This window comes from Tursiops truncatus, chromosome 11 (assembly GCF_011762595.2).
Source record: "Tursiops truncatus isolate mTurTru1 chromosome 11, mTurTru1.mat.Y, whole genome shotgun sequence".
Classification (NCBI taxonomy): domain Eukaryota; kingdom Metazoa; phylum Chordata; class Mammalia; order Artiodactyla; family Delphinidae; genus Tursiops; species Tursiops truncatus.
Window position 1 is genome coordinate 4,450,691 of NC_047044.1, and position 141,883 is coordinate 4,592,573.

At 49.5% G+C, this 141,883-nt stretch overlaps 2 protein-coding genes across 5 annotated transcripts; one reads left to right on the forward strand and one right to left on the reverse strand.

Moving 5' to 3' along the window:
* Positions 1-11,020: 11,020 nt before the first annotated feature.
* On the forward strand, positions 11,021-55,607 carry KIAA0930 (KIAA0930 ortholog). 2 transcript variants are annotated; one of them, XM_073788079.1, is made up of 10 exons: positions 11,021-11,269; positions 38,483-38,634; positions 42,317-42,442; positions 42,543-42,620; positions 42,928-43,029; positions 44,284-44,424; positions 45,004-45,198; positions 47,965-48,127; positions 49,264-49,422; positions 49,612-49,748. In XM_073788079.1, the coding sequence occupies exons 1-10, from the start codon at positions 11,047-11,049 to the stop codon at positions 49,731-49,733; spliced, it is 1,461 nt and encodes a 486-aa protein (XP_073644180.1). In that variant the 5' UTR covers positions 11,021-11,046; the 3' UTR covers positions 49,734-49,748. The 2 variants fall into 2 exon arrangements, with proteins under 2 accessions (XP_073644180.1, XP_033721753.2); XM_033865862.2 differs by lacking the exon at positions 49,612-49,748 and adding an exon at positions 49,781-55,607 and having other exon boundaries at positions 11,028-11,269.
* A 1,443-nt stretch (positions 55,608-57,050) lies between these two features.
* NUP50 (nucleoporin 50) lies at positions 57,051-78,634 on the reverse strand. Of its 3 annotated transcripts, none has more exons than XM_019944543.3 (8): positions 78,264-78,634; positions 73,242-73,320; positions 70,976-71,059; positions 67,073-67,259; positions 65,380-66,045; positions 63,310-63,391; positions 61,543-61,661; positions 57,051-57,425 (listed from the first exon to the last, which is right to left on the reverse strand). In XM_019944543.3, the coding sequence occupies exons 2-8, from the start codon at positions 73,308-73,310 to the stop codon at positions 57,388-57,390; spliced, it is 1,245 nt and encodes a 414-aa protein (XP_019800102.2). In that variant the 5' UTR covers positions 73,311-73,320; positions 78,264-78,634; the 3' UTR covers positions 57,051-57,387. The 3 variants fall into 3 exon arrangements, with proteins under 3 accessions (XP_019800102.2, XP_019800092.1, XP_019800110.1); XM_019944533.3 differs by having other exon boundaries at positions 57,051-60,539; positions 78,264-78,630; XM_019944551.3 differs by lacking the exon at positions 57,051-57,425 and adding an exon at positions 60,546-61,280 and having other exon boundaries at positions 78,264-78,633.
* Between the last annotated feature and the right edge of the window lie 63,249 nt (positions 78,635-141,883).

Genomic DNA, 141,883 nt, shown 5'->3' on the forward strand with positions numbered 1-141,883 from the left:
CCTTCTGTCATCAATGCCCCTCTGGCCAGCGGGGACGTGCAAACTCCTCTGACGATGGCACAGTCCTCATCCACACCCTGGTCCACTCATGCATTCACAGACTCAGTGCGTGTGTGTGTATGTTCTTTTGTTTTTGTTTCTTGTTTTTCTGCCACAGCGCACGGCTTGTGGGATCTTGGTTCCCCGAGCAGGGATCGAATCCATGTCCCCTGCAGTGGAAGCACAGATTCTTAACCCCTGGACCACCAGAGAATTCCCTCAGAATGTGTTTATTGAGCACCTACTATATGCTGGCTCTGGGCCAGGTGGTGGAGCTATACCACCACCTGACAGTAAGCAGACGTGTCCCTGCTCTCAGGGCCCCAGGCTGGTGGGGGAGTGAGAGGGTAATCAAGAAATCACACCCTGAGTGGGTCGTTGTGAATTGAGGTGGGTGCTCCGAAGCACAGGAATGGGTCAGGGCAGAAACAGGGTTCCAAGAGATCAGATGAGACAGGAGTTGGACCTAGTTCAGGGATTCCTGGGGGCTTCCCTGGAGAAATGATGGCTGAACTGGATGGGAAGGGTGGGAAGGTGCAAAGAAGTTCCAGGTGGAGGAAAAGGCAGATGTGTAGCTCTCGCAGCTGGAAGGACAATGGCTCACTGAGAAATAGAAAGAAAGCCAGTGAGCAGGAGGGCGGGGTGAGGAGAGGGACCCAGGGGCCTGATGGGTCCTGCCGCCTTCAGGCCAGGACCTGGGCCCGTATCCCAGGGCCAGGGGGAGCACACAGTGCTAAGCAGGGAAGTGACATATTCACGTTTGGATGTTGGAAAGATCACCCTGATCCTGATTCTCAACACCCAGCTGGTAAAGAACATTCTTCTAAGAGAAGTATAAATGTGACTGAGGTTTAGAAAGGATTAGAGGATTCCTATTCATTTCATTAGGGGTGATGATGATGATATTGCGGTTATGGAAAAAAATATCCATTTTTAAAAATCAAGGCACATATTGAAGCATTTAGGATTGAACAATCACCATGTCTGAAATTGACTGTAAAATATTAAGGAAAAAGACAAATGAAGAAAAATGGCAAGATAATTAACAATGGTTTAAATTAGGTGATAGGTACAAGGAGCGTCCATTATACTAGTCACTCTACTTTGGGGTTTATTTGAAATATTTCATATTAAACAGAAATTAAAAAAGAAAAGCAAAGAAAGAAGAAGGAAAGACAAATAGGTAGATCAATGATACATAGATAGATGGGCAGACAGACAGACAGATAGAAAAGATAACCCTGGCTGGGTTGGAAGGGCCAGGCCTCCCAGGCTGGGCAAGCCCATGAGGATGCTGGGCATTGCAGGTAAATTCTAAAATGACCACCAAGTAGCCTTGTATAATCTTCTCCCTGTGAGTGTGAGTGAGACTTATAGATATGATGGGAGATCGCTCCCATAATTATGTTATGTTAGATGGCAAAAAGGAACTTTGCAGGTGTAATTAAGGTCCCTAATCAGTTGAGTTAATCAAAAGGGAGATTTTCCGAGGTGGGCCAGACCTAATCAGGTGGCTCTTCTGAGCAGGAGCCCTAAAGACAAGGAAGTCAGGAGGATGAGCTCCTGTAGCCTGAAAGGCACAGCTTCCATGAGTTCTACAGCTGCAAGGAAATGCATTCTGCTGACAGCAGCATGAACTTGGGGAAGGACCTGGAGCCTCAGATGAGACGACAGCCCCAGCTGATACCAGGATTTCAGCCTGTGGGACTCAGCAGAGAGCCCAGTTGCGCTGGGCCTGAACTTCCGACACACAGCAATTGTGAGACAACAAGCCACTCAATTAGTGATGGTTTGTGACGCGGCAACAGGCAACAAATACACTGTTAAAGAGTTTAGGTGAAAGAATCAGAGGCTTGGATTAGGGTAGTGACAGTGGGGATGGTGTGAAGGGGGTGGGCTTGAGAGTGTTTAGAGGTTCAAATCGCCGGATGGATTAGATATGAGAGTGAGGCAGTGGGACGTCTGGAAAGACTCCTAGATTTCTGGCTTGAGCAATTGAGAGGCGGGCCTGCAGGAGGACGAGACTGGAGGGACAGCCTAGGTGTCCCTTCAGGCATCTAAGAGAGCTTGCCAAGCAGGCTGCTGGGCCCGGGGAAGGCGAGGGCTGGAGATGAAGCAACATGGGCAGTCGCTGGTGTGCAACAGAGGCTAGCGCCAAGGGGCATGAGGAGATGGGCCCAGGACGGAGCCTTGGGGATTTGACTCTGAAAGTGCCTGGAAGGGCTGATGGTGGAGGCATGGGTGGTGTCCCGAAAGCTGGGGAGGGGAAGCATCTCAGGGTGAGGGGCAGGGGCTTAGGCTGCACGTGACATGGGCCACCAAGGCCTGCCATCGTGACCTCTTCATGACCTTTGCACTCTGTCTTCTCCCCTTCCTCCTTACCACTGGACAACTCCAGCCCAGGACTCCTGGCCCTCCCTCGGCCTCCTTCAGCAGCCTCACCCCCCTCACTGGCCTCCCTGACTCCAGTCCCTACCAATTCTCCAGGGTCCTTCTTATACACTCACGTCTGAGATCACGTCCCTGCTTGGGACTCCCTGAGCTCCCAGGGCAGCTCCGGGAGGGCAGGAACCAAGTCTGACTCACCTGCTACTGGGTCCTATGTGGGTTCTGGTGACAAAGTTGCAGATACTACTGCGGTTTGTGATATTTCTGTGGTCTGCAGCCTGCAACCATACTAAAAGGAAAGATAATTTAAGATAGGAGTTTGTGAGAATAAAGATGTGATTTTTTTCCCCCACTCAAGTCCACAGACCTCCTGAATCCTAACTACCAACCCCAAGATGAAGGGTTGGAGCTCCATCCGTAATGACGCATGAATTGGTGCATGGCCAAGAAGGAAGACACTGTCAGCAAGCAGTGGCAGCAGTTCGGCAGGGCCGCTTTGAGTGCAGGAGGACAGATTGTCTTCCTTAAGCAGGAAGACAAGTTCATTGACAGCCAGCCTGTCTGCAAGGAAGAGCCAGCGTGGGAGGGCCTGGGCTGAGTTTGAGGGTCAGAGGGCATTCTAGGCAGAGGGCACCCTATGAGTGATCCCAGGCAGATCCCACCTCTCTGGGCCTCCGTCCCCCATCTGTGTGATGAGCAGGTTGGTTCCCAGGCCTCTCAGGGCCTACAGTTCATCTCTGGTAAGGAGGACCCTGACAACCAACATGCCATCCAAATGTTCCCCTTGGTTAAGCGAGGGCTCATCGTGAACCTGCCCTCAGACCCACGGGTAAGCAAGAACAGAAATGCCTCTCAACTGGCTCTGGTGGGAAGGGGAGGGTATTGGCTCCGCTACCTGAAAGGCTGGGCTTCCCTTCCCCTCCCTCAGCCCTGCTCTCCTCTGTATGGACTCCGTTCTCCGCCCCTTCTGCTACCCGGGTGGCTGTCAGAAGCTCTCTTCAGGCAGCCCCACTGCAAAGACAACCCAAGTCCTGGGATTGGCTCCGACTGGACCAGCCCTGGACCAATCACTGTAGCCGGGGAGATGCTGTTTTCTGACAGGTGGGCCAGGTCAAGTGCTCACCCCACATGGACTGAAACAGGGGCTGAGTGGGCCCCAGAGGAAATCCTGGTAAGAAGAGGATGGAACGGATGTATGCTTCACCTGCAAGAGTAGCAAAAGCCACTGCAAGGGGTTGAACAGTGGCCCCTCAATGCCCCCACCCCAAGTTATGTCCACCCAGAACCTGTGAATGTGAGTGATTTTGTGGGGAAAAGTCTTTGCAGATGTAGTGAAGTTAAGGCTCTTGAGATGAGAGCGTCCTGGGTTTAGGGTGGGCCCTGAATCCAATGTCAAGTGCCCTTATAATAGGGAGGTAGAGAGAGATTTGAGCCACAGAGACGCAGAGGCGTGGAAGCCATGTGACAACGGAGGCAGAGACTAGAGTGACACAGCCCCAAGCCAGGGACTCCCTGGAGCCACCAGGGGCTGGAAGAGGCAGGAGGGATCCTCCCTTCAGAGGGAGCGCAGCCCTGACGACACCGTGGTTTCTGATTTCTGGCCTCTAGAACCATGAGGGAATACACTTCTGTTGTAAACCACCCAGTTTGTGGTCATTTGTGACGGCAGGCACAGGAAGCTAACACACCCACCCCAGTCTCATCGTGAAGCACCTTGTAACCCCAAGGGTTGAGAGTCTACACAGGGGCCGGGCCTCAAACATGCCCAAACTTTCTCTCTGATGCAGCCCCTTACCTGTCGCTCTCAGGATGTACCACTGTCCCCAACACTGCCATCAGAAAAGGACAGCAGTGGATGTGAACAGCTGTTGGGCTCTAAACATTCTGCAATGAGCCTTCGCAAAGTAGGTGTTAGATAAATATATCAATATGACGAAGTGAGGAATTCCCTGGCAGTCCAGTGGTTAGGACTCGGCGCTTTCACTGCAAAGGGCTGGGGTTTGATCCCTGGTTGGGGAACTAAGACCCCCACAAGCCACCCAGAGCGGCCAAAAACAAAAAATTCCCACTGAAGTGAGATCTAAGTATACGAATACAATCACTGCCTCCTTCTCAAGGCTCAGGGGCACAAATCCCAGCTGTGCTGCACCCTGGCCTTGTGAATAAGCCACTTGGCCTCTCTGAGCCTCAGTTTTCTCACCTGCAAAATGGGGATGATGAAATTGCAGTCCTGGGACTTCACTGGTGGTCCAGTGGTAAATAATCTGCCTTCCAACGCAGGGGACGCGTGTTCGATCCCTAGTCGGGGAACTAAGATCCCCCAGTGTTGCGGGGCAACTAAGCCCCCACGGGGCAACTAAGCCCCTCGCCACAACTACAGAGCCCACGCACCCTGAAGCCTGCTCGCCACAACTAGAGAGAGAAAACCTGCATGCCACAACTAGAGAGAAGCCCACGCACTGCAACAAAGAGCCCACACGCTGCAACAAAAAGATCCCGCATGCCACAGAGAAGCCCCAACGCAGCAAAAAATAACAATAAATTAATTAATTAAATAAATTTTTTTAAAAAAGAAAGAAATTGCAATCCTGCAGTTAGAGTGGGGGTTAAATGAGCTGGACGCTATGAACTTGGCCCATTGCTGGGTGTTTAAGAAGAGCTGTCTCCCTTCTCCTTCCCCCACCCCATCCCTGCCCCCCCAGTGGACCACAACCCACGCTGGGGTCTGGGAGGACAGCACCATTTTCAGGCATTTGCTGGCCTCAGTCACTCTTGCTTCTGGAGGCTCTGCTCACATCATCCCAAACGTGAATGTACCCTTATAAAATGTAATTTGTTTTGTAAAATAGATTTTGAAACGGTTTTTGTAATTTTGCTCTTGAATTGGTTCCTTGACTCTGCCTTTGATGACCTTAGAGCAGATACCTAACCTTTCTGGGCCTTAGCTGGCTCATCTGTGAAAGCGATAATGATGTTCCTTTATAAGTCACGGGGTCCAATGTCAACATTTGTAAAGTCATAAGACAGAGCCCGACACATAGCAAGTCCTGCAGACACGTCTGCTAAATAAGATAAAATGCCAGTAACTCTTCACTTCTGATTTCTTATCAATGACCCCGAATTCTCACTACTTGAGAGTTCTCCACTGTGGTGAACCTTTCATAATTACCACATTGACAATAATGATGACGTAATATCACATCCTGTAGCTGTTTAGCGAAGCATCTTTTTAATTTTGTCACTTTATTTTTGCATTTTGCAGTAGTACACCATGTTGGTTGCTAATACAATTTCTACCGCCCCAAGGGGACAAAGGCTGTGTGTTCATGGGCAAGGAAAGCAACTTTCAGCAGGAACTCTGAGAGCAGGGGCCTGGAAGAGCTGGGAAAAGGAGGGCAGGCTCTCCAGCTCTCTGCCTGGCTCACCCGACCTGTCCTCACATCATGTCTGGGCTGGACAGGCCCGAGGGGACCTACAGTTCAGCCTCCTCATTGACAGATGGGAGGCCCGGGGCTCTGGAGCAGAAGGGACTTGCCCAGTTTCAAACTGTGTGGTCCCAGGTCTCCCTCCGATGATCAAATTTCTTTCCCTATTTCAACCCCTCTCACATTAGCACAGCACCCCCTCCTCCTTATCCCGGGGTCCAGTTGTCTGTCCTCCAATGGGCCTTCCCTCCTGAAACCAGAAAAAGGACGAGCTGATGCCAGATGGTGTGTGGGTGGCTGTCTTCCAGGGTTCAAATCTGGCCTCCAGGTTTAACTTGCTGTGTGATTTTTGAGTGTGACTCAACCTCTCTGGTTTCTGCTTGTCTCACCTAACACAGAAGACAACACCAGTTGCCTTCTGGGGCTCAGGATTATTCTTGTCCATGTTCGTGTATCTTGTGGCATAAAGCAGTCCCTCAAGAAACGTTAGTTATGTATCTCCCCAGCCCCCAACCCCAGCAGGCACTCCCTCTTTCAAAACCTCTGAATCCTTTCTTCTCCCCGTGTGTCGGTGTCTAATAATAATTTTAAGGTTATCCCCTCTGGGGAAATTTTAGCAAAGATCTATTAAAAAAAAAAAGTGGAGTGCTAAAGGTAGAGTTTCTGCCAACAGCTGAGGATGAGAAGATATTTCGCGTGTCAGGCGGACGGTGGAAGGGGTCAGAGGAGGGGAGAATGAAGGCTGTTGAACCTTCACAGGTGGCTCCTCGGCATCGGTAGCACGTAAGAAGCACCCAGTGTTGGAGAAGTTGTTGCAGTCTTGAGCTGGGGGCGGTTGGATTTAATTTTCCAGATGAAAACGAAGCCTGAGGAACAGGAATTCCAAGAACCTGAGTCACAAGAAGGGGGGAAGTCAGGCTGGGAAGCTGCTGACAACACATTCATGTGACCGCAAAAAAGTTTCAACAGATTATCAGGGTGGATGAGGAAGCCTTTGAACCTGCCCCTTGGACCTTGTGCTCATCCACCCCAGGCGAGGCTATTTACTCCTGACCTACTTCCAGAAATTGTCTTTCCTATGGCCAGGGGGGTTCTCGGAGATCACCCAGCCCCACGTGCCATTCTATGGGCAGTAGACGATGTTCAGAGAAGAGGAGCTTGGCCGCCAGGCACTCGTGTAGGAACTGGCGGCTTCTCTGACCAGTGCCTGGGAGAAGAGCTCTCTGGCAGCATTTGTTTCTAACACTGACTGGCCCTTTGAAGGAGATCAGCCCCAAACGTTTAAAGAGAAAGACATGAACCTTCAAAGCTGTTGTCCCTCATACACCCAAGGATGGTGTCCAGGTCTACGGGGCAAGGATGTCGGGGAATGAAGCAACAGACCTAAACAGACCTATCAAAGCAGATCGGTTGTGGTTGATTTTTCTTTTCGCTAAACGTTGCCTTATTGCTGCTCTAGGGCTGTTTGCAAAATAAACCTTGGGGGAAAGAATCGTTGGAGTGGAGAGCTTACGTGATTCCCTCCACCTCAGGTTTGCCCATTGTCTTGGTTTTCTGTTGCTGCCAATAACAAACTAACGAAGTAAGCGCCTTAGAACAACACAAATTTATTATCTTATAGTTCCACGGGTTAGAAATACGTCTGGAGGAAGTGGGGGTGGGTGGCACTCACCGGGTTAAAATCAAGGCGCAGGCAGGGCTGTGTTCCTTTCTGGAGGCTCTAGGAGGGAATCCGTTTCCTAGCCTTTTCCAGCTTCTAGAAGCTGCCTGCATCCCTTGACTTGCGGCCCCTTCCTTAACCTTCAAGACCAGCAGCATTGCATTTATCTGATCATTCTTCTGTTGTCACGTCTCTTTGACTACGGCCAGGAAATCTCCAATTTAAAGAATGTATGTGATTACACTGGGCAAACATGGATAATTCAGGATACTCTCTCCATCTCAATAGCTTCAACCTAATCACATCTGCAAAGGCTCTTTTACCACGTAAGGTAATATATATTCACAGATCCCAGGGATTGGGGTTGGACATCTTTGGGGGCCATTGTTCTGCCTACGTATTCTTCTTTTCCCCTCAGCGGTCTCTCTAAAATACACATTTCTCTTCTTTGCAGAAAAGAACATTTTCACTGTCATGGGGAATATGGCTAAACCAGAATTTTTTCAAGGCTTTTAAATCTTTTTATTTTTAATTCTATTTTACATTCTGCATATATACAGAAAAGTCCATAACTCAAAAAGTTACAGTCTGATTTTTAGAAACTGACGACATCAATGTAAATCAACACTCAGATCAAGAAATAGAACGTGCCCTGGGACCCCAGAAGCCCTGCTCATGCCAACTTCAAGTCCAAAACATTATTCAACATTTGTTGACATTAAAAAATTTCCTGGGACTTCCCTGGTGGTCCAGTGCTTAAAAATCCGCCTTCCAATACAGGGGACGCGGGTTCGATCCCTGGTCGGGGAACTAAGATCCCAAGTGCCGCAGGGCAACTAAGCCTGTGTGCCGCAACTACTGAGCCCACACGCTCTGGAGCCCTCGCACAATAACTGGAGAGCCTGCATGCCACAAGGAAAGATCCGGAGTGTGCAGCTAAGACCCGACACAGCCAAATAAATAAACAAACAAATAAATAAATATTAAAAAAAATTCCTATGTGGGCAATACTTGGAGTATGATTGAATGAAAAGGAAAGAGCCCAAGCGCTGTTCATTTATTCATTCAATGAATATTTTCTGGCACCTGTCCTGGGCTGGATGCCAGGGAAAATGGGATGCGTTGATTCGATGAGGGTCCTCTGGCACAGAATCTATGGAGGTAACTCTGTGTGTGTGTGTGTGTGTGGGGGTGTGTGTGTGTGTGTGTGTGTGTGTGTGTAGGGAGTTTGTGAAAGCGATAAGAATACAAATGCATTGACCAGCCCTAACCAGAAGGCTTCCCAGGGAAAGTGGGTCCCGAAGATGAACACAGCCGAGGAGAAGAAAGGATTTCCAGCAAGGGGGAGAGCACAAGCATACGGGTGGCAGTGGGGCAGGCAGGGTCATGGTGGAGTTTGGGGAAACAAAGAGAGAGATGACCCCTGGAATTGCCAGCCTCTGGGCCCTTGCTCAGCCATTCCCATTTCCCATTTTACCAGCCTGAATCCCAGCTGTCCGGACTCAGAACCAGAGGCCATAGCCCTCAGGCCAGCGTCTTCATTTCACAGATGCAGAAGCAGGCCCAGAGGAGAACATACACACACTGCTGGTCATGGGCTTCATTACCTCTCTCACTCCACACTTCCCTACAGAGCCTCCCAACCCCTCCCCTCCCCTGTGCCCGGTGCTGGGGACACAGAGGTGTCAGGCTCCGGCCCTGGCCTGAGGCACGCAAGGCCTGGTGACACAAAACAAGCCCTGAGGCCTGAAGCACGATCCGGACCGCCCATTTCTTCTTCCAGGGCAGTTGCCATACCCCACAGTCCCTTACTGCCTATTCCACTTCCCCGCTTCCCTATCAGGCTTCTCATTCATTCTTCATTTGCACATCCCACATGTATTTATTGGGCATCTACTTCGTGCGGGGCAATGTTCCAGGCACAGGGAACACAGCTGTGCAGAAGACAGACCCCTTCCTCAGTGGGGAAGTCAGACAATGAACAGAACACATAGCTATATAATGGGATGTCAGCGGAGGTAAGTGCTGTGCTGTGAAGAAAAATAAAGCAGGGTAAAGGGCTAGAGGAGAGGGAAGCTGGTGTTTTAGGTAAGGTGGTCAGGGCAGGCTCTTAGAGGAGGTGACTCTGGGACCCAAAGGAAATGAGGAAGCGTGTGTTACAAGGATGGGGGAGAAGGGAAGGGGGGTGGGGCCTGGAGGCAGGCCCCTCCTTGATGGGTCTGTGGACGGAGGCTAGTGTGACTGTAGGGGGATGTCCTTGGCCATTTAGCTAGTTGGGAAATCTCAGCACTCTCCCTCCATTCGCATCTCCCAGGTCCTTAGAAATGGGCCACGGGGGCTGAGGTCTGGGAAGGGCCTCTAGCTGCCTCTCACCTAGATCTTCCTCTCTCAGTGGAGGCCAGCACGCGGATGGATGCCCACTGGACCTTGGCCTTCATCAGGAGCATGTGGCCAGCTGACCTCATACCTCTCCACGCCTCAACACCCTCATACCTAGTTAACACTCGGAGCGAGACCCCATCGTACAGCTGAGGAAACAGGCTCAGAGCCTTTCTCAACGCCCGGCACTGCGCCAGGCGGAGGAGTCTGGGGGCAGGAGGGGCTCTGCCACCGTCCCCCCATGAGACCTCTTTATGGCGGAGGGTGACCTCTTTCTGGGTTCTGAAGAGGAAGTTCCCAGGGGAAACCGGTCCTGACAACTTGACTGAGGAGAAACGGAGGGTGGCAATGGGGAGGGCAGGGGACAAAGTCAGTCTCTCGCGGGGCGAGGCGGGGCGGGGGCGGGGGGTACGGCCCGGAAGGGGCGATGGGAGGAGCTCAGAGACGCCAAACTGCCCGAGGGCGTGCAGGGGCTGAGGTCGGTCTTGGGGAGGGCCTTGCGGGGAGGGCCTGGAGAAAGTGGGCGCAGGGGTGGAGGGGCCGGCGAAGGCCGAGGCGGGATCCCGAGAGCCATTTGCGGAAAAGCTTGGCCGGAGTCGGAGGTCACCGGAGGCTAGACGCTTGGGGGGGCGGGGCCGGAGCGGACCGGGGGTTGGAGGATGGGGAAGGGAGCCAGCCCGGTAGGTCCACGGCGGGAGGTCAGAGGAGGGCGGCCTGAGGCGTGGCCTTGGGCGGGTCTGGGGTGGGGCCTGACGCGCAAGGGGCGGGGTCTAGCTGATCGGGGTCGTGGTCTTGAGGGCGGTGGCGGGACCTGGATGGCTGGGGTGTGGCCTGAGGGCGGGCAGGGGCGGGGCGGGAAGCTACCGGGGGCGGGGTCCGGATGGCCTGGGGGCGGGGCCGGGCGAGGCGGGGCGGGGCAGGCGGCGGCCTGGAGGCGGGCGGGCTGTGTCGGCAACGCGGAGGTGCGCTCGCCTCACTGGGCTCGGCAGGAGGCGGAGGCGGCGGAGGCGGCGGAGGCGGCGGCGGGGGCGGTGACGCGCACAAAGGCGGATTGTGGCTTCACTGGTGCTCGCGGCGGGCGGCGCCGGGGCGGGGGCGGCGGGGCGCGCCGGGGGCCCCCGCGGGCGCGGCGCAGGCGATGAGCCGGGGCCCGGCATGGCCTCCGCGCGGCCGCCGGGCCGGGCCTGCGCCTCGGCACCCGCGCCCGCGGGGCTCCGGGCCGGGCCGCCCGCCCTCCCCGCCGCCGCCGCTGCCGCCGCCGCCTCCCCGGAACCTGCGGGCGGCGCGGAGGCCGAGGAGCGCTCGCTGCAGCACATGCTGCGCGCCATAGCCGAGGAGCGCGGCCGCCTCAGCCTGCGCCGCGAGGTCTGCGGCCTCGGTGAGTGGGGTCGGCCGGGGTCGAGGCCGGGGCCGCCGCGTCGTCGGAGTGTGCGCGCCTCTGGGTGTCTGCGCGTCTCTGTCTCTGCGTGTGTCTCTGGGGCTCCCTGCGTGTCGCATCCCCCTCACGCCCCCGGCTCCCCGCGTCCGGCTGTTTCCTGTGCCTCAGCGTCTCCGTCTCTGATTTTGGTCCCGAGAGCGGTCCGGCACGCTCTCGTCCCTGTGTGTCTGTCTCCCGGGTCACTCGGCGTCTCCCTCTGTCTGTCCATCCGGGCGTCTGCCCGTCTCCCTCCTTCCCCACCGTGGCTCCGCCAGGCCTCTTCCTTCTCCAAGAAGCCCTCCCCGGGGCCTCAGTGCCGCTGCAGGGAGTGCGGGCGCTGGATCTGGGGAGACCCGGAGCCCGACATGGCAGGGCCGGGGCCCCGTGGGCTCCGGGCAGACCTCCCTGCCAGCTGCCCCGACCACCGTCCCAGCTCGCCGGGAGGGCAGGTCTCCGGCGTCCTGAAGCCTTTGTCTTCCCGCACCGCTCTCTCTGCACATTGGCTCTAACTGGGGACCTGTTGGACCGTCGCCCCATGAACCCACCCGCTTGGCAGCGGGAGCGGGGCCGGCCGCCTCTCTGGGTGTGATGCTGCTCTAAGGAGGCCCTAAGTCCTAGATGGGCCGGTGACGTGGGGTGGAGGTGCGCCGTGTGGTTTGAGAGAGCCTGGGGCTCCAGGTGTAGGTGGGGTCTTCCGTCATGGCTGGGCGTGAAGTGATGGCTACTGATCGTGTTCAGACTAAAGCCCGAGGAGGCCGTTTTCTCTCTGAAAAGACCCCTCCCTTCTTCCTGCGGGAATGACTTCATACCACGTTCTCAGCCACCCCCCAGCCCCACCCTCATCCCCAGTCTGGGCTGGGGCTGTCTGAGGGGGCGACAGCACTTTGTGGAGAAGGGAATGTAAACCTTGGAGATTCTGCCAGACCCACTCCCTTTCATTCACCATTGGGGAAACTGAGTCCCAAAGAGCCAGCGCATCCCCACCTAAGGTCACAAGGCATTCCAGGCCCCTCAGCAGGCCACACCCTGGAGGCTGGAAGACGAGAGGAAATAAATTTGCAGCCTCCTTTTTTGCAGGAGGCGGACTTGGTACAAGATACTTCCCCTCAGCAGGTCTCAGCCCAGCCTGCCCTGGAACAAAGCTTTCCTCAAGCATGGGGGTGGGGGTAGGGTGTCTACAGGCCGGGGTGGACGAGGACAGAGGTTCTTTGGTCTCTTCTGAAAAGGTGTCACTAATTAGTTTCGAGCAGAAATGGAAGGGTCCTCATTCGTTCATTCAGCACATGTTCATTGAGCACCTACTGTGTGCCCGGCTGCATGCCCGCCTGGCAGGCCGCCTGTCACCTGGCACAGAGTGTCTGAGAGGGGAGGGGTCGGAGGGACCATTGCTCAGGCCCCTCAGCCCTGTTTGCTCAGCAGCTCCGGGCACCCCTCCTCACTCCCCTGTCAACACGGTCCTACTGTCCCCTGAGCATCCCTCTGCCCTGTTAGACAGTCCCTGCCCCCAGGAGCCTGCACTGCCACCCCCTAAGAACAATAATTTGCTGTAGCACCTGGCATTTCCTGGGTACTCAGTGTGTGCCAGGTGCCTTATGCAGGCTCTGTCAATTCGATACTGACCTTGCCAGATATAGGAACATTATCTCCACTTCACCGATGTGGAGCCTGAAGTTCAGAGAGGCGAGACACTAGCCCAGGGACAGCCTGCGAGGAAGCTGTATAGCTGGGATTGACCCCGGCCAGTGGGACCCCAGTGCCTGTCCCCGCAAATGTCCCAACCAGGCCTTGCCGCACCCACTGCGCTGCATCTGGGGAGGGGACCTGCCCATAGTAGGCCAAGAGCACAGCCTGGTGCTTGCACTATTGCTGTGTCTCCCCTCCTGCCTCTAGTCCCCCCTCATGCACAAGCTCTTCCCATCTTACCACCCCCAGCCCCTCAGAACTCAGTCCCTGTAGTGCTCTGATGCGCTGCACTTTTATTTCTGCTCTTTTCTGCGCCTGGAAAGCTACCTCATACTTAACCTGCCCTGCAAGCACGTGCAGGTCTCCCTTCAGGCCTCAGAGCTAATGCTGCCACCCGGGGACCCTTCCTCCGCCCCGTCCTGCTGCCTGTGCTCTCTTTGTAGTGGGTTCGCGTCTGGTGGATGAACGGACGACCATGGGTGGCACTGTGATGGTCTGTGTGGCTGTCTCCCCAGTTAGCAGGTGACCCCCCCCACCCCACACACACACAGGGCATTGCCCAAGTCTAAGTCTCCTCAGTGCCCAGCACGGGGCCCATGCACACTCAGCAAATGAATGAGAGGATTACTCTCTGGGCTGGGGAATGAAGGGTGTGGACGGGCAAGGAAGTCTTAGGAGGGCTCACGTTGCCCGTCTCTCATTTTTCAGATGAGAAATGTGATGTTCAGAGAGGGACAAGCTAAACAGTGACCTCACGCCCAAAGTAGAGTTAGGACAGAATGATTGGCCCGAGCACCCAGGCGTGAGCCCAGAACGCCCTCCCCAAAGCACTTTCACCATGTCACCCGCTCATCTCCACTTTGCAGCTGGGACAACCTGTTACATTTATGAGTTAACTTAAACCTCCCAGATTTTTGTTGTTGTTGTTTAATTAAAGCTTAGGTTGTTCAGAACTAACCTCAGGTTGTTTTGAAGGTATAAGGGAGCCTCTGGGGGAGACGTTTGACCCTGGACAATCTGTTGTCATTTCTTTTATTTATTTATTTACTTATTTGGCTGCGCCGGGTCTCAGTTGCGGCATGTGGGATATAGTTCCCTGACCAGGGATTGAACCCGGGCCCCCTGCATTGGGAGCACAGAGTCTTAGCCACTGGACCGCCAGGGAAATCCCTCTTTTTTAAAAAAATTAATTTATTTATTTATATATTTATTTTTGGCTCCGTTGGGTCTTCGTTGCTGTGCGTGGGCTTTCTTTAGTTGCGGCGAGCAGGGGCTACTCTTGGTTGCGGTGCGCGGGCTTCTCATTGCGGTGGCTTCTCTTGTTGCGGAGCACGGGCTCTAGGCGCGCGGGCTTCAGTAGTTGTGGCGTGCGGGCTCAGTAGTTGTGGCTCACGGGCTCTAGAGCGCAGGCTCAGTAGTTGTGGCGCATGGGCTTAGTTGCTCCGCGGCATGTGGGATCTTCCCGAACCAGGGCTTGAACCCGTGTCCCCTGCACTGGCAGGCAGATTCTTAACCACTGCGCCACCAGGGAAGTCCCGCTGTTATCATTTAAGTAACAGTGTCTGTCTATGAGATGAGAGAAAGCGACTACGCCCTTCTCCCTGCCCGCATTGTCTCTTGGTTGCATGATGAAAAGTACCTTGGAGATCCCAACCTGATTTTTGAATCTGTCTGCTGTGGCCTCTGCAGTAGAGGTGTTTTTTTGAGGACTTGCTCCACGCCGGGTGGGGGGATCAGCCTTGATCCGTGCTGCGTGGGGTGTGGGTGCAGTTGAGTGGGGACAGAGAGCCAGATACACAGGTGACTTGGCTGAAGTAAAAATCCTGCTGGAAGCAGCCAGGGCTGTGCAGGATTTTGAGCAGGATTTTGGCGTTTTATCCACAGGAAACTGCCTGTGATTCCAGGTAACAGGTGAGCCAGGCTGATGGCTGAGGCGGCCTGAGCGGGGCTCCAGAGTCTCTGAGTTGGGAAGAATCGGGTGGTCCAATGCCCACATGTTGTGTGATGCAGATGTCTGTAACAAAGGTGGAGATAGCCTGCCTGACACTTCCTCCTGGGGCTTGGGCCTTCTAATGGGCTCTGGACGTCAGCGCATGCATGCTGTGTGGGCAGGCTCCCTTCAACAGGGGCAGCACACCCCTGGCGTTTGGTCAAGTCACGTGGACACGACTCGGGTCTGAGTGGCGGAGGGGTGCTGTGAGTGGAGGGGCCTTCCCCGTGCTGCTTGTCTTTGGGCCCTGCCTAGGCTGAGCGTTTTATTTTATTTTATTTTTTCAATTTATTTTACTGTATTGTTTTTTTCCCATGGCCGCAGATGGCTTGCGGAATCTTAGTTCCCCGACCAGGGATTGAACCCGTGCCCTCGGCAGTGAGAGCGCGAAGTCCTAACCACTGGACTGCCAGGGAAGTCCCCAAGGCTGAGCATTTTAGAGCTGTTTATTCTTGGGCCCTCGCCCCCTTTTAGGTGGCCTGGGGAATTTTCTCTCTCTTTGGAGTGCTGTGGGACAAAAGGAGTGTTTCACATTCACCATTTCCTTTTATCATCAAAATAATCCTTTAAGGTAGGTATCATTAAACTGCTCTCTTTGTCCTGGTGAAGAAGCACAGGGTTAGAGGTGAAGTAACATGCCCCAGTCCCATGGCCAGTAAGTGGCAGAATCTGTCTGGGCTCTTAGCAGGGGTGAAGCCCTCACACCTGTCCTCGGGTGCGTGTGGCCTGGCCACCATAGGTGTGCTCAGCTGCTTGGCACGAGGTGGGCTGAGGAAGGGCCCAAGTCGAGGTGTGAGGGGTTGTGAGGGGCACAGAGAAGGGAGCCACCTTGGCCGACCAGCGGGGTTCGTGCAGGCGTGGCCTTTGAGAGGGGGTTAGGGTGGGCAGGACTTGCCTGGAGGAGCAGGGAGGCTTGAAGCCTGGCTGTGGGAGTTGAGGCTGGAGCGATGTTTGGGGCTCTGAGCGCCCGGCTGGGACTTTGGTGTTCGCTTGGCCTGGCCTTCAGCAGCTCGGCGAGTGTTTGACTCGTGGACCGGCCAGCACTGGAGAGGCCGTTAGCACAAGGGATGCTGCTCACGTGCCGTGTGCCAGCCCCGCTGGACCTGCAGCAGCACCTCCTGTGGAGGCAGGTTCTGTTAAAAGCCCATTTTGCAGATGAGGAAACGAAGCTTCAGAGGGGAAAGTGACTCACCCAAGGTCACGTAACTGGGAGGTAGCAGAACTGGGGTTCCTGGGGTTCCAGCTGAGGCATGTCAGGTGCCAGTAGCCGTCCTGTAGAGAGTTCTGGAATGAGCCAGAGGAGTACGGGGGAGACTGCCTTCCTGTGAGCCTCGCCTCTGCGCTGAACACCTACACGTGCCAGGCACCTGACACCACCCTGTGAATCGGGAAGAGGACCTTGCACGCTCGGCCCAGCCCTCTGTCTTGCTCGGTGCAGTGTAGCTGGGCGTAGTGGTGGGCGGGGGATGTTCATGGGAGGTGTGGCTGGAAGGGAAGAACGGGGGCCTAAGCACGCCACCGTTTGGAGCTTCTGGGTCCTCATCTGTAAAGTGGAGACAACAAAGTCTGTAGGGTCATGGAAATTGTCTGAGAAGGGACACGCACAGCCTCATGCCACCCCGTGAGGACTGCAGGAGATGCGGTAGGAACAGACCCAGCACAAGCCCTGGCACGGCGTTGACCCTCTATGCTGTTGTTGTTATAAAGGACACAAACATCTGGCCCAGTGCCCGCATGTGGAATTAGGGTTGGATTCAAGCTCTGAAGTTCAGACTGCTTTGCAGTGGCTGGTGCCAGTTTTTCTGGGTTCCCCTGGGGCCCTCCGTCCCCAAGGCAGGCAGAGCCGGTTCTGGGGCAGTGCCGCGAGGAGGAAGTGTGGCCGTTTAGAGTGGCAGTGGTGTCTCTTTCGGTTCCTGCGCCTATTTTTAAGGCCTGTGGGTTCTGGCCTCTATCCGTTTCTGGGGCTGGAGCAGCCCAGGCAGCTGCCGGAGTGGTCCTCTCCCAAGGCAGGGACTCTGCATCCTTCCAGAGAACGCTGAGGACGCTGGACCTCGCACTCTAAGGAGACTGAGGGTCATGGCTGCAGGGATTCTTGGCAAAGCGAGAGGGCCATCAGCTGTGTTGGCATCCTCGCCCCCTCCCCTGGCCTGGGCGCCAGTGCCCGCTCTGCCGCTGCCCTGAGGCCTTGCACAAGCCGTGCCCCCTCCTTGCAGCGCTGGCTCCTTATTTACATCTGCCTCCTTCACTGGGCTGGGCGGGCTCAGGACTACCAGCCGAGCCATGAGGCCACTGCAGAGAAGCCCTGAGCGGGACGCTTGTTAAAAAAACAGCATCAAAATCCCCAGACAAGTTTTTTCCAATTAAAAAATGTTACATGGGCTTCCCTGGTGGCACAGTGGTTGAGAGTCCGCCTGCCGATGCGGGGGACATGGGTTCGTGCCCCGGTCCAGGAAGATCCCACATGCCGCAGAGCGGCTGGGCCCGTGAGCCATGGCCGCTGAGCCTGTGCGTCCGGAGCCTGTGCTCCGCAACGGGAGAGGCCATGACAGTGAGAGGCCTGCGTACCACAAAAAAAAATAAAATAAAATAAAAACTGTTACATGTACAATATAGAAACTGGAAAATATAAAGAATGGAAAAAAATTACTCATAGTTCCAATCACGTAGTCACACCGTTAACAACATCTTGCTTTCCAATCTTTTTAAAGTCCCTTTAAAGAATACTTGATATTCTACGCATAAAGTTTCTTAATCATGCTTTCTCACTTAAAATTCCTAAAACGTTTCCGTGTTGTTCAAACTCTAAACATTATTTAAATGATACAGGATAGTTGAGTGGATGTGCCATAATTTACTTAATCGGTTTTGTCTTGTGGGAAACGTAGCTTGGATCCAGTTTTTCACTCTTATAAATAGCTTGCAACAGGGCTCTTCATTTGTGCGAAGCTTTCTGCATTTGGATGACTTCTTTCGGCTGCCAACCTGGGAGGCCATTTCTTAGAGGCTGCTGTCTGACCCCCAAGGCAGGACTAGGACCATAGGTGGATGTGGCGGGTGGCAGACAGATGTTTACCAAACTCATGGAGAACTTTCTGTTATTTATTTATTTATTTTAATTTTTGGCTGTGTCAGGTCTTAGTTGCGACATGCGGGATCCTCTGCTGCAGCGCATGGGCTTCTCTCTAGTTGTGGCGTGTGGGCTCAGTAGTTGCGGCGCCCGGGCTCTGTAGTTGCGGCACGTGGCCTCAGTAGTTGTGGCGCATGAGCTTAGTTGCCCCACGGCCTGTGGGATCTTAGTTGCCTGACAGGGGATCGAACCTGCACCCCCTGCATTGGAAGGCGGATTCTTAACGACTGGACTATCATGGAAGTGCCATGGAAAACGTTCTGAATCATTGGCATTGGTACAAACAGGAAGAAAGGTGAGTGGCGGGTGGCGGCTTCCTGGCACCCGGGTGTGCCAGCTGCTGAGAGAGGATCCAGCCTCAGACGGGGCTTGGGGCCGGCTGCCCGCTGGTCGGTGATTCTCCAGGCCTGTCTCCTCCCTGGGATTGCAGGCTTGCCTGCTGAGTGGGGGAGGCAGGTGTCCTTTGTCCTGCAGCTGGGGACGGGGAAGCCTGGGAACTGAGTGGCCCAGGCTGCTCCTCGCCTCCAAGACCCTCTCACTTCCAGCTCTGCGCGGCCCCTGCCCGCCCAGCCTCGGGGACAACAGACGGTGGCCCCCGCATCAGCACGGGTGCCAGGCTGCCTGTGGGTGCAGTGCAGGCCTTGGTCCTGGCTCTTACCCTCTGGGGGCTGGTGTGGGCGGGGAGACAGTGCTGGGTGTGATCGGCAGCCCTCCAGTCCGTCCTCTTGCTGCTGCTGCGCGGCTTTGGGACAGGTGTTCTTCCGAGAGCGGACATGATGTCCCTCTGCCCGACGTCGCGCCCTCCTGGCGTCGGGGCTGATCTGGCAGCTTGCTCCCCACCTCCTGGTTTTGGCTTGGGCAGCAGAACATCCTCAGGGTCACAGCCATCCCGGGGGAGCCGAGATGGACAAGAAAGATCCAGAATTCAACCAGCCTGTCGCTGTTGCTGTGCCGACAGGTAGGTGAAGCTGCGAGAGGGCCCTGGCAGACTGAGCACCAGAGCCAGAATGCCCGATGGGCCCTCCCGCCTGTTGTCTCGGTTCAGGTAAAGAGATCGAGGCCCACTGGGGGCAGGGCAGGGTGTCCTTACTTTCCGTGTGCAGTGACCGGGCTGGGCTGTGGAGGGAGAGAAGCACAAGGAGGCCCCTCAGGGCCCAGCTGGCTGCAGCAGGAGCTGAGGGGTTGTTGGTGAACCTGCAGATGAGGGGTCAGGGCGTCTGGGGGCCGAGGTAAGGGCTGTCCAGCTGGGGGAGGACCCTCTGCACGGTCCAGGCCGTGCAGGATGAGCGTCAGCTCACTTGGGAGGGACCACCTTTTTAATATTCACTTACCTATTTTTATTTATTTGGCTGCGCCGGGCCTCAGTTGCGGCATGTGGGATCTTTTTTAGTTGTGGCATGCGGGCTTCTTAGTTGCGGCACGTGGGATCTAGTTCCCTGACCATGGATTGAACCCGGGTCCCCTGCATAGGGAGCGTGGAGTCTTAACCACTGGACCACCAGGGAAGTCCCTAAAAAGGGAGTCTTGTGTCTGATGGGATACAAGACAAATACCCTGTTAGCCTGAGTCTTTTAAAGCAGCGGTCCCCAACCTTCTTGGCACCAGGGACTGGTTTCGTGGAAGACAGTTTTTCCATGGACCGGAGTGTGGGGGTGGGATGGTTTGGGGATGATTCAAGCACATTACATTTATTGTGCACTTTATTTCTATTATTATTACATTGTAATATATAATGAAATCATGATACAACTCACCATAATGCAGAATCAGTGGGAGCCCTGAGCTTGTTTTCACTTGCCACTCACTGATAGGGTTTTGATATGAGTCTGCAAGCAACTGATTTATTACGGTCTCTGTGCAGTCACACCTCCCTGCTAACGATAAGCCGTATGTGCAGCCACTCCCTGGCGCTAGCATCACTGCCTCAGCTCCCCCTCAGATCACCAGGCATTGGATTCTCATAAGGAGCGCACAACCTACATCCCTCGCATGCACAGTTCACAGTAGGGCTCACGCTCCTACGAGAAGCTCATGCCGCCGCTGATCTGACAGGAGGTGGAGCTCAGGCAGTAATGCTAGCGATGGGGAGCGGCCGTAAATACAGGTGGCGCTTCGCTGGCTCCCCCGCCGCTCACCTCCTGCTGTGCGGCCCGGACCGGTAGCAGTCCGTGGGCTGGGGGTTGGGACCCCTGTTTTAAAGGATATGTTCTTTGCCTCCCTTGAATGACCAGTGGATACGTGAGAAATGTCTCTTGGCAAAGTGAAAAGGAGAGGGGCTTAATTTTTAGTCCTGTAGTTGGAGGTGCTGTCGCTGTTTATCTTTAGTGTAAAAATCCTTTGGTTTGGGACGTGCTTTGAAACTTGACTGTTTACACTTGGGACAACACTTAGGACAGAACAAGTGAGAAAAGCAGAGTACAAACTACTCTTTACGGGGAGTGTGTACTACCAAGATCGTCAGGAAAGAGCCCGACTCTTACAAAGGGCTCTGCCGCGTCCTCACTGGTGCTCACAGCTGCTGAGCGGAATCATGGGTGGGTTTTGCCCCTGTTTACAGAGGGATTGAGGCTCAGAGTGACGGGGACCTCGAGTGAGGCGGGCCTAGGCTTCTGCCTTCTCGTTCTTTCCGGAACGTTGCTCACGGGCACCATTGCAGCCGCACCGCCACCCAAGACCCTCGTGCCAGTTGATTGCTCACCTTTTCTGCGATCTCCACCCCTCTCTCAGTGTACATTTTTAGGCAACCGTAGTCACTGTTGCCTCCCTCGTGCAGGCCATAGCGACTGAGTACCCGGGGATGCAGAGCTGGACTGGGCTTGGCCCTGCTTCCCGGGGCTGAGAGCTTCCCCGGGAGATGGTAGGGGCAGGTGGGTAGAGGGTAACCGATCATGCCGCCCCCTGATCCCACCCACACCCATCACGGACCAGCCCAGACACTCCCTGGACCAGCCTCCACTGCTGACTGCCCTCGAACACCCGTCTCCCCAGAGTGTGTCGCCTCCAGCTCAGCCTGACTGAGACTGGGCAAGGGTCAGCCCTTCTTCACCTGCCCCTCCAGCTGTGGCCGAGTTCTGTCTGCCCTGAGCCATCCCTCATCCCCACCTGGGTCACCTGTGGGCTGGACTACACCAGCCCCCGCGCCTGGCCCTCCGTCCCACCACGGCTGCCGCTCCCGACTGTGTTATACTCTGCTGCTTACACCCCTAGAAACCTCTGCAGCCTACAAGTCAGAGTTCAAGATCCTTTCCGACCTGGCCCTGCTGACAGCTAAGCCCCAGCCGTGCCAGTCTTCTCGGGGGCTCCTCCACACTTTGCCACTCTGTCGCCCCATCTGTCAGGGGAGCCTCACCTCTCAGTTCTCGGCTCAAGGGCCCGTCTGGCCCTTTCCTGACCCCTTTCCTGACCCCTTGAGAGGATCAGCTGGGCCCCCCCCCCTTTGTTCTTGACGGCACCTGTACTGATTTCTGCCATCAGTCCTGTGATGCTGCATAGCCTCCTGTGTGTGACTTCCTTTCCCTCACCCCCTGGGGTCCCCTGCAGGGTCATTGGCACTGGCTCTGCATCCCTTGTGCCAGCTCAGGGTGGGACTGATGGTGGAGTGAGGCCCAGGGAAGGAGCTGTGAGGGGAGTGTGGGTGATGAATCGATGGGTTGGTATCTGTTGAGTGAAGAGGGTGGTCATTTCTTGGGGAGGTAGCCCTTGAGTGGAGCCGTCCTCACGGGGGGTCCCGCTGGGCAGAGACAGAGCAGGGAAGAAGGCAGAGGAGGCTCAGAAATTAATTTTCCCTGAATGCTGTGTCACTTTGGGGAAGTCGCTGCAGCTCTCTGGGCCTCCATTCTCCTGGCAGAGTAGGACTGATTACTGCCCTGCGTCCACCTCGGGCAGAGGTCAGCCTTCAGACCTAGAGCATCAGAGAGTGTCACGGAGGCTGCCCGTGACAGGTGACGGCCCTGGGTCAAGTCCAGGGGGCCTGTGGGAGTCTCTGTGGGCAGAGCCCTTCCCCCTTCCAGCTCTCAGTTTCCTCTTAGGTAAAATGGGGAGAGGAAGGTTGACGTGGACCACTGTTCGCAGCCCGTGGTTCTGGGATGTGTGGTCAGCAGTCCACAGGCATTACTGCCTAACCCGAGCCACTTGACAAAAGCAGGGCCAGTTACACTGCGCCTCAGGGAGGTCAGTGCTGCTCTGTGCTCAGGGACAACGGAAATGAAATAAGAAGAAGCAGAAGTAGGAAGAATTGCATACGCCACCCTGCAGCCCAGAGCTGGAAATAAGAACCTGGTCGTCCCACCACCCAGAGCTACACCGTCACGCTCGGGGCTGTAGCTGTCATGCCCGCCGAGCCCCCAGCTTTGTCTGCAGGTCCGTCCTACCGATCCACAGCGCCTGGTGGCTGGTGCTGCCTCGGGTGGTCCCCGACTGCACCTCCTGCCGGGAGGCGGGGGCCTAGCATTCCAGCTTCCTCCGGCCCAGGGAGGAGGGAGCTGCCCACCCCGTGGGGCTCATCAGCTCTTGCTCAGCTCCTGGGAGCCCTCGTCCCGCCCCCGCTCCGTGTGGCAAACCCCAAGGAGTCGACTTAGGCTGGAGCTGCTGAGCCGCGCACAGAGCGGGGATGGCGTCATCTCAGTGGGGCACGTGTCTGGGAGCTTCCCTGCGAGTCCGGCTGCCGCCCCGTTACTGCAGGCCCAGCACTGGGTCGTTCCCATAGCAGCCTGTGGTGAAGGGGGATGTCACCCCTGTCGGCAGACGAAGAAGATGAGACTGAGAGAGGGGAAGGCCCTCGTTCAGCGTCCCAGGTAGTCAGTCTGGGTTCTGGGCCCAGCTCTCCTGGACTCGAGGCTGTGGCCTGTCCCTCTCCCGCTTGGACATCCATCTCTCCAGAGAGAGGCATTTGGCGCCTTTTTTTCCGTGTGGCTTCGCCCCGGTCTAGTGTATGAAGAAGAACCCCACCCCATGGTTGTCACAGAGAAGGAAGTCTTAGAAGAAGCGAGAATAAAGGAGGGAAATGAAAGAGGAGACAGGCTCGGGAGTGGGCGTTCCTGGCGAAGAAGCTGCAGCTGGAATTGCGCAAGGGAACCAAGACCCCAGGAGCGAGGAGAGATGAGACAAGCGGCCCCTGGGGGAGGGCTGGGGGCGTGTTTGGAGGGACTAGCTAGGTGACGCTGAAGGTAGAACACCTGAGGGGCAGGTGTCCTTTGGGTCTGCCCAGGGGCCGGGGGTGGGGGGACTTGAATCCTGGCTTCACGCAGTGTGTCATCAGCTTTGCATCCTGGCACGCTGGAAGCGCTTGGTAAACGTCAGCCTGGAGCCCGAAGCCTGCAGGAGTAGGTGCTGGGGCACAGCGGTGAGCAAGACAGTCCCTTCCGCCTGGACTCACTGGGTGGGGTGGTCCAGCTGTGCCTGGTCCCCAGCTCTGAGCCTGGTCCGTGGGCCAGGATGGGTGCACCAACACGGCCTGGGGTTGCTGGGTTTCAGCATCTGCTCTGGCGCAGTGGTGGGAGCAGGTGGGCTGTGAGCCTCTTGCGGTGCTGGCCAGGCTTCTGGGCTTCTGTCACGCGCCTCGTGCTGCGTGGCGCGGTGGGGCAGGGGCAGGAGGAGGTGGAACAGAGACCAGGGCAGTGATCAGGGCGGTGACCAGGTGATCGCAGCCCAGGAAGGTGGGGAGGGTGGGCGGGAGGCGGGAGCCACGGTGGCTGGGTGGCGGCTCCTGTCGGGGCTGGGGCACCTTGTGTGGGTGTCCACCGAAGATCCCTCAGGAGAATGGCACCTCGTCTTGGAGGCCCGTTTATGTGTCAGAGCAAAGCAGTGAGTCAGGAGTTTGAATAAGGCCACGTCGGTGACGAGCTCCTAGGAGACGGGAATTTGAATGTGGAGCTCCTGTTTTGGCCTGGTGACTGCTTAGGCGAGCTCGAAGCCCCCTGGGAAGAGGTGGTGGGGAGCGAAGTGGCCGCAGGGCTGCGGGTTTGCAGGCACTGCTGTTCTGGAGAACGCAGAGGATTGCTTTGGGGAACTGTGGGCCGTGGGGACTGAAGCCCCACCCTTGAAAGTGACCTTGAGATCGGGGTCAGGGTTTGTTTCTCACTGCACCTGGGGCCTCAGGTGATGCCCGGCACGGAGCAGGCTCAGAGTGGGTGCTGAACCCGACTTGGATTCCAGTGCCAGCTCCCATCGTGATCTTGCTGGGTAAGCGGGACCGAGGGCCTCCTGGAGGTGCCCTGAGGGCCACAGGAGCACTTTAAGGGTTTCGCAACGTTGCGCATACTGTGAGAAGGGACAGTGGCTTTGGGTTTCAAAGCTGCCGTGGTGCTCGCTGAGTAAACTGGAAAACTGGAGTGCAGTCATGTGGTTGTTCAACATTCACTGAGTCCCCGCTGTGGGCCCTGCCCTATGGTGGGTACCTGGTCACCCTGCCAGTGGGGTGCCTTGTCGTGGTGGGAAGGGACACATTAGTGTGTTCGTGTGGCAGGCTTAGAAGGCAGCCCTGGGCTGTGGCCTGGCTCTGCCACGTGCCAGCAGTGCGACATCAGATGAGGGAAGCAAACCTTGAGCCTCGATTTCCTCATCAGTTAAGTGAAGGTAGCAACATTATCTCACAGGGTCTTTGTGAAGATCCAATGAGGTAAAGTGGCTCAGGTGGGTCAGAGGAGGTGCGTGGGGCGGGTGGTGGGAACAGGCCCCAGGGACGTGATGGCCAAGCTGACTTGCACAGGCTGGGTTGGGACGGGCCTAGGGCCCCGTGGTTCGGTCCAGGAAGACTCCATGGTGAGGGGTGGGGTGGCCTGAGGACGCGCAGGGTGTTTGGTCAGGGGCGGAGGGAGGGGCTGCAGCATGGGGGACCACAGCGCAGACTGGAGGGGCTGTCTGTAGGGCCTGGCTCATCTGGGGAAGGAGGCTCGACTTTTTCCTGGAGAAGAAGGGGGCCAGGCAGGTGATGGGCTCTCCTGACCCGGCCGCCTTGCCGTCCTTGAGACCCCGTGCTTCCCTTAGGCTGGAGCGGAGGACCGGCCTGGCCTGTGGGATTGCTCACGTGGGGACCCGTCTGACCAGTACTTCTCCATCCAAGTGCCTCATCAGGGCAGCCCTGGGCCTCCCTGGGCAGCTTCTTTGTCTTTTGTGCCCTGAGGGAGGGTCTCTAGCCCATGAGGGGCACTGAGAGGCACGAGTTGATGAAAGGCCTATTGAGGGGCCACAGAAGCCTATTCATGCTGCCCTGGCTGCCGGGGGGCGGAAGCGGCCAAGGGCTGCCTTGGACTCTCCCCAAAGAGGCCAGTTGACCCCCCCCTCAGCCTTTGGGAGGGGCCAGGCTGAGCCGAGGCGGCTCCCAGGAGGTCCCTCTCGGGACCCTTGGCCCAGGTGGCCCTTGGACGGGCTGGGCATCGGGCATCTACAGGCCGTGGGTCATACCTCTGCCCCTTCCTTCTCCCCACAGCAGAGAGACTCTGTCTCAAACCCTTCAGGGGTCCCCGGTTCTCTGAGGATAAACGCAAAGCCCTCAACCCAGCCAGGAGGCCCTGTGCGGTCGCGTCCTTTCCATCTCGGGCTCCCACGTGGCATCCTGGCTCTGGACCCTTTCCCATCTCGGCCTCACCAGGAGGACCTTGGATGCTCTTCCCACCCCCCCAGCAGGAAACTCCCCTCCTCAGGGCACGCTCCTGACGCCCCAGCGAGGCGCGGCGCCCGTCGTCCAGGCTCAGGGAGCACAGCCTGCCCTCCCGGCCCTCCCGAGGCAGCGTCCTGCTTGTCTGTGTGAGTTGCTGATAAAAATCTTCCTCCCGCTCAGCGCCCGGTGGGCAGGGTCCGTGCTGGATTCTGGTCCCCGTCCCACCCAGCACTGAGCACCCAGCCTTGAATGGTGGCCCTCGGTAAATGCTTGCTTCAGCATAAGCAAGGCGTGGATGGCTGGGTTCAAGTACCCGCTGCAGCCGAGGTGAGGACGGTAGGTGGTTAGCACAGTGCCTGGCACACGGTGAGTCCTTGGTGCTGTTTAGATGCACAGCGTATTATTGATACACTACAGAGTGTTTGAAAAACAGGAAAAAGTTGTAATTCCCCCACTCTCGACACTAACCATTGTGGGCGTTTGGGTTCAACTTCCTTTCAGTCTTTCTTCTTAGGCATTTTTTTAAAAAAGCAATTTCCTTCCTTCAAGTGTTCTGTACAATTTTTGTGGCCTGCTCTTTGTTTTTTGCTGTTCTTTTTTCTTTAGCTTTCTATCATAAGCATTTCCCCAAGTAACTGCATTGTGATTAAAAATGTTTGTTACTCTTGGAATAGGTAAACATGGTCAGGGCACAAAATTCAAATGTCTGAGAAGAGTCATAGAGAAAAGGCCAAGACGCCTTTCTCCTCCCTGGTCTCTCTCCAGAGGCCGTGATAATACTGGCAATGATGTAAATAACACTTGCTGACCCTGGGCCCCTGCTCGGTGGCAGCCTGGTTGGGCTTCCAGGGTATCAACTAATTAAAAACTCCTAACAGCCCCGAGGGCTGGGTTCCATTATCCCAGTGCCCCAGCCTCTCACCCCACAAGCACTTGGGTCATTATGAACGATTCACTTTTATATGAATATAAAACCTCTAATACTGTTAGCCCCTCATATTTCCCCTCGCTTCATTTGCCCTAGAGATCTTTCCTTAGCGGTGCAGATAGAGCTCTTCAGTTCGTGCTTGAAAGCTACACGGTATCCCATTCTGTGAATGATCTCTCATTTATTCAGTTAACTTTCCTGTTGATGGGACCATTCCAGTACTTTGTAAGCAGTGCTGTAGGAATTACAGAATTTTACACCGGCCGGTGGAAGACTGTAGGAAACCCCTCAGGGGAGGAGCTGCTGGGTCAAAGGGAGAAGCAGCTGTGGTTTGGTTGCCCAGCTCTCTCGTTACAGATTTCATCAGTTTATTATCCTGCTGCCTGATACGAAGTCCCCATTTCTCCACACCCTCTTCAGCGCGGAATGTTGTCAGGTGTTTTGACTTTTTTCACATCTGATAGGTGAAAAATAGAATTTTTCAGTTTTCATTTACATGTCTCTAATTGTGTGAAGCTGAGCATAGTTTCCTGTCTTAGAAGACGTTTATATCTCCCTTTGCCTTTCCGTCCTGTTTCATTTTATTATGCAGTGTATGAAACTTATTTGTTAAGAAAATTAACCCTCATTTAAGAGATCCCGTGATTTTTCCAGTGTGGTGTTGTTTTTGCCTTTGTTTCTGTTGTATGGGGGTGTTTTCCTATGGAAATTTTTTTCTGTTGTTTGATTTATCTATCATTCTTTTTGTTTTTCTTTTATTAATTTTTGTCTTTTTTTTTTAATATCATTCTTCTCTTTGACAGCCTTTGTGTCCTACTCAGAAGGGCTTTCCCCTTTCTGAGAGAATAAAGAATTCACTCAAGGTTTACTTGGTTTTCTTATGATTTTACTTTTGGCATCAGAAGTTTTTCTTTTTTGGAATCGGTTTTGACGTGACCAGGGGCCCAACCTTATTCTTTTTCCTCAGCTGGCCAGTTGTTCCAAGACCACCTGTTGAAGAACTGTCTTCATCCTACTGATTGGAAGGATGAATATTTATATAAACTAAATTACCATGTATTTTCATTCTGCTTTTGTACTTTCTATTCTGTTCTATTGATCTAATTGTGTACCAGTACCACCTTGCTCTCATTAATCGTTCGGTTCATTTCATTTATTCACTTAATTAGCCAATATTTATTGTTTCCTATAGGCTAAATACTATTCTAGGAGCTAAGTGTACAGCAGTGAACAAAACAATCAAAGAGGGAAAATGCTCTGTTAAAAGAGATATGTTCTAGTAAGGCAGGTGCTGGCGCACGATGGCCCCAGGCCACCTCCAGCCTGCTGCCTCTTTTGGTAAATAAACTTTTATTGGGACATAGCCATGCCCATTTCTTTATGTATCGCTGTGGGTGATTTTGTAGTTGAGACAGGACCGTGTGGTCTGCAGAGCCTAAACTATTTTCTATCTGGACCTTAACAGAAAAAGTTTGCTGGCTCCTGTACTCAGGAAAGACTGAGAGCAAAGAAGATAGGTAAAAAAGATATGAGCTATAGAGTGATAGGTGCTATGGAGAAAGATAAAGCAGGAAGTGGGGTAGGGACTGTTGGGTTGGATTTACAATTTTAAACAGCGTGGTTTGGGGAGGCCTCCCTGAGAAGGTAGGTGTTTGAGAAAGGAGCCAAGTGGAGGTGAGGACGTCAGCCTCATGGAGGATTGAGAGCAGGGGCGTGGCAAGAGCTGATTCAAGCATGGGGACCAGTTAGGGAGCTGGGCAGGAATAGAGGCAGGAGATGGTGGTGCTTGGCCCCGGTGCCAGAGTGGTTTGTGAGAAGTGGTTGGCTTCCAGGTACATTTAAAGGTAGAATCAGTGAAACGATGCAGAGATGAAGTCAGAGAGTTCTGCAGGAAAGCAAAAACCAAAACCGAAAATCAGTGGTAGAATTTAACAGATCTGTAAATTAACATATCTGTCCAAGTAAGAGAGGACTGAAAACTTTCCGCTGGAGACAGCTTCTGGTGAGACAGTAGCTAGAGGTGATATGGGATTAAGGGAGGGTTTTTGGTTTGTTTCCTTAAAGTTGGGTGACTCTTGAGTTCTTTCTTAGGGTTAGAAGTGAAGAAACTAATCCATGGTAGCTTAGACAATAAGAAATTTATTAAAATAACCAACAAAGGGGCTTCCCTGTCCAGTGGTTAAGAATCCGCCTTCCAGTACAGGAGACGCGGGTTCGATCCCTGGTCGGGTAACTAAGATCCCACAAGCCGCGGGGCAGCTAAGCCCGCGCGCCGCAACTACTGAGCCCACGCGCCTCAACTACTAAGCCCACGCGCCTCAACTAGAGCCCGTGTGCTGTAAACTACAGAGCCCACGCGCTCTGGAACTCGCGCGCCACACCTACAGAGCCCACGCGCCCTGGAGCCTGCATGCCACAACTAGAGAAGAGAAAACCCGCATGCCACAACTAGTGAGAAGCCCATGCACCACAATGAAGAGCCGGCGTGCCGCAACGAAAGATCCCGCGTGACTCAACGAAGATCCTGCGTGCTTCAACTAAGACCCAACGTAGCCAAAACTAAATAAGATAAATAATTTTAAAATTTTAAAAAATTTTAAAAATTTAAAAAAATAAAATAACCAACAAGGACCTACTATATAGCACAGGGAACTATACTCAGTATTTGTAATAACCTATAGGAAAAGAATCTGAAAAAGAATATATACACGTATATATGTACATGTATATATAACGGAATCACTTTGCTGTACACCGGAAACTATACTTCAATAAAAAAATTTGTAAATTTTTTACAAATTTGTAAAATCAACTATACTTCAATAAAAAAAATTAAAAAAATAAAATTTTTGGCTAACAATCTGTGGAAGAGTTGAAAACTAAAGCCTCCAGAAGACTAGCAATGCCCAATACTAAGGACTTGAGTGGCCCCACTGTCTCCATCTCCTATCTCCACTCTCTCTGGCCCTTTTCCAGCCTTCACGTCGACCTCGTCCACGTGGCAGGACAGGCAGCCAACAGTCTGTGGGTTTTTTGTTTGCAACGCGGAAGGGTTGTGTAGTTTGTGTTGATGGTGACATGAGGATTTAGCTTTCTAGTATGTTTTAATATCTGATAAGAATCAGGATCCCACATCACTCTGAATTTTCCTGGCTGTTCTTATTTTAAAACATTCTCTTGGCATTTTCTATTGGGTCATGTTAAATTAATAGATCAAATTAGTTAGAATTGCTCCCTCTATGATTTGAATATTCTATTATTATGATGCTTGCCATGGTGATCTGTGATCAGTGATCTTTGACGTCACTACTGTAAAAAGATTGACTTGCTGAAGACTCAGGTGCATATGCCTACATCTGGGACCTTGGAAAGAATATGAGTGGCAGGGTTTGAGCCCCAGATGCTGTCGAGCCACTGGATTCCCAAGCTTCAGTTGCCTTATTTATTTATTTTTTTGCGGTACGCGGGCCTGTCACTGTTGTGGCCTCTCCCGTTGCGGAGCGCAGGCTCAGCGGCCATGGCTCACGGGCCCAGCCGCTCCGCGGCATGTGGGATCTTCCCGGACCAGGGGCACGAACCCGTGTCCCCTGCATCGGCAGGCGGACTCTCAACCACTGCGCCACCAGGGAAGCCCGCCCTGCCTTATTTTTAAACCAAAGACTGAGGTTTTAAACTAAACTGAGGTTATCCCCACCTCATCAAGTTGCCATGAAGAGGTAACAGGTGAAAGGGCTTTATAAACTGTAGAGTGCAGGGCAAACGTGAGCCATCATCACTGTCAGTGCTGTTGAGCTGTTGGCACGATTACATCCCCCATTCAGTGTCATGCAGAATGAGGTAGAGAATCTGTGGCCGGGTGGTTGTAGAGCACGGAGCTGGGCGTGGGAGGCGCGGGTTCTTCTCCTCACACAGCTGCGTGCCTTCTTCCGTGCGTCCCCAGACTCACTAGTCTATAAAGGGCTCTCCCAGTTCTGAAGTTCAAAGCCGGTAGCTTGTGAAAGCAGGTCACTCACTGCAGGCAGGGGAGGTGGCTGGATCCCCGTAGTCCCATTTCGAGCTGGAAGAGACCAGTTTTTCTGATACAGCCCATCCTCATTATTCACGGATTCTGTATTACAGATTTACCTACTCAACAGAAATTTATCCATAACCCCGAAGTCGTCAGTACTTTTTTGGTGCTTTTGTGGTTAATCGCAGACGTGTGCAGAGTGGTGGGAAACTCTGAGTCACCCGAGGTAGGTGCACGGTCCCAGCTGAGGTTGAGCAAGGTGACACCACGCCTCCTTGTTTCAACTCACCATTTTTGTGGTCTATATAGTGCCATGTATTTGCATTTTTGTGCTTTTTGGTGGTGATTTTGCTGTTTAAAGTGGCCCCAAGCGTAAAGCTGGAGTGCTGTATAGCCTCAAGCGAGAGAAGGCTGTGATGGGCCTTATGGAGAATATACATGTTAGATAAGCTTCGTTCAGGCACGAGTTACAGTGCTGGTGTCCTGGAGTTCAATGTTAATAACCCAACTATATATTAAATAAGGTGTCTTTAAACAGAAACACGTAAGACAAGGTTATACATGTTGATCGGTGGACGAAATTGTAACCAGAGACTTGCAGGAACTCAACCCTGTATTTCCCTAGGAGCAGTCGTTCGGTATTTGCTACTTCAGTGTCTGTGGCTACTTTATAGAACATAACTACCATGGATTATGAGAACAGATTGTACGGCCCACAGCCCAGCAGGGAGCAGCCTGGGGGCGTGGAGCTGTCCGTGGTGCTGCCCCAGTGAGTGGCTCAGCATCTGGGGCTGCATCTCTCCCATAAGTCTGTCATCCACTGGATTCAGGGGTCCGGAAACTTGCTGCCCCTGTGGCCAGATGGCAGGGAGACAGGGCCGGAGAGAATCACGGAGATTAGGGAGCTCTCTGTTGGACTGGCGGCTCTCAGGCTTTATGACCCAGGGGATTTCTTGCTGGACAGGTCTTGGGAAAAGCTGGTACTGATTTCACAGGCCACACAAGGGTCCAGTTACCCCTCATGTGTCTGTTCACACAGTTACTGCACCGCGTAGTTTAGGGACACTGGCAGGTTTGGGATCCATGACCTCATCTGCGCGAGCCACACTGCCGACAGGGGCACATGAAGCAGCAGTGCAGAGGGTCCCCCCGAATGTACACGTGGACAGAACTTTACGGCTTACAAAGGACTTTCGTACTGGCCTCTCCCCCCGCCCCCCGTCCTCACTGTTGGTTCTGGGAGGGTGGCAGGTTAGACCCCTCTGACAGATGGAGTTCCTGGGATCCAGAGGGGTGCAGTGGCCACCTGGCTGGGGGGCAGGAGAGTCAGGGCCTGAACTCAGGTATGTCTGGCTGTAGATCCACACGCTGTACCTGCTTCCACGAGTCTGGACGCTCTCTGTGACCTTGACACTTCCTAGCTTCTGGACTTGGACTGTCTCCTATCCCACCCTCCTCTCCTCCCTCTGAAGGTGGGGAGTCCCTTCTCTGTCCCCCTCCTCTCACTTTAATGAGCCTTATGACATTCATCAAAAGTCGTACATTCATGGGAAAAAGTGGTGTCATCTTACTATTACAAATATTAAAAGTAGGGCTTCCCTGGTGGCGCAGTGGTTGAGAGTCTGCCTGCCGATGCAGGGGACACAGGTTCGTGCCCCGGTCCGGGAGGATCCCACATGCCGCGGAGCGGCTGGGCCCGTGAGCTGTGGCCACTGAGCCTGTGCGTCCGGAGCCTGTGCTCCGCAACGGTAGAGGCCACAACAGTGAGAGGCCCGCGTACCGCAAAAAAAAAAAAAAAAAAAAAACCCACAACATATTAAAAGTAAAAACAAAGAAAAAAGAAAACATATTTCCTGTGAGGTAGAGCAGCTCCTGCCTTTCGGGCGTGTGACGTATGTAGTTGTGGTCAGTGTGTGTACAGCCTGAGCTTCCGCTCTTTCACCAGACGTATTACACGCATTTCCATGTACCTACTTGTCTTCATAGGCATCCTTTTAAAAGACTGGTGGAGATTAGGTTTAGTACATACAGCATAATTTACCTAGATTAAATGTCAATAATTACAGAATATTACTTTCTTTTTCTCCTTCCTTATTATTATGATTATTGTTGTTATATTATTTGCTCTCATTGATACAGAGGGAATGTCTTTCTGCAAAAGGCATTTATTTACTTTACTCCTATTTTTTCTTTTCCGTAAGATAGATTCACAGAAGCAGGAAAATGCTCACTTGCTTTTCACACAGGATAGAGTGATTTTTGTTCTCTAGCCATATATGAGAGCTCCCAGTTCAATGTACTCTTCCCAGCTTTGGCTGTCATAACTTTTTAGCAACTTTATTGGAGTATAATTTATGTAAAATAAACTGTGTCCGTGTAAAGTAAGTAATTGGATGAGTTTTGATGGTTGTGAAAGCACCACCAGAAACAGAACGTTTTGGGGCAACTACCAGTCTGCTTTCTGTCACTGTAGTTGTACCTTTTCTGAAGCGTCATGTGAACGTGGCCTTTCAGGTGTAGCTTTTCCTATGCCTGACGTTCACTCAGCATGATGATTTTGAGATTTATCCGTAGTGCAGTGCGGATCAGTAGTTTGTTCTCATTGCCAGGAACATTGAGTGGCTACGTCATGTTTCACGTGTACCTCCTCCTGGTTTCCAGTTTGGGTTTACTAGGGACAAAGTGTCTGTGAACACTTGTATACCAGTGTCTGTGCCAGACACATGCTTCATTTCTCTTGGGCAAGTACCTGGGAATGGCTGAATCACTGGTAAATATGTGTTTAACTTTGTCGAATCTGCCAGTTTTCCTAAGTGGTATTTTTTTTTTCTTTTTGCACTCTTTTTTTTTAAAATTATTTATTCATTTATTTATTGTTTTTGGCTGCGTTGTGTCTTCGTTGCTGCGTGCAGGCTTTGTCTCGTAGCAGCGAGCGGGGGCTACTCTTCCTTGTGGTGTGTGGGCTTCTCATTGCGGTGGCTTCTCTTGTTGCAGAGCACGGGCTCTAGGCATGCGGGCTTCAATAGTTGTGGCACACGGGCTTCAGTAGTTGTGGCATGTGGACTCAGTAGTTGTGGCTCTCGGGCTCTAGAGCACAGGCTCAGTAGTTGTGGCACACGGGCTTAGTTGCTCCGCGGCATGTGGGATCTTCCCGGACCAGGGCTTGAACCCATATCCCCTGCATTGGCAGGCAGGTTCTTAACCACTGCACCACCAGAGAAGTCCTAAGTGGTATTTTTAAAATACCAAATTTGCCTTCTTAAAAATGACAACTTGGGGAATTCCCTGGTGGTCCAGTGGTTAAGACTTCATGCTTTCAGTGCCGAAGTCCCGGATTCAATCCCTGGTTGGGGAACAAAGATCCTGCAGGCTGTGGGGTGTGGCCAAAAAAAAAAAGAAAACAAAGGACAACTTGTTCTTTCAATGTGAATTTTTAAAAACTAGTGCGATTTATATTTTCCCACATTTTTGTTAAGTGGTTATGTTTCCTTTTTGGCAATTACCTGTTTTGGTGTTTTACACGTTTATCTATTGGGCTCTTAGGCATTTTCTTTCATAACTTGCTATGATGTGAATTCTTTATTTTTTTTATTTTTTTGGTTTGTTTATTTATTTAGGCTGCATTGGGTCTTCATTGCTGCGCGGGCTTTTCTCTAGCTGCAGCGAGCGGGGGCTACTCTTCGTTGCGGTGCGCGGGCTTCTCATTGCAGTGGCTTCTCTTGTTGCAGAGCACGGGCTCTAGGCACGCAGGCTTCAGTAGTTGTGGCACACGGGCTTCAGTAGTTGTGAGACGCAAGCTCAGTAGTTGTGGCTCGCAGGCTCTAGAGCGCAGGCTCAGTAGTTGTGGCGTGTGGGCTTAGCTGCTCCATGGCATGTGGGATCTTCCCGGACCAGGGCTCAAACCCGTGTCCCCTACATTGGCAGGTGGATTCTTAACCACTGTGCCACCAGAGAAGCCCCGTGAATTCTTTATTACATGGACATTAGTTATTTATTGTGAATTTCTCTCCGCTGGTTTTCATGTTCCTTTAGATTTCAGCCATGCTTCTCTTGGGCATAAGGGGAATTTTGAGTGCTCCGGGTCGGGGGCAGCTCTTGACCTTTGCGATTTCTCTTCTGGCTTTAAACTGGGTGTCCTGGGTGTGGCCGTGGTCTGCGTGTCTGTTCCGCCAGCGTCTCTGGGTGTGGTGCCCACGGCTGGTCCTGGCAATGGTTCTAGCAGACCTCTCCCCACCTCATGGGTGAGAGAGGCAGGTGCGTGGGGTTTCCCTGAGAGAGTAGAGTTTCTTCCTACTCAATGACAATGAGTTTGTCATTGGTACTGAAGTAGTTACGCTGATGATAACATCCGTGTGGTGTCCACAGCTGACAGCGAACGTCTAGCCCCCCTGTGCCTTTCCGAGCGTGTTGGTGCTGGGTCTCCCAACCTGCACCTGCCGGGCGCACAGGGGCTGCAGGTGCTCAGAAAGGCGGGGTCGGGGTGGGCCCTGTCTGGACGCCCAGGGGTCTTTTTAGCACACGCGACAGGCCCACCTGCCTGTGGAGCCTGGGCGAGCTGAGTGAGGGGGCTGCAGCCCTTGTGTCGTGTGGTGTTTGGGGCATCTTCGGAAGATCTTTCTAAGTCAGGGCCCTTGCGACTGAAATAAAGTGGCAAGTCCATGCCCTGTGTCCTGCGTGGGGCACCCAGGCCTCAGATGGACAGTGGCTGGGCCACGTCCCTGCTGTGGTCACTTGGACAAGTCACCCACCTCACTGAACCTGCTTGCTGTTAACTTGGGACAACCCATTATTCACACAGCGTTTATCGAGCGCCTGCTGTGTGCCTGGCTCTGCTCTGGGCACTGGAATCTGATGGTCATCCACACAAGTCCCTCCTCCTGAGCTGCTTTCATGCAGTGGGGGACAGACAGCAAACCGATATGAAACACCAGTGGTGATGATGGCAGTAAAACAAGGTGCTGTGACAGGGAAGCCCCTCGGGCCACGTTTAATGTGGTGTCCAGAGAGGCTCTCTAAAGAGGTGAGAGTCGTCTAAGCTGCAGCTGGAATGACAGGAAGGAGACGCCTGTGCAAAGGCACCGGGGCAGAGAATCGGAGGGGAAGGAGGCCAGCAGGGCTGGTGAGCAGCGCGAGGAGGGGCTGTCTTGGAGAGCTTTCTCAGAACTTTGGGTTTTACTCCGAATTCCCTGGGAAGGTTCTAAGGGGGGCAGGGAACGATCTTTAAATAAAGATCCTGTGGCTGTGGTGGTGGAGGGCAGACTGTCGGATGGGAGTGGAAGGGGCAACCAGTGCATTCTAGGGGTGATGGCAGCAGCCCGGGTGGGGAGCTGGCAGTGAGGGGGACTTTCTGATGGCCACGTGGGCTGGAAGCGTACGGGGGGTGGGCTGGTCCCCTCTGAGAGGTTGTTTGGGAGTGGCCCATCGGGGTGGGGGGGCCGGCAGCCGGCCCGGGGTGACCTTCGGGCTGGGTGCCAGCAGCCCCTGTGTGAGCTGAGCCTTCGTGTTAGGAGGAAGTACTGGCAGGCAGTCTGCTTCAGACTCTGGGGACCTGCAGACTCCCTCACTAACTGGGCGGGATGAGCTGTGAAGAAAGTGATTTTTCAGCATTTAAAGCAGGGACATGGGACCCCTTGTGTGGCCCCCACTGGGCCAGGCCTGGCGGCACGTGGAATCCTAGAGAATACAGTGGCATGTACTTTGTGCCACCTCCAGCACTCCACTCCCGCATGCAAACCCTGCATCCTCCCCCAACCCCAGAACCCCTCCCTCATCGCGCTCCCGGGGTTGCCAGCTGCCTGCTAAGCGCTTTGCATTCATTATCTGGGTCCAGCATTTTCCAAGAATGTCAACGCGGGGGTCTGACAGGTCTGAGGACTTGGCGGTTTCTAACTCTGTGATCTTGGCCTCCTTTTTAACCTCTTGAGAGTCAGCTGCGTCTGTGAAACGGGGCAGTAGACATAACAGAATGCAGGCAGTGTGTAGTGAGATGATCTACGCAGCTCTACCTGGTGCTCACTCAACATGGCAAATGTGTAACAAATCGTAACCATCTGGGTGCCCGAGGCACCACGAGGCTCCTTCTGCTTGCAGAATAAAAAGAGAGTGCCGCCCGAGGGGGGCAGCGCTTGACCCTGAGTGACGCTGATGGTGAACTTGTACTTCACTGTGGCAGGTGGTGGGGACTGGAGACCTGACCCACTGCTTGTCACTTCTGTACCCTCCGCGGGACCAGGAAGCAGTCGCGTGGGCAGTCTGAGCATTTCGCCTGATTGGCCTTCTGCTGGGCTTTGGGCTGAGGGAGCTGAGAGTAAACAGAGTCACGGGAGAGTTCCTGTTTTGTTTGGAATAACACGGCCCCTTTGCTTAGTTTTGTAGGGATCTGTAGGGGCGTGAACTGGGCGTCGCCTGTCGTAAAGGTGTGGCAGGAACGTCGGGGCGGTGATGCAGAACGATGCGGACGGCGGCGACATTCCACCTGCTGCCTGCCAGCTCGCGGATGCGGCCGTCAGTCCTGCGGCCTCTCCCAGCCTTGGCCGCCAAGGCTGATGGGTGGCCTTTGTCTTAATCAGGCTCGCTGACCTGGACGCCTCACTGATGAGGCCCCTTCTGTTTCCCTCACATGGGAGCCAGGCAGGGCGTGGAAGTGGGCGGGCTGCAGACTGCCCGTGGCAGCCCTGCAGAGGGCAGAGGGCAGGAGCTGGTGTGGAGCCTGGGTCTCTGGTCATGGTGATGTAAGCAAAGGCTGGGGTTTTCTGCCTGCGGCTCAGTCTTCCAGAGCCTGATGGCCGACTCCCCAGAGGAGGGGGCATGGGCTGCAAGTCAGGGGGCCTGGCCAGTCCCTGTACCGCCTGTGAGGACAAGGGAGAGCCCCGCATCAGCGGCCCCCAGGTTCCCGCCTCCAAGGTTGGGTTAGGTCAGGTCCTTCCAGGACCCAAGTGCGAGGGCTCAGTCACGGTGGTAAAGTAGTTTCTGGAGAAGAGAAAGAAACCAGGAGCAATTTAATATCTTGGGTTTCTAAGAAACAGCTCTGCAGCATATCTTGGAATTTTGTCGGATCTGTCTAGACACCCGCCTTTGTGGGTCCCACTCTGTGCCAGGCGCGGGCTCTCCATGCCCATGGTCTCAGTCTGTGTTCACCCCCAGAAACCTGGGGGTCAGAGAGGCTGTGATGCTTGCCCGCTGTCACGTGGCAAGTGCAGAGCTGGAGTGGAAACTCAGTCCTTCCTACCAGAGCCTGTGGGCTTTTTCTCCTTGTGTGGGAAAGAGTACCGTAAAGATTTATCATAAAGGAATCCTGTTTGTAATAAAAAGAAGTCAGTCAGTCTGGCATGCCGAAAGGCTCCGTGGCGCCAGGGTGAGGGTAGGGTGGACGTCCTCCCTGCTTCCTGCCTGCGGCTGAGCGTGGTTGGCAAAGGGGCAGCTGTTCCTTTAAGTCGGATTCTCCGTGGGAGCTGCGGCAGCCTGGGGTGGGGATGGGGGGAGGGAGGTGCCTGCCTGACAGATCTCCCCTCCTAAGCCCTTCCGGCTCCCAGCCAGACAGCCTGCCCATGACGTTCCCTCTGAGTCCGTCTTTCCTTCCCCACCGAAGCCGCTGATTCATCCACAGGCTGGAGTCCACTGTGCCATGGGGGGGGTCTCGTGGCCTTGAGCCTCTTTGGGTGCCCCATGGTGGGGTGTGAGGGAAAAGGGGGCTCTGAACATCACAGAGTCCTGGCTGCTTTCTGACCAGAAACACAGATCGGGGGCGGGGTGGGGGACAGGGCCCGGGCCCGGCCAAGGTCACAGGGCTGGGGCCAGGTTGACCCATCCTTCCTCACTCCTCTCTGGCCTCCCTGTGCAGGGTGCTTCAAGGATGACCGCATCGTCTTCTGGACTTGGATGTTCTCTACCTACTTCATGGAGAAGTGGGCCCCGCGGCAGGACGACATGCTCTTCTACGTGCGCCGGAAGCTGGCGTACGTGGGCAGCGAGGGTGCCGTCGACGGGCGGAAGGTGAGTGGCCCCTCGGGGCCCAGCCAAGTCTCCCTGGAGGTCTGCTCTTGGTGTGAGAGAGGGGCTTCCCTGCAGTCCTTGTGCGAATCGAGAGGGGAACATGGTGTTCATTTAGCACCTGCCAGGCTTCAGGAACTGTGCAGGGTTGGCCACACACGCGTCTGATGGCGGGATGCGCTGGGCTTGTGTAGATAGACGTCATTATTAATCTTCACCACGACCCTGGAAAGCAGCGATTATCATCACTGTAGTACCTTGGAGGAAACACGGACAGAGGCTGGGTGATTTGGCCAGCATCTCATAATTAGTAAATAAATGGGGGAGCAAAGATTTTGACCCCAGCGGGCTGGGGTCCTCCCTGGCCGCGGGCAGTTGAGCCGGCTTGGTGACGATGCTGTGCCTACCAGTCCCTGAGCGCTCACCACGCACCCGACACGGTGCTGAGCTCTCTGCCTCCCGATCTCGTTGTGTCTTCCCAGCGACCCAGCAGGGCAGGGGTTATTATCCCCGCTTTACAGAAGAGGAAGCCGAGGGCTCACAGGTGGAATGAGTCGCCTCACGTGTTTCATCCGCTAAGTTTGTGTAGAGCAGTTGATCGAACAGACTTTGCATGTTTTTCAGAAGCTTTATTTAGTATTTTGTAAAATGTTTAAGCAACCTGTATGCCAAACATGGAAACACGTTGCTTCCCTTTAAATACACGGAAACGGGAGGGCCGTGGAGGCAGGTCTTTGCAGCGTGCCCACCGCAGGGCCTGCAGCCCCGGGCCGGGGCTTGTTACCTGGGGCTGGTGCCTCCCCTGCCGTGTGCCTGCTCTTTGAGCCTGACGCCTGATGGGTTTTCTGCAGATGGACAGGCCTGGTACCCGCTGCAGAGGAGGCATGGTGGCTTGCAATGCCGGCGGCCGCATGGCTGGTCTGGCCGGGCTGCGTGTCATGCAGGAAGGCCCAGGGGTTGGCCAGGGTCCTCTGGTGTCCATCTGGTGTCTGCAGCAGCTGGCTGTGTGGCCGCGTTGTCACTGGGGCCAGTGGGCACTGGGACCCTGAAGTGCATCGCGTGGCGCCAACACAGTGTGGCAACTGCAGTGACCAGAATTTGGGTTTTATCCCCAGAGCCCTGGGAAACCACTGAGCCTGACAAACCAACGAAGGGGACGTGGTCAGAGTTCCATGTGGCAGGCTCTCGGGCATAGGTGGGGGAAGGGCTGGGGGGCGTCAGAGTAGAAGTGAGGAGCTGCCGTGCTGCGCCGAGCCGGGCGGAGGGAGGGGTGTCGGGGTGGGGTCAACTCCAAGGAAGGCCCAGGAAGTGGGCTTAACTAGCAGGGCTTCAGGTGATTGAATGTGGGGCGGAGGGAAGGCTTGGCCTGGCAGCCAGGTCTCTGGCTTGGGCCCGGGGTGAATCTGGAGGGGACACAGGAGGAAGGCAGGTGTTGGACGGGTTGAGTCGCAGGTGCCCGTGGGACATCCAGATGGCAGTGTCTTCCAGGCAGTGGGTTTCCTGTGTGAAACTGAGCAGAGAGGTCAGGGAGGAGCTGATTTGGGACCATGGGCACCAAGATGGCATGGGAAGAGGAGGGAGCCTCGGGGGAGTAACAGAGAGGCCTAGGACAGAGCCCTGAGCCAGCCTGACGTGGGAGGGACCAGCTGGAGACGTTGAGCGACTGGCTGGAGAGGTGGAGGGCTCCAGAAGTGGGCAGGCGTGGGGATGCAGGACGAGAGGGGGACGGGCCATTGGATCTGGTGACCAGAGGCTGTGGCACAGGCCTCGCCTGCACGGCCTTGGTGCTGGGTGGGACCCGAGCCACACTCAGTGTGGGCAGGGGGAGCCCTGGGAGGGATGGAGGGGTGGAATTTGGGGGCAGGTGTGGGTGGAGAGGTCCTGAGCTGAGCGCCTTCGGGAGCCTGGCCCAAGGTCCCCGGTCACCACACCCACCCTTCCGGTCCAGCATCGTCTCCCCCGACTGGCCTTGTAACCTAGTCCAGTCAGCTCCTCTCTAGGGCTCAGCCTCTCCTGGAAAAGGGGGCCGGGTTAAGGCCATCCCGTCGCACACAACTGGGGGGCCAGAGGTTTGGGCGATGTGACCACACGAGTCCCCTGGCAGAGGGCGGTGAGAGTCTTGGGTGCCTCGGAGCTGGCGACTCCCATGATGGGCGCGCTGTCCTCTGTCCTCGGCACAGCTCCCTCCACGGTTCGCCAGCGGGGAGACTGGAGCCAGGGCGCATCTGCCTGGGGGCAGACAGCCGGGAGGCAGCAGGGCTGTGGGCTCCGACTTCTGTCCGCCGCCTCTCTGGCCTGTTGGCATCTGCTGGGGTCCAGATTACAGATGACTTTTTTTTTTTTTTTGCAAAATCTTGGTGTTTTCTCAAAGGCAGGGAGACCAGAGGCTTCAGTAAGGACTGGGCACATCTGAGACTCTCAGCTGTGCCTTGGATTTCGGTGCCTGGAGAGGCCCCGGCTCTAGTCAGGGAGGGTTTTCTTAGCCTGACTTGGCCTTGAATTCTCCAGGCGGGCAGGCGGGAACAAGGAGAGATCAGGTCTGCGTGTTCCCAGAGTGGCCGGGCAGGGAGGCGAAAGGAATGGGCAGACGATGGTCTCTTTCTCGCGGGGAAAGAACCCTGGACTCAGGACTGAGGAGTTTGAAGCAGGAGGCCCGGGGCCACGTGCGAGCTCTCCTGAAGGTTGGGGGCTGTTGAGGTCGGGGGGGAGCCTGAGTCCATGGGAGTGTGTGGCAGTCTAGCTGTTCACGTGCTGGAATGTTCCATCGAACACCTGCCGTGAGCTCTGTACAGATGCCTCTCTCCCAGCACTGGGAGCACAAAATGACTCAGACTTGGCCCGGTCCTCGGGGAGCCCGCAGTCTGTTGGGATGGACAGACAGCGTGGCCAGTGGCACGTGGAGCCGTCGGTGCTGTGATGGTGGGAAGAGTGCGGGTGTCTGGGGACCCACAAAGAGGAGGAGGTGACACCTGGCCGGAATGTTGTAGGACAGAGAGAGGGGACGGCAGTGGACTGAGGACATTCGTGTGGAGGGACCGGCACACGCAGAGCGGGAGGGGCGTGGCAGGCGCACGTACGACGGCACCCTGCCGGGCTGGGCCATGTCACATCTGCCAGTAGTGTTTGGAAGGCAGCCGGCGGGCAGCGATGTGGGGAGATCCCGCAGGCCTGGGGGTGCGAGGTGGGCAGGGAGGGGGAGTGAGGAGACCACACAGCCGCTCCCAGGCAGCTTCTCTGCCCGCACTGCTCAAAAGAACGGAAAGGCAAGCCCCTGGCAGGCATGCTGCGGGCCCTACCGAAGCGCCTGCGCGCTGCGGGTTCTCTGCGGCAAGCCCGGGCTGCCTCTGGCCCCCTCCTCGCCCTGCAGCCTAGCGGTACCCGGTCACCATAGCAACCCCAGGGCTGCCTGCGCTAGGCCAGTGGTGGAGGGTGGATGGGTGGACGGGCCGCCTGTAGGCGAGGTGAGGAGAGCAGCGTGGGCGGCACAGGTTGCTGGGACCCCCCCCACCCACTGCAGGGCCTGAGGGACAACCTTGGAGGCTGAGTTCTTGGTGAGCTCTGGGTCGCATAGCTAGAGAGCCCAGGAGTAAGGAGTCCATGTCTGTGTTAGCACCTGGCGGGTGCAGTGGTGAGGGAGAAGACGCCCCCGTGGGGCTGGGACTCACTTCTGCCCTGGGCCTCGCAGCTGGCTGAGGCCGAGCCCGAGGTGGAGGTGGAGGTGTACCGGCGGGATTCCAAGAAGCTGCCGGGCCTCGGAGACCCTGACATCGACTGGGAGGAGAGCGTCTGCTTGAACCTCATCCTGCAGAAGGTACAGGGGAGCCGCGGGGCAGGGCTCCAGGAGGGGGGCTGTCAGAAGGCCCTGAGGGACAGCAGACCCCTCCACACCCCCGTCCTGCGCTCTCTTCCAGCTGGACTACATGGTGACATGTGCTGTGTGCACACGAACTGATGGCGGGGACATCCACGTCCATAAGAAGAAATCCCAGGTGAGCCCTCTGGCTGCCCCGTGTTTACTTGGGAGGCAAGTCCTCCTGCTGCCTTCCCTGCCCCGAAGTGAGCGTCCGGCTCCAGAAGTCCATTCAGCCCCCGGGGGCCTATGTCCTGCTCAGGAGCGCTAAACCAGTCATCCCAGACGGCTTCTTCCCAAGTGGCAGCCTTGAGCGTGGCCTGGCTCTGGGCAGTGTGACCGCGTTGACCTGTGCCTTGGGCAGCACACTCCACCCCACTGAGTGGCTCCTGGTCTGGGTGCAGGGCCGGGGCCACACTCAGTCCTTCGCATCTCCTTTCTTTCAGCAAGTGTTCGCATCCCCCAGTAAACATCCCATGGACAGCAAAGGGGAAGAATCCAAGATCAGCTACCCCAACATCTTCTTCATGATCGACAGCTTCGAGGAGGTGGGCTTTGTCTCCCTCTAGCTCCCCCTCATCAGGGAATACGAGGGAATACGAGACGCTTTTCCCTCAGGCCTCACACGCCTTCAGAAAGGCGGTGGGCGCTGGGCTGGGGTTGCGCTCTTCCTGCTGTTTGACTCGGGGCAAGTGAGTTCACCTGGCTCAGAGCCTCGGTTTTCTCATCTGTAAAATGGGCATCAGAGTTGAAAGGTCAAAGAGCTCATGAATAATGGGAAAATGCGCCGTAAATGCCTACAGAGAGTGCTTCCCAGGCGGGAGGAATCATTGTTATGGCCCTTAAACTCTGAATCGGGGCCTCCACACCTTGGGATCCTAGGATGTCCAAGATGGCTGGGGCTCTAGAAGTCATGTGGACCAAGCTTCTATTTTAAGGTTGGGAAAACTGGGGCCCAAGGCAGGTGACTCGACTGGGAAATGTGGGGTGCCCGGAACCCAGCTGCTTCCCACTTGCGACCCTGCCAGCTCCTGTCCAGCCACTCTCCCCTGTCGAGGCCCTGGCAGCGGTGCCGGTACCCACCGGAGTGGATCGGGGTCCTGGGAGGACTCAGGAAGAAGGGGGCCTGTGTTTCAGGGCTCTTCTCGATTGGATTGGTGTGTTGAGGCATCTCAGGCTCACACGGCTCATCCGTGGCAGAGCTGAGATTTGAACCTCAGTCTGTGTGACCTCAGAGCTCGGCCTGTACGCTGGCCCCCGGGAGCAGTGACTCGAGCAGGGGCGGGGTGCGGAGTCCCCTGCAGGCCACCCTGGCGGTCGGGCGGTCCATCCGTCGGGCGCCTGAGCTGGTGCCTGCACGTGAGCCGTGAAGCTCGGGGCGGGTGGGCCGAGTGCCCACAGCTGGGGTGGAGGAGATCCTAGAAAGCGGGCCAGACGGTTCCCGTGGACCGTTTAACTCCCTGGCATGAGGAAGAGTGATGGGGGCAGTGTCCTTCCAGTGGCCAGGGCGGGTGCGTCCTCTTCCGGTCCCAGAGTCACCGTTATCAACCCCACCCCCTTGTAGACGCTGCCCCCGCCCCGCGGTAGCCTGTCCGCCTTCCTGTGCTGGTCTTGGTGGAGCCGCGGGGGGCCTTGAGCAAATACCCTGACATCTGTGGCTCAGCGTTCCCACCTGCAAAGTGGGAGTTCCTGAGCAGTCCGCCCTGGGCCAGTGAGAGGGTGCTGGGCTGGGAGCCGGGCTGCGGCTGGGTGGTGGCAGCTGGCAGGCGATGAACCCGTCTCTGCCTCGCGCCCCACCCCAGGTGTTCAGCGACATGACCGTGGGCGAAGGAGAGATGGTCTGTGTGGAGCTGGTGGCCAGTGACAAATCCAACACGTTCCAAGGGGTCATCTTTCAGGGCTCCATCCGCTACGAGGCGCTCAAGAAGGTGTACGACAACCGCGTGAGTGCAGGGCGGTGCAGGGCCCAGGGGCGGGCGCCCCCCAGGCCCCCTTCTGCCCTCGCCCGGCTCGGAGCTGTACCTGCCCCTCCTCGGAGCGCCGCAGCCCCCCGGAGCCCCCTTAGGCGGTTGTGTTGTGCTCTCTACAGCACGTCTCGGCCCACTCCGGCCCACTCCGGCCCCCGAGGGAAGACCCTCCTGGGATTAGCCCCTGCTAGACTGAACTGAGGGGAGAGGAGTCCAGGTGGACGGGCCGCTCTCCCGCAGCTGAGCACTGTCCTGAGGACGTCCTCTCTCTGGAGCCTGGGAGGAAGGGACAGGGGAGGTGGTCTCAGGTCCCACTGGGCTGGGGCTCTCTTCCCGGCCTGTGCTGGCCCTGCGTGGGGCATGGTCATCGGGCTGAGAGGGGCATCAGCCAGGGATCCCTAGCGCCCCGGCACTGCCCTGCCTCGTGGGCGAGCCCAGGTCAGCCGGGGCTTGGTCCCCCTGGAGGTGGGCTGGCAGTCCTCAGGGGCTGCTCGTGGCCCCAGGGAGCGGGCATCCCTACCTGCCTGACTCAGGCCCTCTCCCACCCGTCCGCAGGTGAGTGTGGCTGCCCGCATGGCACAGAAGATGTCCTTTGGCTTCTACAAGTACAACAACATGGAGTTTGTGCGCATGAAGGGGCCACAGGGCAAGGGCCACGCCGAGATGGCGGTCAGCCGTGTGTCCACTGGTGACACGTCCCCCTGCGGGACCGAAGAGGACTCCAGCCCGGCTTCGCCCATGCACGAGCGGGTAAGGGCTGCGCAGCTCGGGGAGGGGCCTCCCGTCCCTCAGATCTGCTTCCCACCGTCTCCCTGATCCTTACAGCCCCCGGTGAGGTAGGTGTCATCATCCCCAGCCTTCTGGGGAGGAGGCCGAGGTTCAGAGAGGGCAAGTGACTTGCCCAGGGTCGCACAGCAGGTTAGCGCCTGGGCCCTGAGCTGCCGCTGTGGCGGGGCTCCGTCTCCAGGGTTCTGGCGCCTGCCTCATTGGACCTGCTGGGCGAGTGTGGGCACGTGACCGGCCTTCCCGGAGGGTGAGCCAGGGGTGAGGAGGAGCCAGCCTCCCCTCCTGCCCCAGCAGCATCAGCCGGAGAGCGCAGAGACCCTGGGGTCGCCTAGCTCTTCTCTCTGCCCGGGCCACTTGTTTACAAGGTGTTGTGCACCTGAACTGCTGGGAGGCCACCAGCAGCCCGTGGGTGGGCCTGAGCTTTCGGGTCTGCAGGCCTGGGGACCCAGGCTTGCCTGATGTACTTGCCCTGTGCTAGATCACATGGCTCTCGTGTGACAGCACTGAGCCTTTGAGCCCTGCTCTTTCTAGCCACTGTCCTTCCCCAGGGGTGGGAAGCTGAGGTCAGTGGCAGCTTTATTCGCAGAGCCTCCAGGGGGCCCCAGGGCTCAGGCAGGGGAAAGTCTCCAGCCCGCTGGCTGCTTTGCCCCAGTTGGGTCTTCAGAGGGGGCAGCTCAGAGCTGGGCGTCTTGGATGAAGACAGGGTACTGGGGGCACCTCCAGGAGAGGGGCTGCTGGGGGGCTGGAATCCAGGTGCTGCTGCTTGCGTGAACTGGGACAGGTCTCTTCTCCTGAGCCTCAGTTTGCTCATCCAGAAACGGGGTGAAAACACCTGCCTCCCGAGGTGCTGGGGGCTCAGAGGAGCCGCTGAACATCAGATGGGGCCCTCGGGTCACAGCCGCTGTGGGGACGGCGTCTGGTCTGCCTGGGAAAATGGCTCCTGAGCGTGTAAGTCACGCATCACTGCGGGCGCGCCTTAGGCGGGGGAGCGCATACGTGAAATACTTCTAATTCTGTAAAATTACGTTCACCTTGCACATCTCCAGGTAGTCAGATGGCGGTTTTCCTTCTTTGTACGTCTTTTTTTTGCTTTGAAGTTCCTGCAGTGAATGTGTTTTATAAGCAGAACAGAAACAATAAATGCTCTTTTTTGTGATGATGGGTGAGAATTCCAGGCAGGGGCCTCTGTTGTCTTGGGAATAGAGGGGGTTTACAGTCGAGATAAGGAGGTTTATTCTTCTCCTTGGTCCTAAATTGCCCACTGAGGCCCTAACGAATGTGTATGTGAAACCCCTTGTGAAGACGTGGCCTGGGCTTGGGCTGGACAAACCTGGGTGCCCGTTCCAGCCACTTGTTTGCCGAGTGACCACAGATCGGTTACTAGACCTGCCCGGGCCTTGATTTTCCATCTGTCAAATGGGGGTGATGATCTTTCTCGCTCAGGGTGGCTGCGGGGGTGAAGGAGACGGTGCCTGGGAAAGTCCCTGGCCCATAGTAGCAGGGAGGCCTGGGGTCAAGGGGAGGGGCTTGCCAGGGTCACGCAGCTGTCAGTGGCAGGCCCTGACCTCCCAGGACTGCACGGGCCCCCTCCACCTCTGTGCTCACTGTCGCTTGTCCCCTCCCTTTTCCAGAGGGGTCGTTTGTAACCAGCGCATGACAAATGCAGACTCTGTGTGTATTGTGGTTTCTGGTGTTTGTTTTTTATCTTTTAAAAACCTTCCCTGGCTTGTGGGAGGACCGTCTGGAGCCCAGCGGCCGCCGGGACTCTGGTGGATGTCGGAGCCGTGACGAGGAGGCTGATGGGGCTCCCGAAGTCTCAGTCCCAGCTCGTCTTGTTCCTCAGATTCTTGTTTGCATGGGGAGGAGGGAGGAGATGGGCCACGTTCCCTCTGCCTGGAACGCCCTTCCCCCCCTTCTTCACCTAGCGAACTCCTACTCGTCCTTCAAGACCCAGCTCAAGCGGCATCTCCTCCGGGAAGCCTTTCCTGATTTCCCAGGCTGTTGATTCCTTTTGCCTCTGTGCTCCCCTGTATCCTGTGCTTCCGTTTTTCTGTCTCAACAACAACATTCGGTCTGTGGTTGTCACTTTTGGGTCTCCTGCCCCCAGCAGACTGTGAGCTCCTTGAGGGCAGGGACCACTGTCACGTGCCTGTCTGTCCTTAGTGCTGCCCTGAGTGGGTGTGGAGAATGGGTGGTGACTGGCAGTGTGGCTGGAAGAGAGGAGAGGAGGAGATGGAAGCATGGACCGCTTGGCCACTGCACGTCTATGAAAGGATGCTGGGAGAGAGGGGGGATGGGACATAGTAGCCAAAAGAAGAAATCAGGGTGAAGAGCATGGCCTTAGGGGCAGAAGACCTGGGTTGCAACCCGGTGTGGCCACCATCCTGCTGGGTGACCTCGGGCACGTCCGGGTCGCTGTCCCGCCTTAGTTTCCTCTTTGTCAGATGGGCTGATGCCGGTTCCCGTTGTGGGAGGTTGGGAAGGTTCGGTGCCGTGGCGGGTGCTTGAGCCGCATCAGCGGCCAGGCTTGCTTTGGGCTCTGACGACCCTCTGACGACTGGCGTTTGAGGCCCGCAGGAGGGCAGCCCGGTCCCTCCCGGGGCAGCGCTGGAGGCCAGCACCCGCTGGGCCCCAGCAGGGCGGGTGTCCTTGTCGTCCGAGGCGGGAGGTGGGTGGGCACTGGGACCCCGGGTCGGTGGGCCGCTCTGGTGACTCGCCCCTTGTTCCCAGGTGACCTCCTTCAGCACTCCCCCAACGCCCGAGCGCAACCACCGGCCCGCCTTCTTCTCCCCGTCCCTCAGGAGGAAGGTGCCCCGCAGCCGGATGGCGGAGATGAAGAAGTCTCACTCGGCCAACGACAGCGAGGAACTCTTCCGGGAGGATGACGGGGGAGGTGACGCTGCCCCTCCCCAAGCTGCTTCCTTCCCCCATCCACAGTTAGAGGGCCGGCGGTCCCGGGCGGGGATGGAGCCATGGACAGACAGACAGAGGCCCACCGAGAGGCGCCCCCAGCCCGGCGCTCTCAGCGCTCAGCGTGTGAGGCACAGCTGGCAGTCTGCACTGATTTCAGGGGTTCAGAGCCTTCCCGACATCACTGGTCTGCCTGTTCGGCCGAGCGGGTGGGGGAAACGCCTGCCGGGTGAGGGGAGCTCCGTGGTCCGCGTGCACATGCCGTCACCTCCCTCCCTGGCTTTTCTTCTCAGGTCGCTCTGGAACCCCGGGTAGCGGGGGGCATCCCTCAGGGTCTCTCCTTGTTCCGTGCGGTCCCCTCAGGGCTCACCTGCCCTCCCCGAGCCCGCGGGCCCGTCTGTCTGGCAGCCCGCTGGGCGTCTCGGCCCGGATGTCGCAGAGGCCCTGGTTCTCAGCCACTCAGTGTGCAGTGTCTCCTGGCTGGCCTGCGCCTTCCCGCTGCTGCCTCTGTGCACGTGGGCCCCGCCGTCAGCCAGCCGTGCGGCGGGGCGGCGGGTCCGTGTTCGTCAGAAGAGCAGCGGGAAGCCATCTGGAGGAGCTGGGCTGTGGCGTTGAACGGTCCTGACTGGCAGGACCCAGAGGCAGAGGGCCTGCTGGACGAGACCCTGGCCAGGGCCAGGAGACGCCGGCACCGGCCTCAACCTGCTCTTGAGTGAGCTTGGGCGAGCGCCTTCCTCACCTCGGCTTACTTCCAGACCAGCAGGAAAGCACTCGTAGCCCCCAGCCTGCCTTCCCAGGCGACCCGTAGATAGGCTGATGGTGACAGGTCATCCCAGCCTCACCCCCATGGCCTCCCAGTGACAGACAGTACCAGAGGGGAGCAGCGAAGTGACACAGTGTGGCGATGCGCCAGACCCCACAGAGGAGACTGTCCAGGACAGAGAAGGGGGTGTCAGGGAGGGCTCAGAGGGGTGGGCCCTGAGGGGTAGGATTGGGCTGGATAGGCAGGAAGGGGCGATGGGGCGCCCAGCAGAGGGTCGAGCTGGGCCAGGGAGGCGCCACCTGGAATGGGAGGTGTTCTCCCCGCCGCCTGGGCCTGACCGGCCTTCTCCCCTCCAGCCGACCTGCACAATGCCACCAACCTGCGGTCTCGGTCCCTGTCCGGCACGGGGCGCTCCCTGGTCGGGTCCTGGCTGAAGCTGAACCGAACAGACGGGAATTTCCTTCTTTATGCACATTTAACCTACGTCACTTTGCCGCTGCACCGGATTTTAACAGGTAATTTTGACTTTGTGTGGGACCTCTGGGAAAACCATGGCCCCTGAAGGTGTCCCCTTGGGCCGTGCCCTGGCGCCCACCCCGTTATAGTCGAGGGGGAGGCAGAGCTGTCACTGACGGGCCGCAGGGCGGTGCCGGGCAGCGGCTCCAGAGTCCCCGCGTGAGCCCCGTTCCCCGTGGCCTCGCCAGGCGGTGCAGCTGCTCCAAGCCCATTCGTCCCCCGTCTGCACGGAGGGTGGTCACAGCACCGCAGTCACCCGAGGGTTGGAAGAGAAAACGCCCGTGAACGACGTGGCGTGCTTCCTTCATAAATGGAGCACTGGGGGTGTGACCGCCCGCGTCTTCCCCGCCGCCCTAGACATCCTGGAAGTACGGCAGAAGCCCATCCTGATGACCTAGCCGTGTGCGGGGCCCACGCGGAGCCTCCAGCCCTGCCCAGTCCTGGGAGTGCTGCCAAGTGCCTACCTGTCCACCGTCACTGGGGTCTTCCGGGACCACCCAGCGCCGCAGCCGGAGCCAGGCGGGACCACTCGACTCCCGGGGCCAGGGCCAGCTCCACCAACACCAGCCCAAACTGAAGTGCCTCGTTCTCCTCCCCGCTGGCTCTGCTCCTGCCCACCCACCCGGCACCCTCAGCCCGTCTCTGGAGAACCCTCTGCACCCAAAGAGGACCAGAGATGCCAAGAGGCATAAGAGAGAGCAGAGGAGCAGCCAGCATCCAGAGGGAGTCCAGCCCTGCGGACCCGATGTACGCATCCCGACAGGCGGCAGGCAGAGACCACTGGCTGGGGGCACGCAGTGTGTCAGACTGTCAGCACTTAAGGAACAGTGGTTTCAGATTTTGTGACACTGTACTGATGACCTTCAGCATCCAAGTTAGTCCCGATCGTCTGTCCTCCCTCGTTTACTCCTGGTTGTAGATGGGTTTCCACGGGGAGCGGGGAACACGGCTGTCTGATGGTTTTGCCCTGGGCTGGGAATACCTCACCCCGTGCCCGGTTCCAGACAGGCCCCCATCCTGCCAGAATGGCCTTTGCTTCCAGCCAAAGAGCATCACCAACACACACACCTCCAGCTTGGAGACAGCCACCCCATCTGCGCCTCCGCTGGCGTGGCCTGCGGAATTTGGATTCTGAGGGCAGGAGAGAGTGCTTGGTAGCCGGGCAGGAGAAGGGTGGGGTCCCTGCCAAAGGGCGAGGAGGGGTCTGCGTTCTCCCAGGAAGGTTCCAGGCAGAACCTCCGTCCTCTGGGGCCAGGGGAGGGGATAGGGTGTTTCATCTTCCCTGGTTTCTTAGAGCGTATTTCCTTTGAATGGGCGTGCTGGTCCCATTTCTCAGACCAGTCACTGAGGCAAAGGGGAACTGGCTTCCATGTGGCTTGTCAGGCCCCGTCCCAGCTTGAGGGGTTTCCACCTGTGGTGACACATTGCGCTCTTCTGAAAACCGTGAGCCCCCTGGATAAGAGAAGCGTTCCCCTGCCCACGGGAATAAGCCGTCAGCTGGGTCTCTGCTGCTCTGTTTTGCTTGCGTCCTCAGGAGTGTTTGAAGGGTTCCTGGTGTACTAGGGTTAGAGAGCCTCTGGGGCAGAAGACGGAGTGGAGGAGGGGCGCGTTTTCCCGTCCGTTTCCATTCTGCGCGTTCTAAGGGTCTGCGTTGGGCTCCGGGAACCGGGGACTACTTTGGGGCTTCTCCAGATTTTGTATGCTGTTATTAAAAGCGAGCTACTGCATTTCATTCTGCCTCAGTTTGCCCACCTGTCGATGGGGCTGATACCACCTACCTCACCGCAGTCTCCAGGGTTCCGGTGCACGACCGGGTCAGGGCGAGATGGCCAGCCCTCCTGCATAGCTCAGCTCAGGTCAGGTGGCAGACCATCGGGACGCTTACCCTACCCCACACCCTGGTCACCAGGCCGGGGAGGTGAGTGGTGGGGTCGGGGCGAACGTTCTTGCGTTCTCTGACAGCGCCCGGCTCGTGCTCGGCTGCATCTCAGCTCCCCGCACAGCTTCACGTTCCAAAACTGTCTTAGCGCAGCACAGAGTCAGGTCACGCCCCAGAGTGTTGGAGCAGAGAGCGCCTCAGGGAGCCGTGAGCCTGGCCCGGTGTTCCCAGGTGCCGGGTGAGTGTTCTCTGGGGAGCCCAACTCTGCAGCCACGTCTGTGTCCGAGGCAGCTGAATTACAGCTTTTCCTTCAGGCTCCTTTTCTTCCTGGTCTTCTGGGGTCTGAAGACTGGCTCAGTTCTTGGGAGAAATGCAGTCCTAACGTATCTGCCGCGGAGGGATGAGGTCGTTTCGCACATGCGCAGTGCAGCCGCCCTCCCCGTTCTCATAGGGGAGGAGCCCGAGAAGGGTCCGCCCACACTGGAGCCAGAAATCGGCTCCTCCTCAAACGAAAGTTCTGCCTCGAAGGGTAACTGAGGGCCAGTTGCAAGGAACGCGTGAACGTGCTTTGCAGAGCTTAGACATGCGGGCCACAGTGGTCTTAGAGATCACGCCTCACTGGTAAAGCGCGTGAACTTAGGTAGCACCTAGCGTGTGCAGGCACCGTGCTAAACGTTTAGCTGCTTGTCATCACCCCCTTCTTACAGATGAGGGAGCAGCCACACACGAGAGGTTGGGACAACAGGAGCCCAACCCAGGCGTCTGGCCCCAGTCGACACTGAGCCTCGACACCGTGCTGCCCCAGGACTGATGCACGAACGTTCCGTGGAATCGACCTTTCTCAGTCTTAAATCCTCCAGAGGCTACTTCTGACACTGAATTTAAAACATGCTTAGAGGCACTCGGTAACTAGGCAGTAAGCTGTTACTCTGAGTTTTGCTTTTCTCAAAGTCACAAATGACATCAGTAACAGAGTGACAAGTGACGGGGCCAGAACTGAGGCCCCGACATCCCAGGGCGTCCTGGTGTTGACACATCTTACTTCCTGGAGGGCCATCTTTCGTTTTCTGGGAACATGCCTGTCTCTTGTATAAGGAGGGGACAGCCAAAGCGCGTGAACATCTCTTAAACGGGAATTGGAATTAAAGTGCAGTTTTCCTTTGAAGAAACCTGTAACCTCTAAGCTTTTTAGGACATTAATAAGAAAGTTATCTTCTTTTTAGAATCAGACCCGTGTCTTCTCTGTTTCCATCTCCTTCAGCACCCGAAGGTTCAGGCAGTGTTTAGTCTCCATTCCGATGTCTGATGGAAGGAACTTTCAGTTGTCTGTGCAAACAGCTGAGGTTTGTTATTTCAAAAGAAGGATATTATTTTTAAGTAACAGAGAAGTAGTCAAAGAGAAGAAAGGGCAGAACATTCTAAAGCCAGTCAGCTTGGAGATAGCGTGGGTTTTCTGGCGAGTCAGAGCCTTGCTAACGTTTGGGCTTCTCAAGGACTGTGAACAAATCATCAGAAATCAAGTAGGTTTCTGTCAATGATAGTAACGGCAGACAGGCATGTTCCTGATGTGATTTTTTTTTCAAAGAATCTAGCTAGAATCGAACCAGGACCTATTTTTGCTGTTTTAATCACAGACAAACTAGTCAGTAGAGATTTTTGAAGAATGATGTGAAAACTATTTCTTAAAAGACATTCCAGAGGAAGTCCCTATGCAGTTGGTACATTCTAACGACTGACTTCTGAACAACATTCGACATTATTGTAATGAGGGGGTTTTAAATTGCTGGCCAAAATTCTTCAAAGAGTTACCTTGAAAATATAGATTTACCTATAAAACTGTCAACTTTTTAATGCGCCTTGGTGATAGGTTTCACTCTGATAATTCTGTTCAGTTTTCCAACGTAGCTGGAATTTAGTTACAAAACCAAGTGTCTTTTGCCAGTACATTGATTATTCCTGTGCAGGCTTTCTCTCTTCTGTGTATCAGACAGCAGAATTACTTCCCTTCAAAAAGATAACCGCCCTAATGGGACACAGACTCCGACAGGGATGTGATGCTGGCCGACATCGGGCCCTGGACCTGGAGTGGAAGTAGCCTCTGGAGGCGTTAGCAGTCCCCCGGGAGTCGGGTGATGGGTGCACCGGGGCTTCTTACCTTTGTTCCTGTTCACTGACGGACGTGATCCTCAGCGGAGAAGGAATCCTGCAGCCCTTCGTCTAAGCCCCGGGAACAGACAGCCCTGGACAACTGGCGGGACACCGCACAGAAGCCAAATCACTTGAACACCGAGTGGCCTGGGGCTGGGTTCAGAGTCCACAGCGGGTAGAGCCTCAGAAGCAGAGGCAGCCAGCCGCGTGGGGCCGTTGGTGTGTAGTTTTCTACTCTTCCCAGGGCAGGTGGGCATCTTCGTGGCTGCGGTTCCAGCCCTGAGCTCAGTATCTGAAAACCAACAGCGACGCTCCAATGCTGCTGAGCGGCTGCCAGTGTCGTCTTTAGTCCCCACTTCCTAGAAGGTTGGACGATTTAGGTGTAAATAGCAATCTTTTATGGTCTCCAAACGAGTTCTGTGTGTGAGAATATGTAAACCTACGAAGAAAACCTGTTGAGATTTTTCACTACTTTGAGGCCTAACTAAAATGATTTCTACAAAATATATTTTAGCAGAAACACCAGGACGGCATACATTGGCTATATTAGGATCTAGCTGGCAGTGCTGTTTCCGTAAGCTCTGTCAACAGCTTCTGGATTAACCATCTTCCACATACAATAGAAGTAATTTCTAAGCACTTGTTTGTGTCCGGCTGCTAGCTGGGCTTTATGATTTTGCATTTCTTTTGAAAGCTGATTTGCATGTTGGGTATTATTTATCTCTCCTCTGATGAATCTGTGCCTGTTTTCCTCCAGTGGGTGTTTCAGATTACAGATATTGCAGCAGTGCAGTGCGCTAATTTACTGATTGACCCTGAACTTCCCCCCAGAGGTGTCTTAAACTTCCTTTGGAGCTTTCACACCCTGGCTCTGGCAGGCCTGGGCGTCAGCGAGGGGCCTGGAGGCCAGCAGCTACAGTTTGGTCAGACGCTGTATTTGCAAAATGAAACCAGAGATTGTTTCAGGGTCAGCTCTCTCAGCCCCTGTGAAGTCAGTTATAAAATTCCCAAGCCTTTGCCAGAGAACCTCTGCAAAGGCCCTGGGAGAAGTGGGAAAGTGACTAGAATAAAAGGAGTCCCGAGTTCCTGTTCTGGCAGGCTTCGCATGAGCTACTGGTCTTCTGGAAGGTGGCTTTGGACCGTGGCTGGCTGTTGCCTCCCAGCCCCGGTTCTTCGGGTTGACACCGAGGATGCTCACAGCCCCTCAGGCTGACTCTGCCAGAGCCTCCTACTCCGGTTCCTGCAGGTGGAAGCACTGCTCAGGCAGTGGGCTTTTTCTTTCTGTGGTCAGGTGCACTCTTACGTCATAGGGTGATGGGCACAAGTAAGGCCTAAGACACTGTAGAAGGTTATAGAAAATGACAACAAAAAGGGGGGCAGTCTGCGAGGGACACTTCCACAAATCTAGAAATAGAGTAAAGGTCATCACAGCACATCTCTCTCAGAAACACCGGAGCCAGGATTCTCTGAACTGGCGTCACCAAGGGTGGCCTGTCCTTCGGAAGGCGTACAGACGGCACCTAGAAAGGAGGCAGTTTAGTAGGTGAAAAAGGTGACTTCCTTCTCACCCACATCAGCCCCCTTGTTGTTAATAGTGAGGAGGTCCTTTTAAGACAGTCACCTGATTAGTAGAGGTGGGGAGACAGTCTGTACCCTGGAAGCTATACCTGCAGTAACTGCATTCCTGTTCACTGCTTACTCTTGAGGGCTATGCTGCTGTTTGCGTTTTTATTCTGACCTAGATGCACTTTTAGGAACTACTGTCATGCCCTGGCTTAGGAAAAAAATGTTGACTGGAAGGGAAAACCTTTGGGAATTTTATACCGGCAGAAGGGGTAAGCGTAAAGTAACTGACTCCAGACAATAACACGGTTCACTGTATATATACGTGTTGGATGTGTAAACATGCTGTACTTCGTGCTCGATTGTTAAAATGACAGAACAGCTGGAAAATTTATATGAGGAAGGAAAAATATTTGTTCTGGGGATGATTAAACAAAAGATGTCTTTGCTTTTGCCCACAGCAACATTAAATTCCCTCCTGACTTGGCCTCCACGTAAGCCAACAGGCTTATTAACAAGATACTTCCTTCCTATTTGTGGGTTAAGGGTCTTTCATCCTGGAACCTGACTTTAATAAAACAATTAGACTGCTCAGTTTGAAATACCATGGTTTTTAGTAAACTTTAGTGATTATAATTTAAATAAACAATTTTGTTTAAAGATTTTAGCCAATTTCAGAAACCAGTGAAGCACAGTCCTTCAGTGGGCACATACATACCTTCAGGTCACACTGGAGGGAGCCCGCGTGGCTCTGTCCCCTCGACAAGCTGCACCTCCTTAGGGTTTTGTGAACTGTAGAGTAGAATCACCACCCACCTTCCCAGATGCAGTGAAGCTGGAGACACGTACAAAGGCTGGCATAGTTCCTGGCAACTGTGATAATCAGTTTCCTCCTGAAATATGTGCCCAAAGGGTGTTTCATAGATTATCTTCAGACAAGTCATAAGAGAGCACAGATGTAGCCCAGTTGTGCTCAAATTTGACTTGTGTCAGAAACACCTGTTAAAACCCAGACGGCTGGTGATGAAATATTCTGGAATTAGATGGTGGTGATGGTTGCACAACTCTGAATCTAGTAAAAACAGCTGAACTGTGCACGTTAAAAGGGTGAATTCTATAGTATGTGAATTATACCTCAATAAAAACCAGAACACATGCCTGGGCCCCTGCCCGAGGATCTGGCTGGGTGGGTGTAGGGTGGGGCCCCAGAGCTGGCATCTCTAACAGGTCCCTGGGTGTTGCCGCTGCCGCCCCCACGGACCACACTGCAGACCCACTGCTCCAGCCCGGCCATTCAGCGCAGTGGAGATGCACTCCTCTACACAGTACCTACCCGCTTAGTGTCTTCAGCAGTTTCCGTCAGATGTTGTCAGTTCAAGAAAAATATTTTGATGGGTAACTCAGTCTTTATAATATTTTCTTTACCAGGAGACACCTCTTAAAAACCAGCTGAGTGCTGAATAACTCAGAAGCGTTTTAAAGATATGAACCTTATTCTAAAACTTTCAAAGGTATATTACAATGTAATCTGTTAATGCCTTAAGAGTGATTTTCTAAATCACCAAAAACTTAAAGTAACATAAACTTAAAATACATTTCTTCCTTCATTTTGATCCTTAGTTTTTAAATGTCCTCCTGGACACAGATCCCAACTCCACTTGTGGGAGAAACCTCGCCTGCCTCAACTCCAGTTTCTTTGGAAAGCCCACCCAGGAGCCCCTGTCTGGAAGGTTTGCTGCAAGCACTGAACAAGAGAATATATACAAAGCCCCTAGTGCAATGCTTTGCACATTATCCAACGTAAGATCTGTTATTCCCATTCTAGTTTGTAAAAACGTGAATCCGACAAATTCCTGAATGGCCTGGAATTGGTCTCATCTGGCACAAGGGGGCTGATGATAAAAGGGTCCGGGTCTCTCCTCACCTCTTCTAGGCACCGCTTCTGCATGGTGCTTCCCCCGCCGGCTGGCTTGCCTCTTGCCTCGTACTAAGGCCAGGTGCAGCACAGAGGAACACAGAGAGTGTCAAACACTGTGATTCTGTTTACTTTCCATTTATTCACATTTCATGGATTGATACACTTCCTCAATGGGATCATTCAAAAACTAATACAAACTGAGATTACATTGTCCAACGATTCAAGTATTTTAGAGAACGATTTCCGATTTAAAATAGAAAGCAAACAATTTATCCATGTGATTGCTGAGAAGTTTCCTGCCTCTGCCATAGCTGTGTCCGCATCAGACAGAGAGGCCTCAGCCTGGACCGTCACTGCCACCCGCCACCGACACACAGAGGCCTTGTGCTCAGAACACCGAGTGCGAAGAAAGGTTTTGACGGGCTCCTCACCGTCACCAGCTGGACAAATCCGTTTCTACTGAAAAGCCCTCACTTCCAGAACGAGAATGGATCCTAGGGGTTTGGGAATAAAGCCCTTTAGTCTGGAAATCTGCAAAGCCTTCAAATGCACTGCGCCTACATTTGGACTGTTCTGAAGTATAACGGTATCTGACAAATGCTCAAAACAAGCAACTTGTTTACCTTTAAAACTAAACCAAAAGAGCTGTCTCAGTGAAACTGGTTCTGAACTCTTAACAGTAAGGTAGAATGTTAGTTTTTTTTGCTCTACCCCAGAACAGGTAGATATTTTTTGGCATGCAGCATATCAAAAATACAATTTAGAATTGAAACTGTAAAACAATAATCCTTTTAAGGAAAATCAGTCCATAAACAGACCTGTCCTTCCATGGAAAACACAATCTAAACTTTAAAAACTGGACACGCGTTTTAGCCTGTAATTCTAACAATGCAGACATTTACACACAACATAACATTCAATGTTTTGCTTAATGGGAATGCTCAGAAGGAGATGAACGAACAGCGGTTTAAAAACAAAAAGGCCACTGGGATACTCAGTGTTTGTCAAGAGATAACACAATCTGATTTAGAATTAAAGATATATACACCCTTTAGGCCACACTTATGACACTCTTTCTAGATTCTCAAACTAAAGACAAAAATTTTAGTCCACATTAAACATTTTAAAGCCTAATTGCTAATAATTTGCTAAAAATAAATCTAAACCCACAGGGCAGAACTGAGGTGTTACACAGGGGATGAAAAGGCGACCTCCAGGGGCCAAGGAGCCCCTCCCCCAGTAACAATACCGGGACTTAGAGTTTACAGCGAAATCCACATACGCCTATTAGGCTCTTTTACACTAATACATAATTAAAGTGGAGACTGGCAAGTTCCTAAAGAGTAAGAGTGATTTTAAGAAAATATCACATTTTGACTTACGGTGGGCACATCACATTTCCCCCTGTAATCTTCACTGTAACGGTACAGTCTTAGCAAGAACTTGCTGGGAATGTTAGGAAAAAGAAAGCCACACATATCCAGCAATTTAAAAAGACAAACTATTTTTACCCAGGGGTGGGGGGGTGGATGGGGGTGTGAAGAGTTAATCCAATCATGACTTTCATGCCATTTTTGGTGAACATTCCGCATCGCATGCAAAACCAAGCAGAAGGATGCACTGAAGGGTCCCCGACGAGGTGTGCGAGCCTTACTTTCTGGTGGGACCCAGGAGCACGCGCAGCTAAGCTGTGACCTGCTGAGGTCTGTCCCCTTTACTTCCTCAGCCCGTTAGCAGCTGGATAACCCTGAGGTCAACAGGGCAGGGCCAGGGTTACTTTAACAGCATCCACCACCAGTTGACTAAACTCCTCACGAATACTCCCAGTTGTAAAAAGAAAGAGCGAGGTGACCGCCCCTCCCCCCAACCTCACGCCACACCGGGGTGATGCCACCCCCGCCCAAGACAGCGAGCGCCTCCCTCTGTGAGTGTCCGGACGAGGTCGCACACTGGGCAGCGAGCTGCAGAGCAGGTGTCGAGGCACTGGCGCGACTACCTGACCTCAGGTGCTTAAGAGTGACACATCGCAAAATGGATTCCCCGCCTCCTGTACCTCTAAAAGTTAAAGCTTTTTTTCTTTTTAAATAAAAGCAGCTGTACTATCTACACTGATTTTGACTTTTTTTAAAGTCAGAGACATCACGTGCTGAAGATCAGAATATACGCATGTGAGCCCTCGGGCACGGACCCTGAGCCTTTCAACAGGATCATCTGGTGCCAGCATTAAGGATTCATGAGGAATGAATGAAAGCGGACATTTAGAACTTTACCTCTAGTTCATATGACCAGAGTCTTCAAAGAACCCTAGTGTTAGTTACCTGACAGCTATGGAGAAGTGGGTATTCATGTGTGTACCCATGGCTCCCTTCCAAATGGACATACTGAATATCTTACTTTTTAAAAAGTAAATGGAAATTTCAGTATCAAATGCAGAATACACTGCTGTCTAAAAGTTAAAGGCAACATTTACACACAGTTTTCTCTTCCTTTTCCTTATTGCATGTTTCCTGGTTAGTTCACACGGCTCCTGTGTAATAAAACCCCTATGATTTAATAAGTTTAGGTTTTAGATCCATAGGGTTCACCGTGGGACAAACAACCAAGAGCATATTCTCTTCCTTTTCTTGTATGCTTTAGCCCTTTCTTTTCTATAAGGGTCTACAAACTACAAATTTGTGCTTTTAAATCTCATTCCTGGCAATCCCCCCCATCCCATTTGTCTCCAGGGGGATACAGAAGTAAGAGCACCTCATGAATAAACCTACAAGACCAAAGAACAAGCTACTCATTTCCGTTTAAAATGAAACAGCAGTTCCAGAATCACAGTAAAGCAGCCGATGGGGTTAGAGGCCAGCGTCCACACGGAAAAAGCTGAAGGCAAACATTCAGTGCTCACATTTCAGCTGTAAAATAACACAATAAAGCAAAGAAACATCTCCGCCACAGCACGGCAGCACGGTTCACGTGGACACACGTCAGCCAAGCCCGCCAGAAAGAAGACCGCTACAGGCAAGCTCCCTTCTGGACACGCCGCCGTGAGAAGCCGCGCTGGTGGCGGCAGCTGACCCCAAACCCCTGGATCGGAAAAGCCTTTGGGAAATCTAATCGATACCCTGATTTCAGTCCATTAAGAAATCACCTGTGGTTAGTTTAATAAATGAACATTAAAAATCTTCCAAAAATTTCCTTTCAAATGTATTTCACACATTAGACAGTTCTTAAGAAGGGAGAATACAGTTTCTTGACACTTAACTTTAAAGGTTTTATTGGCCATATTAATCTTCCTCACAAAACTTTTAAGTTATCTATAAGCCCTAGAATGTCAAAGTAGGAAGACAAGAAAACTAAGTTTAGGGGGCGGTGGGGAAGCAGCAACTTGGCAACAACTCCTCAGCCGAAGTGTGTTCAGGCATCCTTTTTCTCCTGTAAAATTCTGTGCAGCTCATCTGCATCCTCGCTTGTTTTTACCCGAATTAACATGGTAACTGGGGTGGTGGCGTTTTTCTCATCAATGGGTGGGTTTGGAACGCAGACAATAAGCACATTGTTTTTCCCTGTGCGAGTACACGGCATATTGGGCGGAATCAGAACATTGAGCAGTATGTTGCCTGCATTTAAACACAGGGAAAAGACGCATCAAAATATATAAACTATAGTTCCGTGAAACTACAGCTTTAACAGGCTAAACATTAAACACCGGAGCAACTTATACTTAATGGAGCCACAGGAATGTCCTAAGGACGGCCACAGTTCCCTGCCAGATGCCAGCACGGTGTCCCCGAGAGAGGACCGTGGGCCTCTGGCAGGAAGTGGACTGGGCCTCCCCGAGGAAGACCCACCTTCTGCACACCTGCCCCAAGTCTCCCACAATCATGGCAGCAGCCCTAAACCAGCAGCGCTTTAGAACACACCGTGCTTTCTTGCACTGCAGAAAAAACACGCCAGCATGACGTGGAGGCTTCACTATGTCATTCGAACAGAGAACGGTCAGCAGAAAAACGGCTCTGTCGGAGGCCAGCACCGCTCACAGGGTGAGAGTGATGTTGCTATGATAGTATCACAAATTGGTCAAGTCCACAGGAAAGAAGACTCACACAAGTTTCTTTCCAGGACACAGTCTGGTGTAGTCTGCCACCACCGACCACTTCCCCTTAGACCCGCCCTGAGCCCAGCCACTACCTCTTCCTTTCAGAGGACTGTTTTAAGGGTAAAGCTGGAGGATGGGGTAAAGGGTGGACAGCAACGAATTAATGAATATTTGGTACATAAAAAGGATTCCTTTGAACAGTTAATTTCCCTTGTGTGTTTACTAAACCATCCGATTTACCTGTAGCTTCTTAGTCACATACCTAGCACAAAGGAAAATGAAAACCATTTCAGTTATTTCTTGGCAACAGCTTTCAATACATCCAGGTTTTCTTATACACTACTACCCTGGTACTCGACTAAATCTATAATCGGTAAGTACAGGACGAAGTTGGCCTGAACAAACTCTATTCCGTTCCAAAGAACACATTAATATACTTGAAAATCTCGACTAAATCAGCAAAGGGCTTTTACATACTATGTGATTATGATTATTTTGTACCACCTGAAAAGAAAGATACCCACCTAAATTGGTGTCTGCCCGCACTAAGAGCTGTGTCTTCTGATTAGCCGTAGGTTTTAAATGTAGAGTGCCTACACCCTTCTCTTTAAATTCATTGTCTTTCTTGTAAAATAGTTTACACCTACAGAGAAAAATAGGTATGATCAGACACTCAATGACAGGTCACGACAGTCACAGTTTTCTAACAGCCCCTGTTCACACTTGTGTGGAAGTCTGTTATTAAATGACAGCAGAGGAAGCTTAGGAAGAGCCTTCTACTGACCCAGATCAGGTCTGGACACAGGCAGGTAAGAGAATCTGGTGAGACAGGCTGGAGTCCCTCCATATTTTTTTCTATTATACAGTGGGTCCTATACAACTCTTTAACAACGCTTCTGAAACCATCTTTTCTCAAAAGTCAGTCAAAATCACAGCCAAGCATCCCACACCTCCCTGACGTGCTCCTTCGGCCCTGAGCTCAAAAGAACTGACCTGGTCCTTAAAGAAGAGGAACAAATAGAGAACACACACTCTGCCACACAAACACCACCCCCCTTTCCTACTTCTTATTTTTGAATTCTCTTCAGGACTCCTTCAATTTTTGATCTCCCAAGATGTTGAAATAAGTCTGGAAAACATGCCTAAGCAAGGCCTAAAATAATGCTGTCAAATGTTTCCCCAGCCTCCTGTCACACATCTCCTTAGGTTATTAATAAACAAATCAAAACTACTGCCTGTTCCTTTGATTTACTCTGATTAGAAAAAAACCCTTGGGAATCCCCTGGCGGTCCAGTGGTTAGGACACGGCGCTTTCACTGCTGGGGCCCGGGTTCAATCCCTGGTCGGGGAACTAAGATCCCACAAGCCGTGCGGTGTAGACAAAAAAAAAAAAAAAAAAGGAAAAAAATCTCAAGTCAGGGTCATTCTTTTACCTCATCTGTGTAATTAAATCTTTAAACAGGCAAAAGGAATTGCTGGTTTCTTTTAAAAGTTCTCAAAAATAAACAACATTTGGGAATCCCACAGGATTTGGTGATTCACACTATGAAAATTGCTGACTTAAGTCTGCAATGTTTGTATTAGAAAAACACATCCAGGGAAGCTTCTAAAAGGGCACAAATGTTTTTCAGTAAATATCTTTGTTAAAAAGCACGAATTTCATTGAGAGAGAATTCAAAATTTCTCTTCAGCCTTCTACTGAAATCAGCAGCTCTCATTAGACAAACAAAAAACAAAAAGCCCAAACCAGCTCTCATGACTGAGGGAAAGATAAGTATTTACACATCCTTAACGGGAAGGAGTGGCTGCTGTGGAGAACTTCTTGGCTGTGAGAAAATCCACGAAGGTTAATGTGTCTCTAGGAAGGAATCCGAGATGCCACCTAATTTAAGAGCAGAAGTAAAACCAAACCTCAAATCAGTGACCAGGTGACTGTCTTTGTAGGGGAAGGAGGAGGGGAAGAGAAGAAAGGAGAAAAAGGGAGAGAATGATGAGATGAGACTGGGGCAGGAAGATCAAAAAGAAAAGACTGTCTCTAAAGCACCTGAAAAGCAGAAGAGAGCTAAACTAACAGAAAAGAGTAGGATACGCCCAGCAGGAAATTTTTAGAGTCGGTTATTTTTAAATAAACAGGCTAAGAATTCCTCCTTGTTCCAATTCAAAGAATGGGCACAGCCTGGCCCAGGATGGGACGCCCAGTAAGTGCTGCAGGGACAATGTCACCTGCGCTCTCCAGCCAGAAGCCTCCTTCCACGTCTTTGAAAAGTGGAATTCCCGTGACCGTTACTTACTTTTTGGAGTAAAAAGCATCTTCTTCTTTTACTTCAGTAACTACTACTTTGGGGGGCTCATCACTCTCTTCTTCGTCTCCACCTTTTATAAAAACAACACTAACTCAGTAAGAGTCAAATCAAGAGCTTGAAAATGTGACAAAAGAAGTTCGTTACCTACCCCCCCAACCTACAAATTCCATGTAAGCTGATACAGAAACTGAAACACAATCTAATCGTGTGGGGGCGGGGATAAGGAGGCACTCACTGGATTTCTGCAGAAAGCCTTTGAATCCAAGTGTCTGTGCTTGTATTCAGTGAACAGGCAAACTCACACAGGAAAACAGCCAGTCAACACTCTCATATACTCAGATTACCCACTGGGAAATAAAAATCTCAGATGGGCTTCCAACACTTTCATCCCCGAATGCTCCTGTGACTGTAGCTGCATCACGCCAAGGAATAACCAATGAGAGCAATGACCAAAGACAATGGAGAAAATAACAACTTTACAGGACAAGTTGTCAGAGCAATTAGTCCAAAGCCAACTGTAAGCAACTTAAGCTCTGTCTGGGCCACCACGCCCCTGGACATGCTGGTACCACGGGCACCCTCCCGGGCTGAGTCCAACAGCACTTCCCTTCACTCCAGTGCCTCAACCTCAGGGGAGAGCTAAGTCGCTGCTGGACACAAATTACAATCCCCTTAAGGAGAAGGCAACTGCATAAAACTGACTAGCGACTAAGAAAAACAGTTCCGGTGCTCAAACAATTCAGGTCACAAGCTCATTTCGATTTTAAGAAGGCACTCCTGAGTTAGGCCCTCCAGCGTGGGGCCCGGGCATCTTTTTTTTTGGTACGTGGGCCTCTCACTGTTGTGGCCTCTCCCGTTGCGGAGCACAGGCTCCGGACGCGCAGGCTCAGCGGCCATGGCTCACGGGCCCAGCCGCTCCGCGGCATGTGGGATCTTCCCGGACCGGGGCACGAACCCGCGTCCCCTGCATCGGCAGGCGGACTCTCAACCACTGCGCCACCAGGGAAGCCCCAGGCATCTGTTATTTTAACAAGCTCTCCAAGTCTTCCTGTGCGTAAGATGTGTTAACCGCAAGATAAGGAGTAAGTGCTTTGTGGAGGGGCATCCTGCTGAGACGGAGGCTTAATTCAAACTCGACATCCCTTCCACAAGCGGCAGAGCCCCTGTGACTATGACAGACTCTCCCTCTGTCGTATTTAGGGCAGAGAAGAGGGGACTTCTTTATTCTATGCTTTGCCCTGGAGGGCCCTTACCTGAGGATACAGGTGAGGAGGGCAAGGCAACATAAGGAGAATTTCCCTCCAGGTAGGAAAACATAGTATTTAACGGCCCACTGGCAACTGCAGTTTTCCTTCTCGAGGATCAATATGCCGATGCCTGAGAGACGTACTTTTAACTGCTTATAAGTAAGAGCCTACATACACACGGTTTGTTCACAACCACCATGTGGTGAAGAGGGATTATGATACAACCCCTCTTTTCAGGGAGCTAAGAACCACATAGGGAGTGGAGGGGCTGGGATTAAGGCCTGGTTTGGGGCACTAACATGACACACCACAGAAACTTCTAGAAAGGTGGCTGCAATCCAGACACATCTTGGGAAAACACTGTCAATTTGTTCCCCCACAGCTATGAAGTCTACCTTTTTTAGAGTAGAGTATGGTTTTGCCGTGTGAATTTATTTATAAGCAAATCTCTTAAAAACAAACAATTCAGTGAACGTCCATCATGAATTTTTCAATAAAATACAATTTTTTTAATGGAAAGCCAAGTATTTGATAATTTTCAAAGTCACTGTGCCAGGTGTTTTTATATTATTTTTATTTTCATACTCTTAATCCTTAAAATAACCTACCAAATTGGTCTTACTCCATTTCACGAATAAGGAGACAGACTCAAAGGAGTTTATCAACTCTGTCCGGGGTCACACTCCCGTCGGGGAAATGATGGAGTTGTGACGCGAATCCAGATCCACCTCGTGCACAAGGCTACACTTTTCCCACCAAATACAGAACTCCCACAAACCTAGAAGACTTCCAGGGCTGACTCTGTGTTTACCTTTGCAGTCGCTGCCGCCACCTTCTGCTCGGCTCTCCAACGTTTTAGTGGAAAATGGTGAAGAAACTGGTTTACTCTGGGTAATATCTTTGCCAAATAAACTGGAGTTTCCAGAAGAAAATGAAAATCCAGTCAAGGGGCCAGAGTTTAAGGAGCCCAAAACAGAACTATCAATTTTCTTGCCGAAATTAAATGAGGCACTTGTTGCTCCTAGTGACGGGTCCTTGTTCTTTTCAGACACAGCCTCCACCTTCTTTTCAGATGTATCCTCAGTTTTGTTGCCGTGAAACAAAAATGTTGACTCTTGCTGTAATTCTGTTGAACCAAACAGGGAAGGAGGCTGTGTTTCAACTGATACTTTGTTGGTTTCACCTTCAGAATTACTGCTGCCACTGTTCCCATGTTGCTGTTCGATGCTTGCTAAATATTTCTCATAGTCTTTAAAGATAGGTGTCAGATCACAGAGCGGGTTCGTGTTCACGTGCTTCACAATCCAATCCCGAACAGAGCAGTTTAAGGCCGCCAACTGCTTATGATAGGCATTCCTGTGGCGGGCGGCACTGGAGGTAAGGCCAGAGGAGGCAGGCTGCTGACTGTCGCCATTAGTTTTGGGATTTGAAATCTTTTTATCGACCAAGGAGGTAGGGCCATTTACAGCAACAGACCCTACAGGAAATTACAGTTTTAAGAATTTATTCAGAAGCTGATTTAGTTAAGTCATCTTGATTTTCACACCACTCTGTCTTCGTATTTTGTGCTTTTACTGTATCCCATTTTTGTGACAGTTCAAGAAGTATGTGCACATATAGTATTTGGAAACTAGTTATTACAAAAATCAAGTCAAACATTATATATATGAATATATCTATTTTTTACATGCTTGCATTAAACCGCTATAATTTTAAAATAATCTCTTCCTTCAAAAGGATGGCTTTTTTTACCTAAAACTGTCAAAATACTATGTTAGTACAAAACTTAATCCCCAAGGTTGTAAGGAGGAACATATATTAATGCAGTTAAAATCTTAATAGAAAGTACTTATCTTAATCACACTAAACATTCTGCCTAATTTAAATGAAACAGTATATACTCTTAGAATAACTAGCTAAGTATGATCCAATGAGTCAGGATCATTTCTAAGAACCAAAGATTTTAACCCATGATCCCATTCTCTGTTGTTAATCCCAAGACTTCTTGACCAATCCCCTCAAAACAGGATTAGGCAATCAACATGTCCTGGGCAAAATAAATCTAGACTGGGAACAGTAAGGTATGTGGCACACAGGAAATTCTCGGTACATTTATAATGAATGAGGGGGTGGGATGGGAGGCCTTTACAGAGGGTCTGCTAAGAGCTTCTTTTTCTCCTTTGACCCTTAGGTTGATTCTGAGGTCATTCTCATTTCGCAGTTGAAGATTTGGAGGCTCAAAGGTTAAGGAACTTCACCGAGGTCACACAGAGCTGGTAACTGGCAGAACTGAGAACAGAACCCACGTCTATTTTGGCCTGTGCTCTACTCAGTTACTCTGTAAAGAGCCAAAAGCTCCCTAATTTCCATCCCTTTCACCATTACCCTGTTTTTGCTCATACAGCCTCAGGACCCAGAAAAAGTACAAGAAAAACATCTTTGAAAGTTATTTTTCATAGATCATCTTTACACAGATGTGACTCGGGGGAGAAGAACCTACTCACCAAAGGTGGCCTTGGTCTCGGTCGCTGTCCTTGCACTGGAGAAGGGAGGGGCACTAGTGATGCTGTTTCCGTTTGACAGTCCTTCCAAAGGCTTCCCTTCAGCGCCATTACCAAACCCAGAAAACCCTCCTCCTCCAGAAGGTATGACCAAACCTTTGAAGTCTTTAAAGGCCCCTCCACCATCAGACTGAAATATAAAGGAAGAGCACACGTTAGATAACTCTACTTTTTTGTCTCCAAATAAGCAAGTGAACGACAGTATTATCTTGGCTAAACAGTACCCAGAATCCTTATGCAACCAGCATTAAAGGAAACTACCAGCACAAGCAGAAACAGAACATGGATTTTACTCGTGACAGCTTTGCAGCCCGAAGCTGCCTTCCTAAAACAGGAAGAATACATGTAATTTACAGTGAAATAATTTTTTAAAATATATTTAGGATATAAAAGGTTAAAAAGACTAATTCAAATAAATTGATGGACTCACCACCGAGGCACAGAACTGTAACTAAAAACACATTCTCAACACAACTAAACCCCAAATGAAAGATTTTTCATATACTACTCAAAGACCCTTGGCCTAAGGAAGTTGTAGAAACATCAAGTGAGGTTAACTAAAAGTACTTTACCCACTACTTATAATATCCTAAGAACTTTTGTTGCTTTCAGCCTGCTTTCAGTATACAGAAACTTGCAAAGTTGACTGAGTCCCAATTCTAGATTTTCCGTTAGTTGAGAAATCCAGAGGCAACATTTTTTTTTTGCGGTAGGCGGGCCTCTCACTGTTGTGGCCTCTCCCGTTGCGGAGCACAGGCTCCGGACGCGCAGGCTCAGTGGCCATGGCTCACGGGCCCAGCCGCTCCGCGGCATGTGGGATCTTCCCGGACCGGGGCACGATCCCGCGTCCCCTGCATCGGCAGGCGGACTCTCAACCACTGCGCCACCAGGGAAGCCCCAGAGGCAACATTTTATTCCCAAGGTTTTCTCTGCTTTCTTTAGCAAGGTCTTTCTCGCAGACCTATCCTGCTGTTGGTAGCTCTCTCCCATCTCTAACCCAAGATGCTCTGGAAATGTTTGGCATGCCTTATGAAATTCTAACGCTGCTCTCTGCCCCTGGGCTGTGGTCTGCACTGTTTCTGCCTCTTCACTGTCACTTGTCCACAGCTGGCCCGTCCCTCCTTGAGCCTGTCTCCCCTAGGCATCTCGTTCTTCATCATGAGTTTGCACTCTTAGACCTCTTCTCATTTCCCCTGGCTTCAACCTCCTTGATGGGGAAATTTCTCAGAGCTGCACCCACCTCTTACGCCACTTCCTGTTCTGAGTGGCCAATCAGTACACCTAGTGGTCTCCTAGAGAACTCCACTTGGATGTACCACAGGCCCTTGAAATACATTTTTCTTTTTTTTTTAAGAGATGTGCATGGCAGCCCAGATGGCAGGAGAGTTTGGGGGAGAATGGATACATGGATATGGGGTGAGTCGCTTTGCTGTGCACCTGAAACTGTCACAATATTGTTAATTTGCTATACCCCAATATAAACTAAAAAGTTAAAAAAAAAAAGAGAGATGTGCAATTTATTTATTTTTTTGGCCACACCTGGAGGCGTGTGGGATCTTAGTTCCCCGACCAGGGCTCGAACCTGCACCCCCTGAATCGAGAGGCGGAGTCTTAACCACCAGACTGCCAGGGAAGTCCCGAAATACATTTCTAAAACAAAATCGATCACCTCCTCCCTAATGAAGCTGTCCCTCCCCCCGGTATCTTCTTCATGAAAGAGCCACCAAATGTAACTTGGCTCAACACCTACATCCAGCCAGTCACCAGTCTCAAGAATGAAATCAGGCCAGAAAAGAACTCGGAATAAAGAAAAACTGAACAGAGCCACCACAGAACATGCAGTTCCATAGGTTTATTCCGAGGATGCCACCCAAGATGTTCAAACCAGCCTCTCCTGCCTGACAACAGATGTCCAGGTCACCAAGACAGCACTCACGTGTCTGGAATTTATTTGAGGGATGAGGACTATACTGGGGAAGAGTTATTAAACAAGGAGTGATGGCTGAATACTGACCACATGATTTCAGTTCACGAGTTATGACTCATCTTTTATCCTTCGGAACACAGGAGTGAACATTTTAATATGCCATATTACACCAGAGGGAACACAAAATGGGTGACGCTTCTATTATTCTCAAAGGTATCAGCCTACCCACAGCTCGAGCCTAGGGAGCAGACAACACTTTGAGAATATCCTGCATTTTCCTTTCTTACTTCCAACACCCACTTCCCGTTTCCTACTGCTATACTCTTTTCCCTCTTCATACTGTCACTCAACTCAAATTTGTCTACATCTATATCTTATTTCTGCAACTGGATAAGTTCCCTTTAAGGTACAGATCTCTTATTTATTTACTTACTTATTTATTTATTTTTTCTTCTTTAATATAAAGTTATTTATTTTATTTTGTTTATTTTTGGCTGAGTTGGGTCTTTGTTGCTGTGCATGGGCTTCCTTTAGTTGTGGTGAGCGGGGGCTACTCTGCTGCGGTGCGCGGGCTTCTCATTGTGGTGGCTTCTCTTGTTGTGGAGCACGGGCTCTAGGCATGTGGGCTTCAGTAGTTGTGGCACATGGGCTCAGTGGTTGTGGCTCGCGTGCTCTGGAGCGCAGGCTTGGTAGTTGTGGTGCATGGGCTTAGCTGCTCTGTGGCATGTGGGATCTTCCCGGACCAGGGCTGGAACCCGTGTCTCCTGCACTGGCAGGTGGATTCTTAACCACTGTGCCACCAGGGAAGTCCCAGATCTCATATTTATTATCTTTTTCTATCTCCCATGGTCTACACCAAGGATTTTCACAAATTCTTGGTGCACTAGGCATTTAAAAAAGCATTTATTAACAACCCAATAAAAAAATGGGCATAAGATCTAAACAGACATTTCCCCAAAGAAGACATACAGATGGCCAACAGGCACATAAAAAAATGTTCAACATCGCTAATTATTAGACAAATGCAAATCAAAACTATCAATACAATGAGGTATCACCTCACGCCGGTCAGAATGGCCACCATCAAAAAGTCTACAAGTAATAAATGCTGGAGAATGTGGAGAAAAAGGAACCCTCCTACACTGCTGGCAGGAATGTAAATTTGTGCAGCCACTATGGCGAACAGCATGGAGGTTACTTAAAAAAACTAAAAACTACCATACAATCCCACTCCTCGGCACATACCTGGACAAAACTATTGATATAATTCGAAAAGATACTTGTACCCTAATGTTCACTGCAGCACTATTTACAAGAGTCAAGACAGGGAAGCAACCCTAATGTCCACTGACAGATGACTGGATAAAGATGTGGTATATGTATACACAATGGAATGTTACTCAGCCATAAAAAAGAATGAAATAATACCATTTGCAGCAACATGGATGGACCTAGAGAATATCATAGTAAGTGAAGTAAGCCAAACAGAGAAAGACAAATATGATATCGCTTATATATGGAATCTAAAACAATGATACAAATGAACTTCCCTACAAAACAGAAATATGACTCACAGACTTAGAAAACAAACTTATGGTTACCAAAGGGGAAAGGTGGGGGGAGGGATAAATTACGAGTTTGGGATTAACATATATACAACACTACTATATATTAAATAGATAACCAACCAAGGAATTGCTGTACAACACAGGGAATTATACTCAATATCTTGTAATAATGAACTTAACAATGAAAAATCATTATATGTATTAAAAAAAAGACATTCTTGATAGATTACATAAAAGACAGTAATTAAAATAAAAGCATTTATTCATCTGACTGCTCCCAGAGGTGGAAATACTCTACAGCTCAGAAATCAAGTTAGCATTTAATACCAGAAGCTGTAAGAAAACACTCACTTCAAATCCAACATTCCTCCGCTTTGCTTTCTTTATGGCTCTATTCTTCAAGACTTCCTCACTGGCCACCGAGAATGTTCCCACCTGCAGGAGTGTACAAATTAATCAGCAACAAGATAAGGCCAAAAAGGAGATAAAATGCTGAACAAAAAAGCTAGACCAGACAAACTGATCAATATCTTCTGGTTTCTTTTTATTTTGGTTTGGTTTTTTTTTCCGGTACGCAGGCCTCTCACTGCTGTGGCCTCTCCCATTGCAGAGCACAGGCTCCGGACATACAGGCTCAGCGACCATGGCTCACGGGCCCAGCCGCTCCGCGGCGTGTAGGATCTTCCCGGACCGGGGCACGAACCCGTGTCCCCTGCATCGGCAGGCGGACTCTCAACCACTGCGCCACCAGGGAAGCCCCCAGACATTATTTTAAATGATTATGACTGCTGTGGCCTCTCCCGTTGCGGAGCGCAGGCTCAGCGGCCATGGCTTACGGGCCCAGCCGCTCTGCGGCGTGTAGGATCTTCCCGGACCGGGGCACGAACTCGTGTCCCCTGCATCGGCAGGCGGACTCTCAACCACTGCGCCACCAGGGAAGCCTTCTTCTGCTTTTTAAGTAACACAAATTATGGAGAGGGCACGTTAAAGTTTACGTCTAGTATCTTGTGAATTCCAATGCTAGTCAGGTGAATCAGAAACCTTCCAGAAACTACAAATCCAGACTTTATCACAATTCAGAGACAAGAGCGCATACATCAAAGTTCTAAGAAGACCAAGATCGTCAAAACTTTGGCGCAAAGCTGTTCATGATCAATTCTTCGAATATGTCAAACATAGTCAAAGACATTACCCAGATGCCCAAATCTAATCTCTTACAACTATGGTTTTTAAACATAAATTTTATGTTCATAATACATATTATTTTAAAGAAGAGCTTCGCCCATTTGCCCATGATCCAGAACACCACTGAGACTGGGACTCTAAGTAACCTGTTGGAAACCTGCTGAAAACCTTTCGCTTTACTTCAACCCTTCTTTTTACCCTGGAGGAATGGCATAAAATATTTTCTGTAAAAAGTTCTCATCTGTACTTATTTCAGATAATGCTAAACTTAAAGAGATCTCTACACCCACAGAAGGGACCATTTGGCTACACCTGACCCAAATTAAATGTAATGTCCTTCCACACTCATTTCATTAGAATCTGTCCAAATGGAAGTTTTTTCATTCCTGAAGTATTTTAATGTCAAAACAAATCATTATATGGTAGGCCCAGAATGTAACTGTGCCTAAAACCTGGAAAGAACTAAAGTTACCAAAGACTTGCTTAAAAAGTACCAAGTCAGTCAGAATTGTTAAAAGCTCTTTTAAAAGCCCATACTTGTGATTTTGGTTTCCCCAAACATACCAGTACACATATTTGTAAGGGAAAAAATATTAATATTAGGAAACAGATTGAGAAAAAAGGAGAACAGCAGCCTAAGAATTATCTTGGAAACACTTTTGCGAACTCTTGAAAATATACGCCTATTTTGTAACCTAGCACACGTCTACTAACTGGAAAGGCTAACTTCGTGCAGATTTCCTTAGTGAACTGGCCTGGGAGTATCACACTGCTGATGAGGCACTTTAGAAATGCAGCTGTGTTCTATTCTTTGTAAGACAAAAATTAAAAGATTTCCTCAGGGAAGACCATTTTTATTTTGTTAGGAAAGAAACTAGGCCATCTAAATTCTATTCCTATTAACGCAATTGTTGGGGGGTGGGGGATGGGGACTGTCTTAAGAATATGAAATAAAATGGGCCTCCAAGAAGCATTACATTACAGTAAGGGAGGCGACCTCAATCTTCTAAAATCTAAAACTGTGAGCATGGCAGACTAAGACAGTGGTGGTGAACCACTTTTCAAGTTTGAGTGCTGGCACTAAGTTTACGTGCTTAGTGCTGGCTAAGTTTATGACTAGATCGTTCACTCACCCTTCAATCTGGGCTGAAACCATGGGTTTAGAATGCTCCAATGAAATGCTACATGAAATTCAGGAGGAAGGTGCTTCTACAAAGGAGCAGAGTATTTAGGGAACAGTTGCTAATGGAAAAGCACACCCAAATGTCATCAATTTCTAGACTAAGTACAGATCGTAAGAAACCAGACTATTTCCAGTTCTGGATGTTCTTAAAAAGGCCTTTTAATTTTACCAGAGTCTTCACGAGGAATCCCAAAATGAATTTAAATTTGGAAGTAGAAGGAAATCATTCTTAGGGAAATTATTTCTTACCTCTTCTGCTTCATCTTCTTGATCCCAATTCCTATCCGTCAGTTCCTTCTCGGCAATTCTTTTGGCCATTTTTTCGAACCTAAAAGCAAAAAGATTAGAAGTAATAAGTTTACTTTTCTAGAATATGATTTAACTCTTACAAAGAATTTTAAAAATTCACTCTAGCATGAAATGAGATAAAAACATTCCTGATACCAGTGGGCACTGCTTTAACGAGAACTCTGTAGCACTGTGGGGCTCCTAGTGTCACGAATCCAATAAAGATTACTGGAGGAGGCAGTGAGGTCCTCTAAGGCACAGTGAACAATATACTAAATCAACTGCATTTGAAAAAATTACAATGAAACACTGATTTTTAAAAATCAGAAATCTAAAGAACTGAATAATAATCAACAAATACTTAACTAACTTATTCCATGCAACTTATACTTACACAGAGTCTTGCTACAGGCAAGACATTTTTAATATTTAAAATTCTCTTAAGGATGATAAAGTACAACCTTAGTTAAGAATTTGAATAAGGTATTGGAATTACCTTCCCAACATGAGTACAGATGGTCCCTGACTTACAATGGTTCGCCTTGCAAGTTTTCAAGTTTACAATGGTGTGAAAGCAATACGCATTGAGTAGAAACCTTCTTTCAGATTTTGATCTTTTCTCAGGCTAACAATAGGCGGTATGATATTCTCTTGTGATGCTGGCCAGCGGCAGCAAGCCACAGCTTCCAGTCAGCCGGCCACGCCATCACAATCGATACACTTACAACCATTCTGTACCCATACAGCCGTTCTGTTTTTCATTTTCAGTACACTACTCAATAAATTACGAGATATTCAACACTACTATAAAACAGTCTTTATGTTAGATGATTTTGCCCAACTGTAGGCTAATGTAAGTGTTCTGAGTACATTTAAGGTAGGCTGAGCTATGATGTTCGGTAGGGTAGGTGTATTAAATGCATTTTCGACTTACAGTATTTTCATCTTACCATGGGTTTATTGTGACGAAACCCCAACATATGTTGAGGAAGATCTCTATTCATTTTTAGGCTACAAACAAGTTGACAGTAATCTATTTCCCAAGATTGAACATTTAATTACCCCAAATTGCATATTTCTAAGCTAGGACATCATTTAAAAGTTTAAAATATGATTAATATGGATGTGTTAACATTCCTAGAATTTTTAACTCTTCAAAAATAAGCCATCAGGGCTTCCCTGGTGGCGCAGTGGTTAAGAATCCACCTGCCAATGCAGGAGACAAGGGTTCGAGCCCTGGTCCGGGAAGATCCCACATGCCACGGAGCAACTAAGCCTGTGCGCCACAACTACTGAGCCTGCGCTCTACAGCCCGCAAGCCACAACTACTGAGCCTGCGCTCTACAGCCCGCAAGCCACAACTACTGAGCCCGCACGCCTAGAGCCCGTGCTCCACAAGAGAAGCCACCACAATGAGAAGCCCACGCACCGCAATGAAGAGTAGCCCCCACTCGCCGCAACCAGAGAAAGCCCGCACACAGCAACGAAGACCCAACACAGCCAAAAATAAAAATAAAATAAATTTATAAAACAAAAAAAAGCCATCAGCTCAACTCCTTAAAAACCACGGTGTTATGGGGAGGAGTAAGAGTCAGGGATTGACAGTATTATCTCTACGAGCACTTATTCAAGGTGGGTACTTGTATCCATCCCTTAAAATTTCCAATTTATTTTGTGATCCTAAGATCATAAATCCTTTGCTATTAAAAACAGAAACAATCAATGGAGAGCTCCACTGTGAGTGTTGTGCTGGATTCTTCCCTAACTTACCAGTTAAATGGACCAAAAAATTCCATTTCCTCTGCTACTTACCTTGCCCAGGAATTTATCAATTAGTTTGGAACACTAGCCAGCATTCCTGAAAACCAGCCTAGCTTCCTTCCTATAGTCCTTCCCCAGTCTCATTTGCCCTCAACACCACAACCCACCAGAGTAAGTTTCTAGAACCTCCTGGTCATTAAGATACAAACTTACACAACAGGCCTCTTGCCTTCCAAGATGGCCCACACTCTGTCTATGGAGTGTGTATCTCCCTGAATAAACCTTCTTTCACTCTACTATGTCTTGCTCTTGAATTCTTGCCTGCACAAAGCCAAGAACCCACACTTGGCGGCCATCCCAGGGACGCAGACATGACTTGGGATGTGACCATCCTCTCGCACCCCACTCTCTTTGCTGCAGCATCTTTTCTGGCACCCAGTGCGGGGCCTCCAAGGCCATCATCTCGATCCGCCTACTGGGCTATGGCTCCCCTCTGAAGGTAGGCTGGGCCTTATCCTGAGCCATGGAGATTCAAGCAGCCCGTTAAGGGGCAGCTGACGTCGCCTGCAGGATCTGCCAGAGACCAGTTCTCTGGCCGTGAAGAAGCGCACTGAGGCCAAGGCTTTTCCCCCTCAGTCTGTCTCATTCTCCTATTGCTCTATCTCTTCGGACTTGAAAAGATCCACCCAGATGACCACCAAACATCCAAATTAAGACTGCGCGGCAAGTAACTGACAACTCGGTTGGGTCTAAAGAACTCCTGCCAGGGGGCTTATCTGGTGGCGCAGTGGTTGAGAGTCTGCCTGCCAATGCAGGGGACACGGGTTCGAGCCCTGGTCTGGGAGGATCCCACATGCCACGGAGCAACTAGGCCCGTGAGCCACAACTACTGAGCCTGAGCGTCTGGAGCCTGTGCTCCGCAACAGGAGAGGCCACGATAGTGAGGCCGCGCACCGTGATGAAGAGTGGCCCCCGCTTGCCGCAACTAGAGAAAGCCGTCGCAGAGAAACGAAGACCCAGCAGCACAGCCAAAAAAAAAAAAGAACAAACTTACACATCACCCACTGCATGTTAGTATCTATAAAATAAAATTCAAATGCTGGCATTCCGAAGTCCTCCAAAATCTGACCCCCCGGTAGGGTAATCACAGAGGGCCTTTCAGCTTTTAATACTCTTCTAATAATCTCTCAATTTTTCTTGTACAAGTGCTTCTTTCTGATTACAGAATAAATGGTTTTAAAGTCCCAAATTCTAAAACATAAATGAGAATTAACATAATTTTCATTCATTACCTGCAAATCCTCTTTTTTAATGCCTCCCTCCCAAACACTTGGTCAAGTTTTGCTATTAATCTTTGTCATCCAGAAAACAAATAAGGTACCCTTACACATAAATCCTTACTAAACTTGAACTGTTCAGAGGCCAGGTCTCTGTATGGATTCTTTTGGGCCATTTTCCTACTCAGTAACTAGCACCTCCACCAGAGGGCGGAAGAGGGGAGAATCTGAAACAGGCATTTTTTTTGCTATCAACTATTAACTTAGTAACTTAATAGGTATTAAGATTAACTGGCAAAAAGGGGTGGAGGTGAAAGTGCAAAACCTGTGATAAGCGTAAAATTGTAACACCTAACTCATACCCACAATTGAAGAGACAACTGGCATACGGAAACAACCTAAATTAATGCAGCTGCTTCTTGTTCCACCATATTTATCCCATCAGTGACTAACCAGAGGGCAGGTATCTTTGTTTCACTCACTCATGTACCTCAAATCCACTCCCCCACCGGCCCCCCCAATGGCTGACGGTCCGGCTGTTGCAGAATCAGAGATCTGCGGCACGATGTATTTGAGAAAATACTATAAAATGCTAGAATACAGTTTTGCCATTTTGTTGCTGGAGACCTTGGGCAAATTTTATTTAATTTTTGTGCCTCAGTTTCTTCATTTGTAGAACAGGGAGGTGTTGTGAAATTTAAATGAGATACACAAAAAGCTTAGTTTAGAACAGTGCCTGGAACAGAGGAAGGACTCAATAAATATTATTAAAGGAACAAGTTTTGTTAGAAGCAAGGGCTACAAAATACTACTTCTCCTAACTTAAAAACCTGTAGTGTGGGAAAAGAATTAACCTGAATTATGAGTCTGGCTTTAAAAAATACGTCACCAAATCCATATTTTATTTCAAAGCATGATACTTCAGAAAATAATCTTCTTTTTATGCCAGAAGAGAAAAAGGAAAAAAAATCCCTGTAAAGTACTTAACACAAAGTCTGGCACCTAGAGTCTTATGTGCTATTACGAAGAACTTAAAAAACATGTGGGCTTGTGGTTAAAAGGCACCAAATTATGAAATGATTACTAGGTATGAAGCATACCTTGTGATAGCAAATTGAAACTTTTGGTAATTGGAGAAAACTTTATTTGTGCCCGACATAGTGAGGTATGCGATCTCTACCACCTGGTGCTGCCCCACCCTTGGGGTTTAACTTCAGTCCACATCAGTTTTAAGATGGAAACAGATTTGAACATACTCGACGGTGTGATGCCCGGAGGAAAAAGGGAACATGGGGCCGGACCCCGGAGGCTGAAACGCTAAGGAAAAACGAAATCTCTAACACTGCTTCTTTTTTTTTTTTTTTTTTGCGGTAGGCGGGCCTCTCACTGCTGTGGCCTCTCCCGTTGCGGAGCACAGGCTCCGGACGCGCAGGCTCAGCGGCCATGGCTCAGGGGCCCAGCCGCTCCGCGGCAATGTGGGATCTTCCCGGACCGGGGCACGAACCCGTGTCCCCTGCATCGGCAGGCGGACTCTCAACCGCCACCAGGGAAGCCCTCTAACACTGCTTCTTAATTGGACAGCCTAATGGGTGATCAGTGGCCTGAGACTGCAATAAGAAAGTGAAACCAGACCAAGGAGGTGGTGGAAGGAGCTAAAAGAAAGAAACGAGTACCGAGAGGAACCGCTAGGAAATAAACCGAGGGGGCCTCGCCAGTACGGTCCCTGCCCGCTCCGGCTCCTGCCTCCACCAGGGCCGCAGGGGCCCTGCGCCCGGGCGGGCCTTACCCAAGTCGGGCCCCGCACCCAGCTCCTCCCTCCCAGGGTCCCCATTCCAGGCCCGGGTCCCACACCCGGATCCCGGCTTCCTCCTCCCAGACCCGGGCCCCGCACCCCGGCTTCCGCGCTCGGCCCCCGCCCCTACCGCGCCGCCCGTCCGCCTCTTACCTCGCCGGCGGCAGCCGCGGCCCTCGCTGGGTTGTGGGTGCGGCGAAGCCCGGGTGCGTAGCGGCGAGCAGGTGCGAGGTCGCGGCCGCGGCGCTCGGGTCTGAAGCGGCGCCCGGTCGCTTCCGGTGCTCTGAGAGCCTCGAAGGATTCGGTGGTCGGCAAGCCCTGAGACTCAAACACCATGTCCCTCGGGGACCTCGTCTCTCTGCGTTGGGCAGTGAGGGGGAGAGCCGTCCGTTCAGCAGGAGACAGTTGGGAGAAAGGCGGCCCACACGCCCCACGCCGCCATTTTCTAGCTCGAATCTACCCCTCACAACCAATTCGAAAAAAAGGGAGGAAAGAAACGCCCGCGTCTGGCTACTACGCAAGTGCGCCGGAGCCTTGGTTTGCAGCTCCTCCTACGGCGGCAGCGGGGCGTCACGCAGCGCATGCGCCCAACTGCTTTAAAAAACGGTCGCCGGAGCGCTCCCCTCTCACGCATGCGCGCACGCATGCGCGCACTCCACGCGCCGGCCTCTAGGGCAACGGGTGCCGGCGGCAGGGTTTAGCGCGCGTTGATCACGTGCCGGCGGCCGTAAGCGTTTGAGACGTACGTTCGCCGGTCGCTGCTGGTGGTGGGCGCGGCTGGGAGTCGCGAGGCGCCAGGGAGAGCGGGGTCAGTCAGGCAGTGTGGCCGGGGCTCGTGGTGTCCGCGTATGGTGCTGGAGGGCTGAGGAGAGATAGGCCGTGACTCCCAGAGACGTGAGTGAATTCGGGTAGCGTCACGGCGGGACCTCGGCGCCGGGGGTCCGCGACGCGCCGGCTGCGGATGCTCGGAAGGCCTGGGATTGCGGAGCCGGGAGGGACGGCCGCGGGCGTGGATGAGAAAACCGGACCCGTCCGCCGTTCCACGGCCACCTTGTATTTGTTTTCCGTGGTGGGTTCCCTAGAGGCCAAGTAACTTGCCATTTGCACACCTAGTCGGGGTCAACGAAGATGAAGTCTGCAAACACATTTTTAAACTGTGGGACTAATACATGTGTCCAGTGTCAGTATTTGTGTTCGTGTGTTTTTATTTGAGTACTACAGTATAGCGTCTCAGATATCACGTACATTAATAGATTAAGCTGTACAAAGCGGTTCAACTTTAACTCTCCTTGCCTAACGGTTAATAGGACATTATGGGAATTATTAACGCATCAGGAAAGTTGCCTCAGAAAAAGAACATTCTGGGACTTTACTGGTGGCGCAGTGGTTAAGAAGCCGCCTGCCAGTGCAGGGGACACGGGGTCGAGCCCTGGTCGGGGAAGATCCCACGTGCCGTGGAGCAACTAAGCCTGTGCGCCACAACTACTGAGCCTGCGCTCTACAGCCCGTGAGCCGCAACTACTGAGCCCACGCGCCACACCTCCTGAAACCTGCGCGCCAAGAGCCCGTGCTCCACTCGCCGCAACTAGAGAAAGCCTGCGCGCAGCAACAAAGACCCGACACGGCCCAAAATAAAAATAAATAAATGAATAAATAAATAAAAGAAACATTCTTAGAGCAGTGGTTATTAACCTTTTTTGGGAGGAAGGGTTTATGGATTACTTGAAAATGCAAAGAAAGTTTGTGCATACATTCAGGTAGGAAACCAGTTTGCACATAATTTCAGGGTGTTTGTGAGTCCTCCCTAAAAGCCTATCCATGGACTGACTAGCGTGTTAAAGACTGCTTGTCTAGGTACTAGATTACACATCATAAGGCTTTAAAGAAGAACAAAGGTGACCCCTATTATGTTTACTTCTCCTAGGATGAGACATTCAAAACAGTTGTTGCCAGGTGTTTGTTCTTTTTCTGAGGATGTACGTGATAAATACCCAGCCAGGGAACTGTATTATTGTGTATCTTTCACACCGTCCTTGTAAATTGGATGGAATGCGAACTGTACGTATGACTAGTCAGAGAATGTTGACTGACAGTGTATTACAGAAAGAGAGATCTCCAGAGGCATGCTCTTAAGTGTTTTTTTTTTGTTTTTTTTTTCTACAAAAAGAGACATAATACCCTTCGGGATGATACATGACTTGGCAAAGCTATGCAGTTGGTTAGTGGCACAGCTAGGGCCAGAGCCCAGGTCTCACTTCCAGCCCATCGTTCATTTCAACAATCATGGAATGCCTACTGCTGGACACTCCACAGATGTTACAAGTGGCCCCTCATCTCTTCCAGCTGTCCCAGGTCAGCTTTCCCACACGTCACACTGGCTGTTCTAAGTCCTTACCACTTAAACCTCACTAGCCACATTTCTCCATATTCCACCTCCCAACCCCCAGCCTCACCTCCTGCCTAACCATCCTTAGTACATACTATGCATTCAACTAGTTACCAAATGAATGAACCCCTTTTATTTTTCTTCATTGAGAGACATTATCCCAGATATTTCTGGGTTCCCTTCTGGCTAGTAGTTTGTGAATCTTCATGTTTGGTTCTGTCTGTGTGAAGCTCATTCATTGCAAACTTACTAGTGCCTTAGAAACTGAATGGTAATTTTTGTTTTTCACAGGCAAGTGTGATTACTAGACAACTTGCTATATAATATCTGGTCCTTACTACATAAAGGACCCAGCTTAGGTAGTGCTAGGCTTTCTTGTAGTCAACATTGAAATGTGGCTAGTTAAAATCACAACTTTTATTTGCAGTAATCCATTATTTATCTTGTAAGGCTGAGCTGGTACATTTATTTCTTAATTACGTATTGTAGTATGAGGTAATTGATGCCTTTCTAATGCAAATAAAGACATGCATACAATTGCACAATAGCACTTTAGCTGACTTGCACAAAACTGGTCGATTTTAGTGCTTTACTAAAATGGCAGCTTTAAACGGGCTACAACTCAGGAGAATGAAGGCAGTCTGTATGCAACCCCTACCTCCACTGAATTCAGCTTCCATTTATCACTCATTTTATGAAATAGTCCTCCAAGAGCATTAGCGAGTTTTTTTCTGAAATCTACCTTTCAAAAATCTCTTTGAATTTGCTTAACCTCTGAGGATTTTTATGGTTGCCAGGTTAGGTCACTTTCATCTTTACGTTAAGTCAATAAGTAACCAGACGCATCAGTTTCCCTTCTTAACCTAATTCAGAATGAGTTCATGGCAATGTAATCTTGCATTCCTTTCTCCTGCTTGAGTTCCATGACGGGAACCACCATTGTGTCAGCTTTGCCACTGTGATCAAGTCATAAACGTCTCAAATAATTCAAGCCTAGTTTACCCTAATGAAGAAAATGGGAAGATAACATTTGTTGAATTCCAGCTGTGTCCTGGCCTTTGTTTCAGATGGAGAACCTTGAGATTGGAACCATTCTCTGTTTGGACTTAACAGAAAACATCCAACAACAGGAAGCCTATAGGACCACACTGTGCTCCTAATATTAAGGAATTGAAAAAGGAAGTGTTTTTCTATCGTCAGCCCAGCAGTAGGGCTGCTGTCATGGAGTGGTCCGGCTGAAGATCCCAACTAATAGAAATCGGTACCTCTTTTGTGTTTGAAGTGACCTCTTTGAATCCAGAAATGCAATTGCACTTTTCTCTTTATTTTGGGTCATTTGTTGACCAATATCTGTGCCCTGTCCTAGAGTAGGTTGTACCTAAAGAACAGGAAAAAAAGGTTAGGACAGATGGGCAGATAGCATGCACTGCCTTAAAGAATGTTGTATACTGCTTTTCTCTTCCTGTTCTTCAGTTCTTCATGAGTTTGGTGTTGAATACTGATAAAACGACCTCCACAGTCAAGAGAAGGTAAGTACTAAAGGCAGCAGAATGAAGAATTTGGGGTTAGCGTTACCAGATCACAGAGCATGGAATTCTTCAATAGTTGTGCCCCAGGAATTCACAGAGCTCTTGGAAGATTCGCATTCCCCCAGACCTGGTCTGAGAGCCAGACGTCTGGTGGGTGATGTGGGTATTAACAGGCACCAAGAGTCTTGTTTTCCTCCCAGACTCTTGCTCGAGTTTGAACCTAGTGGAAAGTCCGCCTCCTTTAGTTGTTGGGCAGGCAAAGGTTATCCAACCGAGTGAGGGCAGGAAGATGAATAAAATAGGAAATATGGTGATTAAGAACAAGCTTTGGAGTTAATTGTCCTGAGTTTGATTCTTTTTTTTTAATCAATTAATTAATTTACTTATTTATTTATTTTTGGCTGTGTTGGGTCTTCGTTGCTGTGTGCGGGTTTTCTCTAGCTGCGGAGAGCAGGGGCTACTCTTCATTGCGGTGCACGGACTTCTCATCTGTCGTGGCTTCTCGTTGTGGAGCACAGGCTCTAGGCGCGCGGGCTTCAGTAGCGTGGCACGTGGGCTTCAGTAGTTGTGGTTCGTGTGCTCTAGAGTGCAGGCTCAGTAGTCGTGGCTCATGGGCTTAGTTGCTCCGCGGCATGTGGGATCTTCCCGGACCAGGGCTCGAACCCACGTCCCCTGCATTGGCAGGCGGATTCTTACCACTGCTGCCACCATGGAAGCCCTGAGTTTGATTCTTAAACATGTCTCATACCAGTTGGGTGTCCTCAGACAAGCTATTGAACTCTGAGCTCAGTTTCCTCATCTGTAAGCTGAAGGTAATAGTGCCTTCATGGAGTTGTGAGCGTTAAAGGAGAACATTGATGTAAGGCACACAGTAAGGGCTCGGTATAAATGGATCATTATTATTAAGACAATAGCCCCTGTTTTTAAGTTCCTTGGATGTTTTCCCTCCTCAAACACTGAAAGGATTTTAATTATTTTTTTCGAATAGGATTCTTGTTCTAAAAGATTTTGTTTACTATCAGAGATTGTATTTGTGAAATGATAATTCAGTTTCCCTTTACTAATCAGAAATGTAACCGACATGCGGAGGTTTTTGCCTCCTTACCATAACTAATATAATCTCACCAGGTTCTTGTTATTCCAGCTAAAAGCAAAGATCTGTGATGTTATAGCTGGAGCAGTTTTATGATGAGTTAGACTTATGATTTCCAGTAGGCTCTTTGAAACGTTACTTATGGGTCAGAGAATCCCTGTGCCTTTTCATAGGTTCTAGACTACATTTTTCTCAATGTCAACACAGTTAGCTTCAAAATTAAAAATTAATGTTAAACTGGGATTCAGCTGGATTCTCCTGAGACTTTGTGCAATGCCTGACTTATTTTGTCCTAGAGGTTGCAGTCCATTGACTTGTATTTTCATATTTCAGGCTTCAATGCAAAAGGAAAACTAATGGCTAAATTTTCTAGAGCTGTTATCATTATTTATATATTTTTTTTTGCGGTACGCGGGCCTCTCACTGTTGTGGCCTCTCCCGTTGCGGAACACAGGCTCCGGACGCGCAGACTCAGCGGCCATGGCTCACGGAACCAGCCGCTCCGCGGCATGTGGGATCCTCCCGGACTGGGGCACGAACCCGTGTCCCCTGCATCGGCAGGCGGACTCTCAACCACTGCGCCACCAGGGAAGCCCCCATAACTATTTTCTTATATTGAAATTGAAAGTCTTTGGTTTTGGCCCTCAGGGACCTTCACATCTTGCCCCACTCTATCTTTTCAGCCTCTTCCAGCGTTCCCTGTCATGCCCTCTTTACCTCCCAGCCTCTCAGTGTTCACCAAATTCATCTGCCTTTTAAAGTCTCTTGGACCTTGCTGGGGGTTCTCTCTGCCTGGATTGCTGTTTCTTCTCCTGGTCGGGCCTCTTTGAAAACCTGGCTCAAATGTGTGCTCTGTGGAGCCTTTCAGATCTCCCAGGCCGAGGTGGAAGCACTCATCATGTATTTTCGTGCGATGTCTCTTCTTGGTAGACAGTGTGCTCCTAAATCATAGGGCTTTGTCTGATTCGTCATCATCTGTCTAGAGCCAATGTGGTGTATCTGTCTGCTCAGGCTGCCGTAGCAAAATGAGCTGGGTGGCTTAAATTACAGACATTTATTTTCTCACAATTCTGGAGGTTGGAAATCCCAGATCAAGCCCTAGTAGGGTTCCAGTTGAGAAGTCTCTTGAGGCTTGTAGATGGCCACCCTCTCACTAAGTCCTCACATGGCATTTCCTTGATGTGTGGTGTGCTGCAGAAGGAGAGAGAGCAAGAGAAAGAAGGAAAGAGATCTCTCTCTGGTGTCTGTTTTTTAAAAAATTTATTTTATTTATTTATTTTTGGCTGTGTTGGGTCTTCATTGCTGCACGTGGGCTTTCTGTAGTTGCGGCGAGCAGGGACTATGCGTTGTGGTACGCAGGCTTCTCACTGCAGTGGCTTCTCTTCTTGCAGAGCACGGGCTCTAGGCATGCAGGCTTCAGTAGTTGCAGCACACGGGCTCAGTAGTTGTGGCTCATGGGCTGTAGAGCGCAGGCTTAGTAGTGGTGGCGCGTGGGCTTAGTTGCTCAGCGGCATGTGGGATCTTCCCGGACCAGGGCTCGAACCCAGGTCCCCTGCATTGGCAGGTGAATTCTCAACCACTGCGCCACGAGGGAAGTCCAAATCCAAGACTTTTAAATGCTTTAATCCAAATACATACCCACTCCTGTCTTATATATCATTATTGTCTATCATTTTACTTACAGCTCTTTTTTATTTCTTTTTTTTTTTTTGCGGTACGCGGGCTTCTCACTGCTGTGGCCTCTCCCGTTGCGAAGCACAGGCTCCAGACGCGCAGGCTCAGCGGCCATGACTCACGGGTTCAGCCGCTCTGCGGCATGTGGGGTCCTCCCGGACCGGGGCACGAATCCGTGTCCCCTGCATCGGCAGGCGGACTCTCAACCACTGCGCCACCAGGGAAGCCCCAGCTCATTTTTATATTCTTCAAATTATTTACTATTGCTGTTGTTTTTAAACAGTCGGTGCTGATTTAGAGTCGCCACGTAGTTAGTTACGAATTACTTCGCTACCATTTTTTCTCACATCTCTTTTTCAAATCTTTTCTTTCTGAAATAAATGCCGTAGTATTTCTTTCAGTGAAAATCTTTATAGTCGTATTCTTTTAGGCTCTTCAGAAAAAAACAAACCTCTTCTCTTCCTCATTGTCGTATCGACGTTTAGCTGGGAAGGTAATTATAGGTGGACATGTATTTCTCTCAGCAGAAAAATTTACGTATATTTCTTTATAGAGTGATCATGCTGTGCCACAGCCACTTAGCGGAGGCACGGAGGCTTGAATCCATGCCCACGTGACACTAGAGCTGAAGTTATCGGCCGAATCCTTTGTATTTGGATTCATCAAATAATACAACGTGAACAGTAGCAGGTGCACAGTGTATCTACACCATGACAACACACGGGCAAAGTTTAAAATACAATATTCAGTCCAGCGCAGCAAGCATCTTTTGCACACTTCCCAAATGCTGAGCAACGCGGGGCACACAAAAGGCACTGTGCTTTGGTGGGGGCAGCACCGTCTCCCTGGGGAGGTGGGAAGCACGGCAGCATTCGTTCCAACACACTGCAGCATCCCAGCCAGGGTCCTAGGTCTTGCGATGCTGGGAAATAGCAAACACGTAAGGCTCTCTTCGAGCTATAAATGTGCTTGTATACCGATTACCCTCAGGAATACATACGCAAACATTGTATCCTGGCTGAGGAGCCCCCTGAAAGCAAGCCTGGACAGGGGCACGCACATACCTAATTGATTGGGGAAAGTGAGTGATTCCAGAGACTGGGGGAGTATAACAGGGACAAAGGAAAACCAATACAAGAGTGCATTCTCAAGCTGGTGCTGGGGCTCTGTCTTCACCAGGTTCTCCAGAGAACTAGAACCAAGAGATTTACTCTAAGGAATTGGCTCGCACGATTATGGGGGCTGGGAAATCCAAAATCTGCAGCGTTGGCCGGCGGGCTCGAGACCCCGGAGAGCTGATGGTGCAGACAAAGTCTGAGGGCGTCGTGCTGGAGAACTCCTCCTGCTTCAGGGAGTTCAGTCCCTGTTCCCTTTAAGGCTTCAACTGATTGGATGAGGCCCACCCATACTGTGGAGGGCACTCTGCTTCACCCAAAGTTCACCATTTTCATGTTGATCTCATCCAAAAAGCTCTCCAAACTGACATATAAAATTAACCATCACAGGCTTGGTCCTCCGGTACCACCTAGCAGTGTGTAGAATGTGCCTCAGACGGTGCTACCTGGGACAGAGAGGGAGCAGTTGTCTGTTGGTGCTGCGCCCCATGGCCAAGGCCTTCTTGCCTGTGGATGCATGAATTTTGGGCAGATTCCTGCAGGCGTCCTGCACTGTAGTGTCAGGGCAACCCTGGGGCAGAACGCCAGAGATGCCTGGGTCAGAAGTGTGGCCAGGAGCATCAGCATACACCTGCATCAGGGTATACCTGCATCAGGGTACACCTGCATCAGCGTACACCTGCATCAGGGTACACATGCAGGATGCACCAGCACTGGCTGGAATAAAAGGTAGGATGGGAGAATATAAGGCCAGGGCGTAAGAGAGTCATAATTCCTTCTGACTACCTTAGTTTTCCTCAGTGAACACCCTTCTCCATTTTCTACTGGAGACTTTTAGAGTTACTGTTTCTCCCACTCACGGTAGGAAAAGCATTTAGTTTTTGTTACTCTCCAGAAACCACCAATGTCTTTGCTGTACTAATGATCCCCTCTGTCCTTGGATGTCACTGTCGGTCTTTCTGTCCTGCAATCCTCATGACCACACAGTATGAGAATACTGTTTCACTCTCCCAGCTGCCATGAAGCCTTTGAGGCCACGGACCCACCCTCCCTTCCTGCTTCTCAGTTCTGTGGTTCTTATTAATTGCTGAATAAATGTGGCTAAAACAAACTGAACAGGCTTTGCTTTTCGACTCTACCATACGGGTCCATTCTCATCATGCTTTTAAAACTCCACGGTTAGGGCTTCCCTGGTGGCGCAGTGGTTGAGAGTCCGCCTGCCGATGCAGGGGACACGGGTTCGTGCCCCAGTCCGGGAAGATTCCACATGCCGTGGAGCGGCTGGGCCCGTGGGCCATGGCCGCTGAGCCTGCGCGTCCGGAGCCTGTGCTCCGCAACGGGAGAGGCCGCAAAAGTGAGAGGCCCGCGTACCGCAAAAAAACAACAAAAAAAAAACCCTCTACTTTTAGACCTTACCCCAGTCCCTTAACCCTTTGGCCCCATCTTCTCATGTATAACATGAGGTACATGTTACCTACTCAGAGGTTCATTGCTCGATTACACGAAGTGGTGGGTATGAAAGCACTAACAGCTGGGAAGCCGAGCACAGCTGCGGGCTGTGACTGTTACCACGGCAGAGTTTGCTAGCTGGCCACCACAATCTGCTCCCCCGTCTTCCGCAGGAATGGACTGCCGTGGGGCTCAGCGAGAGATGGCCCTGCCCGTCTCCTTTGTTGCTGGTGTGGCCTTGTGCCCAAATGCAGGGATGCACACGGAGACGATGGTGCAACTTCTAGGTCATCTTCCACATAGACAACGAGCCCCAGCCCGGACTGCAGCTCTTTTCCCTCCTCGCAAGCTGGAACGTGAATGTGCTCACCACCCAGCTTTGACCTCGGGAGGAAGACCGTGCCCGCAGCCAGCACGGCAACAAGCTGGAAAGGGCCTGGCTCACCATCTGGACCTTGGGCCTGTTATGTGATAAGGCAATCAGCTTTTCTTTAAGACACTGTCCTTTATGTTAGAGTCTCTTTGTTTCTGCAGCCTGGACTCTGTCCTGTTACTATGAGTACAGTGTCAGCGTGAGTCTCATATAACGAAGTCCTCTTCCTTTGACACTAAACTCATGTTGGGCTAGAATCTTTTGGCCTTAATTTTCTCTCAGTGAGGATGTTACGTTGGAGGGGGCAGGAGACACTGAGGACCATTCTCTACCAGAGACATGAAGGATGGACAGCCCTTGCCTTTCCTGCATTCCTGTAGAATAACTCTTCGCTGAAAGCGTTACGCTCATGTTAAGCCATCTTCTTTGTGAAGCCGTGGGCAGAGAAGGTGGAGCTGATATAGCGACACCCCTCTTTTCTTTTCGAGGCCTTGGCCAGGACTTTCTGTGACACACGTTTATTAACCAGAGTCTGCGTGGAAATGGGGGCTGAGGAAATTTTCCTAGAGTGGGAAAAGCCCAATGCACTTGAAAACATGAGGCAGAGCTAAGCCCACATTCCAACTTTATCACTTAACAGTGAAGTCACTTGATCTCCCCAAGTCCCTTTTTATTAGTTTATCCAGCTCTCAAATGGGGCACCACTGTCTGCTTCCAAGGGTTGCTGGGGAGATCACATATCATTGAGACAAAGGGCTCCTGCATATTTCTGGGCATTTTGTACACTGTTCACAAATACTCATTTCTTTCCTCAGAAAAATTTGGGAGAATCCGTTATTAAAAAGTTTTGCTTGAGTTACTTTATATCCCACTCTCTCAGAAGGTATCTGAGGCTCCCTCTGAAAGGAATGTGATTTATAAAGGAAGTTTAAAAAGTTCTTTCACACTCCTTTTAGGAGTGATTATTTAGGATTATTTTCTTCTTCCGATTCTGAGAGATGTGTGTGTGTGTGACGGGGTAGATTTAGTTCACTACGAAAGAGAAGGTGCGAAAAGACAGCAGTCCTTGGTTTATGACAGCATTGCTGACCTTGATGGGAGGGAGGAAAAGATGAGAGGTGCTGGGCGATTCTGACCCTCAAGGTTGAGGAAATGAAAGCTAGTCTGGGAAAGCCGTGGTCAATTTTGAGTGAGAGCCCTGAAGCTCCTGAGGCCGGGGAGGTCTGCCATGATGAGGGTGTTACGATCACAGTTTAAAGTCTTGGTGTCTAAAGCCATAAGGCAGGTGATTTCTAAGGCCTTGCAGGTTCCTGGGGATTCCAGGTGTGGTAAATACTTAGTGTTCCCTCTCTTCTCCTTCCCCCCCTTCCTGCCTCGCTTTTCTCCTCTGCCTGCTTCCCTGGAATCTCATGCATGCACGGACACTCATTTGTATTCAAAGCAAGGCTTAATCCATTCGTTAAATATATACTGAGTAATAAATGTGTCAGATTCTAACCAACTGAGAAACAGAGTCACAAGGAGCCACTGAAAACCAAGGTACGTATCAGCTTTATTAACGGGCCACGCAAGTGCCCAGTAGCCTGGGAAGAGCAGAGTTCCAGGTGCCGCTGGACTGGAGCTGGTGGACCCACCTCCCACCATAACCCTGACTCTCCCATCACAGGCAGAGGGGCAGCACCCAGCACAGCCTGGTCTGATTTGTTCGGCGCGGGGAGAGCGGCGGTCTGAGGGAGAAGGAATTAACGTCATCTGGTAGATGAGGCCCAGTGTCCTCTGTCCTCTCGTTGCTGGTCCTGCCAGTGAAAGAAGGGAGCAGTGAGTGATGGGCGGCATTCAGTACCCCCTCCTGGGGGAAGAGCAGAAGTCTACCCCTCTGGACCAGTGAGGGGAGGTCTGAGTGGGCGGGTGGGGGACATAAAGACTCCTAACAGGGAGCTTTGGATCACATCTCCTCAAAGTTCACGGTGAAGTCCTAACCCCCAGGAGCTCCGAATGTGACCTTATTTGGGAACAGGGTTGCCGCAGATGTAATTAGTTAGGATGCAGTGACACTGGAGTAGGGTGAGCCCCTAATCGAACACGACTGGCGTCCATATAGAGAGGAAATTTGGACACAGGTACACAGCGAGAAGGCAGGCCACATGAAGATGGAGCAGAGATCAGGGAGATAAGTCTTCAAGCCAGTGAACACCCCAGATGGCCAGCAGACCGCCAGAAACCAGGGGAGAGGCCTGGAACTGCCTCCCTCGGAGCCCGCAGAAGGAACCCGCCCTGTGCACACCTTGATCTCGGATTCTGGCCTCCAGACTGTGAGAGAATAAGTGTCCATTGTGCAAACCCCACAGCCTGTGGAGCTTTGTCCCTGCCCCCCGAGGACACTATACAGAGGCCTTGAAAGGAGGAGCCCTGGAGGAGGACCCAGAACAGACGAGCGAGGGGGACCCCACTGGCCGGGACCCCACTGCCCCTTCTCCTCCAAATTTTATTGGAGTATAGTTGACTTACAATGTTGTGTTAGTTTCAGGTGTGCAGCAAAGTGAATCAGTTATACATATACGTATATCCAGTCTTTTTTAGATTCCTTTCCCATATAGGCCATTACAGAGTATTGAGTAGAGTCCCCTATACAGTAGGTTCTTATTAGTTATCTATTCTATATATACTAGTGGGTATATGTTAATCCCAGTCTCCTGGGACGTAATTTATCACGTCCCCCCATGTTTCCCCTTTGGTAACCACAAGTTTGATTGCAAGATCTGTGAGTCGGTTTCTGTTTTGTAAATAAGTTCATTTGTATCATTTTTATTAGATTCCACATATAACTGATATCATATGATACTTGTCTTTGTCTGATTTACTTCACTTAGTATGATAATCTCTAGGTCCATCCATATTGCTGCAAATGGCATTATTTAGTTCTTTTTCTTTTTTTCTTTAAGATTTAATTTTATTTATTTTTGTCTGCGTTGGGTCTTTGTTGATGCGCGTGGGCGTTCTCTAGTTGGGGCGAGCAGGGGCTTCTCTTGTTGCGGAGCATGGGCTCTAGGCACACGGCCTTCAGTAGTTGTGGCTCACGGGCTCTAGAGCACAGGCTCAGCAGTTGTGGTGCATGGGCCTAGTTGCTCCGTGGCAAGTGGGCTCTTCCTGGACCAGGGCTCGAACCCGTGTCCCCTGAATTGGCAGGCAGATTCTTATCCACTGTGCCACCAGGGAAGTCCCTATTTCATTCTTTTTTATGGCTGAGTAGTATTCCATTGTATATAGGAAGGCGTGTTCTTGAGGAGTTCCATTGTATTAAAAACCGCTAGTTGGATGGTGAGCCAGCCTGGGATGCTGAGGACGGTCAACTCGAAATATAAGAAGAAAACTAGGGGAAGGTGTCTAATATTTCAAGAAAGAGGGAATGGTTAGGGGTCTTGAATGTGCTGAAAGGTTAAGTAAGATGAAGATTGTACAATATCTACTGGATCTAGCAAAATCATTGGTCATTGGTGACCCTGCAGGAAGCCATTTTGGAGAAGGGAAGTTTGAGTAGAAGCCCTTTGCAGTGTTTTGAGAAATGAGGAGCGGAGACACTGTACATTACTTTACAGAGGTTTGGCTGAGAACTGAAGCTCAGAGATCAGGAAATAGCCAGAGAGGGCAGTGGGGTGGAGGGGTGATTTTTTTAAATGTCTTTCAAAGTAGAAGAGTCCCGAGCATGTTAACATGCAGAGCGGAATGATCTAAGAAGAGGCTGAAAATAAAGAAGAGAGGCGGATAATAGAATGCAGTTCTTGAGAAGGTGAGAGGGGCTGGGACCCAGGGCACACGGGGGTGCTTAACCCAGGAGAGCAGGAGGGAAGGAGGAGAGGATGTTCGTGGGCACAGGTGAGTCTGGGTAGTGACAGTGCCATCCTTCATGCTATGGAAGGTGCCACTTTTCTGATCAATTCAACTCCACAAATACTTGTTCCCAGACACTAGGCTATGAGCTGGTGAGGTAAGTGAGAGCGAATCTAAGGCTCTCTTGGAGTCAGAGAGAAGTGGGGGAGACAGGTAACCATGATCAGAGCTAATGTTCATGGAGCATGGACTCCGGGCCACGCAGTCATAGCGCTGAGTTCTCACAACAGCCCAGGAAGTGAGCAGCCATGTGATTCTGATCTAACAGCCGAAGGAACAGAGGTGCAGAGAAGTTAAATTACTCGTTCTAGGTTAAAAGAAACTGTGGGACTGAAATGAAAACCCAGAGAAACCACTCTGGAGGGTGTGCTTTTCATGACAACATCACGTGCTGGCCCTTGTTCATAAATCACGTCTCAGGAAAGCAACTCGCCAGAATGCCAGGCGCCCAGCTATCACCAGTTTTCCAGGGCAATCCTAGTTTAATGTCATTCTCATCTTTTCAGCGAAGGCAATTCATTAACTTTCCTTCTGGCATCGCTTCAGCTGGCACGTTCCTGTCAACCTTTATAATCCAGCCTGTTAACCCTCTGCTTCTTCTGTAAAGCTGGCCTCTCTATGTTTTAATCCTTCTTGGTTTTTTAATTATAGTTCCTTTCTGCATCCCAAACTGGGGCACAAAGGACTTGTTTTAATTTAGGAATCTGTGTGGGAAATCTTACAAAAGGCTCACAGAGATGATGATATGAGACTCTAATTTCCAGCCTGAACCTCTACCCTGAACTCCAGCTCCATATATCCAGTTGCTTACACAACATCTCTATCTGGATGTCAGATTTCAAAGGCTGAACCCCCAAAGCCTGATCTCCATCTTTGACTCTACCTCCTTGTCTACTGCCCCCTGCAGTCTCCCCATCTCAGTTAATGGTATCTCCATAACCCCAGGTATTTGGGAAAAAACCTCTCCTTCTTGATTTATTTTTTATTTTTTAAAAATGTTATTGAAGTTTAGTTGATTTACAATGTTGTGTTAATTTCTGCTGTACAGTAAAGTGACTCAGTTATACATATATATATTCTTTTCCATTATGGTTTTTCAAAGGCTGTTGAATATAGTTCCCTGTACTTGTTGTTTATCCATTCAGTATATAATAGTTTGCATCTGCTAATCCCAAACTCCCAATCCTTCCCTCCCCCACCCTCTCCCCCTTGGCAACCACAAGTCTCTTCTCTATGTCTGTGAGTCTGTTTCTGTTTCTTAGACAGGTTCATTTGTGTTGTATTTTAGATTCTATATATAAATGATATCATGTGGTATTTGTCTTTCTCTTTCTGACTTACTTTGCTTGGTATGATAATCTCTAGGCCCATCCATGTTGCTGCCAATGGCATTATTTCATTCTTTTTTATGGCTAATAGTCCATTGTATATATATACTACATCATTTTTATCCATTCATCTGTCAGTGGACATTTACATTGTTTCCAAGTCTTGGCTATTGTAAATAGTGCTGCTATGAACGTTGGGGTGCATGTACCTTTTCGAATTATATTTTTGTCTGGATGTGTGCCTGGGAGTGGGACTGCTGGATCATGTGGCAACTCTATTTATAGAAAACCTGTCCTTCTCTCAGGCCCCACATATAATCAGCAGATGCATCCCATTGGCTCTCCAAATTATGCACATCCACCATCTGACCATGTGATGGTTAATGTGTCAGTTTGGCTAATGGTACCCAGGTATTTGGTCAAACACTAGTCTAGATGTTGCTGTGAAGGCATTTTTTTAGATGAGATTAACATTTAAATAAATTGATTTTGAATAAAGCAGATTACCCTTCTTAATGTGGGTGGGCCTCATCCAATCAGTTGAAGACCTTAAGGAAAAGATTGACCTCCCCCAAGGGAGAGGGAGTTCTGCCTGCAGGTGGCCTTTGGGCTTGAGTTGCAACATCAGCTCTTCCCTGGGTCTCCAGCCTGCAGGCCTACCCTGCAGATTTTGAACTTGCCAGTCTCCATAATTGTGTGAGCATTTCCTTATAGTAAATCCCTCTCTGGAGAAAGAAGAAATGCTCATGACGGCCACAGTCCTCATTTCTGTAACTCTTCACGTGGCTGTCATTGGTATTTTTAAGTACCTTCTTCTACTACCCATTCTGTATTTCCTTTGCCCTCAGCAAGCACTTAGCTTGTTGTGGTTCTCTGCCTGGTGGGGGGACCCAAACTGTCATTCCTGAAGGGTCTGGGCCATTAGTAGTCCTGCTTGAATCGGATTGTTGTAGCTTTCCATCAGCTTTTATCATAGGGCGTGATAATACTAAGAGATGCCCTAAGTGACCTCCCGTATTCCAGACACACCCAATTTCCCCTTGGTGATCAGGGTCAATCACCCCAGCCAGCACAGCAACTCCCTTATTTGCCTGTCAATTCAGAGACTGGGTGGCAGTCTTAACTTCCGTTCAGTGGAATCATTGTTGCATCTACTGGTAGAAGCATGTCCTCCCTTTGGAACTAAGACCTCAAAGCCCGTGACCTCAAAGGTCACGGGTATAGGAAGCAAAAATCTCTGCTAGTAGGACCCTAGGGGTAGTAGTAAATGATGCCATTTCCACCCCTTAACTCCTGGACTCGTGAACCCCGGCTACTAGACAACCAGAGAACTATACACATCTTCTTGGGTGTTTCTCTGGAGAGCTCGAGCACAGGCCATTCCTCACCACCTCCATGATTACCTTGGCCCAGGCCACCAACATTTCTACCCGGACTATTGCAAAAGCCTCCTAAGTCATGAATAAATCGATGAGGGAATATGTAGGCTGGACCTTGAAGGAGACACAAGGACCTGGTAGGTGGGGAAGGGGCAGCAGAATGGCATTAGACAGAGGAAATTGCAAAAACAAAGGCACGGATAGTTCTGAAAGGGCAAGCTATGTCCACTTCTAAACATCAGTGAACTGGACAGGGAGGGGGAGGGAGAGCAGATTGGGACATACAGTGAAGTCCTTACACAGAAAAATTCAGCTCGGTTACTAATTGGGAAAGCTTTACCTGGAAGATTATTCAGAATTGACTGTTGTTTTATTTAGATAAAAGTATTTTGTGAAACTCAGTGTTATCTTATTTTCACTTTCCCCACCAACTTCTTCCCTTGTGTTAATTTGCATGGAATTAGCCAAGTGGAGTTTTGGAAATTTTTCTTTTGTACAATACATGTATTTAAGATGTAAACCAGGGCTTCCCTGGTGGCACAGTGGTTGAGACTCCGCCTGCCGATGCAGGGGACACGGGTTCGTGCCCCGGTCCGGGAAGATCCCACATGCCGCGGAGCGGCTGGGGCCGTGAGCCATGGCCGCTGAGCCTGCGCGTCCGGAGCCTGTGCTCCGCAACGGGAGAGGCCACAACAGTGAGAAGCCCGCGTAGCGCAAAAAAAAAAAAAAAAAAGATGTAAACCAGTTTACTAGTTGATACTACAATATTAGATTATAAAATTTTTTAAAAATAAACTTTAAATTTTGCAATAATTTTAGATTTATAGAAAAGTTACAAAGATAATAGAGTTCACTCATCCCCTTTCCCCAGTTTCCCTAATCTTACATCTCATATAACCATGACACACTTGTTACCACTAAGAGATTAACATTGGTACGTTACTATTAACTATACTCTAGACTTTATTCCTATTTCACCATTTTCTCACTAGCATCCTTTTTCTGCTCCGGGATCCGATGAAGGATCCCATGTTGCATCGACCTGTCATGGGCTCTTGGTCTCCTCTGGTCTGTGATAGTTCTTGTTTGTCATTACTCAGTCAGTTAGGAGTACTGGTCAAGTATTTTGTAGATATCCGTCAATTCGAATCTCTCTGATGTTTTCCTCATGTTTAGACTGGTGTTTGGGATTTTGGGGGTGAATACAAAACAGAGATGAAAAGCCCTCCTTTTCCCATGATTTCAGAGGTACATGATTTCAACATGACAATACTGTGATGTTAAATTTGATGACTTGGTTGAGGTGGTGTCTGCCGGACATTTCCACTGTGAAGTTACTGTTTTCCTCTTCCAATGCTCTGTTCTTTGGGACAGAGTCATTAAGTTCATCCTCAAAGGGGTGGGGTTAGGAAGTGAAGTGCCGCCTCTTTATGGGGGGAGTATCTACATATATTATTTGGAATCCTTCTGAAAGGAAGATTTGTCTCTCCTTCCCCCTTTTTGTATTCAATCATTTATTTATATCAGTGTGCACTCATATCTATTTATTTTATACTTTTGTTGTAATCCAACACCACATTCTTTCTTTTGTTCAACGTGCCGCATTTGTTTTCGAACACTTGCTTTCTTTCTGGCACTACAAGATGCTCCAGGGTTATCTCCTATCTTCTCTGCCCAAGCCCTAGAGTCAACCATGTCTCCAAGGAGCTATTATAACATTTTATAAACACCTTAGTATAGTTTTTTTAAAAATTTAATAGTTTTGAACAAATAGAACATTAAGTTGAACTGTATTGAATGTTTAAGTATGAAGGAATGGAGAGTAATATATAGATTTTGTGGATGGGTTTTTATCCTTATGAAAAAGAGAATTATCTATTTATATTAATATATATTGTTATTGCCTTATTTTAAATATAATATTTAAACAGCGGAAGCTGTTTCCTGCCTGTGTATGTGAGAGCGTATTCCGGAGTATACTGTTCTGTATATGTCCCTTAGGTCAGGTTTGTTAATTTTGATTTTCAACTATAGAATCTCTCTACTGGATTTTTCCTTTGCTTATTCAGTCATGGAAAAAGATATGTTAGAATCTCCCAAATGTGGTGGTTGACTTGTGAATTTCTCCTTGTAATTATTTTAGTTTTTGCTTTGTATCTTTAGAAGCTATATTACTAGATGCACACAAATTTAGAATTGTTCCGTCTTTGTGTTTAACTTCCCAAATTAGCTCTCTATCTGTAGCAATTTTCTTTCTTGTTTCATAGTAGTTAAACATACATAACATAAAATTTACCATTTTTATCATTTTTGAGTATAGAAGTCAGTGACATAAGTACATTGTTCTGCAACCATCACTACCATTTATCTCCAGAACTTTTTCATCTTGCAAAACTGAAACTCTGTCACCATTAAACAATAATTCCCCTTTTCTCCCTCCCTTTAGCTCCTGGGAACCACCATTCTACTTTCTGTCTCTGTGAATTTGACTGCTCTAGGTACCTCATGTAGTGGGATCATACAGTATTTGTCCTGTTGTGTCTGGCTTATTTTGCCTAGCATAATATCTTCCAGGTTCATCCATCTTGTAGCATGTGTCAGAATTTCCTTCCTTTCTCAGGTGGAATAATATTCCATTATATGTATAGACCACATTTTGTTTGCCCATTAATTTGCTCATGGACACTTTGGTTGCTTCTACGTTTTGACTGTTGTCAGTAATGCTGCTATGAACATGGGTGTACAAATATCTGTTCAAATCCCTGCTTTCAGGTTTTTGGGGGTTTTTTTTGTATAGACCCAGAAGTGGAACTGCTGGATCATATGGTAATTCCAGTTAATTTTTTGAGTAACTGCCATACTGTTTTCCACAGTGGCAGCGCCATTTTATATTATCACAAGCAATGTACTAAGGGTTCAATTTATCCACACCCTCACCAACACTTCTATTTTCCGGATTTTTTTTTTTGATAGTAGGCATTCTCATGAGTGTAAAGTGACATCTCGTGGGTTTTATAGTAATTTTTAAAATGAAAGTTGTATTTTTCTGACTAACACATAGAGTTTTCTTTTGGTAAATATTTGTGTGGTACATATTTTTGTATTCTTGACTTTCAACCTTTCTGTGACCTAATGTTTTATGTGAGTTTCTTGGAAACAACAAATTATTAATTTTTCTTTTCATATCTAATCTGACAATCCTTGTCTTTTAATGAGAATGTTTAGTCCACTCATATTTGTTGTTGTAATTAGTATAGAGTTAATTATGGCATGTTATTTTATGTTTTCTATTTGTCCTCCTTTTTAAATTAATAAATTCTCTTTTCTTAAATCCTTGGGAATTCGTTTATTTTTTCATTCCATTATTTTCCTTCTGCTGTTGTAAAGGGGTAAACTTTGTTTTTATTCTTTTAATACTTAGCCTTGAAATACTTTAACAGGCACATTTAACTTTCTGAAGTCTAAATTTAATAACTTTAGCTTCCTTCCAAATAATATAAGGACCTTATAACATTTTAACTCCAGGCACCTCCCTTTTAGCTTATGTGTTTTTGTTGTTGTTGAGTGTTTTAGCTTTACCCCTCTCTCGCTGACATTAGTCTTTATTGTACGGTAGTATGGTTTATTCATTACTCCTTCTGTTTCCCTCTATGTGTACAGAGATTCACTAGCATGAGACTTCTAGCCTTTCTCTGCCTGACTTAAACTAATGGGTGAATTTGGAAGGGAAACTAGGCATGTGTAGCCTTGTTTTTTCTTGAGAGGGAGTTGTTTTCAGGAAGAACACATATGATTCTTTTCCTCCAAGCTGTAAGTCTTACAGAGGCAGGTTCCCATGTACTTGGCAGAAGGGAGGGTGAGGGTGCAGCTGTGGAGACCTGGAACTGCCTGTGACTGGCTGGGTAAGTTGGCCTAATTCTAGGGTTCAATATTATGAGATGTATTTGCCTGCAGATATAAGCTACATTTCCCAACATTAGTTTCGTTGGTAATAAAAGCAAAATTTTGTCCTTCTTTCTGCCTTCTTGTATGTTCTTGTTTTACAATCCATTCATTATCCATATATGGAAAAGAAATGCTTTTTATTGGGATCTTTAAAACCTTAACAAATTATTGTTATTGTTATTTTTGTTATTATTTTATACAGTAATTTGTTAAGGTTTCCTCAGTATTTGCCATACTCTTTGCTCACCTTTACTCCTTGTATCTCAGACTTTCCTTCTGGGATAACTGTCCTTCTTCTTGAAGTTATCCTTCTTTTTTAAAATTAATTAATTAATTTATTTATTTTGGCTGCACATGGGTTTTCTCTAGTTGCGGTGAGCGGGGGCTACTCTTCGTTGCAGTGTGTGGCTTCCCATTGCAGCGGCTTCTCCTGTTGCATAGCATGGGCTCTAGGTGCATGGGCTTCAGTAGTTGCAGCACGTGGGCTCAATAGTTGTGGCTCGCGGGCTCTAGAGTGCAGGCTTAGTACTTGTGGCGCGTGGGCTTAGTTGCTCCGTGGCATGTGGGATCCTCCCAGACCAGGGATCGAACCCATGTCCCCTGCATTGGCAGGCAGATTCTTAACCACTGTGCCACCAGGGAGGTCCCTTGAAATTATCTTTTATTTGTTCCTTTTGACAGGATATATTTCTGGTAAACTTTCTCAATTTTGTTTGAATTAATTTTGTCCTTGTTCTTGAGAGATGGTTTCATACTATGTACAATCCTGTTACTTATTTTTTCAGAAGATAGCATTCCACTGGCTTCTGTCTTTTATCAATATTATTGCTGTTCAGAAGTCAGCTGTCAGTCTAACCATTGTCCCTTTACAAGTGGCCTCTGTTTTCACACTTGGTGAAAAGACCTTTTTGTCTTTTGTATTCTGCAGTTTCACAGTGATATTTCAAAGTATGGATTAAAAAAAAAAAAAACAACCCAGGTTAGAATTCACTGAGAATCTCAAATCTGAGAATTCATTTCTTTAATTAAATTAGGAAAATTATCAACTACTTTCTCTTCCCTATTCTTCTGTCATCTTCTGGACCCTCTTCCTTGTTTCTCAACTTCTTATATTTTCCATCTTTATTTCTGTCTGTATTGTATTCTGTGTAATTTCTTTAGATGTATCATCCTGTTCACTAATTATTTCTCCACCCATGTCTAACCAGCTGTTTAACAGATTGATAGAGTTTTTAATTTCAAGTTTTATGCTTTTTATTTCTGTAAGTTTTAATTGATTCTTTTTCAAATCTGCATGGTCTTTTTCTGTATAGTTTCTCATTTTTATTCATATTTTCAATTTTCTCTTTAACTGTGTTGGATATACTTTTTTCTGTTTTGTATCTGATAATTTTCAAAACCTGGAGCTTTTGCTAGTCTACTTTATGTTGTATCTGCCCATTCTCTCTCATGGAGACTTATTTCTTTGTGTGTGTGTGTGTGTGTGTGTGTGTGTGTGTGTGTGTGTGTGCGTGTGTGTGTGTTTTGATCAGAAGTTCAAGATCCTTGAAGCCTTGTCACTGGGAATTCTTTGAGGACTTGCTTGAGGGTGAAGATTTTAGTTTGATTCTGTCAGGCTCCTGAGTACACCACCAACCTGGGACCACTTTGGATGAAATTCTCAGTTTGACGTTTTTCTGGCCATGCAGGTAGTAGTGTTAACTGAAGCCACCAACCTGTGTGAGGACTGGTTTGCTGCTAAGATTTTTCAGGGCAGCCGTTCCCCCTCCACCCAGAGTTGAAGCTGAGACAGACTCATTTCCTCACTGACCCCTTTTCAGGGCAGATTCTTTCTTGCTCACACTTGCAGTGGTTTCTGATGGAAATGCCCACCTTGTGTGCACCTGAGACTTCTAAAACTGAAGCTCTTCTTTCCCACAGTTGACACAGGATGCCTCAGGGCTGGCCTCAGACCTCAGGGCTGGTTCTCCTCCCAGCACCCCTGTTCCTGCTTTGTTTTTAGCATCTGAGAATTTCCTTTTCTTTTTCATAAGCCCAGTCATGCATTTAAGAAGACGCTTTTTACATTTAATCTAGAACTTTGGGATTTTTGGTGGGAGTGTGTCAGGACAACTTTTTGCTGGACTAGAAACCTCTTGCAGGGCTCCTCCATCCTCTTTGCTGCAAGAGGGCACACTACTCTTTTCTCATACTTGAGCCTTCTTTTATAACCACACCCCTCACTCCAACAAACAGCTATTCCCTTTCATACAATTTCACATCAAGGAAACAGAGGGGAAATAAAGGAAATGATGTTCTGTCCTCCCCTTTGCCAACTTAGAACATAAACCCTCCAAGAGCGGGCATTTCTTTAGGAATGATTTGTATAGTAAGTAACTGCTCTTAATCAGGGACTCTCACTTGTTTCCACAGATCTGTATGTTGAATTGGATGTTTACTACCTTTAGATGTACCTTAGATGGATTGTGGAGTTGAGCTGGCTGTTTAAAGGCATCCCTGACTGACTCTTTGTATATTAAAAGACATGCTTTGGTTGAATATCATAAGAAATTTTGCTTAAAGGGGGATACTTTTGGCATTGTGCAGCCGTATGTGGATTAAACTAGCACAAGGTAGCTTGGGGAAGCCCCTGGCGTTATTTTATTGGTCAGAACAATGCCTCTCTCATAATTTATATATTTAACAGTCACCCGACGTCCATCACCCAAACAAAGGGATAGGTAAAGCCACGTTTCTTGGCCTCTGAGAAGCTGCCTTTCAGCCAGCATGGGCTGGTAACCACGTCAGGCTCACTAGCCAGACGGGAAGATGCCTTTGCTGAAGTCCGGTCCAGCGGAAGGATGACAGAGTGGTCGATGTGCTTCATTATCCTAAGAGAACAGCTACTCATCACTCCTGTTATTTCCAGGAAGCTACCTTCCCTTGTTTCTTTCAGCAGTAAGGGAGTGCTCCCAGAGTGGAAGGCAACCCAGTAGCTTTGTCTTTTTTTTTTTTAAGATTTTTTTGATGTGGCCCATTTTTTAAAGTCTGTATTGAATTTGTTACACTATTGCTCTGATTTTATGTTCCTGGTTTTCCGGCCGTGAGGCATCCTAGCTCCCCTACCAGAGATGGAACCCACACCCCCTGCATTGGGAGGCAAAGTCTTAACCACTGGACCGCCAGGGAAGTCCCAACCCCGCCGCTTTGGACATTTATCTGCAAAATCCTGGAAAGCACAACCAGTATTGAGTTTGCTCCTCTCACCCAAAGCAGGGATGCTCATTTCAAGAGAGCAAAGGAGTGTTTCCTCCCATGCCTTCCTTCCCCGTGCTGTGCATAGTACATCCCAAAGACTATGGGGGAACCCAAGGGGTCCCGCGAGCAATAGGCCCCAGAATTATGTAGGGAATTAGGATTGGAAATGAGGTAAACGTTTCCAAAGCTTTGCAAATCGTTCTCGCAAACCTACAAAGGACAGCTGCAGAGCTTCAAAATGAGAAAGTATAAAATAGTAAAGAACGAGATCAAACCAGATGGGCATAATCACAGCAGCGAATGATCACTCTTCATTTTTGGAGTCCTTTAAAGCTGTGTATCGCCTTTGTCAGTACCAAAGATTCTAAGGAAAAGGTGCCCAGTCATCAACTGCGCTAAGATTTTAAAAAAATGGATCCTATGCTTTGAGTTTAAAAAAGAATGTTGAGCAGACGTATGATCTTTATGTTATTTCTGAAAATGTAAGACCGTTTAGACCTCCTTGCAAGCATCACCATTCTCACAATAACACATTCATCAGTGGAGCCGGTAGTCAGACGGTGGTTAGGCTGTTGGTTGCCTTCCACTAATCCACGTGATGGTCTTTCATAGAGCTGCTCCTTTGTGAGCCTCTGATTCCTAGCTGTCATTTCTTCCACTCCCCCTGAGTGTCTGCATGTTGAAAGCACCCTGGAGCTGCCTTTTCACTGTGCAAGCGTTTGCTGTCTTAATTAACGTGTCCACGTCTGTCAGGAAGCACAGTGTCCCGTGGCATGTGGCAACATTGATACGGATCGCAGTCTAATTTCGAGCAGCTAAATGTCAGGAGAGCAGAGGCCACCCCGTTTTTGGACCTTGACTTTGAAGGCAGGTCCTGTTGCTAGGTTCCTCATCCCCTCTACCTGCTCCCACGGAGTCGAAGAGAAATTCCCCACGGCTGGAAGAAGTCAGCACACCACGGCAGCTTCCCTTCCCTTCCTTGGACAATGGGAGCGAGTAGCTATTGTTGGCAGCTCCCGAGGCAGCCATTCTTCCTGGGTAGAAATAAGAGGAGGTATCCTTTCAACAGGATCTTGAAAAATGGGTAAACGTCATTAAACATGGAAAGGGGTGTTTTCAGGGGGTCCCATTTCTGGCTTCGAAGGGTACTTATAACAGACCAATCTTCCTACCATGAGCAATCATAAGAGCTGGATAAAATACCAGACACCTGTTTGAAGGCGTTGGTGAGTAACCAAAGCAACCAGGGTATGGTCTCTGCCTCTCCCTTCAGGGCACTGATGATTCGTGGCATGGAGCCCAAAGGCAGAAGTGCTGCCCAGAGCTTCCGGCAGTCTCAGGGTGCTGGGGACACACTGAAGACCACTGCCACCAAAGCAGTGAGGATGTGATAAAAGATTGTGAATGGAGACATGTTTTACAAGCCCAGTTTGTCACTTAATTAACAATAAATGAGAAATAAAACTGTTCCGTAAGGCACTTGCTCAGCAGCCCATGCCTTCCCCTCCCTGGACAGACAGATCTTCATCAGAAAGTTCTTGATGAGTGTGGAATCAGATTCTGGTGGGGGTAGAGTTGCATGTTTCCAGTCCAGTGCGGTCAGCCTGACAAGGGCTGGCTGCTCCGTGGTGGGTGGCTCAAGCCCTAGAACTGGCACCCTGTCCCTGGAGGCACCATTGATTGACTCCTTGGTCTCCCCGTTTCTCTCATGAGCACCATGCTTTTAGTTTGCACAGAATTCCTTCAGAATTTTCAGGGTAAAATGTGATTAACTTGGTTTCTGCTCAGTAACTTACACTCAACATTCGAATCCCGTCTCTCTGAGAACTCGGGCTGTGCTGAAGCCAGCTCGTACTGGCCTGCAAGAACTGACTGGGCGTGTCTCTTCCCGACTCTGCAGCCAATTATTTTGAGTTAGTAGCTTGCATTGGCCGTGGTGGAGCATTGACGCCATGGAAGCTGTAAATATTACAGATCAGGACTTCTTCCCAGAGAGCCCATTGTTAAACGTTTACCAGCACACCACTGCCCGGACTTCTCCATTGGAGTTTGGGGGGATATTCCAAAATCTTGGGTCTCACATTTCTAGAAATCCCCTGATCACTCCTGCAGATCCTTCGTGTTATCGTCGTCCAAGGGTTCAAGGGTACATCTTGGAGAGCGGCCTCATTTCTCTTATCTCTGGATTCCCGGGGGAACATTTTATTTTTGCCCCATGAACCAGCAAAGGCCAGACTGTGAACAGCCTTGAAGAGCAGTATAAGACGAGTGACAGAGGAAGCTGAGCCCGGAAGCTGCTGTACCGTCTGGGGAACGGTGACAGAGGCCTGCATGGGATGCACACGCATCTACTGCCTGGATGACCATTTCATTTGAGAGCAGCCCCATTCTACCACTTGAGGAAACATTCTCCCAGAATTACTGAGAATCTCGAGGCTTCTCAGGATGCCACTATACATCAGTCCATTGACACTTCTCTCTCCACACCTGTCTTCCAAATTGGTCAATGTTTTCAGGGCCCTTGAATCCCAGGAGATAGATATTTTTCAGAAACAGACCCTTGGGTTTGTTATGCAAAAACTAAGTCAAATCAAGCATCCAGAGGACAGAAAATCTTTGGTCGTGGAGTGACGACTGTCGATGAGAAGAATTCATGGTTTTTACTGTGTTTATTTATACATGAGCATCTCAGATGACTGTTCTTATTAATCTACATCAAAAGTCTATTTCCTGTAACCTGAGATTTTTCCCTGTTAAGCCCTGTAATGATGGTGTCCTGAGCAAGAAAGTTTTTGTTTTGTCTTGTTTTGTTTTGTTTTGCCTCCGAGCGTAGCCTAAAGTACAGTTCTGATTGCCTTGTAAGTAGGCTGTTCCTTGAATAATTATCTCAGCGACCACGGGTGGTTGTAGTTGATTCAGAAAAGTCTCCTTTTGGAGACAGAGTCTGTCCACGCTTCCCATTAAGTCGTGAAGACCAACCGCAAGAGTGAGGTTGAATACTTATTCAGTATTCACTCACGGTGACTTGATGGCAGCAAAAAGGACTGAGAAAAATAAACAGCCGTCAGCACAGAAGAACCCCATTAAATCAGCTGATGAGAGCTGGTAGCTTCTCCTATTTACAGTCACATGACAGTGTATAAATCAGCATCCTCCTCGAGGGCCAGACCCTCCAAAGAAATGGGCTTTTAAAAAAGGAAGATGCAGAGCTAACATATTCATATACTTTCTTTTCAAATAATACCTACCTGTGCAGTCCTCTAAGGTTTTCCAAAGATTCTTCACCCGCGTTGTTTGTTTTGTTTTGTTTGTTTGTTTGTTTTTGGCCGCACCACGCGGCACATGGGATCTTAGTTCCCTGACCAGGGATCAAACCCGCACCCCCTGCAGTGGAAGCCTGGAGTCATAACCACTGGACCGCCAGGGAAATGCTAGCTACGTTATTTTATTGAAGTTCTTATGACACGTGAGGGGATGAGATGGGCAAACTATGTTGTATTTCTGTCTTCTCGCACCTGCAGGAGACGCTGAGGTTCCGAGAATGATGCTGCTGGATCAAGGTGGCCCAGGATTCTCGGCTTGGCGTTTATCGTGCTGACTGCGAGGCTCATGACAATTTATTTTTGTGTGTGAAACGTACTTAGCTATAGGTGGATGTTTACTTTTGATAAAGATGGTGATAGAAGTAGCAAAAAGAGGGGCCTGGTGTGGTTGGGATTGGGGGACTGACATTGAGCCTGGTGTGGTGGCTTGTCCCAGCAATGGCTCCGACGGACCCCACGCCTGGAAGTCACCCCCTGCCTGGGCCCCTCCCACTCTGGCCCTGTGACTCACTTTAACCGATACGGCGGGATCCAAGGGATGCTGCACCAATTCTGGGTCTAAGCCTTAAAGATGTGTTTGCACTTTTGGGAGCCCTGAGCTGCCATGTAAAAAGCCCAGTTACCCAGAGAGACCATGTGAAGAAGCCACATTGAGAGGGAGAAGCGCTGAGGCTACAAGGGGAGAGAGGGAGAGACAGACAGACAGACGGACTGACAGGAGAAGGAGGGAGCCCCAGATGAGCCCACCCAGCATTCCGGTTGTCCCAGCCATGGCACTGGACACATGGGAAAAGCCACAGCAGAGGTTTCAGCCCCTGCTGCCGTCTGACAGCAGCTGCATCCATCAGAGACCCCAAGGGAGCCTGGCAGAAGAACTGTTCAGCTGAGCTCTAGTTAATCCCAGATCATGAGAAACAAAGAAATAGTTATTGTTTTAGCCAATAAGTTTTGGGGTGGTTGTTATGCAGCAAGAGCTACACGAAACAGCTAGAGAAGATTTCATGTATTCATTCGTTCACTCATTGGTCATTTACTAATCATCTACTATGCTCCCATCACTTCCCCTTCTTGTTGCTTTCATCGAGCCGCATTCCAATCATTTCCCTTCGTGCAGCTTTAGCACCCGGCTGTCTGTCTTCCTCTACACCAGCTGGACTCTTGATAGGGATTCCACTGACTCTGTGGATGGGGACTGTTGCCATTCTAATAGTAGTGAGTCTTCCAATCCATGAGTACGGCTGATTTTCCATTTATTTAGCTCTTCTCTAATTTCTTCCAACAATGTTACATAGTTTGAAGTGTTCAAGGCTTACACATCTTTTGTTAAGTTTCTTCCTAAGGATTTTATTCTTATTGATGCTGTTGTAATTGCAATTGTCTTTGTCTCATTTTCAGATTTTTCACTGGTAGTGTATAGATACACAGTAGACTTTTGTACAGTCGTCTCGTATACCGTAGCTTTGCTGATCTTGTTTATTAGTTCTAATAGTTTTTGTGGATTCCTTAGGATTTTCTACATATAAGATCGTGTTTGTGAATACAAATAGTTTTACCCTTTCATTTCATTTCTTTTTTTTAAAAAAAAAAAGATTTATTGGGCTTCCCTGGTGGTGCAGTGGTTAAGAATCCTCCTGCCAATGCAGGGGACACAGGTTCGAGCCCTGGTCTGGGAAGATCCCACATGCTGTGGAGCAACTAAGCCCGTGCACCACAACTACTGAGCGTGCACTCTAGAGCCCACAAGCCACAACTACTGAGCTCATGTGCCACAACTGCTGAAGCTCACACTCCTAGAGCCCGTGCTCTGCAATAAGAGAAGCCACCACAATGAGAAGCCCTCGCACCGCAATGAAGCGTAGCCCCCGCTTGCCACAACCAGAAAAAAGCCCACGTGCTGCAACGAAGACCCAACACAGCCAAAAATAAATCAAATAAATAATAATTTATTTAATAAATAAATAATAATTTTAAATTATTAATAATAATTATTATTTGATTTAATAAATTAAATAATTATTTAATTTATTTCTGGCTGCGTCGGGTCTTCGTTGCAGCGCGCGGGATCTTCATTGAGGCATGAGGCATCTTGAGTTGCAGCGTGTGGGCCCTTTGTTGTGGCGCGCTGGCTTCTCTCTAGTTGTGGTGCTCAGACTCCAGGATGCATGGGCTCTGTAGTTGTGGCGCGCGGGTTTCAGAGCGCTTGGGCTCTGTAGTTTGCGGCACACGGGCTCTCTAGTTGAGGCACATGAGCTCAGTAGTTGCGGTGCATGGGCTTAGTTGCCCCCTGGCATGTGGGGTCTTAGTTCCCTGACCGGGGATTGAACCCGCATCCCCTGCATTGTAAGGCGGATTCTTTACCACTGGACCACCAGGGAAGTCCCATACCCTTTCATTTCTAATCTGAATGGCTTTTATTTCTTTTTATTGCCTAATTTCCCTCCCTGGAACTTCTAGTAAAAATGTTGAAAGGAAGTAGCAAGGGAAAACATCCCAGTTTTGTTCCTGACCCTGGGGGAATTCTAGGGGGATTCAGCCTTTCATCATTAAGAGTGATGTAACTGTGGGTTTTTCACTGATACTTTTATCAAGTTGAGGAAGTTCCTTTCTGTTCTCAGTTTGCCAAACATCTTTATAAAAAAGTAAATTTTGTCAAATGCCTTTTCTGTGTTTATTGAGATGATCGTGTGTTTTTTGTCCTTTATTCTGTCGATACGATGTATTAATTGATTTTGAGATGTTAAAACAAGCTTGCATTCCTGGGATAGGAATCCCATTTGATTCTGGGATAAATCCCATTTTGGTCATGCTGCATAATCCATTTTATATGTTTCTGGATTCAATTTGCCAGTGTTTGTTGAGGACTGTTACATAATATTCAAAAGAGACATGGATCTGTAGTTTTCTATTCTCGGGATGTCTTTGACTGGTTTTAATATCGTGGTGATCCTGGCCTCATGGAATGAGGTGGGTACTTCTTTTTCATTTATTCACCACAACTCTCAAATGGGAACTCAAAACTGCCAGACAATCTTGCTACACTTCCCTAGTAAATTTACTTTCATACTATTATATAGCTTTTCACCTGTCCTTATATCTAACGCTACTTAGTTGATGACTGCCTCATATTTTATGGAGAACAGAGATGTAATTAAACGAGAACTACCCCATTTCCCACACCCAGAGTTACCAAGTCTCTCAGCATCCTTTGCCATGGTTGACTGCTCTCTCCTTGAAATACTTCCTTCTGGAGGCCACTATGATACTGCACTTGTCTGGATCCCTTCCTGCCTCAGAGACTGCCCCTTCTCCACCAGATCTCTAAATGTTGGAGTTCCCTAGGGCTCTGTCCTCTGCTCTTTCCTCTTGTTTTACCTACACTCTCCAGGTGATCTCATGTATCCCTTTAACTTTGACTCAAAAATGTATATGTCCTGCCCTGACCTTTCTCAGGAATTCTAGACTCATATCCAACTGCCTTCTCATTATTGCCATTTGGATGTCTAAAGGCTTCTCAACGTTAATGCTGCCGAAACCCAACTGTTTCTCCCCCGCGCCAGCCCCATCCTGCAGCTGCTTCTCTCCTAGCCTCCCCTGTCCCTGTGGACAGCACTGCCACTAGCTAGGGCATCTTTAATTCGTCCCTTTCTCTCAGATCCCATTTTTAAACAAAAACTCTGGTTGACTCCACACCGAAACATAACCTGCTGTATTCAACTACTTTTATCCATTTCCTCTGCTTAAAGATTCCCTGGTTTTCTTCCTCTCACACCTATTATCTCTGAATACAACCCTTGCTCTTTTTGGTACATTGATGAACTTTCCTTCCTTCCTCCCTCCCTCCCTCCCTCTCTTCCTTCCTTCCTCTCTTTCTTTCTCAAACAAAAGTCAACTTGGGGTCTTGCCTTAAAGAAAAAGATATATGAATACAAGTACTACTATCTTTTTATCAGGAAATAGAATATCTGGACAGGGATGCCATATACAGGTTGTGCACTGCACAAGTCCAAGGGTGCAAAATGGCATGGTGGTATTCAACAGCCCTGTACTTATGTCTTTTTTTATGAATATATCTTTTTTATTTATTATTTTATTATTTATTTATTTATGGCTGCATTGGGTCTTCGTTGCATGCAGGCTCTCTGTAGTTGTGGACAGCGGGGGCCACTCTTCGTTGCAGTGCACGGGCTTCACATTGCGGTGGCTTCTCTTGTTGCAGAGCACGGGCTCTAGGCGCGCAGGCTCAGTAGCTGTGGCGCGTGAGCTCAGTAGTCGTGGCTCGCGGGCTCTGGAGTGCAGGCTCAGTAGTTGTGGTGCACGGGCTTAGTTGCTCCATGGCATGTGGGATCTTCCCGGACCAGGGATCGAACCTGAGTCCCCTGCACTGACAGGCAGATTCTTAACCACTGCTCCACCAGGGAAGTCCTGTATTTTTTTAATTGATAACTTTTATTGTGGCAAAATATAACAAAAATTGACCATTTTAACCATTTTTAAGTGTATAATGCAGTGTCATTAAGTACCTTTGCAATATTGTACAACCTTACCACTATCCATTTCCAGAACTTTTAAATCTGCCCAAACAGAAACTCTCTCCCCATTAAACACTTACTCCCCATTCCCCCTCCCCCAGCCCCTGGCAACCTCTGTTAAACTTTCTGTCTCTATGAATTCGCCGATTATAGGACCTATAGAAATGGAATCATACGTTTGTCCTTTTGTGTCTGCTTTATTTTTATGCATTCTTTTGTATTTTTCCATCCTTGAAGCGTTTCGTTTGAAAGTTAAAATTTCAAAGCATTATTTAACTAGCACACAGGTTAACATTCTACCTTTGAACAAATTTAGTTCAAGATATTTTTGAAACTAGTTTATCTTATCTTTTCTTTATAGTTTATCTTTTTAATTTATCTTGTCTTTTTTTGAAGATTACTTAGCTGTAAAATGTAGTTTGTCTCATAGGGTCTCTTAATATTACGTTTTTTTTGAAAAGAAGACATTTTACCATGATAAAGATTATTTGGTCCAACTTTAGTCCAACTTTAGTCAGGCTCCTAAACCTCCTCCTAGGCCAGTCTGGGGGTCCCTGTTAGATCCAGCTTTGGCAAGCACCCTGCTAAGTCGATTTGACCAGGACCCCCATCCTTGATACTTGATCACCCTCGGTAATCTGATCTGGTTCCTCACCACCCGCCCGCCCCACGGCCCCACACCAGGTGCTGCCTTAACAGCCTGACCTGTCTTCTGCAAGAATCCTGTTAGATTGGCTTCGCCAGAATCCCCCTTACCCCTGATGTTTCCTCTTAGTCGTTTTCCATCCACTGACTCCTACCTCTCCTTGGCTCTGAATCCCCACCTGCCCACCCTGTATCCAGAGCAGAGCCCAATCTCTTTCCCCTGACTGCAGATCCCATTGCAGTGCTCCCTGTACATATCATGATGGTCCTGAATGAAGTCTGCCTTACCGTCTTTAACAAGTGTCTCTGAATAATTTTTTAACAATCATTGCAAATTAAATGCATGGCAAAGTCTTTAATATAAAAAGAAATGTATGTGGGGGACTTCCCTGGTGGCACAGTAGTTAAGAATCTGCCTGCCAATGCAGGGGACACGGGTTCGAGCCCTGGTCTGGGAAGATCCCATGTGCTGCCGAGCACCTAAGCCCATGCGCCACAACTACTGAGCCTGCGCTGTAGAGCCTGTGAGCCACAACTGCTGAGCCCATGTGCCACAACTACTGAAGCCCGCGTGCCTAGAGCCTGTGCTCTGCAACAAGACAAGAAACCACAATGAGAAGCCCGCGCACTGCAACGAAGAGTAGCCCCCGCTCGCCGCAACTAGAGAAAGCCCGCGCGCAGCAACAAAGACCCAATGCAGCCAAAAATTTTAAAAATAAATAAATTTATTAAAAAAAAAAAAAGAAATGTATGTGACTTTCATCAACCATTTTTCTTTTCTTTGTGACCATAGCAGGGGGTTAGATTTTATTTCAAAAATGTTTTTTCCCATTCACACCAAGACCAGATTTCCCCCCTCCGCCGCCCTGCCTTTTTTCTTTTTCCACTGATTTCCAATCTAAGGAAATCAGAGTTCATACTTTCTGCCAGAAAAATCCAATCAACTCTCCCTGCTTTGCAGCCAGACCCAGTCAGCTCTGCCTTGGTGCCCAGGTTATCCGCAGGCCTCAGGAGAGAGAGGGTGGGAACAGAAAGTCCCTCATCATGGGCTTCATGCATTGCTCTCGAAGAGCACTGCCAAGTCTGTCCTGAACATCCTTCCCCTACCCCACACTGCTGCCCCCCCCCTTTCTCCCAAGACTGAAGACAGCCAGTCTCCTGACATTGCCATCTTTTGGAGAAAGGAAAGAACAGTTTCACGTACCTCTTGTTCAGGATTATAGGTTTAAAATCAGCTTGGATTGGCTGCTTCTGGACTTTTCTCCTCTTTACCTGCCTGCTAATCTTTGTGCTAGGAGCTATCAGGACAGAGTCTGCCTCAGTCCTGATGATGGTGATGGTGATGATGGTGATGATCATGGTGATGGTGATGGTGGTGGTGATGATGGTGGTGATGAGACGATGGTGGTGATCATCATAGTGATGGTGATGATGATGGTGATCATGGTGATCATGGTGGTGATGATGATCATGGTGATGGTGATGATGATGGTGGTGATGGTGGTGATAATGGTGGTGATGATGATCATGGTGATGGTGATGATGGTGGTGATGATGATGATCATGGTGATGGTGATGATGGTGGCGATGAGATGATGATGGTGATGATGATGGTGATGATGATGATGATGGTGGTGATGGTGGTGATGATGATCATGGTGATGATGATGGTGATGGTGGTGATGATGATCATGGTGATGATGATGATGATGATGATGATCATGGTGATGGTGATGATGATGATGGTGGTGATGATGATCATGGTGATGGTGATGATGGTGATGATGATGGTGATGATCATGGTGATGATCATGGTGGTGATGGTGGTGGTGATGGTGGTGATTATGATCATGGTGATGGTCATGATGGTGGTGATGATGGTGATGATGGTGGTGATGGTGGTGATGATGGTGATGATGATGGTGATGGTGGTGACGATGGTGGTGATGATGGTAGTAACAAGCTAACGTATGTGCAGCCCTCTCCACCTCTACATGTTGGCTCATGTAATCCTCATAACAACCTGAAAGGGTAAAGAAACTGAGGCCTGAGAGATTGAGCTGATTGCCCTGGTCACAGTTGAGTATCTGAGGCCATGTCTGAGCTGCAGCTGGCATTCGGAGCCTGCACTCTGGGCCACAGGAAGCTCTCTGGGACCTGCTCCCAGTCTAGCACTGAATCTTTGTTTAGTGGATGCCTGAGCCAAGGTCCTTAAATATCACGCTCCCTTGTTGGAGAAGAACCACTGAGGCCATTTAAGCATTGGCACATTTGCAACCACTTCAAAGTAATTTTATTTGTCGTGGAACATCAACTTTTACATGATGTGTGCACAATATCTACTCACCGTGATCCTTAAATCAATAAATACAATGTATTTAAATTGATAACTAGAATGTATTCAAATATAATATAACTAAACACAGTGTATCCAGATACATAGTAAACAAACACAGTGTATTTAAATCAATGAATGAAATGACTAAGGGACCCTAAATGGACACTTACCTGGTTCCAGAGGGTTCTCTAGTTTCAACGCTTTCCAGCTAGAAATTCTAAGAGAGAGGTAATCTACACAATGTTGTGGTATTTCAGTTACTTTCATATTTTCTCGGTGCTTCCAAGAACTTTCTCTGAACTTCTCAGGCCCCTTATCATTCCCTATAGAATTGTAGTTATTTTATTTATTTATTTATTTATTTATTTATGGCTGTGTGTTGGGCTTTTCTCTAGTTGCGGCGAGCAGGGGCTGCTCTTTGTTGCGGTGCGCAGGCTTCTCACTGCGGTGCCTTCTCTTGCTGCAGAGCACGGGCTCTAGGCACATGGGCTTCAGTAGTTGTGGCTCACGGGCTCTAGAGCTCAGGCTCAGTAGCTGTGGCACATGGGCTTAGTTGCGTCGTGGCATGTGGGATCTTCCTGGACCAGGGCTCGAACCTGTGTCCCCTGCATAGGCAGGCAGATTCTTAACCACTGCGCCACCAGGGAAGTCTGAGAATTGTAGTTATTTATGTGCCAATTTCATCTCTAAGTGTCTCGAGGTCAGGCTTGATCTTTGAGTCATCTGTCTGTCCATCCTCCTTCCCACCCACTAGACCCAGCCTTCCCCAGATGGTGTCTAGCACCATCCCTTGCCCGTTGTTAGGACTCAGTACATATTTGATGTTTGAAAGAATGAACAGTCCTCTAAGACATTGCCTGATGGAAGAGATCCAAATACACACACCCAAGCTTGTCTCCATGGCCCAAGTCAGGATCACTCAGGATTTCTCTATTGATCTTTCACTGTATCCAAAAGGGCTAGACCATGAAGGTAAAGCAGTTACTTTCATTAGAGCCCAAATGAGACTAGTGAAGTTTTATGGATATTTGAAAAAGGACATTTAGTTCAAACAAGGAACGTCTAGCTCCCATTTCCATCACCGCAGTCACTCTCTGTGAGTCAATGTTGGGGTTCGGCCTCCATGACCCTGAGATTGTTTCAGTGGTCCCTCCATCCCTGTGCACTGGTCAGTTGCTGTTCCACGGCCTCAGTTCTGAATCACCTGAAGCTGATGATATACAAGTTCCCATTCGATGGGCTAAGTGTCTTTTCTGCAGGAAGGTAATACATCCCTCAATTACAGTTGTCATGATTTCTTAAGTAACTCTACTGATACCAGGACTCCATTCTGGATACGTAGGGAATGGCTGTGGTCTCTACCCTCGAATTTATATTTTCATAGGGAATATTTAAGTGTGACAGTAGAAGTCAAACGACAGTCTGAGTTTAGCAATGATAGAAGGCATGAGCAAAAGCTGTATCCCGGGATGGGACGAGATGAACTCATCAATGGCAGGTCTCAGAATTCAGAGAACAGGAGAGTGACTCTGGGCTGAGCTCGTGTGGGAAGGCTTCACCCAGAAGAGGTGACACTGCCCTGTCACCAGTGGTAGCAGCATGCCAGGCTCTCAGTGCAGCAACCAGGCCATCGGTCCTTAAGCTCAATAGCCAGACTGTTACAATTATGGTGGGAATCGATATATAGAATGATTTATGCTTTCCATTCCCCAAACCCATTTTTTTCCTATTTCTTATCATTACTTGCTGAATCTATGTGCTAATTAGTAGCTGTCACTTCATTTTCAGCAGCTTAACCTGCTGCTGAAAATTATGACAGAGCTAAAAATGAATGATTACCAAGATACACTAATTACATCTCAAGGGATGTGCCCAAGATATTTAGACTATCTTTTCTCCTCCTTTGTTGCCTTTCCCTAGTGAGTAAGTTTGCTCTAATCACTTTTGAAGGAAGCAAGTTACATCACAACTCTAGCACCTTGGGGTTTGTATGTGTAAGAGCTAAGAGGAGGATTAGATTCTGTTAGAGTGGCTGGCAGTCTCTGAAATGAGGTGTATCAAGGCCTGGCCCATTTTCTTCCCCACATGCTAACTGCACATTGGCACGAGGGATAAAATAGGGCAGACTATTTTAGGGTAGGCTTGGTATGCACTTTCCAGCTCCTGATTCAGGGCATGGGCTCTTTCAACCCGAAAGGAAGGGATTAAGGTGGTAGAAACAGCGCCTGTACCAGCAAAAACTTGGAGCGCCATCTTCGGTACATGGTCAGCCAGCTTCTGTACCAAGACCCCACCGCATCAGTATCTTTGGACTTCCCATCATACAAGTGGCCACATTGAACATTTGAGTTGATAGTTAAGGATTAAAGAGCCTGGGTGGAACCTAAGTAGATCGGATTTCTCATATTTTTGTTCTGCTTTTCACGAAATAGAATTAGGCTGAGTTTGTTGCTGCTGGCTTCCTGCCTTTCCCTCAGTCCTCGTCTCTACGCACTGAGCTGCTGACCACGGGCCCCTGAGACTCAAGTCCTGAGGCCTTTCCCCCCGGCTCTTAGACTGTACTGGGCCTGGGCATTGGACAAGCCAAGCGGGAAGTGCAGCAGAGTTAATGCCCCAGAAGCAGCCCTCAGCTGTTGTTGATGGGGTTCAGGTGAAGCCTAGCTTCCGTGCTACGCAGCAGAGTAACTCTGAGATGCTGTCTCAGGAGCCTACGTAAAAAGATATATATTTTTTTTTTCAGGAATTTGATGAAATGATAAGATTTCATCAACAGTCACCCAATGTTCAGCAACTGTTCATTAATGGTCTGCTCTGTGCTTGGCAGTGCTCTGGGCGCTGTGAGTGTGGTGGGAACTGAGACATAGAGAGTTCCTGCCTGCATGGAGTTTACATTCTAGGCAGGGCAGAGCCACAGTCAACAAGTAAATAAATAAATGAACCCGCTGTAAGAAGTGCTATAAAGCTTATAAGACATGATCAGCTCTTGGTTATTTCATTCACTGGACAAATATTTATTGAGCTCTGTATGACTGTATGCCAGGTACTGCATTGAGCCTTGGTGACATGGTGGAGACAGGACAGAACAGGTCCCTGAACTCATGGCGATGTTGTCTCTGGTTGGGAAAGATGCAGCAAATACATGAATAGATGTAACAACTGCAGATGACCAGCTGCTATGAAGGAAGGAGATGGGGTGGTATCTTGGAACAACAGCAGAGGTGGCTTGTGAGGGGGTGGAGAGGTGGGGTGGGCAACTTAGAGTGCTTCTCACAGCAAGTGCAAAGGCCCTGAGGTGGGAAAGGGCTTGGCGTGTTTGGTGAGAAGAAAGGAGGCTGTATGGCTGCCACCTGCTGAGCCAGGGAGGGGGGAAAGGAGCAGTTGGAAGCTGGGGAGGAGCCTGGTCGCTCGGCCCCTGGTGGGCCATGGGGAGGGGCTTGAATTTTATCCTAGTAATTATCTGGAGAGCTCCTGGAGAACTGAAGGGAGGAAAATGACACAGTATGACTCATGTTTTTAGAAGCTTGCTCGCTGCTATGTGGGAAACGGCGGGTTGTGAGGTGAGACAGGAAGCCACCACGAGGTCAGGAGGTTATGACAGTGACCCAGGCAAGACCTTCACCGAGTGTATTGTTTTTCAGGTTCATCCGTGTTGTAGCAAATGTCAGTACTTCATTCCTTCGTGTTGAGGAATGTCTGGGAACACCTCCTGCATCTGGACTTTTGGGTCGTTTCCGCTTTGGGGCGATCATGAATATTATGCTGTCATGAACGTTCACGTACAGGGTTCTGTGTGGACATGTTTCCAGTTCTCTTGGGAGGATAATACTTTCGAGCTACTACGTGATTTCTTTTTTCTTCCCCTGTAATTCTCTCTGTTTGCCCTCCCTCCCACTCAAGCAGCTGGACAATTTGGTAAAACAATCACAGAAACGCTGCCGTATTTTTCTCACCGCGTCCACGGGTGGGTCGTGGTTTCAGTTGGCCCCATCCGTGACGTTTCCTTGTCCATGTGATGCAGGTGGTGCCTGCCAGGCTTCTCTTTTATAATAAGAGTTACTCCTTTCCCTGGTTTTCTGCCATTTTTGTGGGGAGGTTCTTTGAAACTCTGCAAGGATCTCCGTTCGTCATTAACTCTTGATGTATTCATTTTACTTATGTATATCTCTGTGGATTTACGCTTTCCTATTAGAGTCAATGGATTTTAATTATTGGTACCATTATTTATTTTGATGCTCAAATCATCCTAGATTTGGCCAATGGCAGCCTTTTCAGAAGTAGATTCCGTATCTGTTGATGCGTCTCCCTCATCCTATAAGCACTTCCTGGCTCTCTGGCCTCTCTCCCCATGTGGTGTCTCATTCCAGCCCCATCTTCAAGGAAGGCCAAGCCCAACACCAAGGCTTATCAAACCTCTGCTTTTGTTACACGCTGGTGTCTCATTGGCTAAAGCAAGTCACATGGCCTGGCAGGTGTAAGCATGGGCGGGGCCACGCAGGGGCACAGAGCCCAGGAGGGGGGATTCATTGGGGGCCATCAGTCCTGCAGGCCAATTACAAATGCTAACTGACATCCAGCCACAGTGTTGGGGAGAAAATAAGGAGACGTGGGAGCTGTTAGAGAATGAATGCCCCAACCAAAAGGGCAGCCCCTTTGCAGCTCCAGGTAAATGTTGCCATGTAGGACATAAGCCCAGTGTTCCCAGGTCTTGTTATTTTCTTCAGAGACACAGAAAATCTAGAGTTATAGATAAAATCCAGATTCTAAAGGGTTGACTCAAATTTTTAATCCCATGTAGGCCAACCAAACCCATCTGTGGGCGGCCTTTGGCACCCGGGACACCTGTCGGCCACCCCGGCGGGTGCACCTTGTGTTTCTAAGCAGCGTCACCGCACCACAGCCCTGTAAGGCAGTGCCGTCAGGAATCTTCCCATGGCAAGGGGGTAGAAATTCCCCCCAGGCTTGCACAGGCCGGAAGGAAAGTTATTGGTTCAGTAAAAAGAACTTGCAAGGCTGGCTTTGGTCATGCTGACCTCGGGGCTCAAGTGACATCCCCGAGACTCGGTCTCTGTCCCTCAGCTCTGTTTTCTCACTCGTTGGCTTCACTCTGAAGCAGCCTTTCTCCAAGCAGCCGCACAATCAGCAGCTTCAGCCTTACGTGATCCTCGGCGCTTGAGTCCCCCAAAGGGAGAATTTCTCTTTCTCCCAGCGTCCAGCTCTGCCCAGCTGACAGGCCCTCCTGCCCCACCAGGGACCATATCTGTCTCTGGCCAGGCTGCCTCATGAGCCCCTGTGACTTGGAAAAGCAGGGACATCCAAGTGGAATTGCATGGAGTGGGTGGCAGGGCTGGGTGGGGTGGGGGACAGTAACATAGGCGGGGGGAGGAATCTGAGAGGGAAGAAAGAACAGGTGTCGATCGCAAGAGGGAACTCCTTATTTCTCGCCTGTTCATCGAAGAAAATTTTAGAAAATGCAAAGAATTAGGAAGCGACTCACTCTGAAAGGTCACGCTGGCTGACAGGGGGGCATATTTCTTTCTTTATACCCGGGTGAGCTTCATCCCTGCTGTATGTGTAACTTTGTATCTGCTTTTTTCTCTCAGAATTGTAAGTTCCTCAGGTCTCTGTCTCGAGGATCTTGAGTGGAGCCCGGCCTGGGGCTCCTTGAAGTGTCCCATCTCGGGACAGGGTGACCAGCCCCTGGGGCCAGGTTGAGCTCTCCACGGAGGACCCAGGAGACTCTTTGGTGGGGAATGGAGAGACTGGGTCAAGGAGCCAGGCGGGTCCTGAAACACTTTCAGACAACGCAACCGTCGCGACCGCAATGCTCTTATTCAAGACCACAGTCCTGTGTCCATGACCACAGCAGTGGAGCCCGGATGCTTTCTCGTCTGCGGTCTGACGATGGCTCTGGACTCACGGGCACAGTCTGTCAACGTGGGAAGGGGGGAGAAGCAAGGGGGCACACGCCTCCTTGGGCAGCTCCTCTGCTTTTTCATTTTTTAAATATTTTAATTTATTTATTTACTTATTTGGCTGCGCTGGCTCTTAGTTGTGGCATGGGGGATCTTCTTTGTGGCATGCGGGATCTAGTTCCCCGACCAGGGATCGAACCCGGGCCCCCTGCGTTGGGAGCGTGGAGTGTTAACCACTCAACCACTAGGGAGGTCCCGCCTCTGCTCTTTTCTTTCACTGGCTGGTGGCAGATGAGCAGAACATCATGCCTGTTTGCTGGCTGGGTGAGTGATCGCTGGGGCCCCCGCCTCACCATGGACGCTTTGGGAGGACAGTCTCTGAGTGTTCACTGGTCTCCAGACCGACGGTGAGTCCTGAGCAATGGTTCTGGCACCTGCTTAGCCCGTCTATGAAACACACACTATGTACTCCACGGCACTGAGTGGGTCCCAGGGGGCTAATTGCTTCATTGTGTAAATCCACGCTTAGAGAAGCTTAGCACACACAGACCATGCACTCAGCCAGCTGAAATGATTCTCTGCTGCTGTTACAGTCAATGGTGAAAATCACACGCACCGCTTTGAAAAGTGAATGATTTTCTTCACCGGCTAGATCATCATAGCTCTCTGGAGTGGTTAAGGCCTGAACAGTCAGTCCACTGAGAGCCTGTGGAAGTGGGGGCAGGGGCAGGGGCAGAAGAGCGAGGCTGGGGGTGAGAAGGGCGTCCCATCACGTCACTCCTTCTAGAAAGCCGGCATGAGAAAAACTGGCAGGCGCTTCTACTGGAACGCCAATCCTTAACTCCGTCTGTACTCTATGGGCTCGTAAACATCCCTGAACCCTTTTCTGCATTTCCACGCACAACTTTTTGTTTGGCTGGCATCCAATTCCCGCTCTTTCTTAGTAAACCCTCTGTAATGTGTGTGAAGAACAGAGGAAGGGCCATGTAAGTGTTCATGGTGTAGGCATGCAGCCAGGTCCCTCTGCTTTGAGCTCTAACTCAAGACCCACCTCTGTGAAAGATCCCCAGCCCACTGATGCTCCCCTTGCCTCCAAATCCTGAGGGTGGTGACAGTGCCAACAGTGATGACAGTGACGATGACGATATGACGATGACAGCCAACACCCACTCTGTGAGGCCCTGGGACCACCATGTTCTAAATCCTTTATCTGTGTTAATCGACGTAATACAACAGTGCACCAAGCCACTTGATGTCTTTCCTGTTACTTGGATCAGGAAACTGAGGCAGGACAGGCTAAGTGACCTGCCCCAGCCACACGGCTGGTCGGACGCAGAGTGAAGATCTGGACCCAGGCCACAGGCCTTAGGAGTCCAGCCCAGAACCCAGTAGACAGGCTGCCTCTCCGAGGTCACAGCTACTGGTTTGGCCCCCGTATCCCTGCTGGAATTATTAGCTGGCTGGCTCTGCTAATGTGCATTCTTCACTTCTCAAAGCCAAGCCACCTTAGTCTTTGTATTCCCAAAGTGTACACAGTAAGTGCTCACTTAGCATCCATCAGCTGGCAAAGACCCTGACGGGCAGATGGTGAAATGCTTTCATTTCACAGTAACAGGCTCTTGTCTGGCTCTCACATTCTAAGGGGGAACATTGTGGCCCCCTCCCAGGTCCCAGGGGTGTCAGAAATCCAGGGATGCCTGGTTGGGTGGACAGAGAGGAGGCACACCCCCAGGGGAGGAGGGACAAGAAGGGTCGTCCCTGGGAGGAGAGCTCTGGGGGTGGGGCAAAGGCGAGACCAGGCCTCCCAGGGCCCAGTGTGGGAGCTGCAGGCCTGGCAGGACCTCTGCGGAGTCCGGTCCTGGCCAGCTGACTGGGGCTGTTAGCCTGACTTGTCCTCAGGTGACAGCAGCCTGGAGGGCAAGAGAGACCCTGGGAACAGGAGGGCAGGGAGGCCAGCCCGAGGAGCCTGCCAGGCCAGCCGTCCGGTGTTTGGAAGGAATGTGTCGCACTGAATGGGAAACGGGAGTGCTCTGGAGCTCCTGTCTTCGGGCAGGACACGGGCAGCTGTTCTGGCTCCCACGGGGACTTCAGGAGGGGGAGGTGGGACCCTGGCCTGCGCACTCCGATTGGCTGCGGGAAGCAGCTAAGCCACAGGCCCCGCGCGAAGTAGGTGCTGAGGCTTGTTGAATGAACGAACGCAGGAATGAACGGACCTTCAGAGCAGTTATGGAGGGACAGAGCCCAAGTCTGCTCGAAGCAATTCCACGCTGTCGCCCTAAGTGTGAGGACAGTTTCCTAGGAAGGAAAGTAGGCCTAGGCATTGGCTCACGTGACTTGGCCAATGGCCTACAGCGGGCCAGAGGGTCTGCAAGGGTCTTTCTCAAAGGGTGACCTATGGGCTGACCGCATCTGTGTTGGGAGGGGCCCAGAAACCTGCATTAGCAAACTCCGTAGGTGATCCTCGTGCGGAAGATGGGGCCCGTGACTATTAAGAAGGGAAAAAACAAAAACGGAGAATAAAATGTTCCCGTGAACTCAGAACAAAACAACAGCTTCGGTCTAAGAGGGCTCTGAATAATTGTCTGGGTCATGCTATCCCCTCTTTTTTGTTATGATAAAATATATATGGCATCAAATTTACCATTTTGACCGTTTTTAAGTGCGCACTGCAGTGGCATCAAGTACGTCCACATTGTTGTGCAACCATCACCCCTATCCGTTTCTGGAACTTTCTCATGTTTCCAAAATGCCCCCTAAGGGGGCCGTATACAGGAAGAAACACAAACAAATGTGCACCTTAATAAACGATTAAAAACAAATAACACCCAAATAGAACTCTGCAACTATTCCAGAAGCCCCGCCGTGAGCCTGTCACAATCCCAGCCCCCGCCCTTCCCCCCGCAAGGGTTGGGGTTCAGTTAGCCTGACTTTTACAGTAATCACTTCCTCGTGTTTCTTGATAGCACTCAAGTATATATCCCTGGACACTACAGTTTACTTTTGCGTAGTTAAAAATTTTAATATGTGTTTCAATTCTTTTCATCTATGTTTCATCTCCGTGCTTTTTAAAAGTATTTTTTCCCTTAACAGCGTATCTGCTGGGGATGGGGGCTGTTTGACCTGTAGCATTCCCTGCTGTCTGGATCCTTCTAATTCGTCCTCATGGTGCAGTTTAGCTTGCTTCTCTGTCTGCTGTGTTTCCTGCACGCTGGCACTGGAAGCCTGTGTTGCCTTCCTTTGGCAGGACTCTTTTTTTTTTTTGGTTTTTTTGGCTGTGCCACGTGGCCTGTGGGAACTTAGTTCCCCGACCAGGGCTTGAACCCATACCCCCTGCAATGCAAGTGCAGAGTCTTAACCCCTGGACCACCAGGGAAGTCCCTGGCAGGACTCTTAATGCTGATGCCTTTTTTTTTTTTTTTAATCAGAGGGGATCATCATGTCTGGTTGCCTCCCTCTTGGTGATGTCGGCAGTTGTTCATGCTGAGGTCCACCAGTACACGGGGTGGTGCAAAATGGTGATATCCTCTCCCTACTTTCTCTTATTGGTTGGAATATTTCTATGAAGAGATGCTTCCTCACCTCCTAGTTGGCCACCTGGTGATACGGCTCACATGCGAGGTCCTGGTTCTGCAGCGGTTTTCCTTAACCTCTTCTAGGTTGCACGTGCATCTCTTCTTCCCCACAAGAATCCGGGTCCTCAAGGACACGGGGATGACAAAACTAGAACTTCCTACTCCAGTTCTCATTTGCCGGGGTCTAACTTGTCAAGGTCAGTGGCCTGCACGTTGCTGGATCCAATGGTCAGTTCTCAGTCGTAATCACCTTGACCCGTCAGCGGCATTTGACTCGGCTGACTGCGCTCAAAGCGAGCACACTCTCCTCCCCTCTCCTTCTCGCTGTCTAGGACACGCTGTTCTCCTTCTCAGGCCCCTCTGTGCAGTCCGCACGCGGGGGGCTCCTTCCTGTGCATCTGCATCCGCTCCCTGTGTGATCACATCATGGCTTCCAGTCCCCAGACACCCCATTCGTGTCTCCTCCGCCTCTCCCCTAGGACATTGCACAGCCGTCTCAGGCCGAGTATGTCCCAGAGCGTCATTCGGTTGCTTCTCTCCCCAAACCCGCACCTCTTTCCCGTCTCACTAAGTGGACAGCCCCTCCCTCCAGGCACTCGGGACAGAAGCCAAACACTTTGGAGTCACCCTTCACTCCTCTCCTCCTCTTACCTGTGTCCACGCCACCGGGAAATCCCATGGCTCCTGATGTGGACCCACTCGGGCCACCCTTCTTCGGCTCTCTCTACCAGGCCTCCCTGGTCAATCTTCCGTTGCCTCTGGCCTGGATTTCTACAGCGGCCTCACCCTGGCCTTCCTCTCCACCTGTGTCACCCACTCGTCTCTTCTCCCACAGGAGCCCGCATGATCCTGTTCACACCCTGCTCTGCCCAAACTCCCGCGCCCCGTGACTCCCAAGCTCATTTGTGGGGAAAACCACAGGCCTCACGAGGGACAGCAAGGCCCTGCAGGATCTGGCCCTGGCCACCTCTCTGCCCCTCTGCCCACTCCTCCCCCATCCCCACCCCAGCACCCAGAGCAAGGTCCCCTCCAGGGCCCGTGCACTTGAGTCCACTTGCCTAGATGCAGCCCACTGTCTTCAAGATCCTTTGTCAAATGTCATCATGTCAGAAAACCCTTCCCTTCCTTCTTCAACCACCAGCCCCGGCCTGGCCCCTGCGTCGGCCCTGCTCTTTTCTCCAGCAGAATTACCATCTGTCACTTGAGATATTTACTTGCTTATCTGGTTGTTGTCATTAGACTGTAGGCTCCAGCATGGTGGGGAGTTTCATCCCCTTGGTTTCGATACCAGGTCTGCAGTGCCTGGAATGATTCTTGGCATGTGGTGGTGTCAGTATTTGCTGGTGGTTGAATGAGTGAGTGAGTGAGGAGTGAATGCCTTCCCTGTTCTGGGCTGCGCTGCTCGATTCAGTCTCACCCAGCACTTGGAGCCTGACGCCTAACTCTCTCTCTCTCTCTCTCTCCTCTATTGTGCTAACATATACGTAACATAAAATTTCCCATTTGAACCTTTTTCTGAGTGCACAGCTCAGGGGTATTAAGTACGTTCTCATTGTTGTGCGGCCATGACCACCATCCCTCTGCAGAAGTTTTTCATCTTCCCAAACTGAAACTCGATGTTCATTAAACAATAACTCCCCGTAATTTCCCCCTCCCTCAGCCCCTGGTAACTACCATCCTATTGTCTACGTTCCGTCCCCATGAATATGACTGCTCTAGGTGCCTCGTACGGTGGGATCACACAGTATTTGTCCTTTCATGTCTGGCTTATTTCACTGAGCATCATGTCTTTGAGGTTCAGCCATGATGTAGCCTACTGCAGAATCTCCTTCCTTTTTAAGGCTGAATAATATTCTGTCTTACGTACAGACCACATTTTGTTTACCCACTCATCTGTCGATGGACACCTGGGTTGTTTCCACCTTTGGGCTATTGTGACTAGAGCTGCTGTGAACACGGGGTTCCAATACCTGCATGATGCCCTACTTTCAGGTCTTTTGTGTGCATACCCAGGAATGGGATTGCTGGGTCATATGGTAATTCTATGTTTAATTTTTTGAAGAGCTGCCATACCTAATTGTCTTTATCCCTTCTCAGTAAAGTGCTTTGTTTTAATGTAAATTCCTACCTTTCCTCAGCTCTCACCTCCCTGGTGACAATTCTGTGGCCCCCTCCACTGCGGAGACTCTCACCTGAGGACTTCTGTGTCCAAAGCTCCAGTTGTGTTGAACCGAGTCAGTTTGTCCTTCCCGGCTTCCGAGAGCTCTGACACACACCTCTCCGTGTCACTAGATGGCGCCGGAGAGCAGTTTGGGTTTTTTCCTTGGGGAGAAAGACCTCTTTTGTCTCCTTCTCCTGGGGGGTAGAGATTCCTTGTGCCAGGGTGGGGGGTTGCTCTGCAGTGTCCCCTGCCTGGGGTCACATTGACTAGAAAGTTGGCCACGTTTTTGAGCGTCTAATGTCTTTAGTTGGAGAAGCCCACATTATCCTCCCTAAAAGGGGTAAAGCTGTGGGGAAAACACCGGCACGTTGGAAAGAACATCGGATGCGGTGTCAGAAAAACCTACATTTTAATCCTAGGTCTGTCAACTTTGTGTGTGACCTGGAAACAGCATCTGGGCTCTCCAAACCTTAGTTTCCCTACCTGTAAAGTCAAAGAGTTGGATTAGTCAGTGGTTCTCGATTCTGGCCATGCCTGAGGGTCCCCTGGGAAGAGAGGACATCCACGCTGGTTGAATCAGAATCTCTAGCAGAAATGTGTTTTGAAGCCCCGGGTGGTTCTGATGCAGTGGGTGGAGAACCCCTGGGTTACATGGTCCCTGAAATCCTTTCTAGCTGTAAGAGGCTCTGTCCCTTACCAGCTGGCTGACCTGGAGCAAGGAACCCTCTTGAGCCCCAGCTTTTTCATCGTATACAATGGGAATAATAATGGTATCTATTCTCACCTGGGGTGTGATCATTAGAGGAGACAGTATGAGTACAACCCCATGGCACAGTGCTCAGACTTAGCCGCTCTTACCTCAGACGAGCTTTGCTCAAAGCGCAGGCGGCAGGGGTACACAAAGGGGGTCTCTCACAAGACGCCTGTTGCCCAGGGACCCACATCCCGGGCTCCTGAATCCGTGGGACGAACTTGAATCCTTGGGACTGGGCAGGTCCAGCTCTGAGGCCTTTGAAATGTCCCCCGGTACTATACTCGCTAGATGCTCAACAAATGTTTGATTAAATACCTCATTTAATTAAGGAAAGCTTTTGGAAGAAAGTGACACCAGACCTGAGTCTTGAAGGCCAACCAGGAATTAGCAAGAGAAGGAAGGGTGGGGGGTTTCTCCCCAGGCAGCGGGGATGTGTGGTGTGGCGGGGGGGGGGGGGGGGGGGGGGGGCAGCAGGGGGCTGGCCCAGGACCACTAGGCTTGACCACCCGTCCCCTGACGGAGCCCACCTCCCGGCGGGCCCTGCAGGATGGAGAGTGAGGCGGGCGCGCTCCCTGGTGGGGAAGCTGGGGTAGGTAGGTAGGCAGAAGTCTGAGCTCTGTCCCGCGGGTTCTGAAAAAGCCCGAAAGGGTTTAAAGCGGGGGAATGTTCTGGAACTCCTGCTCCCCGTGGCTGCTTGATGGAGCATTGAGGGGGAAGCAGGAAGAAGGAGGGGTGAGGAGGGAGACCTGGAGGAGGAGGGTGACGCTGTAGTCCAGGCAGGGAACTCTGGGGATGGAGCATCGGGAGTCAGTTCAGCAGCCGCGGGGTGGGGGGTGGGGGAGGAGGGGGGAGGGGGAGGGGTTGGGTACTGCTGGGGCCTCGCAGGGGAAGAACACGCCCTGACTTAGGTGACTTAGGTCTCAAAGGACCACTGTGGCCCGGCGGAGGGACAAGGGTGAGGGTGGAAGCAGGGCGTTCATCCAGAGGAGACTAAGGCGGCCCGGTAGTCTCTGCGTCTGGCGGTGGCAGCGGAGAAGGGGAGGACAGGTCAGCCTGGCCGTGTCTCAAAGGCAGAGCCACCGGGATTGCTGATGGATTGGATGTGCGAATGACAGAGGCGTCGTGAGGACACCATGCTTTGCAGCCTGAGCGACTGCAAGGACCTGGGAGACTGGGGAGGGTTGAGTTAGGGAGTTTGGGGTGTGGGAGGTGCTCACTGGGCTGTCATGGGGACCTGTCCCATGGCCAGAGAAGTCAGGCCTGGAGGGAAGTGAGAGTCACACAATGTGCACAGTGAGGCGAAAGTCGAGGGGCATCAATGCACCCACTGGCTTTGGAACCGGCGCCCTTAGCCCCTGCACCCTCAGTGGTGGTCTGGGCGGGAGCTGAAGGACAGCGGCTGAGCAGGAGGGCAGCTTGGGGGTGGGTAGAGTGGGTAAAGGTCAACAGCCTGGATTTGTCTCCTCAGGCCGCCATAACCAAATACCACAGCCTGGGGGGCTTAAATAACACGTTTATTTCTCACAGTTCTGGAAGCTGCAAGCGTGAGATCAGGGTACGAGCAAGGCTGGGTTCTCTTCCTGGCTTACAGACGGCTGCCTTCTTGCTGTGTCCTTTCATGGCAGCTGTCTGCAATCCAGGAAGGGAGTCTGTCCTCCCTCCCTCCCTCCCTCCCTCCCTCCCTCCCTCCCTCCTTCCCTTCCTTCCTTCCTTCCTTCTTTCCTTTCCCTCCTTTCCTCCCTCCCTTCTCTCTCTCCAAACTCATCAAATTATATACATTAAATATATGGGCAGTTAACATGTGCAGTCTGGGGTATATCAATTATATCTGAATAGCTGTTAAACAACTGTATTGACATTTTTGTTGCTTTTCTTCTCCTTTTGCACTGTGGCTTTATGAATTTTTAAAATAATTACCTTATTGCAGTATAATTTATGTACAATAAGCTGAACCCATTTACATAAGCTTTGATGAGTTTTGACAGATGTTTTCGCTTGTGAAACTGCAATGTGTGAGTGATTCAGTTCTGCTACGTTCTTTCCAACTCCTCGTATTGGGTTTTACAATTAAATAAAACTTGTAGCCGTTGTCGTGTGTGTGTAGACGTGTCTCACTGTGATCTGCATTTGCATTTCCCTGATGGCTAGTGATATTGAGTTACTTCTCACGTGTTCATTCATATATGTTCTCTTATGAAGTTGTGAGCCCTTTCCTGAACCCTTTAGCTGGATACGTCTCTTTTTTTCCTTAAATTCCCCTGACGGGGTATGAGCGAAAGGGTCTCCCCTGTTTAATTGTTATTACATGCGAGCCTTATCCATCACCAGATTAGAAATTTCTCAGAGGCAGGGACCAGTTCTTCCTCACCTGTGTGTGCCCTGCTCTGCCCTGCACAGCGGGCCTGTAGGGATTCTGTGAAATTGTTTTCAGCCCGTGCTAAGACTTCCCCACCTCCCAGAGAAGGACATGACGCTGCTCCGGAAGAGTGGGAAGGGCTGACTCTTCACTCTTTGAAATGAACAGACACATTACCCTGGCGGTCCAGTGGTTAAGACTCCGTGCTTCCACTGCAGGGGGCATGGGTTTGATCCCTGGTGGAGGAACTTAGATCCCGCATGTTGCGTGGCACGGCCAAAAAAATTAAAAAAAAAAAGATCACTCTCTCTCCACTGAGGTGGGCATGAGAATTAAGGAAAGTCAGTCTGAACTCCCTACTTTTCTGGAAAGATCTGGGAAGAGAAGAATAATGTATCCGGAAGACAAAGATCTGAAAGGAGATGTAAAGATCTGAAAGGAGATGAAGGAATGGATAAAGAAGATGTGGTACATATATACAATGGACTATTAGCCATAAAAAAGAATGAAATAATGCCATTTGCAGCAACAAGGATGGACCTAGATATTGTCACACTCAGTGAAGTAAGTCAGACAGAGAAAGACAAATATCATGTGATAGTGCTTATATGTGGAATCTAAAACAATGGTACAAACGAAACTAGTTACAAAACAGAAACACACAGAGTCACAGATGTAGAAAACAAACGTATGGTTACCAAGGAGGAAGGGTGGAGGTATAAACTGGGAGATTGGGATTGACATATACACACTATACATAAAATACGTAACTAATAAGGACCTACTGTATAGCGCAGGGAACACTACTCAATACTCTGTATGCCCTATATGGGAAAAGAAACGAAAAAAGAGTGGAGGTATGTACGTATATAACTGAATCATTTTGCTGCACAGCAGAAACTAACACAACACTGTAAATCAACTATACTCCAAAAAAAAAAAAAAAAAGATCTGAAAGGAAATACCTATGGGCTGTTTGTTCTTAGTGTCACAAAATCTAAGCATTGATCATACTAACATGTGAGGGTCCTGTGATGAAGACACTACAGGGCCCTCCATACAACTTGACTTTTATGATTAATGTTTCAAAACATTTTTAATGAAGGTGATCTAGTTGCAGTAAAACCACTGTTATCCAACATCATGAGAAAATGCTGCTTTTGCTACAAATGAACTTTCCAGATAACTGAAGACTACTCCTTTGTGGGCTAAAATCCTTTTTCCAGTTTAACTTGTTGTTTTTATCCAAAATTTTTTTTCTTTTTTATACAATTTTTAAAGTTTATTTCTACTTACAGTTATTACAGAATATTGGCTATGTTCCCTGTGTTGTACAATACGTCCTTGAGCCTCTCTTACACCCAATAGTTTGTACCTCCCACCCCCCGATTCCCTATATTGTCCCCCACCCCATGCTGGTAACCACTAGTTTCTTCTCTGTATCTGTGAGTCTGCTTCTTTTTTGTTATATTCACTAGTTTGTTGTATTTTTTAGATTCCACATATAAGTGATATAATACAGTATTTGTCTTTCTCTGTCTGACTTATTTCACTAAGCATAATACCCTCTAGGTCCATCCACATTGTTGCAAATGGCAGAATTTCATTCTTTTTCATGGCTGAGTAGTATTCCATTGCATATACGTACTACATCTTCTTTATCCACTCATCTGTTGATGGACACATAGGTTGCTTCAATATCTTGGCAATTGTAAATAAGGCTGTGAACACTGGGGTGCATGTATCTCTTCAAATTAGTGTTTTTGTTTCTTTCAGATACATATCCAGGAGTGGATATATATCCAGGAGTGGAATTGCTGGGTCATATGGGAGTTCTATTTTTAGTGTTTTAGAAAACTCCATACTGTTTTCCACAGTAGTTGCACCAATTTACATTCCCAGCGACAGTGCACGAGGGTTCCCTTTTCTCCACACCCTCGCCAGCATTTGGTATTTGTGTTCTTTTTGATGATAGCCGTTCTGACAGGGGTGAGGTGATATCTCATTGTGGGTTTGATTTGCATTTCCGTGCTGATTAGTGATGTTGAGCATCTGTTCATGTGCCTGTTGGCCATCTGCATTTCCTCTTTTGAAAAATATCTATTCAGATCTTCTGCCCATTTTTTAATTGGGTTGTTTGGGTTTTTTTGATGTTGAGTTATATGAGTTGTTTATATACGTTGGATATTCACCCCTTATCTTCATATTATTTGCAAATATTTTCTCCCATTCAGTAGGTTGTCTTTTCATTTTGTTGATGTTTCCTTTGCTGTGCAAAAGATTTTAAGTTTAATTAACTTAAGGTTAAGTTTAATTAACTTAAGGTTAACCTTAAGGTTAAGCTCCTCCAGTTTAATGCTTTAGATAGAAACTGTTCTAAACTAGAAGATACACTTTTTTTCATCCTTTAAAAAATGTGGTAAAATACACATGGCATCAAATTTACCATTTTAACCATTTTTAAATGTATGATTCAGTCCCTTCACATTGCTGTGCAACCACCACCACCATCCATCTCCAGGACTGTTTCATCTTCTTAAACTGAAACTCTGTCCCCGTTAAACACTAACTCCTCACCCCCTCTCGCCCTGGCCCGTGGCAACCACCATTCTACTTTCTGTCTCTATGAATGTGACTACTCTAGGGACCGCACATAAGTGGAATCATACGATGTTTGTCTTTAGTGGCTGCTTATTTCACCGAGCATAATATCCTCAAGGTTCATCCATGTCGTAGTATGAGTCAAAGTTCCCTTCCTTTTAGAAGCCAAGTAATATTCCTTTGTATGTAAGGACCGCATTTTGTTTATTCATTCATCTGTTGACGGACACTTGGGTTGTTTCCACCTTTTGGCGATTGTAAATAATGCCGTTATGAACATGGGCATACAGATAACCGAGTCCCTGCTTTCAACTCTTTTGGGTGTATGCCCATAAGCGACATTACTGGATCGTGTGGTAATTCTGTGTTTAATTTTTTGAGGAACCACCATACTGTTTTCCACAGTGGTTCCACCATTTGACATTCCCATACTTTCTTTCATTCTGAAACAGAGGGTCCTGGGTAGGATTCCACTTCTGGTCAGCACCCTGGAGTCCTGGTCATGCATCTGCCTTGGGGCCAGGCTGGTTGGATTCTCTGCACGAGGGTCCTGGGCTGCTGTGCAGTAAGATTTTTTTTAAACAGTAGAGCACCTATTTCTTTTGTTGTCATTTACAAGTCAAAGAATTTTAACGTTAGAAGGGATCTTAGAAATAAATCTTGTCTAATGACTCCCCCTTCTATTGATTAGGGAACTGAGGTCAGAGCAGCTAAGTGGGCTGCCAGGACACTCGGCGCGAGTTGCTATGGGATGGGCGTCTTCACCATTCTACCTGCCCTCTTGGGTCGCTGTCACGAGCTGGGTTTGAGCAGCTTCTCTCCTTACAATATGCTGTGTGAGATAGTCCCTGCTGCTCCCCCAGCCCCACCCCCCAGCTTCTCCTCCTTCCCTGGGCCCTTAGGTGCTGATCTCTACAGACTTCATCAAACCAGCTCTCTTTCCACTGGGTTTCCACTTTGGTCGGGCCAATGGGAGGTACTGGGAGGAGAGAGAGGTCTGGGTATTTATTCCCCGGCTCCTTCCCTGTTAGCGTTGCCAGATAAAATACAGGATGCCCGGTTAGTTTTGAATTTTAGATAAACAAAGACATTTTTAGTATCAGTATATCCCATGCAATCTTTGGGAAGTACTTATACAAAAAGTTATTCATTAATCTGAAATTCAAATTTATCTGGGCATCCGGTATCTTCATTTGCTAAATCTGGCCACCCTATGAGCCCCTGTGGGTTTGCAGAGGGTGAGCCTGGTGGCTTTCCTCTGCCAGAGACCCCAGCTCCTGGGGCACCCCCTTCTCCCTGCCACAGATCCTGGGGTTCCAGTTTCTGCTCCCTTCACTCCTGTTGGGGGGTGGCAATGACATCCCACTCTGGCTGGTCCCAGGTACTTTCCTGGCCCTTGCTGGGTTTTCTTAGCCCTGCCCACACCTTCACATAAAATCTCTTCATTAAATTCTCCTCCATCAGCCAGTGAGGGTTGAGCTCTGACCAACGTTAATAGGTGAGGAGAGCTGTGTAAGCAGCGGCCGTGGGGGGGCATTCAGGGTGCCCCCCACGGCGGAGGTGCAGGTGCCTTCGTTACAGCCACTGCGGAGCCGGGAAGCTTTCCTCTACAGCCATGTCTTTAGCGTCAGTTTCTTCATCCCTAAAATGGTGCGCGTGTGTGTGCAGCGGTGGGGAGGTGGGCGTGAGGTCCTCCCTGCCTCTGCAGTGGGGTTGTTGTGAGGATCAAATGTGTTAATTCATGTGAAAATACTTCGTAAGATTTTAGTAAAATGTCAAGAATAGTCACTATGCAGCAGGAAGATGTTTCCGTCCATCATAAGCCCCTCTTCCTGCCCTCGCGGACAAAGCGGAACGCCCCCCTCCTCGCGCCTCACCTCCAGAAAGCAGTGGCCATCCATAGGTTGAGGCGGACCTGGTCCCCGGAAGGAGAGGGATTGGGCAAAGTCTGTCCTGGGCCGGGGGCCCCTGAGGTGCCCTTCTCTTACCTCCCCCTTCTCCCCCTCCAGGAACCTCTCCTTCCCTCCCAACCCCCGTTATCAAAACCTGGCCACGAAACACCGTCTTCTTTGCTCCAGCCTCTCCTGGGCCGATGTGCCAGGGCCTGATGGCGGAATGAAAAGCTTTGGCATCCGATGCAAATGGCAGAGCCCCGGCCACCCCGTGGGCTGTCCCAGGAGGCGCTCAGCAAGGCCTGGGTGACCGTTTAGTGAGGAACGATTCATCACACGTGGGGAGGGTGGGCTCTGTGACCCCCTGAGTCCCATCCAACCTGTGGCTCCTGGCACTGTTTGGGGCAGAAACCCTTCTGCTTCTCATAACCTGAGTGCTTGCCCCTGCCGCCCCATCCCCGCCCCCACCCCGGGCTTCTGCACAGGGGCAGTCGGGTAATTTGGGAAGCACCAGCCACACACCTGTGCTCCTGCTGTCGGCCGCTGTTCTCCCGTAAGATGAGGCGTGAGTCTCACTCCAAAGTCCAAGTGCGGAGGAGAAAGGGGATGAGCTTCCAGGCCTGGAGTGCAGCTCGGATGGTTGCACATCACTCCTGCCCTTCCACCAAGCTCAGGCCCTGAAGCCCCCCTCTAGGGAGCTGTACCAGGGTGGCTGCGTCCCCGAGGGCGAGGGCCCCATGGAGGGAGGAGAGTGCGGCTCCCCTTCCCTGGGGGAGCCCTGAGGGCTGCCCGCACTCTGGGAGGCTCCCCGCCAGCTTCCTGCCCGATGAGGCACCTTAGGAGAGCCTCTTGGGCCGACCCCTAGGCCAGACCCCCTGTCACGGAAGGGAGACAGAGCTGGTTTGGTCAGTGTCACTGTGCCACGCGGGGGTGCGCACGTGGCCCCATACGCTTGTTGGCGGGGCTCGTGAGCATCTGCTATGCCACCCCAGTTCTGGTTTGGGGAACACTCACTTAACCAGACGTGCCCCTGCCCTGGAGGCGCGGCCAAGCTGGGGAGACGGACCTACAAACAGACAGTTATGATGGGGCCAGAGACAAGCACAGGGGCAGTAGATTAGGAAGCTCGACGGAAGAGAGGTGCCTGAGCTGAGTCTGGAGGTGCGCGTAGGAGCTGGCGGGGGGAGAAGGTTCCTGCTCACTCAGCCTTTCCCAATGATCTGTCTCGCTCTGTCTCTTAAAACCCGTGAAAATGATGAAATGCCTGCATCCCACCTCTTCTAACTCTGCCCATAGCCTCCACGGTATGGAGGACAAGTTAGCTGGTCACTGGCACCTGAGATCCTGCAAAGATGTTCAGCAGTGTCCCTCAGGGTGAACGATGACGTTTAGCCATATTCAGGGCATGAGTATGGGGGGGCCTGTTGCATCTTGTCCACAAGCAAGAAGAGATTACTACTGCCAGTAGCATTCAAATATCTCCCCTTCTGCTACGGCACTGCTGTCTGAGAATGCTGAGAGAGCACAGCTATGGAAAGAGCAGGATTGGCCTGGAGAACAGTGACCCAGACAGCAGAGTCCTAAGCACGTAAACGGGCCCTGCGGGTTAAGGGAGGATGAGGCCCCTCGGCATCGAGCAGGGCCGCAGCCCTCACCAGGCAGGACTGTGGAGGGGCTTGAGTGCTCACTGGAAGGTTCTGTTCTTAAAGACGGTGCTTTGCCTAAAGGCATGAACGAGGACTTAGAATTTTCCGAGCTGGATAATCTTGGTTCTAAAACAAGAAGTGAACGTTCTAGTATTAGAACATATGCATCGAGTGTGTGTGTGTGTGTGTGTGTGTGTGTGTGTGTGTGTGTGTGTGTGCGCGCGCGCGTATAAAGGCACTGAAGAGCTTGGGGCCGAGTAGATGGACATTTTCTTTGGATGAAATGATGAAGGCTCATTGATGATTCTTCAGTGAGACTATTGTTCATGGGTCGTTGTGAAGAAATGTTTACAGGTTTCTTTTCAGAGTTTGGATTCAGTCATTCTGAGAAAATCCTTTCGTCATCTCACAAAGCCTAGGATTAAAGACTCCATCCACATATTCTTTTCTACATATGGTTGGACAGGATTATCGTGCCAAAAAGGGGTGGGCCAAGTAAACAGCACTTTCTCTACAGTGCCGCTTTGATGGGGGGTATATGTGTCCAGGCTGCTGGTATTGGTCCATGGGGCCTTGGACTGCTGGTTTTGCTCTGATCTCTGGTACTTAGCAGAGAGAACAGATGGGTTTTCAAATCCATCTCCTGCTCCCATTCTCACTAGTAAACTTCAAATAATCTTAATCCCTATAATTGGATTAAGGCAACCTGGGATTTCTAGAGACCCTTGGTGCCTACCAGAAGCAAAAGTAGATCCTCTGTGGAGGAATATATCATTTTAGCCCTCAAATTATTTCTATAATTTTTTCATATAGAATGATTGAGTCTAACACTCAATCAAAAATAAGAGAGCATCAAGGAAATAAGACCATATGATCAAAACCCAGGAGAAACAATAAACAGTAAAAGCAGATTCACAAAGCTTCCAGTTAATGGAAAGAACAGACATAAACTTTAAAAATAACCATGGTTTTTTTTTTTTTTTTTTTTTTTGCGGTACGCGGGCCTCTCACTGTTGTGGCCTCTCCCGTTGCGGAGCACAGGCTCCAGACGCGCAGGCTCAGCGGCCATGGCTCACGGGCCCAGCCGCTCCGCAGCATGTGGGATCTTCCCGACCGGGGCACGAATCCTCGTCCCCTGCATCGGCAGGCGGACTCTCAACCACTGCGCCACCAGGGAAGCCCCCAAAATAATCATGTTTTTAATATGTTTGAAGTCTTAAGAAAAATGAGTGTTATGGTAGATCACTAGAAACTATAAAAAAGAACCAAATTGAAATTCTGTGCCTGACAATAGACCAAATTCTATATTGTCTATACAATAACCAGAATTAAAAATAAAAGGGTTTAACAGCAGAATGGACATTGCTAAAGAGAGGGTTGGTGAATTGAAAAATGTCACAAGAAAATATCCAGAATAAAGGATGGAGAGTCAAAAGAATGAGATATATATAACAAAAAGAAATTCTATGGCAGGAAGAAAACCATATCCAGGTGTATCAAGAAAAATTCAGAACACAAAGGATTTCTCAAAGAGAAGTAACAACAACTGACTTCTCAACAGAAACAATGAAAACCAGAAGACAATAGGATTTATTTCTAAGGTGCTAAAAGAAAATAAATGCTAGTCTAAAATTTAATATCATTGAAAATATCCTTCAAGAATGATGGTGAGGGCTTCCCTGGTGGCGCAGTTGTTGAGAGTCCGCCTGCCGATACAGGGGACACGGGTTCGTGCCCCGGTCCGGGAAGATCCCACATACCGCGGAGCAGCTGGGCCCGTGAGCCATGGCCGCTGAGCCTGCGCGTCCGGAGCCTGTGCTCCGCAGCGGGAGAGGCCACAACAGTGAGAGGCCCACATACCACAAAAAAAAAAAAAAAGAATGATGGTGAAATAAAGACATTTTCAGACATACAAAAACTGAGCTAATCCGTCAGCAGCAAATATTAAAGAAAATACTAAAAGTATTATTCGAGTAGAGAGAAGGTCAGAGATGTAGAAAGGAATGAAAACAGAAAATTTGTACATAAATCTAATGCAATAAAAATATAGTATTTGGGATTGGGAGAATGGAATTGAAGTGTTCTGACACCTTGTATTGCCTGGGAAGTGGTAAACATACCAGTTTATGCTAGGCTTCAATACATCAAGAATGTATGCAGTAATCTCTAGAGTAATCACTAAAAGAATAGGAAAAATGGTATCAGTAACAAGCTAATTGGGGAAGTTGGGATAATAAAATATTCAACTAATAGAAAAGAAGGCAAGAAAGGAGAGGAAAAGGATATAAAAGGATGGTAAAATTAGAGAAAATAGTAAGATGGTAGATTTAAATCTAAATATATCAGTAAATACACTAAATGTAAATGGACTAGATGCTCCAATTAAAAGCAAAAACTGTCAACCTGAATAAGAAAATAAAACCCAACTATATGTTGCTTTCAAGAATCATAAAAAAAGAGCAGAATATGCAAAGTTTGAAAGTAAAAGGATGGAAAAAGGTGTACCAGTAAACTCTAACCCAAAGAAAACTGGTGTAAGTATACTAATATCAGACAAAGACATTAAGGCAAGCTGCGTTACCATAAACAAAGAGGGACACTTCATAATGATAAAACGATTTAACTTACCAAGAAGATACAATAATTCTACATTTGTGTACATCTAATAAAATGGTCTCAAAATATATAAAGCAAAAATCAACAGAAATACAAAGAGAAATAAACAAATTCATCATCAAAGCAAAAATATTTTAACACATTTCTCTAAGTAACTGACAGAACAAACAGACCCCAAAAAATCAGTAAGTGTACAGTAAATTGAACAACATGATTGTGTTAGGTTCTACAGAGAAACAGAACCAATAGGATATCTCTCTCTCGCTCTCTCTCTCTTTCTCTCTGTGAGAAAGATTTACTTTAATGAATTGGCTAATGTGGTTATGGAGGCTGACAAGTCCAAATTTTGAAGGATAGGTTGTCAGGATGGAGACACAGGGAGGGGCCGGTGATGCAGTTTAAGTTGAAATCCATCTGCTGGCAGAATTCCCTCTTGCTCAGGGAGGTCAGTCTTTTGTTCTACTCAAGCCTTCAACTGATTGGATGAGGCCCACTACACTATGGAGAGCAATCTGCTTTACTCAAAATCCACTGATTTAAATGTTAATCTCACCCCAAAACACCCTCACATATAGGATAATATTTGACCAAATATCTGGGCACTATGGACCAGCCAAATTGACACATTAACATTACAGTGATTTAAAAACTTGATTTAATTGATATATATCAAATTCTGTACCAAATAATTACAGAATACACCTTTTATTCAAGCACACATAGGAATACTTCTAAAAGTAGGCAACGTGCTCATCCATAAAATAAGTCTCAACAAATGTCTAAGGATTGAATTCATACAGAATGTGTTCTTTGATAATGACACAATTAAGAGAGAAGTCAATAACGTAAAGATAACTAAAATATCTCTACTTACTTTGAAATTAAGATCTGCATTTCTAAATGACCCATGAGCCAAAGAAGAAAGAGTGATGGAAGAGTGAATGGAGTGATATGGAAATGATATTTTTGACCTGAATATTTTGAATTGAATGATACTGAAGACAATATTATCCAATTTGTGGGATGAAGCTAAAGCTATGCTCTGAGGGAAATTTATAACCTCAAATGCATATCTTAGAAAAGAAGAAAGGCTGAAAAGCAATGAGATAAGCTATGTTATCAAGAAATTAGAAAAAAAAAGAACAAATTAATCTGCCCCCCCCCCCCATTGAAGGAACGGGAAAATAAAGATGAGAGTAGAAAGTAACAAAATAGAAAATAAACACATATTAGTGATGGCCAACAAAGCCAAAGGTTCACCTTGGAAAAGACCAATGATGTTGACGAACCCCTGGTGATACTGAAAAGGGAAAAAGGAGAAAGGGCACAAATCCCTAATGTTAGGGATGAAAACAGGATCATAGAGGATATTATGATCAAAATGCCAATAAATTAGGAAAAAAATAGAAAAATTCCTAGAAATATACAACTTATCAAAATTGACAGGAGAAGAAATAGAAAACATGAATAATCCTTTAAACAATTTGTAATTAAAGTCCTCTCGATAAAGAAACTGTTATGCCCAGAGAGCCTTCGTAACCAAAAGAAGAAATAAAGCCGGTATTTCACCAGTGTCTTTCTGAGTGTGTCACACCCTGTTTGAACCATTCATTAGTGATTGAAATCAAATACATGTTCCTTAGCTTGGTGTACAAAGCTTCCAGATTTGACTCCTGTTTACTTCTTATCTCATCCCCATCCCTCCCGTATAAGCCATTTCCCCCCTTCCCCCAGCCTAGCAAAACAATTTGCACCTCCCTGAACTCACCATGTTGTTTCTTGCCTCCGGGACTTTATAGTCACTTATTTAACATATTTATGAGACCTAATCTGTGCTAGGCACCGTGCTAGGCTTTCAGGATCCCAGGAGGCCGTCCTGGAAGAAGCTGTGGCTCTCACTGCCTGGGGCACTTTACCCCCTTCTTTACCCAGCTCCTGCCTCCTCTTCCCTCTGCTCAAGTTCCGTTGTTGTCCTTAGACTCTGTGTGGTGGCCAAGTGTTGCAGGTCTGCCTCTCCAGCTCTGTGTTACCCACATGTCAGCAATGTCTGAGTACCTTCAATGCCTGGTACACAGTAGGCGTTTACTTGTTGACTGAATGAGAAGGAAGCAAACATACAGTATTGGTGCTTGCAGGGATCCAGTGGGTCCTCTAGACCAGCTCTCCTGCTGTCTGGGAAAGGAAGCAGTTCCAGAGTTAGGGACGGGTCCAAGGTCACCAGTGAGTTAGAAGCAAAGGCAGAGGCAGGACAGAACCGGTGCTGCCCTGTCTACACAGCATTGTCTCTAGATCTGTTTGTTGGTGTGGTTTTCCCTGCCACGAGCTTGCTTTTTGCTGACTCAGACTTTGTGCCTGGCCCAGACTCTACCTCTAGGCCTCTACACCCAGTGAACAAGTCCCATCAGAAAGTGTAAAGTGATGTCCTCAGGAGCAAATCCCCAGAGACACCTCCCTGCCCGAGCTCTGGGAGTCCACCCACTGCGTGTGAGGGTACTGGTGTGCGTGTGTGTGTGTGTGTGTGTGTGTTCAAGGAAACCAGATCACTCAACGGTCCCGCAAAATCATTGGCAGCAAGTAAGATCCAGTTTTAGGATAAATTAAAATGAAATAATCCATCTGCAATGGCTAGAAGAATCAAGAGGTATTTTTGTTTCGATTAAGGTGATTTTAATTAGCAGCCATAGATTTTACTGGAACTGGACTTTAGTTTTATTGATTAGGACCCAAGTTTTGCGGGGCAGTGCATTTTGATGCAAACTAAAAAAAAAAAAAAATCGGTGCATAAATTACTACTGAAAGTATGAGTTTCACATATTTCTCCAATGGAGGGATGTGTGTGTGTGTGCATATATTTGACCACTGGAACCAAAGAGGTTACTATGTCCATAGAAAGAACCAGTAGGAAAATCACTTACTTACTTGGGCACTCTTTCCACTTTTGTTGTTGTTTTTCTATTGTTTCCACTTCTGTTGTGAGTGATAAGCTTTTGTTAACTTGTTTGCAAGGTCAAACCTACGAAAACCCAATGGGGCAGAAGTCCCTAAGAGAGCTGCCCATTCTGGAAATGCAAACAGTTCTCAGGGAGAGCAGAGTGCAAACAAATTATTCAAGTTGACAGATGAAATATAAAAATTCTGATCATCAGACTTGCTAATTAGTCCTCTCTGCTTGCCTTTAGCCTTAATGTGTTGAGGGGGGAGGGCAGGAGAGATTTTGTCCTCTGTAAGTAAATTTTGGCCGAAAACAGGTCAGAACGATTTGTACAGCTGGGCTGAACCCTCCGTACCTGCGCCGTCCTGCGGAAATGTAACATGAGCCCTGTGGGCCACCTAAAACTCCCTGGGAGCCACATCAAGAAAGGAACAATCAGGTTAAAATAATGTTAACCTTTATCTTATTTATTTATTTATTTTTGGCTGCCCCACGCGGCATGCGGGATCTTAGCTCCCCGACCAGGGATCAAATCCTTGCACTCTGCAGTGGAAGCGCGGAGTCTTAACCACTGGACCACCAGGGAAGTCCCAATCTTTATCTTATTTAACCCAGTACACCTAAAATATTATCCATTCAATGTGTAATCCACATAGAAATGATAAATGAGGTATTTTACATGCTTTTTGTCATACTTGCTGAGTCCTGCAATGCAGCAGTGACAGGTGACAAAGACATCTTGGAACTAGCTGTTCCTAGGTGGGAAGAGGGAATACAGAAATGAAGGTCCACTCACTGACGTGGAAGTCCATGCCCAGCTCAGACTCTGCACACACCTGTCCCCAGCATAACAAGACTCGTGGGTGGCTCGGAGGTGTGGCTGGGCGATCGGGCATTGCTGCAGGCTCCGCTCAGACCTGGGGACCTATGTCCCTGAATTCCTGTCTTGTTCACTTAACCAGTATTTGTTGACCACCGTCAATGCAAAACACTTCGTGAGCCGCATTCAGTGTATCAGTATTCCTCTGTACTGTCTCCTTTCCTTATTAGATGCTCAGAGCCTCCAGCCTTGTCTCTTCCCCTCTCCTGTCTCTTCCCTTCCTCCTCTTCTGACTCTCCTAAGAGAGTCCCAGTATGTAGCTTTTTTGTTTGTTTGTTTTTTCATTGAAGTGTAGTTGATTTACAATGTTGTGTTAATTTCTGCTGTACAGCAAAGTGATTCAGTTACACATATCTATACATTCTTTTTAAAATATTCTTTTCCGTTATGGTTTATCACAGGATATTTGAATATAGCTCCCTGTGCTATACAGCAAGACCTTGTTGTCCACCCATTCTATATATAATAGTTTGCATCTGCTAATCCCAAACTCCCACTCCAGCCCTCCCCCAACCCCCACCCCCTTGGCAACCACAAGTCTGTTCTCTATGTCTGTGAGTCTGTTTCTATTTCGTAGATAGGTTCATTTGTGTTGTATTTTAGATTCCACATGGAAGTGACATCATATGGTATTTGTCTTTCTCTTTCTGACTTACTTCACTTAGTATGATAATCTCTAGTTGCAGCCATGTCGCTGCAAATGGCATTATTTCATTCTTTTTCATGGCTGAGTAGTATTCTATTGTATATATGTATCACATCTTCTTTATCCATTCATCTGTTGATGGACACTTAGGTTGTTTCCACGTCTTGGCTATTGTGAATAGTGCTGCTATGAACATAGGGGCGCATGTATCTTTTTGAATTATAGTTTTGTCTGGATATATACCCAGGAATGGGATTGCTAGATCATATGGTAATTCTATTTTTAGTTTTCTGAGGAGCCTCCTTACTGTTTTCTATAGTGGCTGTACCAACTTCCATTCCCACCAACAGTGTAGGAGGGTTCTCTGTTCTCCAGCAATTTTTACCTGTAGCCTTTTTAATGATGGGCATTCTGATCGGCGTGAGGTGGTACCACACCTGTACGCAGCTTTGCAACAAACTCTCCTGACTGCTGGAGAGAGACCTCAGCCAGATGAGGACGAAGGGGGCTCTCTTTTACAGCTGCAGCAAAGCAGATATTCTGCATCATAAACTGTCTGTGCAAATACTTCCAAGAGAGGAATCTTCAGAGGTTGCCTCTGTATCCTGGGAAGTTACCTTCAGCCTCTAAGAAGTTCAAGTGCAGTTGGTTATCTTACTCAAGAAGTTGCGACCTTGGGTAGCACCGCACACATTCAAACCTTTGTTTCCTGAATCCTGTGAGTGTTTGGCTGGTTAGCCGGCCCCTCCTCCAGTCCCTCTGCTTGAGCGGACCTCCTCAATTGAGAATCCTCTTTAAGGCAGAAGGGCATTTCCCTCTCCTCCTCCACGGAAAGGGCTTGAAGAAAGAAAGACAAACAGAGACGATTCTGGAGCAGAGCTCTCAACCTGGGGCCATTCTGCCCCCCAGGGGACATGTACAGGGTCTGGACACATCTTTGGTTGTCACAGCTGGGCAGACGGTGCTACGGGCACATAGGGGGTGGACACCAGGGATGCCGCTCCATGACCTACAGTGCACTGGACGGCCCCCCACAGAGCACAGTCGATGTCAACAGTGCCGAAGGGGAGAAGCCTGCTCTGGGGGCCGAAAGTCCGGGTCGGATTGCGGCTCTGCCTCTCGCTAGATTTGGAACGGTGGGCAATTCCCCTGACCTCTCTGTGCCTCAGCCTCTTCATTTGTAAAGTGGGGATAATGATAGGATCGTCCTCACCGAGTTCATTTGAGGATTTCTTTTTACGGAAGTAGAGTCGATTTACAATGTTGTTTAATTTCTGCTGTACAGCAAAGTGATACGTATGTATACATTCTATTTTAATATAGTCTTCTCCATTATGGCTTATCATAGGATATTGAATATACTTCTGTGTGCTGTACAGTAGGACCTTGTTTCTTATCCATTCTACGCGTAGTAGTTTGCATCTGCTAATCCCAAACGCCCAATCCTTCCCTCCCCCACCCACCTCCCCCTTGGCAACCACAAGTCTGTTCTCTATGTCTGTGAGTCTGTTTCTGTTTCATAGATAAGTTCAGTTTATGTCATATTTTAGATTCCACATGTAAGTGATAGCATA

What these genes read in the sequence shown, in the direction of transcription:
- KIAA0930 (XM_073788079.1), top strand. Translation starts at nt 11,047, where the DNA reads ATGGCCTCCGCGCGGCCGCCGGGCCGGGCCTGCGCCTCGGCACCCGCG. An exon ending in GTGCCGTCGACGGGCGGAAG is followed by an intron (nt 38,635 to 42,316) that starts GTGAGTGGCCCC and finishes TGGGCCTCGCAG; the next exon opens with CTGGCTGAGGCCGAGCCCGA. An exon ending in CTTCGCCCATGCACGAGCGG is followed by an intron (nt 45,199 to 47,964) that starts GTAAGGGCTGCG and finishes CCTTGTTCCCAG; the next exon opens with GTGACCTCCTTCAGCACTCC.
- NUP50 (XM_019944533.3), bottom strand. Translation starts at nt 73,310, where the DNA reads ATGGCCAAAAGAATTGCCGAGAAGGAACTGACGGATAGGAATTGGGAT. An exon ending in TGGCGGCAGCGACTGCAAAG is followed by an intron (nt 63,392 to 65,379) that starts GTAAACACAGAG and finishes TTTTTATAAAAG; the next exon opens with GTGGAGACGAAGAAGAGAGT. An exon ending in GCGGGCAGACACCAATTTAG is followed by an intron (nt 60,540 to 61,542) that starts GTGGGTATCTTT and finishes GTTTAAATGCAG; the next exon opens with GCAACATACTGCTCAATGTT.